The sequence below is a fragment of the Nelumbo nucifera genome, chromosome 1 (genome assembly GCF_055504915.1).
Source record: "Nelumbo nucifera cultivar China Antique chromosome 1, China Antique-T2T, whole genome shotgun sequence".
Taxonomy (NCBI): Eukaryota; Viridiplantae; Streptophyta; class Magnoliopsida; order Proteales; family Nelumbonaceae; genus Nelumbo; species Nelumbo nucifera.
In genome coordinates this window covers 203,669,265-203,813,443 of record NC_142649.1, presented here as the reverse complement: position 1 = coordinate 203,813,443, position 144,179 = coordinate 203,669,265, and the positions used below count along the sequence as shown (strand labels likewise).

At 37.0% G+C, this 144,179-nt stretch overlaps 7 protein-coding genes, 4 non-coding genes and 2 pseudogenes across 16 annotated transcripts; 11 read left to right on the top strand and 2 right to left on the bottom strand.

The window, feature by feature from the left end:
* The first annotated feature begins 5,122 nt into the window (after positions 1–5,122).
* LOC104609824 (serine/threonine-protein kinase SAPK3-like) lies at positions 5,123–10,259 on the top strand. Its single transcript, XM_010276209.3, has 9 exons — positions 5,123–5,731; positions 6,209–6,283; positions 7,763–7,864; positions 8,012–8,065; positions 8,152–8,244; positions 8,339–8,431; positions 9,270–9,374; positions 9,481–9,579; positions 9,672–10,259. The coding sequence occupies exons 1-9, from the start codon at positions 5,609–5,611 to the stop codon at positions 9,945–9,947; spliced, it is 1,020 nt and encodes a 339-aa protein (XP_010274511.1). The 5' UTR covers positions 5,123–5,608; the 3' UTR covers positions 9,948–10,259.
* Positions 10,260–25,614: 15,355 nt separating this feature from the next.
* Positions 25,615–35,730, top strand: LOC104609823 (uncharacterized). The gene is made up of 5 exons (XM_010276208.2): positions 25,615–26,276; positions 27,321–27,419; positions 32,378–32,422; positions 33,931–34,068; positions 35,212–35,730. Exons 1-5 carry the CDS (start codon positions 25,869–25,871, stop codon positions 35,590–35,592), a joined length of 1,071 nt encoding a protein of 356 aa, XP_010274510.1. The 5' UTR covers positions 25,615–25,868; the 3' UTR covers positions 35,593–35,730.
* Positions 35,731–44,032: 8,302 nt separating this feature from the next.
* Positions 44,033–55,011, top strand: UVH1 (Restriction endonuclease, type II-like superfamily protein). 4 transcript variants are annotated; one of them, XM_088895891.1, is made up of 9 exons: positions 44,033–45,036; positions 45,134–45,357; positions 45,650–45,729; positions 45,951–46,141; positions 46,967–47,828; positions 49,868–49,978; positions 50,070–50,330; positions 50,439–50,662; positions 54,458–55,011. In XM_088895891.1, the coding sequence occupies exons 1-9, from the start codon at positions 44,165–44,167 to the stop codon at positions 54,666–54,668; spliced, it is 3,036 nt and encodes a 1,011-aa protein (XP_088752017.1). In that variant the 5' UTR covers positions 44,033–44,164; the 3' UTR covers positions 54,669–55,011. The 4 variants fall into 4 exon arrangements, with proteins under 4 accessions (XP_088752017.1, XP_010274508.1, XP_010274507.1 ...); XM_010276206.3 differs by having other exon boundaries at positions 45,650–45,738; positions 45,951–46,115; positions 46,974–47,828; XM_010276205.3 differs by having other exon boundaries at positions 45,650–45,738.
* Positions 55,012–69,917: 14,906 nt separating this feature from the next.
* LOC104609895 (phospho-2-dehydro-3-deoxyheptonate aldolase 1, chloroplastic-like) lies at positions 69,918–82,552 on the top strand (annotated as a pseudogene). Its single transcript, XR_016084018.1, has 6 exons — positions 69,918–69,995; positions 72,628–72,954; positions 80,535–80,812; positions 80,918–81,194; positions 81,429–81,674; positions 81,787–82,552. The product of XR_016084018.1 is annotated as a phospho-2-dehydro-3-deoxyheptonate aldolase 1, chloroplastic-like (transcript).
* Positions 82,553–82,675: 123 nt separating this feature from the next.
* On the bottom strand, positions 82,676–85,266 carry LOC104609821 (F-box protein CPR1-like). Its single transcript, XM_010276204.3, has 2 exons — positions 83,839–85,266; positions 82,676–83,030 (listed from the first exon to the last, which is right to left on the bottom strand). The coding sequence occupies exon 1, from the start codon at positions 84,952–84,954 to the stop codon at positions 83,863–83,865; it is 1,092 nt and encodes a 363-aa protein (XP_010274506.1). The 5' UTR covers positions 84,955–85,266; the 3' UTR covers positions 82,676–83,030; positions 83,839–83,862.
* A 3,805-nt stretch (positions 85,267–89,071) lies between these two features.
* On the top strand, positions 89,072–89,291 carry LOC148804382 (small nucleolar RNA U3). Its single transcript, XR_016081505.1, has one exon. It is a non-coding gene; the product is annotated as a small nucleolar RNA U3 (small nucleolar RNA).
* Positions 89,292–89,447: 156 nt separating this feature from the next.
* On the top strand, positions 89,448–89,519 carry TRNAM-CAU (transfer RNA methionine (anticodon CAU)). The gene has a single exon. It is a non-coding gene; the product is annotated as a tRNA-Met (tRNA).
* Positions 89,520–90,777: 1,258 nt separating this feature from the next.
* On the top strand, positions 90,778–98,991 carry LOC148804381 (uncharacterized; annotated as a pseudogene). The gene is made up of 4 exons (XR_016084016.1): positions 90,778–90,999; positions 91,275–91,844; positions 97,683–98,346; positions 98,445–98,991. The product of XR_016084016.1 is annotated as an uncharacterized LOC148804381 (transcript).
* A 5,023-nt stretch (positions 98,992–104,014) lies between these two features.
* Positions 104,015–104,228, top strand: LOC148804380 (small nucleolar RNA U3). The gene has a single exon (XR_016081509.1). It is a non-coding gene; the product is annotated as a small nucleolar RNA U3 (small nucleolar RNA).
* A 4,213-nt stretch (positions 104,229–108,441) lies between these two features.
* TRNAW-CCA (transfer RNA tryptophan (anticodon CCA)) lies at positions 108,442–108,513 on the top strand. Its single transcript has one exon. It is a non-coding gene; the product is annotated as a tRNA-Trp (tRNA).
* A 133-nt stretch (positions 108,514–108,646) lies between these two features.
* Positions 108,647–116,150, top strand: LOC104609820 (polyadenylate-binding protein 2). Its single transcript, XM_010276203.2, has 6 exons — positions 108,647–108,908; positions 109,096–109,198; positions 111,112–111,182; positions 114,545–114,736; positions 114,833–114,963; positions 115,768–116,150. Exons 1-6 carry the CDS (start codon positions 108,759–108,761, stop codon positions 115,814–115,816), a joined length of 696 nt encoding a protein of 231 aa, XP_010274505.1. The 5' UTR covers positions 108,647–108,758; the 3' UTR covers positions 115,817–116,150.
* Positions 116,151–122,324: 6,174 nt separating this feature from the next.
* LOC104609819 (Alcohol dehydrogenase transcription factor Myb/SANT-like family protein) lies at positions 122,325–128,537 on the top strand. The gene is made up of 2 exons (XM_010276202.2): positions 122,325–124,106; positions 128,227–128,537. Exon 1 carries the CDS (start codon positions 122,934–122,936, stop codon positions 123,936–123,938), a length of 1,005 nt encoding a protein of 334 aa, XP_010274504.1. The 5' UTR covers positions 122,325–122,933; the 3' UTR covers positions 123,939–124,106; positions 128,227–128,537.
* A 2,864-nt stretch (positions 128,538–131,401) lies between these two features.
* On the bottom strand, positions 131,402–136,704 carry LOC104609818 (cationic amino acid transporter 7, chloroplastic-like). Its single transcript, XM_010276201.3, has 5 exons — positions 135,469–136,704; positions 135,099–135,321; positions 134,547–134,877; positions 134,121–134,355; positions 131,402–133,670 (listed from the first exon to the last, which is right to left on the bottom strand). The coding sequence occupies exons 1-5, from the start codon at positions 135,887–135,889 to the stop codon at positions 133,117–133,119; spliced, it is 1,764 nt and encodes a 587-aa protein (XP_010274503.1). The 5' UTR covers positions 135,890–136,704; the 3' UTR covers positions 131,402–133,116.
* Positions 136,705–144,179: the final 7,475 nt, after the last annotated feature.

Below are 144,179 nucleotides of genomic sequence, written 5' to 3'. Positions count from 1 at the left end.
CAAGTTTCGGTTTGAATGGACAACTCACTCTAGATAAAAATTATTAAAATTATAATTCAGGTTAAATGGGTCGATGGTTCAATCACCTGAGTTAATGGATTACTAATCAAATCAATTATTTTTAACAAAAAAAAAAAAAAACGAGTTGGAGATCAAACAAAACTGATTGCCTGAACATCCGAGTCAACAGCGGTTCAAAGTTACTGCTGTATTGGAATTGAATTCGAGCTCCACTTCTCTCGATTCCACGATATCAAAATGACCGGTGGAATCTCAAACCCCACAAGAGCCACCACCATCTTGAGGGAAGAAATTATTGTTTTTTTTCTTTTTTTTTTTTGTAAAGGGTGAAGAAATTATTGTGGTCATTTAAGAAGTATGTAAGCCCATTCAAAAAAATTAATGAATATGTACTGAATTATTTGTCCTACCTAATACAGGGGTGTCCCTTCCCTCATTTAAGAAATGGTCAAAACCCTAATTTCTTATATATTTTAAGGCTAGGACCAAGGGTGAAAGAATCACTAAATTTTTAAAGTATAATTATCTTATGATATCATGCTCTCTTTTTCAAAATTGACCAACTTTTAAAAAGGAAATCAGGAAAATTACAATATTTTTTAATTCTCATACTATCTTTGTAATAATTATTCGGACAAAAAATACTGTTCACCTTCTTCGACCTCATGACACACGAACAGTAGCTGCGGTAATCCCCTCAGATCACTTCACATTTTTCTCTCTCCCCTGATCTCTCTTCTTCCCCTTCCCCTTTCTTCTTTCCACTTTCCTCTATTTTCCGTTCCTCTCAAACATAACTACCACGTCTCATTGTCCGGATGCTCAGCCGACAAGCACACAAGGCCACTTTTATATTTTATAATATAATACATAGTCGCTCTCTCTCTCTTTCCCCACACTCAGCCAAATCCAAATTTTGCAGTAGAGACATACCAGAGAGAGAGAGGAAAGGGGAGGAGAGAAACATCTGCAATTACCATGTAGCAGTCCTTTTCGGTCCAAGTGCCCCTGCGACAGGTATGTTGGATTTTAATCTCATAAGAGATTAAATCCAATGGGTTTGATTGGTCAATTACATGAGAAATTGCACCTACACACTTGATTGAAAAATTAGTTTTTTTCTTGCAAAACCCAGTTTTAAACTTGTCCCACATTGAAAAATTATAAGCTTTGTTTTCATTATTTTAATAGGAGCTGATTTACACTCCTTAGAAATAGTAGAGGAGAGTATGGGGGTTTGATACCGCGCACACGTGTGTGCGGTGCAATGAGGCGCACTTTGCTCGCATTTCACACGCACCCGCGTGGCTTGCAAAGGGCGGCTTTGGTTTTGGTGCGATGCTGACCGTTGATCACCGTTCATGATATCAACGGTCACGATTCGGTCAGGTGTGATCAAGAGGCACAATTCAAAGTTAACAGTCATTAACTGTTAACTACTTTTTAAACAGTCACAATGTTTGAATTTGTGACTGTTCAAGGTGCCTTCTCTGAATCAGCACCTACATTTTCTTCATACCTCTTCATAAACTATTTAAGTAGCATGAATCAGACTTCAAAAACACACATTTTCGAAATCCACTTTCTCTCTCTCTTAGTCTGGTCTGCTACAATCTCACAGAAGGTTTCTCCGGAGATTCTTCAACTTTGCTAGTTGCTGATTCTCGCCCAAGGCTCTGTTGTATCATAGGAATGGATTTGCCTGTAACCCAACAACAAACTCAATGAAACTAAGTGGGGGCAAATAACGTTCTAAAGACAGTGTCTTCAGACACGCCTCAAAGCTTCTCCTCCAAAGTTATAGTGACCCCATTTTCCAACAAAGTACACGACAACACTCCCTTTCTTCAGCAACGATATAAGCGGCCTCGTACAAGCATGCCACAACTCCAAATACACCGCACCCCCCACCGCTGACGGCAACGAAGACGACGAGAACAGTAACGTTCTAAAGATAGTGTCTTCAGACGCGCCTCAAAGCTTCTCCTCCAAAGTTATAGTTACCCCATTTTCCAACAAGGTACACGACAACACTCCCTTTCTTCAGCAACGATATAAGCGGCCCCGTACAAGCATGCCACAACTCCAAATACACCGCACCCCCCGCCGCTGACGGCAACGAAGACGACGAGAACAGTGAAGCGGACACGGGGGAAGCCAAAGCCGACGGTGACGAGAGCAAAGTAGGTCCACACTCGACCACCGCCGAAGCATCTTCATTATCGCCGGTGACAGTGTTGAGATCAATAACACCTCCTGATGGAGGGTGATTCGGCCCGACCTCGTAATAAGGGGACACGTGGACATGACTCAACAGGTGACAACTCGGCATAGCCAGCTCACTACAAAGTAATAATCCACTACCCCAAGCTAGGGATCCTTCGAGCTGAAATCATCCCGAGCTAAGAGCACCTTGGTACTCATCCCGAGCTAAGAGCACCTCGGTACTCATTCCGAGCTAAGGGCACCTCGGTACCAGGTTGCGACATCAATTCATAATTCAGTTCGGGGCGTATGACCCTTAGCTTGAGAACATCAGTTCGAGGTAGAAACCAGCTCGGGTATACCGATCTACCCTCAACATAATCCCGATAATCACTCTAACGGTTCCCAAATTTCGCGGGATCATGTTTCGCAACAACTAAGCATTACCTCCTCGTCCGATTCGGGCGGAAGTGATTAGCCTTATCAACTGATAACGTTATCTCCAGATAACACGGAAACATACTCTATCATGGCAAAGATCACAGAACTACTCCGTAAAGCCCGTGAGGACTTCATTATATAAAGGCCTCCCTCTCGGGGCCCAAAGGTATGCGCAATTACTGCTTACTAGCTCTCTTGCTCTTTGATTACTCTTAGTTCGCATATACTGACTTAAGCATCGGAGTGACCTTGCCAGGTAAGCACCCCCGGGGTCTTTGATTTTCTATGCATATTTTCCACGTTCGTTGTCTATTGGAAGCTAAGCCACCGCTAGCTAGGAGAAGCCAGATTGCGCAGCATCACCTCCCATCAAAATCAGAAAAAAAAACCCTACAAATCAAGTGAAAGAGACCCACCTCTGCATTGTAGTGATGTTTGCATATGCATTTAAGCTTAACCTGCACACCCCCCTACTCAATGTTCTCTAAAGGAGTTTGATGGGTCAAAACTCTAAAAGAGACCCGCCTCGCCATGTGTCCGTACTCCTCCTGAATCCTGATCCCCTTTTTATTTCTTTAATTATTTATTTTATTAAATAATTTCAAATATACGTGAGTAAGGGGGAATATTTATCTTTCTCAGTAAAACATTTGCAATTACCATGTTCTCAGCAAAATAATTTCAACAGGTGAATTGGGGAAGGAGTAGAACGACTGGAATGTTGATTGAAGTAAAATGAAACCGAACATGATGGGCATATAGATAGAGGACTGTTTTTGTAGATGTTTCTCCTCAAGGGGAAAGGGGAAAGCAGGAAGAAGAAAGGGGAGGAGAGAAAGGGGAAGGGGAAGATGAGAGAACGGGGGAGAGTGAGAGGGAGAGAGAGAAATGTGAAAGAATCTGAGGTAGAAGGGATTACCGCTGTTCATGTATCGTGAGGTTGGAGAAGATGAACAATGTTTTCTATCAGAATAGTTATTACAAGGGTAGTATGGGGATTAAAAAAATATTATAACGGTGAATTTCAATGGAAAGCTAATGGAAGGGGGTCTTTGTCTCACAGTCATAGTACAGGGGGTATTTGTCACAAAACAAAGTACATGGGAGTCTTTATCACAAACCCTATAGTACAGGGGTCTTTAATTTACCCTAATTAATATGAACACAATTAACCTTTAATCACTTCCAAGTATGGCAGGTTTAAATACCCACGAATATGGATTTCATCCTCACATAATCATCTCTCATGAATGATAAGAGTTCACATCTGCAGATGATGTCTTATTTATCATCGAGAGATGTTCTCAATACAAAATCGGGAAGTGTTGTGGGGCATTATGGGGAGCAAATCTGAACTCGAATGATAACTGAAAAAATGCAAAGTATGAGAGATATTCCTAATGCAAGGCTGCAACTTTCTGTCATTTATGAGTTCTACCTCACAGAATGCGCCCCAAAAACACATACATCTCAAAAACGCCTCACATCTCAGTATGCATTAAGAATATCTCCCATGCTTATCATTGAAAAATATTTTCAATATCTAATTGAGATATGCTATGGGACATGGGGGCAAATTTGGAATCGTTATTTATGAGATCACATCTCCACTCCACAAGGAACCGCCCCACAGCACATCCCGTTGTGTATTGGAAATATCTCCCAACGATGATATTATCATCAGTTATCATATATATATATATATAATTGGATCAGAATTGGTTCTTACTTTTCTTAACCGATATCTTTTAATATAAAGTTTCAAATTATTATTATCATAGGTAATTATGGATTTTTGGGTCGAAATTGGTAATCAGAGATTGTCGGCTTTGGAATGTATTTTAGCCCCAATCTAGCAAAAGAGAAATTTCACTCTTTAGCCCAAGCTAGCCCATTATTTAGGAAGGCCCGAAATTTCCGACCCAAAAAATATCCAACCCAATTCGCCCTATTAAAGTGGGACCATCCTCATCGGCCAATCGGAGTTCCCCAAAACGTAGATGATGCGGAAGGTTCCCATCCAACGGCTACACGTCGCTATCTCTGTATCTCCTTCATAAGCAGAAGCACTGAAGCAGCTCAAGACAAGAGGAACGTCTCGGATCTGCGCCTAATACACGGTCCCAACAGAGTCCCAACAAGTTAATCGCATCCGTGCATCGAGAACATCGCAGCCGTTCACGGCGAGATACTTCCAATGAACAGCCGCAATGGCGTGCTGGAACATGGTTGGGACCAGGTCCAGACTCGTGAGCGCATGGCAGATTTCGGAGGAGACGTGATTGGTAAAGATTCTTCGTTCTTTTTAAAGGAAAAGCCCAAAATTGACTAACCAACCAGACAAGCCAGCCACAGTCAGGACCCCCACAAGAGTGGGACCCACGCGGCGCATATTAGACGTTTCCGAATTCGGACACCGAGAGTGACTTTTATCCTCCTCTCACGTCTCGACCCCCCCCCCACTTGAATTGAATCTCAGAAACGTATGCACTCACTGTGGTTTTGTAAGCGCGTGTCAGGAGAGAAGTCTTGGGTTGTCAGCACTCACCAGTCACCACTCAGCACCGAACTCTGTTTTCTCGAAGACCGACACTTAGAAGCGACACTTTCGTCCTTACGTGCCCTTCAATTCTCTGAGGAACAGAGATCGCAGGAAGTGGAAAGGAAGCTCCTGGTTCTTTAGAAGCTTTGATCAGGCATAGGCTTTTGTTCTCTTCCTGTTCCTGCAATAGTTTCAGTTACTGTAACTCTTTGGATCTTCCACTGAGTTTCCGTTACTGTCTTTTCTGTCTTATGGTTGTTTATCCATTGTATAATTGCTGGTTGTGTTGGGTTTTCAATAATTTTACTTGATTGATTTTTCTTATCATCAATCGTCGATTCATCTCTCCCGGAGTTTTTGTTTCTCTGTTTCCCTTTTTGTTTTGGGTGTTGGATTGGGATGGAGGAGCGTTACGAGCCATTGAAGGAACTTGGGTCGGGGAACTTTGGTGTGGCGAGGCTAGTCAGAGACAAGAAGACGAAGGAGCTTGTTGCGGTTAAGTATATCGAGAGGGGGAAGAAGGTGATCATCTAGTAACCACTTCTTTTCTTTACTTTCTGTTTCTGTCCACTGCTGCATTGCTTGAATTAGGTTTCTCATCAAAGTGGAATCCCGAATTCCTTTGATCTTTGTTTCTCTACCTTTTCAGTTTTCCGTTTCTTTTTAACTTGTTATAGTTGATTCTTTTTTGTTACTTGTGTTTTTTTTTTTTTTTCATTAAGCATGGCATAATTAAAATCTTTTCTGGTGATGTAATGGGGATGGGTTTATTTTTTATTTTTTTTTTTTGAGTTTTCATTTGATTTCTACTTTGCGTATTGAGGTCTTTCACATTCGAAATCCCACAACTCATATGTCGTTGATTGGGATGTGTCCGTTTTGTAACTTGAAGTTCAATTTGAATTGGGTTTTGTCCTGATATTCGTTTTGTTTCTTCACAGTTTTATCATGCTTATAGCTGTGGGGTTGTTCTGAATGTGAATTCTGATTTTGGTTCAGATTGATGAAAATGTTAAGAGGGAAATAATCAATCACAGGGCTTTGAGGCATCCGAACATTGTCCGGTTTAAGGAGGTAAGGCATCCATTTTGATTGACAAGTAAATATTGTTGGAGCACGAACTGGATTTTGTATTATAAGTTCATGGAATGACTTTATGTTACTTGATCTGTGTAAGGTTCTTCTCGATTTGATTACACTGATGGAAGCAATGGATGAGGGACAAGGGGCAGGGTATGCCATATACCCATTACAAGAAACGAGAGCCCTAAGGTCTCCAAATCCTCCAAATGAAAAACAAAATGACAAAGAAATTGATAGTGGTGATTCACGTAAAGTAGTTACCTCAGATAACAATGTTGTAGTGTTGAATATATCTTGCTTTACCATGTCTGGTCCAGTTGGTTATTTTACAACTCTTGAGTATGACAGTGTAATTATTTATTATGATAGAAATGCCATATTTTGCATTTCCAAATATTCTTGGAAGCATTGTCCTTTGTTGAAGATTGCATGAAACAAAACTAGCTACTTTGCTCACTTATTTTATAGTTTGCACTATATTTTGACCAGTTACAGTTTACACTACTATTATATTCATTTATTAGCAAAATGTCAAAGTTGTTTGCTTCACCAGTTATTTTGGAATTGGATCAACATGATCTGGTTAATAATCAAATTTTGGTTTGGGCATTTTCTTTGCTCAACAAGTTGAGTGCCAATAGGTTAAGCGTGATTGATTGATTCAGGTCAGTCTGCTGTTTAAGAACCAAAATAACCTAATTAATAATTGGACTCAGCATTTTCTCATTGGATTGAGCTTCAAGTAATGACCCGGTGCAGTCTTATCATGAGGACAATGTCAGTCTTTGATCCCCATCTAATTAAAATGATTCTTGCATCTAATTAAAGAAATATTAGGTGGTAATATTTCTTTTGACCTTGATAAGATCAAGTGTTGCATTGGCTCTTCTACATGATGAAGTATCACCATTGTTTTTTTTGCAATTGACACAACGCAGATTAAAGACAAAAGAAGAATTGAGCGACTTAGGAGCCATTTGTTAATGGCTGAAGTAGCTGAACTGAATAACTTATCTATTTGTCTTTTAAAATATTCAAGGTTATATTAATCAGTTCAACTTCAGGTTCATTAATTAAGGAGAGCTCTCAACCTCTTTAATAAATTGTTCACTAAAAGACAAAGTAATAAGTCATTCAGTTCAGTCACCTATTCTGTTATTAAGCAGCCCCTTAGGATTGTTGGACCATTTGCTTGGGATCCAGACCTTTGGGGAGATACACTATATCTTATTCAAGTTTATGCATTTTCTTTACAGTCTTATGTCATTAAATAAAATACTTCAAAATATTACTTGAATTTTGTCACCAAATATTTGTACTAAATTTCTACACATCTTCAACTAATGTTGTATGGTATAACTATGGATCTTCATGGATGATACCTCTGTATGTTTGTTAAGTTGTATATGATGGGATATGAATAGAATCAAAAACATAAAAAAAGATTAAATTATAATTATCTGCCTTCAGGTCTTGTTGACACCAACACATCTAGCTATAGTGATGGAATATGCAGCTGGTGGTGAGCTCTTTGAGAGGATATGCAGTGCTGGTAGATTTAGTGAGGATGAGGTGGGTAAAAGTCTTGATACATAATCTCTTTATCTCCTTTTGGTTCTATATTCTCTGGTTATAGTTGCATTTTTTTCATGCATATCAAAGTTCATATTGTCAGAGTTAATTCTTCAGTTGTTCTGGCAATAATCTTATATGCAACAGGCTAGGTTTTTCTTCCAACAACTAATTTCTGGAGTTAGCTACTGCCATTCTATGGTATGATATCATCCTTTTTCTTGATGTTTAGACTAGAATATGATCTTCTCATGGTACAGTGATGTTGATAATTGTTTCTTGTGCAGCAAATTTGTCATAGGGACCTGAAATTGGAGAATACACTGTTGGATGGAAATGCAACACCACGTCTTAAAATATGTGACTTTGGTTATTCTAAGGTTTGTGATTTTCTGGTTCTGGATTAATCTTTGGTATCGTGAACAGGGACTTTGACTAATCAACTTTTTCTTCTTTTTTCCCCTTACATTGCAGTCTGCTTTACTACACTCACAACCAAAATCAACAGTAGGAACACCAGCATACATTGCTCCAGAAGTCCTATCAAGGAAGGAATATGATGGCAAGGTATTTAACTTTCCCTTTAACAGGTGAAATAATACAATCAATTTCTTCTGGGATTAATGATCAAGGGAAAAGAAATGGAGAAAAAAAAGGGAAGTTTGCTGGGATTTTGATATTTATTTATGTTGGTGTATGGTACAGGGGATACTAGTTCTAACCATTTACATATGAACATTACTTGGGTGATGGTCCAAAAGTGAAATTACATTTCATCAAAAGTATCTCATCCATTGCCATTTCACTGATATTTTTGCAAACCAGTTTAGAGAGACTTTTTCTTTTCTTTTCTTTTTTTCTTTTTCGGGGGGGAGCAATACAGCTCGTACTAGTCATAGGGTAGTAAGGTGGACCTCAGCTGAAAGGAAATGAGGATAATCCTGCTATTTTGTATGACCATGTATTCAATATTCACATCACCAGAAAATTCATTATTTGATTTTTTTCAACAAAGGCATGATAAAAAAACAGGCATTTCAGATTGTAGTCTGGATTTTAATATTTTAAATGGCCAGGAAGCTTGTGAAACAGGATTTCTGTAGCCAACCCCATATAGTTGGGATAGGGCTTATATGAAGATGGTGATGAAATGTCCTGGAAGCTTGACACTTGGATAATATGGATTGTAGAATTAGGTGCCTTTGTTGTTCACTTACCCAACAAACAGAACCCAATCCATTCTTTTACAACTGTCTTTTATTACAACCTCAGGAATGAGTTTTCCATTACAAAACTCAAAGATGGTTTCAGTAATCAGAGAGATGCATGTTATGGATTTTTATATCATTGATCTAGGTTTTTTATCTATAACATTCATGGCTTTTTGGCATTTCTTCAATTGCAGATTGCAGATGTTTGGTCCTGTGGTGTGACACTTTATGTCATGTTAGTTGGAGCATATCCATTTGAGGATCCTGATGATCCTAGAAATATTCGGAAGGCCATTGGTGTGAGTTCTTTTGTAGAACCATTGTAATTATTACCCTTCAGATATGTATATTTGAATCCATAGTTGATTCTACCAGCAAACTGATATCCTGCAATATGCTTAACAGAGAATAATGGGAGTTCAGTACTCCATACCTGACTATGTACGTGTCTCAGCAGATTGCAGACAGCTCCTTACTCGAATTTTTGTTGCTAATCCAGCAAAGGTATCTTTCTGTCTGTAACTATTTGATTCTTTTTCAACACCATCATAATTTTGACACGTTGTGGTTCATCATCTGTCTTATCCACCTTGAAGAGGATCACCATTCCAGAGATAAAAAAGCATCCTTGGTTTCTAAAGAACTTGCCAAAGGAACTAGTTGAATATGAGAAAAATTATGAGGATCCAAACAAGGACCAACCAGCTCAAAGCATTGAAGAAATAAATCGGATTATCGAAGAGGCACGTGTACCTGCAAAAAGTTCCAAAGCTGGAGGACCGTCTTCACTTGGGTTGGTTGACCCTGATGATGGGGAGGCTGATGTAGAATCTGAGGTGGACAACAGCGTTGACTACGCATCCCGAGTATAATCTCAGTTTGCATTCTGCTGTTATGAAGGCATGCATCTGTAAAATATATTCCGCAGTATTGGTAATCTAAGAAGTACTATATTGTTGCCTTTTCTGTATAGTGTCATGCTATTAGACTTGGATAGAGTGCTGGTTTATGGTAGAAGAAGTAATGTTTTGCAAGATATACTGGCAGCAGACACTATCCAAGTAAATTGAAGTTGGAACATGGGTCTGGTTTGATTTTCTTCTGCTTATAGATTAACCCATTAGTCTTGTGTATTTTACTTTTTTATATTGGCTTAAAACTAGTTACATGCTTGCTTCTCTCTACGCCTACTTGTTTACATTATCAGAAGTGCCTGATTATTTGATCTGTTTAATTTGAGAATATAACCTGGTTTGTTGACAAAGAGAAAACTGCTTATCAAATACTACACAAGTACACAGTTTTAATCTAGGTTCTGTGCCTCTGTCAATTGAGGTATTAGAAAAGCTCGAGCTCGGCTCGGCTTGGCTTCAATCAAGCTCAAGCCCAATTCACTGGCTCGATTATGAAACGAGCTGAGCTCGAGCCTTGCATTATTCGGTTTGGCTTGGCTCGGCTAGAATCCACCCCTATAGAAGAGAAAACATTTTCTCTATGCATTTCATAATTAAAATCTGTTTAGGTAAGTTCATCTGTACTTCTATGACTTTTTTTTTGTTTTTTTACTTCTATGACCTTTGTGCTGTCTTAAAAGTGTGAGAAAAAAGGAAGATAGGACGGATAGGTTCATCTACTTAATTTACCAATATTATCATAAAAACATTTTCATAGAAGCCAACAAATTCAAGCATAGCCTTGACAGCTGGTGACTGGTGAGGCATCATTCAATTTGGGTGCAACTTCATAAAAAGCCCATGGTGCTCGACTCCAAGCCAAACCAGCCAAACCAGTTTCTAATCCTAATAACACTAAATAACAGTGCAATATTTTGTTGGGCTTCTTTGGGGATAGTCAGAATAGCCTTTCATAATCAGCTCAGAAAGGGGAACACTAATGGGTCAAGGCAAATTCTCCAGTGTTTTCTTGGCTTGGTTTAGGTGTTATTCCTAGGCTCCTCAACCTAAGGCTGTGTTTGGTTTGGTATAGAACATAAGAGAGAAACAGCAAGTTGTTGGGAGAAAGGTCTTAACAAATTTTATGATTCCCTGAAGGCTTCAACCTTCTGTTTCTCTTCTATTGAGGGGTCCATCAGTTCAGGATAGCTAGCTGAACCGAGGACTGTGTTTTATGATTTCAGACCCTCAACTGTAAAGTGAATATATTATTTGGAACTATACATATTATAGGAACTCCGATGGTTAACGGTGCAGACCAGAGAAGACTTAATGAAAGAAAAAGATAATGCTTGGATACAGTGAAACCAATTCTCTACCCCTACCCCGCAAGGCCCCAACTTGAATAAGCTCCCTCCATTCGTTATGCTGTCCAGTTCATTTTGCAAATTCGAATGAACTTTGACAAGGAACTAAGGGTCCTTTTGGTTTATATAATCAGAATCAGAATCTATATTCCTCAAAATCAGAATTGGAGTGATCTATTTTTATAAAGTCTGTTTGGTCAATGGTCATTCCCTCAAATCGGAAATAGGATTTTGATTCCGTTCAACCAAACAATTGGAATTGGAATTGGTGATTCCAATTTCGATTTCAGACCTCTATTCCCATAAACCAAAAGGGGTCTAATAATCATTTTAGTAAATAAAATCAACTATAATATACTGGAAAAAATGTAAGGAATTTGTGCATAAATAATAGGGCTGTTCACAAACAATGGCAAACCGATCAAACTGGCCCGACCCAATCTGATTTGGTTGATTTTTCTTCACCACCGATCGGCTTCGGGTTGTGAAGAGAGATAAACAGATGATTCAGTTTGGTTTCGGTTTTCATGTGTGAAAATCAAAACCGAACCGGGTTAGTTAGCTTCTGATTTCCTAGTATTTTCCTAACTAGGTAATCCTTATCCTAGTTTATTCTTTTGAGTTAGTTACTTATTTTTAACATTAAAGAAAAATAAAACATTGGTTAAATGTGAATTACTTTGTCTTTAGGATTGTTTTCCTTTTTTGAGTAATAAATTTTACACCAAATATAGGGCTGTTCACAAACAATGCCAAACCGACTTGGGTCGGTTTTGCTTAATGGCAGGTCAGTTTCGATTTGCTCTTTAAGTAACTCGACTAGGCCGGGTCGGTTGAAAAAATCTATTAAACCGACCCAACTCGACCCATGAACAGCCCTAAAAAATAAAACAATAATGATGTCTCGGCAACTGGGTCAGGACCATGGTTGATGTAAACTTAGTACAGATCGAGCAATGTTTCTGAGTCACACTCTTGTATTATACTATTATCTAGACTTAATTTTTGCAGCTAGAACACCTGAGCAATAGAAATTAATAGTCCATAGATTTTGTAAGAGTGGGCGGCTGTGCTTAGAGGCTTGTCTATTGGAAAAAATGTCAAGGAGTTTAAGGCAATGGTATGTCGGTTTGAAGGAAAGAGTAGGGAAAGGAAAGGAAATGCAGGAAAACCTTTACAAACTTTGTATGGTTTTCCTATCTTTCCTTACCTTCTTCTTCAAACCAAACATAACCTAAGGGCTTCAAATGCTCTTATTTTGGAGTCAAGTGCTGGAATCTAGAAGTTTAGAGGGGTGAGAGGTTTTTGTCGCAAAACAAAGTTTGAGGGGCTAATGAAGATGCAAATGTTTTGAAAGCTATAAAAGAATTACATGCACCCCAAAAGCAAAAATATTTCTTTGGATATTAATCTGAAATAAATTCCAGTAAAACCAATTTTAACAATAAGAGGTATCAATTTGGACTGAATTTTTTGGGAGTGGAGGATAGAGGCCCAACAAGTTTGGGCCTTAGTTGATCAACAGATTCAAGGTCCTAGAAGGGAATGGTGGACTATAATGATAAAGAAGAAAATTAACACTAAACATGAAAAAAAAAAGTAAGGATCCGTTTGGTTTACAGTCGGAATTAGAATTGGAATCAGAATCGAAATCCTCCAAAAGCATAACCAGAATGACCTATTCCCATAGTCTATCAGGAATAGGAATGGAAATTAGAATCGGATGGAATGGGATTTCATTCCCAAGGGAGGGGGAGAGAATGACCATTCCCTTAAATGGGGGAATGCCATTCCACCAGGAATGGATATGAGATTCTGATTCTGTGCGACCAAACAGTTGGATTCTGATTTCAGACCTTTATTCCTACAAACCAAACAGGCCCTAAATTTCTTACTCTGCCTCTTGTGGAAGGATGTAAGTGGAAAATGTTTCAGAAGTAGGATTTATACTCCACCTCAAATTGTAGAAAGAGCAACTCAACTATCAACTATGTATGGGTCCCTATAAAATAACATATGTGCACATGTATAAATTATGTGTAAATAAGGGTCTTATAAATAACACATACAAATATGTATGGATTGGGCTGGGCTTGGGCCCCAATCCTTCAGACCTCTAAAATTTATGGACCTGATGCAGGCTTGGGCCCAGAATTTCTAAATAACACATACAAATATGTATGGGTTGGGCTGGGCTTGGGCCCCAATACTTCAGAAATCTGAAATTTGTGGACCTGATGCAGGCTTGGGCCCAGAATTTCTAGGCCAGGTTGAAAGTATCACACCCACCCGCTCCCCCATCTTGAGTGGGGGGAGTAATGGGCTTGGGTTGGCCCAATTTCTGCACTTCCTTTAGCATTATTATATGTAAAAGGGGTATAATTATCATATTTTTCAAAAAAAAATGCTTTTAAACTTAAAATTGTTAGCATTCATACATACATACATGCATGCATACATACATATATATCTATATATATATATATATATATATATGAAACTAATTAATTAACAGTCTTGGTCAAATCCCAAAAGTTAAATCACCATATAAAGCTCAGATAGATGTTTCTCATACACTTAATATAAGATGTACAATTTAGAAGTCATAAGGGCACTTGTAAATAGCTCACTCTCTCAAATATTCTAATTGTGTACATGCTTTGCTACACCAGTCTGATTTATGCAATTTAAAAGTGGTCGAGAAATTATTCTCCATAAGCAATTTATCGAGTAGCTCGTTTTGTTCAATCTCGAATCCTATTTTACCACACTTGTAGCCAAAAACATATGGCTAACTCGCACATATAACACTCAGTATTTGTGGGCTTCCATTCATACTTTATACTCCTTAATTTTACAAGGTTTAATTTATCAGACTTGGGATCGGATATTGAATATAAATTAAAATTGTTTGAAATATCATAAAATTGAATTAAAAATGATTTTGATATTGTATTCCATGAATAAAATGAATCAAACAATAACATGTATCAAACCTGAACCTATGACTTATATCATATTGGATAATGATGGAGCCATATTTGAGCCAATTAATTATAAAATGGATCAAATTCAGACCATTGATGGGATTGAATTTGAATTTAAATTTGGACAATTGGATAATTCAAATTGATGGAATTGATTTTGAATTCAAATTCGGATCAAAAAAGTATAGTTTCAAAACCATACTTATTTTTGGGGAAAACTGGACAATGTGATAGAGGTTGTTTTGTTTGTGTGTGTGTGTTTGGGAATCTGACTACATGTGTATTTTCGCTATTTACTTTTGTTCTCAAGGTCATTGCATAAGAAGCACCATAAAAAATAAATAAAAAAGACCCACCATCAAAATTTGTAACAAAGCCATCAAAAGTAATGTTCTATTTTGCTAGTTCTATTATCAGACACTAGGGGTGAATGAGTTGATCATTTTCAGTCTGACCTAAAAATTCTAAGCTTCAACCCAGGTTTTGTGTTAAGTCCAGTCTAGGCCTGACCCAGCCCAAAATTTTTTCGGAAAAATACAGACAGCCCATTGTAGATTTCTGAATTCCACTGCAGACCTATGCAAATTCAAAATGTCAAATATTTCCACACTATACACCAATGCCCACTCGTGAATTGGTATCAATTCAGAGCTGGCACCTACTTCAATTGTACTTTGGGCCTAAGAATTCTGATCTTGGGTTGAACTGTCATTCTCCCAACTTTTTTATAGAATATATAAATATTATGAAATGACATTTAAAATATTATATGAATTAAATCTAGCGTATTAAATGACTTAGGCTGAAAGCCCAATGAGACCCCTACAAATCCCGCCTGGGGTATAATCGTTATAATAGGTGCTAAGCCTGGCCTAGGCCATGATCACCCCTATTCCCCTACCAGAATCCCATAATAGTGTAGTGAGCGTCTGAGCACTCATTTCAAGAGTTCACATCTACGCCCCACAACGTCCCACAGCACATCCCCGCCTTGTATTGGGAACATTTCTCAATGATAGTACCAGAATCAAACACAACCACGAATCGAATAAGTAGGCAAATACACGTTGCATCATGTAGTTCATTGTGGATCTATTACCCATAAATTGTTCCCACATTCATATCCACAGAACACCACCGTTGTGTATTAGGAATATCTCCCCATGGAGTCCACACTGAGATGCAAATAAATAGGCTTAATTTACATGGTAGCCTCTAAATTAATATGGGCCTCCATGGGCCTAAGGCTCTAATCTACATAAATATAACTTAGTGGCTCAAGGATCCAAGTGTACTAAGTCCAATATGGTCCATGTCCTATTTTAATAGGGTGATCCCATTGGCAAGACCACTAACTCTTAGATAATGATACATGCATGGGAGTTAACCCTAACCCAAAACCCCACTCACATGGAATTAGTTAGCTAATTAGGCTGAAGTGGCAGCCTTAACCCTTGGCTATAAATAGCCTTGCCTAGGAAGAAAGGGCCTCCCTTTTTTTTCAACAATCACATTGCAAGAAGCTCTCACACACCAACACTTGAGGATTGCAACCAACTATAAGCTCCTGCAAACTCCAACAACTTCAAGATCAAGAGAAAAGAAAGAAGGGAAAAGCTTCTTACTTCTCTACAATTAACTTGGATTCAAACTCTCTAAAGAAGATCAAGCCACTACAAAAGAGCCCTTTTTAGAGAAGCATCCTTCACATCCTATCAAGTGAGAAGCCCAGAGTAAAGAAATCTACACCAAATCTTCAAAAACACCAAATTCAAGGAAATCTACATCAACACTTCAAGAAGTACGAGAAACACACTAGAGGGCCTCGTCTTCACCAAATTTGACCGTTAATCAGAGGTTGCTCACATCATCGAGCAGAAATCAAAGAGAGTTCAAATCCATTGCATTTTCTTTATTATGATTTCATTTTTGTAATTTGTGTCCATATTTGTGTTAATTGAAATACATGGAATTTGTGTAAACAAATTTCTGGCATGCCTAGTGGGACACTCTCTTCCTCTTATCTTTCGAGTCAACAACTACAACAGTCATCTAATGGCTACCAAGAAGGCTGCAACTTCCTCCAACAAGCCTTATGGCGCTTTCAGTTCTTCCTACAACCGTCCTATCACACGTGCCATGGCGAAATCCAACAAAGTGCAACTATCATCTCTAGTGGAGCTTCCAACACGAAAAATCACCAAAGTGACTACTCTCCATAATCAAAGCCTCCTCAACTCTTCACACTTTAATTTGAAAGGAAAAAAACACTTTCTTCTAGATGACCAATCCAGCAATGGGTTGAGGACGGAGTCATGGTCCTCTCTATTATACAACTCCTACTCTGCTTCTAGTGGCGTCATACCGGTGATGAAGATAGAAGCCACGACAATGGAAGAACGACTCCAGAAGATGGCCAAAGCTATTGACAACCTCAAGATCTCCAACGCTGATAAAGCTCTCTAGATTGCCTTCTGGACAAATTAGAGATACAAAAACGCTAAGCGGAATCCAGTCAATGACCTTCTCACCCTCCAGGATTCACTCCTCCAATGACTCTTAATCTCCAAGAGCAACTGAAGTAGCAACAAGAAGAGCAGATCATGTCACATTGCAAAACATGATGCAAGACACCACCCAAGTCTCTGTCACCTCTTTAACAGTGCAACAACTCCAATGCATGATCGTTGACACCATAAGGGCTCAATATGGAGGAGTTCCACAAACTTCTCTAGTGTATGTCAAACCATACACTCGCCGCATTGATGAGATGCGCATACTAGTCGGCTACCAACCTCCTAAGTTCCAGTAGTTCGACGAGAAGGGAAATCCGAGGCAACACGTAACCCACTTCATCAAGACTTGAAACAACGCGAGAATCGACGACAACCAAATGGTCAAGCAATTTGTTCACTCTCTTAAGTCTACAATGTTTGATTGGTACGCCGACCTCCAGCCAGGCTCCATTGATAGTTGGGACCAGCTTGAGAGAGAATTCCAGAACTCTTTACTATAAGGCAAAGAAATGATGAGTCTGTCATTGACTACATCGAACGGTGGAGAAACCTTGCCCTTCAGTGCAAGGAACAAATCAATCAATCCTCTACCATAGACACATGTGTCCAAATGATGCATTGGGGACTACTCTACAGTCTTAAAGGAAATATGCCTACCACCTTCGAAGAGTTAGCTACTTGAGCTCATGACTTGGAGATCCAGATAGTCAAGCATGGGAATCCCCAATTAAGTGATCCTCATGAGAAGAAGGAAAGTAAGAAGGAAGTCAAGAACCTTAAGACCTCCTCCTCCTCTAAAGGAAAGAAAGTCATGAATACTACCACTACACTAATTAAGATCTCCGGCAAGAAGAGATAGAGATTAAAGTGAAATTTTTTGCAAACCAAGGCCAAGAGAAGTCTAGGCCTACTTTGAATGAACTAAAAGAGAAGGAGTATCCATTCCCTGACTCCGACGTTCTAGAAATGCTCAACCAACTACTCCAATCAAAGTTGATTGAGCTTCCACCACCTAAGTGACCTAAAGAGCAAGGATGTATGACCGATCCCAAGTATTGCCGGTACCATCGGATAATAAGTCATCCAACTAAAAAGTGTTTTTTCCTGAAGGGCAAAATACTTCATCTTGTAGAACAAGGAAAGATTGAGTTAGATCTTGGTGACAATTTCGTTGCTACTAACATCACCATGGTGACTTTTGGGTCTTTTGACCCAGTACAATTGCAACCCTCTACAGGTTCTTCCTCCTCGACTCAAGCTACAGTGAGTGTCTAGACCTCAAGGAACTCTGCACTGGAAAAAGAGAAGTTAACACCACAACACAACTTAGTGGATTCTCCTCAAATTATGGAGACTGGGGGCAAGGTAGTTGGACCCCCCAACAATGGATTTTCCTATAGCATCCCTCCCAAAAGGGGCAATTCCTGTTTGATTTATTGTTGATTAAGAGGTGACCACGGTTTATGCCTATCCTAACATGCCAAAGTTTGGGAATCCCAACATCCCAATTCTCTATGAGCTGATGAATGATGACTTGGACTACTAGGAAGAGTCGTTAGTTTCAGAAGATGAGATAGAAGATGGGTGGTCCACCTTCACCAAAAAGAAACCCAAGGAGAAGGTACGACACCAACCCGAAGGAATCATTTCGAATGGGGCAAGACTATCTCCATCTACTCTAGTGACTTAGAAACATCTCCTCAAGACGAGATCGGATGGACCATCGTTTCTCGGTATAAGAACAAGGCTCCTCATCCTGTTGCCCTACGTCAACTAGACCAAAGCGAACTAGTAGGCAGCGACGAGTACACAACGCCTCCAAGAAGAAGCAAGTGCCAAAGAAGAAAGCACCTCAGGTATTGCCAGTTAGTGAGGAGGAAGTGTTTCAACAACCTCATCCAACTCCAATAACCCAGAATTTTTTCTAGAGGAGTGTGTAGTAGCATACATGGTGGCAGTTGACGAAGATGAGACATCACCATCAATAGAAGAAGCTTCTTCCGACGATGACAAAGACATGACACAGCTTCTTCAAGATGACCCCAGTGTGATGAAGAAGTAACAAAGCAACTAAAGGAAGTGCCATCCCACCTGAGCCTTACTCGAGCACTATAACTGCTGCAGAAGGTTCGCTTTGCAATGGCGAAGACCTTGATTCTCCCCAACAAGTACCAAAAGGGGATGACTGCACAGATTGCATGACAACAATTACCTTCACAGTGAAGGAAGGGCAAATCCATCGTATGGATGGGCAAAATTTTAAAAATTTTCTTTCACCCTTATGGGAATTGTATTCCTAGTGTTAGAAAAACTACATTTTTCAATGATCGTTCTTACACCGAAACCAGACCAAATTTCACACCAAAAAAATGGAGAAGAATACCTAATAGAATTCCACAAATGTAGCTCCCAAAGTGGTAGTTCACGCCTAAAGAGAGTTCCAAAACCAGCTTCCACTAAAAATGGTGAAGCTTGAACTGGAGCCGGTTCAATAACGCAGTTTTCAGCAAAACTATAATCCAACAGCTTGAATCGAGCAAGGGAGGTGAGCACGAAATTGTTCTAATGTTTTCTTACAAAAGATCAGAAATCAAGACTGATCAAGATCAACCACAAGGTGGAGAATGAACTAGGGTTTTTGTGGCGATAAGTATAGGGAGAGAACTAAAAGCAACGTGATTTTGGAGAAGATTCAATCCCCTCTATTTATATACCTTAAGGATCACCACTCCTAATCGAATTAGGAGGTTCCTAATCCAAATATTTATTTGGATTTGGACTCTCTAAGTGTATAAGACTTATCCTCTTATCCTAATGACTGATCCAAACCCTTATTCATACCCATATTCGCCCAAGTCACATGACTGTTTAAGTTGTCATGTGACTTAGGCCCATTAAGCAAGTGGCTCACGTCCCTAGGTAGTTGCTGGCCTATTTGGTTCTCTTTGTATGGTGTGGGACCCCAACAATGACCTTACATAATCCCATATGAGTTTGGCCCAGCCTTTGTGAAAAGGCTTGGCCGAATTCACTATCAAGTATAGTGAATCCCTGAATCCATCAGTATGGGGTCTTAATGGGCCCAACATTTACATTAAATGATCATTGAATCCAGCCATCATATGAAAGCCCAAGGATAATGGACTTTAGTAAAATATAGCATATTAGGTAAAAAGCCATAAATGATCTCTTACACTTAACCTCTTAGCCCATTATGATCAAACACTGCCCGATAGAGAATGACCTCTTCCCCTGGTTGCAAGGTGCAGTGTTGTACTCTCTACTCTTATGGGTCATAGGAATTAAAACATTTTGCAAACATTTTTCCTTAAAACATATATATATATATATATATATATATATAAATATATTCATATAAATATATTTTGCAAAACAAATCTTAAACACAACTAAAATTGATAGCCAACAGTTTTTTGTTTCCATTAGAGAGAGTGCAGTCCCGATCATTCACTTTGTCTGACAAAGGGGTTGATCCTATCACTATGATCACCCACTCGAGTGAATTCTCAGACTGCCCAAACATACCCATGTTTTGATTCCCGAAGGATCTCACTTATTGGAATATTAAAGACGGCCAATCCAACAACTAATGTTGTACCATAATCGAGTCTAGGGTTATGTGTAACTTTCCAGTTTTGCGCACCAGTCTCCAAGGTATAGGACATAACTGAAAAATGGTATGAGTTCAATGTTTTAAACAAACACACACTACATGTGCTTCGGGTCCAACCCTGACAGCTGATACAAGCTGCCCCAACCTTCTTGATAGCACATCAGTGTCAACCTTTGCAGGATAAACTTCCCCAAGTTTTTCTAACGGCTAAGAACATTCTAAACTAACACGAGTATCACAAGTGTCCAATTTAAGTGTGATTACACAGAAACACACCAAATATAACATGAAACAATTATGCACTTTTATTCATTTACAATAAATGGATATGTACATCAATTTGATTAGAGCTAAGGGCATACACTGTTTAACACAGATGAGAATTTACATCTTGGCTCACGTCCACACAACAGACTCTTGTATATTGTTGGATATGTTCATGAATAGAAGATGTCATGTATCCTCATTGATTGTAGATCTATCATCAACATCATGCTAATTTCCACTATGAAACAATTTGGGATTGACAATGATGAATTGCTAAAGAGCAAGTTGACAATCCAAGGCTTAAATCAAAAGGGAGAGTGTGCTATTGGCATAGTGCGTCTCGAGATAGAAATAGGGGACTTGACATCTTTGGCCCTTCTACATGTCATTGACGCAAAGACATCCTACCAACTACTTTTGCAACATCCTTTGTTACGTGAGACAGGGGTGGTTCCTTCAACATGGCACTGATGCTTCAAATACTACCGTAATGGAAAACAAAGGAAAGTAGTCGTCGAGTTAGAGCCTTTCGACAAAGCGGAAGCACATTTTGCCGATGCTAAGTTCTATGCTAACAAGGTTATATTTGAAGCTCTTTCGATCTCTATGTCAAAATCTTCTACAATGAAGGTTTGGAAGGAAAAGAAAGACACATTGCACAAAGAAGAAAATACATCTTCAAGTGGTGACAAGAAGCTTCTACAAAACCAACATGCATTTGCTATCTTGCCGACAACTCCACCATTGACTTCCTTTCCTTGTAACCAATCAACCCCCGTGCTTCGTTACACACCAAAGTCGAGGAGAAGGGAATGACAACTTCCTTTTGAGGTAATGGTTGCACAAATATCAAGGAGTGACACTGAAGTTCTTTAGAAGGAATTCGTGCTTCCAATCTCCATAGTATTGAAGTCGTTGGTCTCTAAACCTCCATTAAAGGGATTTGTTAAAGATTCATTAACTAGTAAAGTAGGGCAACATCAAGAAGGGTAGTTTGATCCCAATGCTGAGAAGTTCCTCAAGAAGGTAGGCTACAGAGAAGGTGAAAATCATCGATTAGGGGACCTTAAGCCAGTCCTCACAAGTGGACAAACCTATGGCCTAACAAAGGCACAAAGAACTTTACAATGTAGAGGCTCCCATATCCTTCAACAAAATGTTGGCTTAGGATACCATTGAAATCCACCAACTCGAATTTCACAAAGGAAGGCATCGTCCAACCACGTCACCATAGAAGTGGTAGACAAGAAGGAAAAGAAGCATAGGCAACAGAGTTCAGTTTTTGACCGACTAGAAGAACCGAGAGAAAGACAATCAGTGTTCGACAGGCTTGGAGGACAAGATGCTACTCCAGTGTCATCTGCTCAACTACAAAGGACTTCAGTACTCTCCCGCATAGGGCCCAAGGGTTCCAATATGAAAAAAAAAAGGCCAACAAAAAAGTCAAAGCCTATAGTGCACCATTGCTACAAAGGAAAAGTCAAAGTCTCAGAGTGTTGTTCCTTCTCGGGTGAAGATGGTGGAAAACTTCGAAGTTTCCTCTAATGAGACCTTAATAGTTAGACAATAGACTATTGTCATCACATCTCCATCATCTTCTCAATCAAAGTTTAACTTTCAACAAAGACAAGAAATGAAAAACAAAATGAGTGATAACTAAGGATGAAGACATTATCTCGGTTAACCATATCACCATTGAGGCCAAGAAACAATGGATAACTTAAAGGAGATGAACCTTGGCACTGAAGAGGAACTTAGACCAATCTGCATCAATGCACTCCTTAGCCTGGAAGAAGCTAAATACTTAAAACTACTTCAAGAGCACAATGATGCCTTTGCTTGGACATATAAGGAAATGCCCGAGTTAGACCCAAAGGTTTCTGTCCACCACCTCTCTATTAGGCACGGGGTACGACCAATTAAACAAGCACAACATCGATTCCGGTTCAAATTGATTCCGCAAATTAAAGCAGAAATAAACAAACTCATTGGAAGTGGTTTCATTTGGGAGGTGAAGTATCCAACTTGGATTGCAAACATTGTCCTTGTGATGAAGAAGAATGACCAAATTCGGGTCTGTGTTGACTTCCAATACCTAAATCAAGTTTGCCCAAAAGACGACTTTCCTTTGCCTATCACTAAACTCATGGTAGATGCAACTACAAGGCACAAGGCATTATCCTTTATGGACGGTTCAATTGAATACAATCAAATTCGTATGACACCTAAAGATAAAGAACTCATGGCTTTCTGAACACCAAATGAGATCTATTGTTATAAAGTGATGCCTTTTGAGCTTAAGAATGCCAGTGTTACGTACCAACACGCGATGCAACGGATCTTCAATGACATTCTTCACAAAAAGGTCGAGTACTACATTGATGACTTGGTTCTCAAGTCTAAGAAGAGAGAAGACCATCTCAATGAGTTGCATAACATCTTCAATAGGCTAAGAAGATATCAACTAAAGATGAACCCTCTTAAGTGTGCATTTGGAGTCACCTCAAGCAAGTTCCTTGGGTTCATTATTCGTCATCGAGGGATTGAAATTGATCAATCAAAGATTGATGTCATACAAAACATGCTAGAGCCATGAAACCTATATGAGTTGAAAAGTCTTCAATGACGGATGGCTTACATTCGATGGTTCATCTCCAACCTGGTAGGGCGTTGTTAACCATTCAACAAGCTATTGAAATAGTTGAATGGGATGAGGCCTACAAAAATGCCTTAGAAAGCATAAAGCAATACCTCCTCAAACCCTTGGTACTTTTCGCACTAATTCCTGAGAAGCCACACATCCTATACATCGCAACACAAGAGTAGTCATTAGGAGCCTTGTTGACACAAGTCAATGAGGAAGGAAAAGAGAATGCACTCTACTACCTTAGTCAGACACTAATAGGAGCGGAGTTGAATTATTCACACATAAAGAAGACTTGTCTTACTCTCATCTTTGCCACGAAGAAGCTACGACATTACATGTTAGCACATACTTTCCACCTTATCTCAAGGACAGATCCCCTCAAGTACATCATGACATGACCTATACTTCTAGGAAGATTGGTTAAATGGGCTTTCATCTTGTCAGAATTTGACATCACCTATGTCCCACAGAAGGCTATGAAAGGACAGGCATAGGTAGACTTCCTTGTAGATCACCATATTCCAGCAAATTGGGAACTTTTCAAAAACCTTCCTAATGAAGAGGTTTTCTACATAGACATCTTACCAGCATAGATGATGTTTTTCGATGGAGTAGAACATAAAGATGGTGTAGGTACCGATGTTGTATTTGTCTTGCCACAAAGAGAACTCCTTACCTACTCATTTGACAGAGTACCAAGCTTTAATCATTGGCTTAGAAATGACCCTTAACTTGGAATTCCTCCACCTCACAATATATGGGGACTCGAAATTGGTAATCAACCAATTGAAGACAGAGTATGAGGTGTGCAATGACTACTTAGTTCTCTCTCATCATTATGCAATCCAATTACCAAAGGAGTTCGAGCATGCTACCATTGAGCACGTACTTGGAAGCGAAAACAAGTAAGCGAATGCCCTTGCTAATCTAGCGGCAAGCTTAGCACTTACGGGTAATGAAGCAACAATAATACCCATTTGTGCAAAATGGGTTCTACCCCCTAAGTCACCTCGAGAAGAGACAAAACAGGAAAATAATGTGGTTTTTGTATTTACTATGGAGGTTAAGGGCTAGAGACGATCCTTCATTGACTATTTGCAGTATGAGAAGTTGCCTGAAGATCCCAGGCGTAGGGCTGAGATACGGCGTCGAGCATCTCGTTTCCTATACTACAATGACAACCTCTACAGGCACTCCTTCAATGATGCCTACATGAGGTGCATCCACGAAGACGAAATCCAAAGTGAACTCGAAAGCACACTCTAGAGTTTGTGGTGCTCATCAATCAGGACCTAAGCTCCATGATCACCTTAAGTGGATGGGCTTCTATTGGCCCACAATAATACAAGACTTATTGAATATGCCAAAAGGTGTCAGACATATCAATTTCATGGGGATTTTATTCGCCAACCACCAAAACCTCTATATCCTATAGTTGCATCGTGGCCATTTGATGCATGGGGACTTGACGTGGTTGGTCCTTTACCTAAGTCTTCTCGCCAACACCTCTTCATCCTATCAACAACAGATTACTTTTCCAAATGGGCTGAAGTAGTTCCTTTTTGAGAAGTAAAGAAAGAAGATGCTGTCAACTTCATTCGGACTCACATTGTCTACCACTACGACGTTCCATGTTACATTATCACGAATAACGGGAAGCCATTATCAATAGCATTGGTCACACAATTTTGTGGCAAGTTTGGCATTAAGTAGAGGTTATCAACCATGTATAGTGCAACGGCCAATGAACTTGCATAAGCCTTTAACAAAACCCTCTGAGAAGATTGTGTCAAAGTCCAAGAGATTGGCATGAACGTTTGGATGAGGCCTTATGGGCATATCGAACATCTTACATCACCACTACAAATGCAACTCTTTTTGCTTTAGTATATGGTGTAGAAGTTATACTCCCCTTAGAGAGACAAATGAACTCTCTAAGGATGACTACCCAAGAGGGGATTACAGAGGATGGGAATGTAAAGCTACGACTAGCTGAGCTCGAAATGCTAGACAATAAGAGGTAAGAAGCTAAACAAAGGACATGGTGCTACCAAGCTCGTTTGGCTCGTGCATTAAAAAAGAAAGTTCCCACGTGTGTTTTGTGGGTAGGGATGGTTCAAGTGTAATGCTGTTAGAGTTAGATATTACATTTAGACCGGACCGGACACTGTCAGAATCTGGAACCGGCAGCCAAAACGGTTTTTAGGCTGCCGGCCCAATACTCCTGTTGAAGTTGAACACATTCGTCTCCAGTTATCTTTCATTACTGCACGTCTGCACCACTTTCTGAGTTTCTGGGAATCTCTGGACCTCACGTATAATAAGTCTCCTACTACAGTCTCCTACTACAGTCTCCCCTGTTTTCAGGTCAACGGTCCATTTCCTTTTATTTTTTCTTTTTTCGGCACACAATCTCCAAGGCCAAGCTAAGAAGGAGGAAGAGATCATTTCTTGGTTGTTTCTCTTCAGCTTTCGATCTCAAATGGGCCGGAAGTCAAACGACTCAGAAGCTAGCCGTTGGGCTCCTTTGATCCTTCTATTGATCGGTCTCGCCTCCTGTTCTATAGTTTACATGTTAATATCCATGGTGGTCCGACCAAAGAACATTTCTTCGGTTTTAGACTTGGATTCTACGGTGCTATCGTCGTCTCATGTCAGTGGTGATGGGGAGGAAGTTTTGGGGTCAGAGGAAGGGGAATGCTGCAGGGGGGTCGAGAAATTGGAGCTTTGGGGGGCTTCTGTGAAGTGGGGTACGGATTTCAAGTTTAATAGTTCAGAGGAGTGTTGTCGAGCATGCAAGGCGATGTGCAGCGGCGGAGATGGGCCCTGCTTGTGCGATACGTGGGTTTTTTGCGGAAACAGAGAGACTTGTGGTCCGAAGTTTGGTGAGGTGAGTTGTGAATTCTTATATTCACTCCATTTTCTTTTCGTGTTCTCTATATGGTATAATTAGATGATTTTCAATTTCAGTCGTCTTTTCTTTTTCCGTTAATTGGGTGGGCTGTGATTATTAATTTAGAATATAATCTGGGTTTTTCTTTATTTCATTCATTATCTTCTTATCGTTACTCAATATGAACTGCAAAACAGTCTCATACAACTAAAATTGTCCCGCATTTAACGATTGAGCTGTGATTTTGTTGGCACGGGACATTTATAGATCTTTCAGGCTTTTAACTGAATTGAACTCTTGAACTCTAATATATGTGTTTATGTCACTAGATTATTATATTTGGTTGAGCTGTGATTTTGTTCGCACGAGACATGTATAGATCTTTCAGGGTTTTAAGTGAATTGAACTCTAACATATATGTTTATGTCACTAGATTATTACTGGAGATAGAGGAAGATGCAATCTGCTATGTGGTTGCATCAAAACCTGTTTTGGAACAGCATGCCCAGACTGTTTAATTTCAGAGCGTCTAATGCACAAGGGCATTAGCTACGATGGCAACTTAAAATGGGAGTTATCTTTGGATTCAAGAAACCAATTGCTTATTTGTCACGGCTTTGAATGATGCAATTCTGCATTCAAATGCCTCTAATGATACGATTTGGGGGATGCTAGTCCAATGGAAGTCAGTTGTGCATCCAGATGCACCGTTGTCAAATTAAACAATTCCACCTCTAAACGTTTTGAGTGTTATAAATTTTCAGACATTACATGAAAGGTTTAGAGTTTTATATGTTATCTGTGGTTGTGCTTTCAAGTGCTCCTTTTGACTGGTTGGGATTTGACTATTTTTTGCAATACTTATTCTTTCTCTTTTATAGGTTTGGCATACTTATTCTTTTCAAGTTATTTTCCTGCATATTTTGTCAAAGTTAACAAGACATATGGCCTTTTTTGTATATTGCTTTCTTAGATGGATAGATACCCTTAGCTGTTCCTTATGCAGCACCTAATTTTCTTATATCATCTTCTTGCTTTTAGTGCTGGTTGAAGAAGCAGAAGGATGCATTGGCTCCTGATCACCAGGAGTCGGGAGATCCACAAATTTGGACTTCTGGGCTTATATTTGGAAAAGGGGATGTATGTAGTTTTCAAGACTTTTAACTGCTTTTTCTTACATTATCTAGCCTTGGAATGAAGTTAACGATTCTGTTTCATCCTACCTGGCCTTTCTGATCTTAGATATTAAAAACAGAGCACTTTCATTTACAAGGTTCCTTTTCTTTCAACTTAAAAGGGGCAGAAAATTTTCAGTGTGAAACATATTAGCTATTTTCCACATGTTTTACTGCAACTGAAAAGGAGAAATACTGAAAGATGTACACAATAGAGAAAATATGATGAAAAATAAGAGATTGGAGAAGTTTAATTATGCTCATAGTAGGTCTAGAATAATTATCCTTTTCCATTGAAATTAATGACACTTGTCACTAGTTGACTGCTTTGATTTACACAGATGGTGCTTAAAAACTTGTTGAATCATGGTCACAATTATACTAGCATTCTAAGGAATCATCTCTTTTCTTTCCTATAGATACTTCTGCTGAGATTATAGCCTGCTTGTTTGACATTTGGAAACTAGCACCACTGTAATTGAAAAGTTGGCATATTGATGAACAACCTTGCTGGTCAAACAATGTTGGTGATGCTTATGGTCTTATCTCTTAGAAGACAAGCATTCACTCCAAATGGACAGTTGATATTGAAGACAGGGAAGGAGCTATATGAAACTAATTGTCCAAGCAACTCAGATAAAACTATTTGGTTCATTACTACCTTCTCTCTCTCTCTCAAAAAAAAAAGGGTTCATTCAGTTCTTCTGAACAACCAAAAATAATCATGTTATGTCTATACATAGCATGCAGACCTCCCTTAAGGTTTTACACTTTTAGTGGTTAAGACCCTGTCCTGTACATAAATAAAATAATTTTCTTGTTACTGTAATATTATAAATGTCACTATATAGATCCATATCTTTTGTGGCAGTTATGCACTAAAACCTAGGAAATAATCTGGTGGTAGTTTTGAAATGGCTGAGAGTTATGAACAATGAACAAATAGTAGTTTGATGATAATCAAGCAAATTAGCAGAAGTGGTACCTACCACTCTGTTTGTTTCATGCTTCTGAGAGGCATGAAGACAAACACTAGCCATTTTCTTCAGAACTGGTTTATGTCGAAGTTAAAAATTCTTGAAAGTTGTTTTAGAAAGCCAATTTGAATCCTTGAATTCTATCAATGAAGTTCCATTAGGTGGCATTTTGGAAATCCCTTACAAAAAGTTCAAGATGACTAGAAAATAGTTCTTTTAGGTGGTTTTGGGGTTGAGGATTTCAAGGATATATATAGTGGTGCAGAATTCAGAAACAGATGATTTCAAACCTTCCAATCCAATCTTTTTTTCTGCTTTGAAAATCCATGGGAGAGTAATCATTTAAATTCAATGAAACTGGGTCAGAGATGGAACTCAATTCCATTTTTTGCGTTGCCATCTAACAGGCTAACACAACCTTAAGGATGTGTTTTCTTTAAGGCATTGGAATAGGCTTTAGAAATTGCAGTTCAAGGAATGCCCAGAAATTTCAAATTGTATGATAAGAAATATGTTGTTCAGATGCCATGTAGTAAAGAATGGAGATTTATACACCCCTGCTGCGCCTTCAGAAACTGCATTAAATCCTTATTTCTTTTTATAATCTGATGTTTTGGTGGGATGTAAGTCTTATGACTGTAAATAGCTGAATGATGATTAAAGATGACACGGTGCAGTAGCTATGATCGAGGATAGAGACATGGTGGCATCTTTGGTGTCATGGAATTGGATTTGACTATATTTTTTTTGGAGAAAAGTTTAGACAAATTTCATTAAACTAGGAAAGAAAAAATGCCTGTCACTATACAGCGTTTCTAAGCAAGCACCTAGTTTAGCTAAGCCATCTGCAATAGGATTTAGCTCCCTTGGGATCCAAAACAGATTTGCACTTAGACAGTTCAAGGAGTTCCTTGCTTCTGCCAAGTAGTGGCTCAACCTCCGAGGACCCCTCCTTATCCCTTAGCCATTAAATGGTATTTGCTGAGTCTCCTACTATGGAGAGATTCTGAATACCCAAGCTTTTTACTATTCTGATTCCAGTGAGAGCAGCCAGCACTTCATCGTTAGTTGAGTCTGTAAATCCAATTGGGCCACTGAAAACCCAACAAATATTACCTCTTTCATCCCTCAAGATGCTCCCAATTACTTGCATCACTCCCGTTGAAGTGTAAAATCATCACACCATCACTCAATACTACTGGTTGTCTTAAGGGAGTTTAAGTGGAGTGTGGAAAAAATAGAATGGTTTGTATATTTCTGCTAAGATCATCAGTTGAGAGACCTTGGAACAGCTCTGAATTAGCCACCCATAAATTACAGAGATAGGAAATTTCTGAAATTAACTCAGTGAGAGTTCTGAGTTTATTTTCAAATAAGCGTTTATTTCTTTCCTCCCAAACTCCCCACATTACTGCATGTAACACCGTTTGCCAGTAGGCTTTGCCTCTTCTGCTTAGGCCATAACCTTGCCACTGATGAATAAAGTCTCGAATGTGCTCTGGGAAAACCCAATGATAACCTGTCAGGTTTAAGGACTGCAGCCAGACCTTTTGAGTGAACTTGCAATGAATAAGAAGGTGATCAGTTGTTTCTCCATCTTGAGACACAAGCAACAGGCGTGAGAAATGTAAAGTCTTCCCAAGCTTTTCTTCTGAAGGAGATCACAGGCGTTTATTCTCTGTAGACTGACTACGTCTGTGGGTGAAATGGTTCTATTGGAGCTATCTCATAGTAGCAACTAGCAATTTAATTGAAATAATTTTTTATTGGTAACTTTGAACTTTATTAAATATATAAAGGAATGTCTATAACTGTACAAAAAATGCCAAGCACTGCAAGACCCCTAGTAGCCCCTGTTACCAACATAAATACAACCTTTTATCTATACATTCTGTTCATTGATGTTCATCCCTTGTTTAGCTAACATGTCTGCCATAGTGTTTCCTTCCCTTGGGATCTGCCAAACCTAAACTCTCAACTCTGCTACCAGCTTTCTTATATTCTTAATATATTCTTCCATAGGTCTGAATTGCTGTTTGATAAGCTCTTCAATGTTATGTTTAGGTCTCCTTCCGCCCAGAGCACTGTTGCTCTAGAGCATCTCCATAAGATTTTTCCTCTCCTTTTGACATTGAGGTACATGAGTGTTGCCTACACTATCTGGAGGGTCCCACCTACAACTAAATAAAGAGAAAACATACTCTCAATTCTAGAGGTAAACGTATAGGAGATTAACAAGTTAGAAATAGTTTCACTACTTGCTTTGCAAAGAAGTCAAATGTAGAGAGAGAAGCACCAGCCCAGTCTTCTTTGTAGCATTTTAGTTAGAACCTGCCCTTTCCAAATAGCACTAGCCAGAAAGTTGGGAAGAAAAATCTAGAAAGTACAAGGAAGGAAAAGGTGGTTGAGAAGATGCCATTAGAAATTGGACACCACACTTGTTGTTCTGGAACAGATGGGCCAAAGGAGACACTCTCAAGAGGCTGAATAAGGTCTAAAGCAAGTGAAGCTTCACATTCCCTTAGCCTCATCTCAGTCCCAGGAGTAGATATAGTAACACTTGGTGAGATTTTTTGGTTTTTGTTGTGAGAAAGGGAATGGAGGGTAGGATATTTGTCTTTCAACAAAGGTTCCCTTAGCCAAAGATCCTCCCATAATTTTCCTTGTTCTCCATAAGGTATATCAATTCTTGTATAAGTAAGAACAGAGTTAAGAGGGAGGAAATGGCTTTCCACAAGGCCTCAGAAGTGGTTCTAGAGGTTAGACCAGCATCCCAACTCTTAAATGAAATATAGTGAATGCTTTTAATCATAACAAGCCACAATTTTTCATACCCAGAGGAAACAACCATAGCCACCCAAGAGAGAGATTTCTAAGGATCAGTTTACCTAACCCCAAGCATCCTTCTTTGCTTTTTCTCACAGTACACCAATAGATTAAGTGGTCTTTTTGGACTGACTAAGTTGCCATAGGAAATTCCTCATTATACTTACCAATCTCTTTGCTACCTTGACTGGAATTCTGAATACTGATAAGTAGTATATAGGGATGCTTGCAAAGGTGGATTTTGTTGAAGTTATTCTTCCTCTAAGGGAGATATAATTCCTTTTCCAGGTTGCCAATTTCTAATTTAAGGGAAATGCCACAACTGAATGATAAAGCAGTGTAAGCAAGGATGGTGTTAGACTTGGTTGCGGACTTTCAGTAAGCTAGTACTGAAGGTCCAGTTTTCCAGCTTCCTTTTGGACTGTGACATTGTCACACAAACTGCAGTAAAATAATATTCCAGGAGAAATCTAGTGGTTGGTTTACAATGGAAGCAATGGAGAACCACCAAGTTGTAGTTTTGTTGGGAACAATCTGTTGAAATTTGTAAGAATTGGCTGGTGAAAGTGTAGTTTACTCAATTGATTCTTTGGCTGCAGGTGAAGTTCAAATTACCAGTAATGCAATGTAGTGTGTTCTGGAAGTTCAAGAAAAGCATACATGCTCATATATAAGAGAATTCTATAGTTGGGTCTAATTCCAGTTCTACCTTTAAAAGTAGTCTGCCAAACATTTGAGCTCAAACTAGAGGATGGAGGCCTCAATTCCAATTCAAAACCTGATTTTAGAGCTAACTCCAAAAAGAAAATGGGTACTTGGTCTTTATTCTTCTTGATAAATACCATTAATGCTTTTTACTGTCCTTTTGATAAATTCTGTACACATTCTTATAAACTGCAATATGGAAATAGATAGTCATGAGTGTTTGTATTGGACTTTGTTTTCAGTGAAATTCTTATCATAATTGTCTTCCATTTCCTATGCACCATGTGTTATTGGCTTGGAAACTGAACCATTGAATCCGGGTTCAGTACCATTAAATCCGGGTGATTTCTTGATTAGTTGAAGATCTGAAGTGGTTTGATCAATTTCCCTTTTTTGATTCCCACCCCCCTTGTAGGGTATCATTGGCTTGGAAACTGAACATGGAATTCTTCATATAAAAGTAAGTCCTCATATTTTCAACCTAGTCCTTCTGATACAGATATTTATGCGTTGTTATGTTGATTTTGTATTGCCAAAGATCTCATATCCTTAATGCAGAGGTTTTTAAGTTTGATACTTGTATATTTTTCCTAGCAGATGCATTTGGTAGGGTATGAATGTAAAGTTTGAATGAGGGATAGATAGTTGGGAATGAATGTCATTTAATAAGTTTCTTTTTTAATTTTTATTTTTTTTATTACAAAATTTAATAGAAGCTGTAGGATTATTCTCATTTCTATGCATTTTTCTTGTTCATCACTTTGGGTGGAAGATGTAGTAAGAAGATGATATCTCATGGAGATAAGAGCATGCATACAAGGATAGCCCAAGATTAGGGTGATAATTAGGGATGCCAACGGGTTGGGTCTATCCAACAGAACCAAACTGATTATATTGGTTCTGGTTCTGTGGTTTTGTCCCAATTAATAATTGTGTCGGGACCAATTGTTTCTGTTCTGAACTGATTCAGACCCAAACCAATTATATAGTTAATAATATATCAAGTTCTCCTGGTTTTCTTGTAAATTTTGTTATATTTTATGTCCAAAAGGGTAAATTTGATTAATAGTATATAAGATAATTTTGGTCAAAAACACTTGTTTTATCTACATACAAACAGTTTACTATTTCACTGTCATTTTTATTAAGGTTATAAAAAATAACCTTAATAAAATTGTGGACTGTATTTTGATTCTTCCTGAGCTTTCAGGGGTGTCAAGAGAGTCATTTAGGGGTTGATTTTTGGTCTGCTTTGGAACTGGAATGGAGGGACTGAATGTTTTTTTTTTTTTTTTTTTTGCACTGGATTTTGTTTCTTTTTTCTTTTGATTGGTGATCTCTCATCAGCCATTCCGATTGTACTCTTTTTTCAGATTAATGAACTTTCTTTTTTATTTGTCTTAAAAAAAATATTATCAAAAATAAAGTTTTAAATTGTTATTATCATAGGTAATTATAGATCTCAAGTGTAATTGGGTCTAATCAGGTCGGACTCAATTGTTCTGATTAATAAATGGGATGGCTCTGGGTCTATCAATATGAAACTGATTAATAATTGATTTGGGACTGGTACACCCTGCCCTGAACCAGACCCAACCCATTGACAGCTCTAGTGATAATGTTATTTTGATAGTTGAAATTTCTTGGAACAAGCTGTGGTTTAAGTGCAAGCATGGGCCGAATACCAGACAGATTGGAGTTACATGGTAAAAACATCTAGAGGACAAGTTGTAGTGAACTGGTAGATGATGATGCAGTTTGAGTGGATCCATTTTCATGCTTGGTGCATCCTTTTTTGTGATCTCTAACTTATTTGAAGGATATCTTCAGGGTAATCTTTGCCTTTTTAAGTACTCCATTAGTTTGATTACTTTCATAGAACTAAAGACCACATGCAGAAGTCCCTTGTACCTCTCTATAAGAAAAAAAAATCCACCCCCTTTATTGATAATCTTCAATTTATTACAGCTCTTCCCCGACTGTGCACCGCATTCTGTGGCATACACTCTTGAGCTGTTGGGTTTACATCATTGTGCGGGTTGCCAATTTTATCGTGCAGAAGGGCGTGGAAGCTCCTGGGATTCAAAAGGAAATAACATTAACAATGTAAGATTTATTGAATTTTGCCTTTGAAAGTCATCAATTCTTCATCCACAATATTTGATTAGGCTAGTACAGTGGACACTATATTGACAGTTGAATGTCTTCCCATTTTTTCAGTTCTTAATCCTTCTTTTCTTTTTCTCCCCCTTCTGAATTGCCATGAGATAAGTTGCAAGGTAGCCTTTAGAAAAAAGTAAAAAAGATCTAAAAGGGAAAATAGGTGAAAATTGGGACCTTTAGAAAAAAATGATAGCCTTCTTACAAAAAATAATAAAAAAAGATCAACAAGAAAAGATAATTTGATGCAAAGTATACATATGATGCCTTCGTAGATAGAAAATGGTGTTGATTCAGCCTATCCTTTTTTGATTACTATGGTACATCCCATATGGAATAAATTTTGTCCTCAACTCAAATCAACTAATAGAGCCTGACCCCAACTTTGTAGTATTTGCAACACAAATCCTGTTTCACCATTCTATTCTATCAAGGGCCATATTCATTTTTAAATTGTGAACCCTCAAATCATTTCTTACTACTTCCATCAAAGTCACTTTTGGCTTACCCCTAGCTCTTGCTGGTGGTGTAGTAGGTGGTCCCTCTCCGCGCATATACTCAAATCATCTTAATCTTAGCCTACTTTCCCTGATTTTATCATCTATTGGGGCTACTCCTAGGTTTCCACATGTAGATATTTCTAATCCTAATCCTTTCTGGTTTCACCACCCATCCATCTCAAGCCCAACATTCACATCTCCGCAATACTTATTTTTGTCTTTTTAGAGAAATATTTTTGAGCTATCAATTAAAGTTTCTTCTCCTTTTATTATAAATAAAAATTGGAGAGCCAAAAAAATAATAGAATGAGAAAACCCCAAAAATGGTATGTTTTACTTGCTATACATTGGATACATTACTAATAGTGTGTGCCCACTTTGGAAGTTGGAATCCCAATATTCTGCTTCTTCATCTCCCCTTACCATTTTGATTGCCCATCACAACTTTGCTCTGGAGATTCTGAAGGTAAATCTGGATGTTCAAAACCACTGGCTCTGATCCAGAAATTCCTAAATATTCTTAAATTTTTTAAGCCCAAGTATTACTCTGCTTATCTTCCTATTATAGCTTCTGTTGTGAACCATGCAGGCTCCTTTTGGCCCTCCTTTTGCACTGATTCAGGGCACACTTGAAGCCCAAGGAACCACATTTAAGAAGATTCCAACCGAAGCTTGTCCGCCCATAAGAAGAGGTTCAGTTGCATGGGTTGGTTCTGGCCCAGAATTTTTTATAAGCCTAGCAAATCACAATGAGTGGAGAAAAAGTTATACTGTTTTTGGGTCTGTTCTTCCTGAAGATATGGAAATTGCAGAGAAAATTGCAGAGCTTCCTACTAAACCAGATGTGTGGAATAACATTAATGTGTCTGTTTTGGAGAAACCTATTCCTTTTAGGTTCCGAAGAATCAGGACGAGTCATGGAGACTTGAATCTCAACACAAATGCAAACTCAGATTCAAATGGTTCTTAGTTATTGCATGCCCTCAACTTTGTGCATCTGTTTGCACTCTTGGGCCCCTGTTTGTGAGTTAAGGATCTTGTAGGAGCTTGAATTTATTCAATTTTGTATGCCTGGTTTACAGATATTGAATCCCCAAGTTGTTGAAAACCCAGGTGCCTTAAAAAAAGTAGGGAAATTAACAAAATGATCATCAAGAAAAAAATTAGTAGTAAAAAAAAAACAAACTAGTTGGGGCCCAAAAGTACCACCCACACCAGCATTTCAAGGCATGATCACTCAATTTGGACATGGATCTATTCCTTAGTCAAGAGTCCCTTTGCACGGATTGAAGCCATCGAATATTTATGTCAGGTTTGATGTATTTTCATGGAATAGTGGTGGGTCTTCTGAAGACCATGGACTTGGAGAACTGAATCAATTTTATTTTGAGTTCTCAAATTCTCATGGTGTTTGAATGCATTCATGAATTCACAGATTCAATGGCTAAAATCTATCGAATATACTAATAAAACATAGAAAACACAAAGCGTTGCCATTCTACGCGATTCCCAAATGCCTTTAAGCTCAGTGGATAAGAGCATGCATTGATAATGTTAAGAATGAGCCTTTCCTACATTGTGTACATGAGAATCTGGATCTCCTCCCAATAAAAAACTCTTCTAGCACGTTCAACATGAAATTGGATTCAGTCCTCAGAAAACAGTGCTCACAGCCAAATTGCAGTTGCGTATTAAGGATATCTCCCCATAAATAAAAAAGATACAAATATGGAGATGTTCCCAATGCACGGTTGTAATAGGCTGTGAGGATGGTGTGAGGACTGAATCCGGTCTCATTCAGCATGATCGTCGCAACATAATGAACATGTTTGAGATGAGTCCGGATCTGCTCCTCACACAGTGTTCCCCACATCAACCTCGCAATGTGTTTCATCCATCAGGAGCATCTTCCGTACATTGTATTATTATTCATGGGGAGATGTTCCTAATATACAATGGGATGGGGCTGTGAGGTCGGTATGAGGTGAGTTTTCCTGATTTGTTTGAGATGTGTGAGCAGAGATAATGTTAGATCATTGATTAGAAAATAACTTGTACATGATTGTAGATATAAAAGTTATATACAATAGCGACTTTACCCTTACAAGCAAAGTAAGCAAAAAGATGGGCCATTGGATTTAACCGTCTATTTACATGAAACGAAAAGGACTGAAAACTAAGTGGCAACCTTCGGATGTGAGCCCAAAGTATCTGTTCTTCCCATGAACTTGGTCCGGTATGAATTGTGAAGAGATTAACAAGTTTTTGACAATTAAAGTATATTATTATATCAACTATATTGGCTGCTGAAGTTGCTTCTAGACCACTAAGGCACGAAGCTATGCATCATAGCTTTCTATGGCCCAACAACTTCTTCCATCAACTATTGTGAGGTTTCTACTAGTGTCTTGGAGAATGAAAGCCTGTCCTACAGTGCTTGTGTTAGGATCAAATGAGCCATCTATGTGAAGAGAAGCATAATCCCTTTCACCTATCGTGTTGATGATATGTATTTGCATGCCACTTGCCATTAGATTGTTGCCAGTATTTAGCTTTTCTTATTATACCAGAAGGCATCATCTCAATTCCATCAAATATTTTTTTTATTGTGTGCCTGCCATATTAGGAATACACCATTACACAAAATTTCCCAATGTAAGAAGAGAGATCTCTTGCTTGCTTATTTGGAATTGCAAAGAACTAAGCCATTCTTCGATTAAGAGTTGCAAAGGTTGAATCACCATTGTGTTTGGATTAATCCCAATTTGTGTTTCACACTCAGTAGCGAAGCCAGGAATTTTCTTTTGGAGGGGCTAAATTAAAGTGTTACACAATAAAATGAGATAGGGAGCAGAAGAAGTAGGGTTTGAGGGAAAATGGCCTTAGAAGGTTTGGGTCTATTACAATTTTTTTTAAAGAAAAAAATAATTTTTATTTTATTTTGAGAGTTGGATGAGAGTGTTAAAGAGTAATCCTTTACATGGGGGGAGGGGGCAAAAAACTAGTTTATTAGATTTTGATCGAACCTCCACTTAGTAACCACATATTAATAATAGTTTTAATAAAAGGTTGGGTGGGGAGGACCCCACCAAGATACTTAGCTCCACCCCTGTTCACACCAAACAACCCTAGCATAAGAGCATGTAAAGAAGAGATGATGAAAGGTTTCTTGTTGTTGTAAATAGAAACAACATATTTGATCATGTGGAGATAGCCATTTAGCACACTTGTCCTTTGTTAATACAACGTCCCATAATGCTTTTCAAACAAAGACTTGGCATCTATAAGGGATATTGAGCTTCCAAAGTAGATTCCAATTGAAGTGAGGGGTTGGAGGGGAAGGGAATAATGGGAGAAAACTTTTATATGAAGATTTAACTATATAAACCCTAGAATTGCTTATTTTCCAAATCATTTGATGTGACTCATTGTAGCCACATCAAATAATTGTTGCAACACTCTTAGATCCCATGTACCTTCCCCACTTAGAAGGTCTGCTACCTTCGACTTTAGGGTAGGTGACTCACATGTTGGTACCCAAGGATCATCAAAAGCTGATATAGACGAGCCATCCTTGACAATTCATAGCAAATTTGGGTTTAAATTAGCCAATAAACTATGGGCTTGTTTCCACCATTTAGAGCTTTGCCTCTCTTTCTTTGCCGAGAAAGGATTGCATTTAGGAAAATATTTTTCCTTAACTAGTTGGCACCTTTGACTGTTCTGTTGAATAAACAACCTCCATATCTGTTTGTTGAACATGGCTTAAATCATTAGTAAGCTCTACTAAATCCTAGTCCTTTAGTTGCTTTAGGGAGGCATGGTAGGTGTTTGGCATTGGTGATGGGAACATCACATCGTTTTCTCATAAAAATTATGTTAGGCATGTGGAGTTGTAAGCACCCTTTTCTCAGAAAACGGTGCTTATTTTTTGCTTGGAACTTGTGCTTCCACATAGGTGTTTTTTGAGAAAACAACACTAGTTTTGTTTGGTACTAGTGCTGGTAGCAACGTTTTCAACATTGATCTATATTATCCAACATCCAAGATGATGTCAGATCATTGCACCATTGGTAGCAATACACAATTTTCTTAGAAAATATTGAATTTGACGTTGCTCCATATCACACTTTCCTGATTTTCAAGGCATGGTCTAGAGCAACATTTTTTTTTGGAAAAAAATGGTACCAAATAAGAGGGCGTTGTAAGCACCACAACAATCTCTAATGTGGTGCCTACATGGCGCCGTTTTCTCATCGATGCCAAACACCACAACAATTTTTTCTATGCGATAGTATGTTTAACACTATGCCATTCAGCTTGCCACCCAAAGTCCCTTGTAAGCTTGTCACATCGGGTATGAAACTTATTAAGAATAACCATAGATGCCATTGAGTAATTTGGAATGGATTGTATGACTGACTTCACTAATGTGGTTCTTCCTGATTAAGAAAGTAGCTTTGAGCTCCATTAATTAATTCTAGAGTGTATGTGCAAAGAAAACTAGTTTTTGACATTTATTTCTACTCTAGAACCCAAGTATTTAGTGCCCCACATGGATTTGCTCACCTTGAGAATTTTGAAGAATAATTTTTGATGTTTACAAGGTACATTTCTACTAAACATCAAGCTAGATTTCCCATAATTGATTCTCTGTCTTGATATCTTCTAAAAGTTATGAAGTATTTGTTTGAGGGTCTTGATTTGCAGTAGATCAATCTTATAGAAAAGTATTCAGTCATCAACAAAGAAGAGATGTGTGATAGGTATGCCATCATGACATAATTTGGCACATTCTATGCAGACCTGAACTAGTTGCATTGTTTAGTAATTAGGTGAGGACTTTCATGCCAATAATAAATAAATAAATAAGGCGAGAGTGGGTCTCCTTGACGTAGGCCTCTTTTGAGATGAAAGTGGCTATGGGCTTCTCCCCATAATTTGATGGAAAAGGAGGGAGTGGAAATGCACTAATATATTAGATTGCACCATTTACTAAAAAGTTCATTTTATGAAGTGTTTCTTGTAAAAATTCCCACTCCATTCCATCATATGCTTTCCACATGTCAAGTTTTAGGGCTATATATCCATTACATTTTTTGAGCCTTTATGATGTGTGCAACTTCCCTTACCAAAAGAATGTTGTCGACAATCTGCCCCTCTTTTAAAAAACCTGACTAAAATGGCGAAATAATCCCTTGCAACAGGTGTTGTAATATCATGACTAGCTTTGGAGATGATCTTGTAGGGGCTAATTGGCTTGTAATTGTTGCAACACTCTTAGATCCCATGTACCTTCCCCACTTAGAAGGTCTGCTACCTTCGACTTTAGGGTAGGTGACTCACATGTTGGTACCCAAGGATCATCAAAAGCTGATATAGACGAGCCATCCTTGACAATTCATAGCAAATTTGGGTTTAAATTAGCCAATAAACTATGGGCTTGTTTCCACCATTTAGAGCTTTGCCTCTCTTTCTTTGCCGAGAAAGGATTGCATTTAGGAAAATATTTTTCCTTAACTAGTTGGCACCTTTGACTGTTCTGTTGAATAAACAACCTCCATATCTGTTTGTTGAACATGGCTTAAATCATTAGTAAGCTCTACTAAATCCTAGTCCTTTAGTTGCTTTAGGGAGGCATGGTAGGTGTTTGGCATTGGTGATGGGAACATCACATCGTTTTCTCATAAAAATTATGTTAGGCATGTGGAGTTGTAAGCACCCTTTTCTCAGAAAACGGTGCTTATTTTTTGCTTGGAACTTGTGCTTCCACATAGGTGTTTTTTGAGAAAACAACACTAGTTTTGTTTGGTACTAGTGCTGGTAGCAACGTTTTCAACATTGATCTATATTATCCAACATCCAAGATGATGTCAGATCATTGCACCATTGGTAGCAATACACAATTTTCTTAGAAAATATTGAATTTGACGTTGCTCCATATCACACTTTCCTGATTTTCAAGGCATGGTCTAGAGCAACATTTTTTTTTGGAAAAAAATGGTACCAAATAAGAGGGCGTTGTAAGCACCACAACAATCTCTAATGTGGTGCCTACATGGCGCCGTTTTCTCATCGATGCCAAACACCACAACAATTTTTTCTATGCGATAGTATGTTTAACACTATGCCATTCAGCTTGCCACCCAAAGTCCCTTGTAAGCTTGTCACATCGGGTATGAAACTTATTAAGAATAACCATAGATGCCATTGAGTAATTTGGAATGGATTGTATGACTGACTTCACTAATGTGGTTCTTCCTGATTAAGAAAGTAGCTTTGAGCTCCATTAATTAATTCTAGAGTGTATGTGCAAAGAAAACTAGTTTTTGACATTTATTTCTACTCTAGAACCCAAGTATTTAGTGCCCCACATGGATTTGCTCACCTTGAGAATTTTGAAGAATAATTTTTGATGTTTACAAGGTACATTTCTACTAAACATCAAGCTAGATTTCCCATAATTGATTCTCTGTCTTGATATCTTCTAAAAGTTATGAAGTATTTGTTTGAGGGTCTTGATTTGCAGTAGATCAATCTTATAGAAAAGTATTCAGTCATCAACAAAGAAGAGATGTGTGATAGGTATGCCATCATGACATAATTTGGCACATTCTATGCAGACCTGAACTAGTTGCATTGTTTAGTAATTAGGTGAGGACTTTCATGCCAATAATAAATAAATAAATAAGGCGAGAGTGGGTCTCCTTGACGTAGGCCTCTTTTGAGATGAAAGTGGCTATGGGCTTCTCCCCATAATTTGATGGAAAAGGAGGGAGTGGAAATGCACTAATATATTAGATTGCACCATTTACTAAAAAGTTCATTTTATGAAGTGTTTCTTGTAAAAATTCCCACTCCATTCCATCATATGCTTTCCACATGTCAAGTTTTAGGGCTATATATCCATTACATTTTTTGAGCCTTTATGATGTGTGCAACTTCCCTTACCAAAAGAATGTTGTCGACAATCTGCCCCTCTTTTAAAAAACCTGACTAAAATGGCGAAATAATCCCTTGCAACAGGTGTTGTAATATCATGACTAGCTTTGGAGATGATCTTGTAGGGGCTAATTGGCTTGTAATTGTTGCAACACTCTTAGATCCCATGTACCTTCCCCACTTAGAAGGTCTGCTACCTTCGACTTTAGGGTAGGTGACTCACATGTTGGTACCCAAGGATCATCAAAAGCTGATATAGACGAGCCATCCTTGACAATCCATAGCAAATTTGGGTTTAAATTAGCCAATAAACTATGGGCTTGTTTCCACCATTTAGAGCTTTGCCTCTCTTTCTTTGCCGAGAAAGGATTGCATTTAGGAAAATATTTTTCCTTAACTAGTTGGCACCTTTGACTGTTCTGTTGAATAAACAACCTCCATATCTGTTTGTTGAACATGGCTTAAATCATTAGTAAGCTCTACTAAATCCTAGTCCTTTAGCTGCTTTAGGGAGGCATGGTAGGTGTTTGGCATTGGTGATGGGAACATTACACCGTTTTCTCATAAAAATTATGTTAGGCATGTGGAGTTGTAAGCACCCTTTTCTCAGAAAACGGTGCTTATTTTTTGCTTGGAACTTGTACTTCCACATAGGTGCTTTTTGAGAAAACAACACTAGTTTTGTTTGGTACTAGTGCTGGTAGCAACGTTTTCAACATTGATCTATATTATCCAACATCCAAGATGATGTCACATCATTGCACCATTGGTAGCAACGCACAAATTTCTTAGAAAACATTGAATTTGACGTTGCTCCATATCACACTTTCCTGATTTTCAAGGCATGGTCTAGAGCAACATTTTTTTTTGGAAAAAAATGGTACCAAATAAGAGGGCGTTGTAAGCACCACAACAATCTCTAATGTGGTGCCTACATGGCGCCGTTTTCTCATCGATGCCAAACACCACAACAATTTTTTCTATGAGATAGTATGTTTAACACTATGCCATTCAGCTTGCCACCCAAAGTCCCTTGTAAGCTTGTCACATTGGGTATGAAACTTATTAAGAATAACCATAGATGCCATTGAGTAATTTGGAATGGATTGTATGACTGACTTCACTAATGTGGTTCTTCCTGCTTAAGAAAGTAGATTTGAGCTCCATTAATTAATTCTAGAGTGTATGTGCAAAGAAAACTAGTTTTTGACATTTATTTCTACTCTAGAACCTAAGTATTTAGTGCCCCACATGGATTTGCTCACCTTGAGAATTTTGAAGAATAATTTTTGATGTTTACAAGGTACATTTCTACTAAACATCAAGCTAGATTTCCCATAATTGATTCTCTGTCTTGATATCTTCTAAAAGTTATGAAGTATTTGTTTGAGGGTCTTGATTTGCAGTAGATCAATCTTATAGAAAAGTATTCAGTCATCAACAAAGAAGAGATGTGTGATAGGTATGCCATCATGACATAATTTGGCACATTCTATGCAGACCTGAACTAGTTGCATTGTTTAGTAATTGGGTGAGGACTTTCATGCCAATAATAAATAAATAAATAAGGCGAGAGTGGGTCTCCTTGACGTAAGCCTCTTTTGAGATGAAAGTGGCTATGGGCTTCTCCTCATAATTTGATGGAAAATGAGGGAGTGGAAATGCACTAATATATTAGATTGCACCATTTACTAGAAAGTTCATTTTATGAAGTGTTTCTTGTAAAAATTCCCACTCCATTCCATCATATGCTTTCCACATGTCAAGTTTTAGGGCTATATATCCATTACATTTTTTGAGCCTTCATGATGTGTGCAACTTCCCTTACCAAAAGAATGTTGTCGACAATCTGCCCCTCTTTTAAAAAACCTGACTAAAATGGCGAAATAATCCCTTGCAACAGGTGTTGTAATATCATGACTAGCTTTGGAGATGATCTTGTAGGGGCTAATTGGCTTGTAATTAGTTGCATTCATAGCTAATGAGACTTCTTCAAAAGTTGGCCAATGGCGACTGCATCAATGAGCTCACATGATTGTCTTAAAGACGAGGGAGGGTGAGAGAGTGTATAGTGATGAGGAATCAAAATTTTCATCCACTGCTCCAACTTCCAAACTACTATTTTCTTAACGTTTTTTTTTTTTTGAGTTCGAATGGGCTCCCCACAGAACATGCCCCTCGTAACGAAAAAAACTGTGCCAACACGTTTTCAACATAGTTTGTCTCCGCACATCGAGTCCCAGGTGAGATGTGGAGACAAAGCTCTATTCATTAGACTTGACCAATCATGATCCAGCACGTCAACTCCATACACATGGGGCCACGAAGTATTTGGAGTCCCCAATCCATTGTTAAAAGATAAGACACGTGGTAAAGTCATTCATGTGGGTACTTTCGTAAATGCACCTCCGAAAAGAGACAAATATAGAAGGGATTCAAATACGTCTGTCTGTCTGTCTGTACCTTCAACCAAAAGCAGGTGAAAACTTGAATCTCGCTTCGTGAGGTGAAAGAGGAGCGACTCCAAAGGAACGAACCCCTCCTCCTCTTCCCGCCATCTTCAAGGGATTGAAGCAACGACAGAAGAGTGAGAGTGAGATATGGTACAGTTCCATGAACACATAATCTCAGACCTTCTCGAAGACTCGAATGGAGGTCTAGTCATTCTCTCATCCGGCCTCGCTCTCCACAAACTCATCGCCTCTCTCCTCCTCCTCCACTCCCCATCTCAAGGGACTCTTCTCATCCTCTCCGCATCCCCTTCTCAGAAGTCCTCCATCACCCAATCCCTTCAATCCCTCCAAAACCCTAATCCCAACCCCGATCTTCCCACCGAGATCACATCCGACCTCTCCGCCCAACTCCGCCACTCCCTCTACTCCTCCGGCTCCATCTTCTTCATCACCTCCCGGATTCTTATCGTCGATCTCCTCAACTCCAAAGTCCCCACCTCCAACCTTGCCGGTCTCATCATCCTCAACGCCCACAACCTCTCCGAGACCTGCACAGAGGCCTTTATTGTTCGTATTTTCCGCTCCCTCAATCGCACCGCCTATGTTCGTGCCTTCTCTGATAAGCCCCACGCCATGGTCTCCGGCTTCTCCAAGGCCGAACGGATCATGAAGTGCTTGTTCGTCAGGAGGTTGCATCTCTGGCCGAGGTTTCAGGTCTATGTATCTCAGGACTTGGAGAGAGACCCTCCCACGGTTGTGGATATTAGGGTTCAGCTGTCGCCCCTCATGAATGGAATTCAGAAGGCGGTAATTGAGGTTATGGATGCCTGCTTGAAGGAGATGCAGAAGACGAATAAGGTTGATGTTGAGGATTTGACGGTGGAGAAAGGGTTGTTTAAGTCGTTCGACGAGATCGTGAGGCGGCAACTGGATCCAATTTGGCATACGTTGGGAATGAAGACGAAGCAGCTAGTTTGGGATTTGAAGACTTTAAGGAAATTGGTGGATTATCTTGTCAGGTAATCTAGAAAGTTGCCATTGTCTTGGGTTGTTTATTTGGTCTGGTCGTAATCTTGGTTTTACATACAATCAATCTCTCATGTTTGATTTGCTTAGGTACGACGCAGTGGCTTTTTTGAAGTATTTGGATACTCTCAGAGTGTCAGAGGGTGTTCGGTCTGTTTGGATTTTTGCGGATTCAAGCCATAAGATATTTGAATTCGCGAAGAAACGGGTTTATCAGGTGGTGCGATCGGATGGTGTAAACCTGGCTGGGGAGTCTAAGAGTGTCGCGAGCAAGAGGAGGAAAGTGAAGGGGGATGCAAGTAATGAAAAAAATGGTATGATTTTAACATTGAATGGTTTCAAGTATGATGCCTTAGATAGTTAGATTTTGGTTTACCATAAATGCATTCTCTTGTTTATCTAAGCGAGTTGATTTCTAGGTGCAAGGGTGGGTTGTTTTGATAGTCTATAGTTAGGGAGTTGTCGTCCCCCCTCCCCCCTTAAATCTTAGTATCTTATGCATATAGCAATAATCAAAACAAATAGATTGGTATCAGAAGACATCAGGTTTTGATCATTGCATGTTTCATTAGATTTTGTTAGTTACTTATTTCTCTGGGTATGTAGCTAATGGGGATTCTGCTGGCACGAGTGCGAATTCTGGCATTGTGCTTGAGGAAATTTTGGAGGAAGCACCAAAGTGGAAGGTGTTACGTGTGAGTGAGTGAGTTTCATTTCTTTTCTTTGTAATACTAGGAATAATTTTTAGCTCATTGATTGTGGGGCTCTAGACTAAGAATCTAGTCCCAAATTCAAGCACACATTTATGTTGGAAATGACTTTTTTAGCCTCATAAAAGTTTGACTCAGAAAAAATTATTGTATTGATAACTCAATTTTAAATTTATTTGATACTTCTTTCATTTCAGGAGGTATTGGAAGAGATAGCAGAAGAAAGACAAAATCAAGCTCTGTCAAGGGAAGGAGAACTTATGGTTGAAGGAGTAGAGGATAGCAGCCTTGTTTTGGTAGCTTGCAAAGATGAACGGTCATGCATGCAGCTTGAAGATTACATAATGAAGGGCCCACAGCCGGTCAATATTCCATCTAATATCTTATGATATGTCTCTTTTCTCTGCATTAGATAATTGCACATTCTCATTTGCAGAAATTATGTTATGCATTGTCTTTCTGGTTTATACAGCATCAGCAGCATATCATTGAAGCAAAGGAATAGTTTTATCCAGCTCTTTGGTCCAGAAAATTTGTTTTGTCATTGTGTTGTCCATTTTGCCTTAGTAGGTTATTTATAAGCAATTGTGACATTAGGGGAAAACATTAAATTATCAAATTTCCTAAGTACAATTAGTATTGTATATACTGGTTTTTTATAGGTTTTTATATATATGATTGTATATATTTCTTTGGTCACAATCTAATCTTAGATTTGCGACAAGATTTTCATGTCCAACTTTCTGTATTCAGTAAAAGGCAGATCCTAAATTGGATAATTTGGTTATTCTGAACTTGATCTTGTAGAATTGTTTTTTTCTCTGTTGTCTGAAGTTCGTTATGTTGAGTTGAAATTGCATGGTATTTGTGCACTCTTGTTATTTTAACTGTGTACCATGCTTCCTGCATGAGCAACTAAGACATTTTGAAGTTTATTTTATAATATTCCTTGAGGAGTCTTTTTCTAGGAAATGTATTTCTGATTGCAAAACACACATCATTAGAAAGTGGTTTTTCTGCAAACCCAAACATTATGAAGTGGGTTATTTAAATAAAAAAAGTATCTTGGCTTTAAATTCTCATTGTGGAGCATTGGTACAGCCTGATATGATCTGAGGTTGTATAACAGTAATTGTTCAATTTTTTCTTTGATACATGTGATGATTTATCTTGGCTGATTGTATTTGGTGCTAAGAGTTGCTTTTTATTTCACTCACAAGGTCATGCGAGAAGAGTGGGAAAAGTACCTGTGGAGCAAAGTTGATCTGCATGGCTTACAAACACATAATAGAAAGAAATATAAGGAACCTAAAAGTTTTGGTGTATTTGATGGAAAATTTAAGGAACCTAAAGGTTTTGGCATTCTGAATGGAGTGCTTCCAAGTACACATGGGCAGAATGCAGAAACTGCCAGTATCAGCAAGCTGGAGCGTGATGCCTTATTGGCAGCAGCATCGGGGTTAAGTAATCCAGTAGCAGAAAATATTTCTATTGGAGATAATCCTCCTCCTACTCCTGGTGTTGGAGGATGTGGAAAGGGAAAAGTGAAGAGAAGGGGCAAAAAAGCTCTAGTAAATGCTAAGAGTTCAGGATGTGAAGACGATGTTAAGAAAAGAGAGAAAACCAATAGATCTGAAACATGTATATCTGACAATGAAGGCAAAAGTGGTGAAAATGACCCAGTAGAAGTGGATGATTTCAATAAAGGTGAAGATGGAACTCTATATATACAAAAAGGGTTTCTCCGGAAGCACAATCAAGGGGTTGATGCTAAAGGCTTGACTCATGCTAAGCCACTCCCACCAGTTCATTTTCATGCCCTAGAAAGTGAGCAGCATAATATACTTGATGATCTGAAGCCTTCTGTAATTGTTGTTTACCATCCAGACATGGCTTTTGTTAGGGAAATTGAAATTTATAAAGCAGAAAATCCATTAGCCAGATTGAAAGTTTATTTTCTTTTCTATGAAGACTCTACTGAAGTACAAAAGTTTGAGGCAAGTATTAGAAGGGAAAATGGAGCTTTTGAATCTTTGATAAGGCAGAAGTCACTAATGATTATTCCTGTTGATCAGGTTTATTCCTTTGAACTCTTTTTTTTTCCTTCCATCTTGTAGTCGTTTTATTTTTCCTGTGTTTTCTTGATTTACAACGTTTGTATTGATTGAATGAAATAATTGTTCCTTTATCCAATATTTTGGAAATCAGACCTGGCATTAAAATGGAAAGGAGCCAGGGTCCAATTTTTCAAACTTGATTTGGTTGTTCAACACAAAAACTGCCTGAACTGGCATATTAAAATTTAAAACAGTAAGGTTGAGTGGTGACCTGGTTGCCTTGTTTGGTCAGTTAGGATATTCTGTTTCTGTGCTTATATCAAATGGTATTCTATATGGCATGATATCGGTTCATATGCTAATTTTCTGCATTTGGATGAATTATGAAGCTTCAGTCTGAGATTATTTTGCATTTCTGGCTTATTCTTTTTGCTTCCCTTATATACTGCACATTCCATTGACACTTTTGTAGAAACACTTTGTCTAGCAGACGTGAAGTACAAAAAGTAATCTTGGAAACTGATTGTCTCTTGGGCCCTCAATGTTTATAGCTGCATTTTATTTACTTGCATATATGTAACTACAATTTTGTCGCTTCTATATGCATACACATTACATTCTTTTGATAGGTAACAAATAGATTTATTGATTTAAAAAATGATTAATATAGTACAGGCATATACAAATGTTAAGCTAGCCTAGCTACTTAACACCACATTATATTTACATGCACACTAGTTTGTACAGCCTCTTATCATACAGGGATCCTTTTGTTTTTATTAATGGAATTCATGCTTTACCTTTTCTCAGAAAAAAAATCCCTGTTTACCCCTTGTCTTGCAAGTGAATCAGCTCCTCATCAAGTTGCTTGATTTCCCTTAAGATGTGCCATTATTGCCATGTTTTGTGACTATCATACTTTAGCCACCTCACTACTGTTTTTGGGTCTCCTTCAGTCACTAACTTCCGCATTTTCAACCTCTTACCAATTTTCTATCCTTGGAGGACAGCAAGTAATTCTGCCCTGTAGGGTCCTCCACACCTATAAGGCCTGAGAAAATAGAAAGAATGACTCCTGAACTGCCTCTGAAATTTCCTCCAATTCCCGATTAGCCTGGATTTCCAAGGCTACACCCATCGAAGTTGAGTTTGTCTGATCTAAGGCAGGCGAATTCCAATCTCAGGAGATAATAGATCTAGAAGTTGACGAATTTTCTGTATACTGCCATCTTCTTAATATATCATCACTATTAGAATGATCCCTGTATTCTAAGAATTTTGTTTGACACCCATTTTTTATGTTGTAAATTTAGGTTAATATTTATTTGATTTTTTATGTTTAGATTTGTTATTTAATTTAAGAGATTAAATGAAGTTTTATTTCTAAATAATAACCCACTTTATGGGTCCTACATCATTTGAATTTGAAATGAGTTTTTGTTTTGTTTTGTTTTTTTGTTTTTCTTTATAGTGGAGGTACCTACCATTTGAGTGGGTAGACACATGTTTGACACCCACTTTATGTTGTTTTTTTCTTGATCCAGCTCATCATTCTTGGTGACACAATCTCAATAATTGCCTCCTTAAGTCTTCTATTCTTGCATTTCTCTTCAGGATCCCAAAGATGGCAGCTCTTGTGCATCTTCACATGCATTTATTTCAACAAAAATATCATTACTGTCAGGAAAAAAAAGACATTCACATGCCTATGTATGTGCGTATGAAGTTTTAGTTTTGTCATTTGTACATGCATAAATACACACATGTACATATATGCATGCATAAGTATGTACTTGTGTATACATACATAAATTGTTGTTATTGTGTTTGTTGGAAGATGACCCTGCTATAGCTCTTGGCATATGGGTACAGACTACAGAGACAGGAACTTGAATTGTACCAAGAAAAGGAGAAAAGAGCTTTAACTTTTAATCCCCTTAATGCCTATTGTCATGCTACATTAGCTTTCTTTTATTTTTATTTCTCTTCCTTTCTTTAAACAAATTCCAGGTTCTATCTGATTTCATCTATGTTTTCTTGTTGTATGTTGTTCCTAGGATGGTCGATGTCTTGGATTGACTAGCTCCTATGAGGCACAATCTCTTGCTTCACAAAACTCAGTAACTAGAAAGGCAGGTGGAAGGAAGGAAGTGGAGAAAGATATGCAGGTAGATGATTGTTTGCCTTTTGTGTGAATAGAAGTTCCAATATCTTATAATTCAACGTTAAACTTTGGGATATTTCATTCTGTTTTTGCAGGTTATAGTGGACATGAGGGAGTTTGCAAGCAGCCTTCCAAATGTTCTCCACCAGAGGGGCATGCGCATTATACCAGTGACCTTGGAAGTTGGAGACTATGTCCTTTCACCATTAATTTGTGTGGAGAGAAAGAGTCTCCAAGATCTTTTTCAGAGTTTTTCGTCAGGTCGCCTGTATCACCAGGTGGAAACAATGGTCCGCTACTATCGCATACCTGTGCTTCTAATTGAGTTTTCACAAGACAAAAGCTTCTCCTTTCAGGTAACTATAATTTGTACTTTTCGAGAAATGTGGTAAAGGCTCCTTTTTAATTATATTTTCTGTTTTATTTATTGGATTTATTCATTGGATTGACGTGTTTTTTGGCAGTCTGCAAGTGAGATTGGTGATGATGTTTCACCAACTAACATAATATCTAAGTTGTCATTGCTTGCTTTGCATTTTCCCCGCCTGCGCATTATCTGGTCCCGCAGCTTACACGCCACAGCTGAGATTTTTGCTTCACTAAAGGCAAATCAGGATGAGCCTGATGAGAGCAAGGCAATGAGAGTTGGTGTCCCCACGGACGATGGCATTGTGGAAAATGATGTGAGGTAGGCTGAACCTGTTGTGAAACATCAAGAAGAAAGTGAAGTCCATATAATGATTTCAATTTCTAGGCTTCTTTAACAAATAAAATTCTAGGCACCTGCCTAGGGGGGTGCCAACGCTTAAACAGTCCAAGTCTGATCCAGTCCGAATTTAATGGACAGAGGGACCAGTCCGATCCATATTTTCCAAATGAATTGGATTGGACCCTATCCAACCCAAACTGATTGAAATAAAAGATATCATGTAAAAATGTAGAAAAATATATTAAGTTACAGAAAAAAATATAAAAAATGTAGGGAAAAAGATCAGAAAATTCAGACAAAATATAGAAATTACAGAACGCCAGAGGAGGTGGTTGATTTCCAGAGCTGCAATGGTGGAGTCAGTTGGTCACCGATTGCTAGGTGGGAATGGAAATGACGAGCTTCAATGATAGGTGATACATTGGGATCAAGGCGTTGAAGATCCGAAGTTCTGAACTGGTATGATGGTTTGGAGTTGGGTGTCCAACGGTCTCAGGGTAATGTTGATCCATGGGGTGGGTGGGTTAGATGTGAAGATGCTGTGAAGTTCTATGGTAGTCTTCCTGCTCTATCAAACAGAAAGAGGGTGGCTGGTAGGTCTCAGGGTAATGTTGATCCATGGGGTGGATGGGTTAGCTGTGAAGATGCTGTGAAGTTCTACGGTGGTCTTCCTGCTCTGTCAATCAGAAAGAGGGTGGCCTCGAGCCGAGCCTTTCACGAGCTATTTGAGCTCGGGTCATGAAAAGCTTGGCTCGGCTCAGTTTAAACTGAGCTTCGAGCCGAATTTGAGTCCGATATATAGGCTCATTTGCTAATCGAGCCGAACTCAAGCCTAGTAAAGCTTGGCTTGTGAGGCTCGCAAACCTAGTATTAAATAAATAATTTGTATTATATGCATATATATAATAAATTATTATATATATAATATTTTTATATTTATGTATAATAGTAAACAATTTTTATAATTCTTAATTTTTTGTCTGAAAATTAAAAAAATAATTTTATACATATAATTTTTATTTTTTCAAAAAAAAAAAAACTTGGCTTATAGTCGAGCTTGAGCACAAGTCTCTAGCTCGAATCGAGCTCGAGCCTAATGGCTAATACTATTCCTACGAGCCGAACTCGAATAGCCAAGTATTTGGCTCGGCTTGGCTTGGCTCGAATCCACCCCAATGGCTGGTTATAGGAGAAGATAGAGAACTGGGGCAGTGGGAGAGAGAGGGGAAGAAGAAGAAGAAGGGTGAAGGAAGAGGAGAAGTGAATGGAAGTGAAGAAGAGGAAGAGGGGGAGAAGGAAAATGGAAGGGAGATTAAATCAAGGTTTTCGAACTGCTGTTGACCTGGATGGTCGGACCGTTCGGCTTGGGAACTGTCTAGGCAACTGGTTCCGTTTTACCCCAAACCTGGTTTTTGGCCAAAAACCGTTGAAAAAGTCAACAACCTGTTGACCCGTTCAATGGTTTTGACTGTTTTTTATTTTTAAATTTTTTTAATTTGTTTGTCAGAATGGGCCGTCCATTTGAATTGGACGGTTGGTTCATCGACCTGGAAACCAGTGGCCAGAACGGTTCCGTTTCCGGGCCCTTCTTTAAAACGAAGGATTAAACTGATCTTAGTTGTCCATTTATTCTATTCGGTGATCTTTGAGAATGATAACTCTCTATTGACCAAGGGATGAAGGGTCAGTCCACCTCCATATGCTTAAATTCTTTTTGCTACAAAAATGAGAGGTGCTCGATTGTCAAAATCCAACTTCATACGTGATATTGTCAAAATACATCTAAAGGTATTTTGGTCATTTTAATTATTCACGGTGAGGTCCAGTTAGTAGGAGTTATTTGTCCTGTCATTGTTGTGTTAAGTATTTTTGTTGATAAATAAGAGAGACTTTTATTAAAAGTTAATAATAGAAAAGGTACAAAAGGAGGGGTAAAAAGAGCGCAAGAGTTAAATATCAGAAAATTGATAGTGGAAGGTGACTCTAAGTTGACTATAAATTGGTTGATGAAGGATACTTCTAGTCTGTGGAACTTTCTGAATGAAAAAAAAGAAAGTTGGACATTTCACCCAAAATATGGAAGTCAAGTTTCAATCGATAAAGAGGTGCGCCAACTCCTTGGAAGATTCATTGGCCAAACAAGGGGTGGGAAGAGTTAATTTCTTATGGGCAACATTGTAATCTGAATTGTTTTCTTGGGAGGGTTATTTGTGTTAAGTTTTAAGTCTTACAGTTATAGGGTCCCCTTTGATTTTCTTCATTCTTCCTCTAATATCTTTTTCAAAACAGCAAGCAATCCAACTGGATTTTCACTCTAAAATCTCATTTGGAGACTATTTCCCCATTCAGGCCTACATTATTGATTTCCTGCAAGAGTGTTTTGAACCATATCAACTCACGTTCTATTCTCTTCCAACACTAGCTTTAGCCATGACACCTGTTATGTGTATTATTCTATCTATTTGCTTTCATGTACGTGAATATATAGGAGGGTAAATTGCTTGAACCTCTCCTTGTTTTTGACAACTGCTTAAATCTCTACTATACTTCTGCTTATTTCTCCCTCTTACCTTGAAGATAGAAACAAAACAACCATACTCATTCTATTATTATTCAGGCAGACAGACATTGAAATAACATAAATTTCCCTCAATCTCTATTAAGATAGAAGATTATATTTTTCTTATCTATAAACAAAACGCAATTTCATTAAGGCTCTATTTGGCAAGAGTGCAAATACAAATCTGTACAGTGCAAGTACAAGGTTTAGAAATACCTTATATAAGGTTTTGCACTGGACATATTTGTATTCGCACTCTTCCCAAATTGAGCCTCATGAACATTAAAAGGATACAAGATGATAGAAGAAGCAAATGGAGGTAAAAAGATTCCGGATTACAACAGTGCTCAAAACATTCCACCTCTTCCCACCCCTTTCCCTTTTGCAGACAACTTATCACCAATTTTGAATAACCTTCAATAATCAGCTTTCTAATGTTAATCTCCTTAGCCCTTTGTATGCCTTCCATTGTCACCAAGACCTCTGCTCTAAGTATATGTTTGGCATAAAAAAATGGTGCTGCTGATGTGTGTGGGTTGGAAGCGCCGTTTTCTGAGAAAATGGTGTCTTTTTTTGTTTGGAAATGTTTCTGTCAGGTAGGACGTTTCCTGGAGCAACAACAACGTTTTCTGTTTGGTACTAATGCTCCAGGAAACGTTTTCTGCACTAGTACCCATTATCCAGTGCCACGTCACGTTTATGTTGGCAGCAACGAGCTGCAGCTCCAGGAAACATCAAATTCGGCGTTGCTCCAAGCTATGCTTTTCCGATTTCCAAGGCGTGGCTTGGAGCACTGTTTTTTATGAAAAAACAGTTTCAAACAAATGTCCATTTCCTGGAGCACTGCTTTTTCTAACGTGGCACTGTTTTCCAGAGCAAGGCAACGATGCCAAACAGACGCCAAGTTAATCACCTGGGTTGACGCACAACCTTAATAAACAAATTGTTTGACATTCTCCTATTCAAGTGGGATTACGAAGGGTTATCCCCTCATCGAACCATCCTTTAAAACTTCAGAGGTTCAATTTCAGTCATTCAATGTTGGTAGTTAATTGGCATGCCTAATTTATTTAGTTTGCCCAGCAGTTCTCTTCTTCTATTGGTGTTGGATATCTTCATTATTCAACCTTTGTAATAATGTAAATAGTTTTGCATGTGCACCAATTCAATGCTATTTTTCATTAAACTAATATACCCTTTTTTCTGCATGACAGAGCTGAAACTTACAACACCTCTGCTGTGGAGTTCTTGAGGCGGTTCCCAGGGGTGACAGATTCCAACTACAGGGCTATTATGGATGGGTGTAATAGTTTGGCAGAACTTGCCCTGCTTCCTGTTGAGAAATTAGCCGAACTAATGGGTGGTCAGAAAGCTGCTCGGACGCTGAGGGATTTCCTTGATGCCAAGTATCCATCCATGTTGTGAGTTTAAAAAGTTCAACTAACTTGTACGCAGTCTCCAAGCGAATCTAATTATTGTTACTTTGTTACTTACAAGCCTCGACGTCTTTGACGAGTGACCACACACTCTAAAGTCAAAACCATGAAGTGTGGAGTGTTTCATCTCACCATGGCCCTCCAAATTTTTCCATGACTTGTAATTTAGATTTTTCTTGTGTGATTGTAGGGAATTAAATTTTTTTTTCATTAGTTGATTGTAATCTGCATATAGGGAACTAAATTTTATTGCTTATAGACTAGTGCCCTACCTATTGTACAAAAGGTTGTTTATGTGAAAAAAATAATGTGGGAAATGTTACAAAATTCAACATTAGTTCTTTGGTGTCATGAAAAAAAGATTGTGTGTGTTTTACATTGTAAAGTTTTTAATATGGGAAAGTGGAAATTTTTTATATTTCTTAATTTAAAATATTTTATATTATAAATTTAAAATTTATTTTTTAAATAATATCAATGTAATTTTTTTAAGTTAAATTTAATTTTTTATTTTTTATTTTTTTAAGTTTAGATCTTTTGAATTGCCAGACCAAACTGAAAACTGATACAATCCGAATTGGTCGGTTTTTACTAATGATCGGTTGGTTTCAAGTGGCAAACTCCTCAATCCGATTAGGTCAATTTGGTTGGCTAAACACCTTTTAACTGAATCAACCGATCCGTGAACACCTCTTGTATCAAGTATTGTATTTCTAAGCTTGGATATATACATGCTTTGCAAATGCATGGGTACAATGCAAAGTAGGGAACCAAACCGTGGGGCATTTTCTTTAATCGAATTGGTAGCATCGATTTTGGAAAATCGGTAATCGGAACCAAACCGAAACCAGTTGGTTAACAGGTTGATCAGTTTGGTTAACCATCGGTTTGGTTTGTCAGTGTTTTAGTTTTTATAATATATTATAAAAATATATAAATATATAATAAAAAAATTATTAATTTATAATAATATAATATACATAAATATATAAAAATATATGTATACCAGTCGGTTTGGTTAACCTTTGGTTTTTTATATTGGTTAACCAAAACCGAACCGGTACCTTCAGTTTTTTAAAAGCATCGAATTGAAACCGAATTGACTAGTTCGATTAACCGATTTTTTGGTTTGGTTTTGATTGGTTTTTTTGGTCGGTTCGGTTTTTTGGTTTTTTTTGTTCACCCCTAATTCAAAGATAAAGAGATGTTTGGATGGATGGATATATTAGGGAAATTGCTATAAATATTGCAAATACACTGAAAAATATAAGGTTGAAATAATGATGAATAAAGTACAAATACATACAAAAAATCCATTACAATTAATACATAGGAAGATATATATATATATATATATATATATATATATATACATCATACAATTTTGTTGATAAATGAATTAAATTCTCACATACTTTGTAAAGGGAAAATCACTACTACCTCTAAGTTTTAGTAAATGGATTAAAAGACCCTTGCTGTTTGAAATATTTGGTTTTAAGGAAAAGGTAGGGAAAAGAAGGAAAAGACAGGAAAACTTATACAAGGTTTGTACATCTTTCCCTTCCTTTTTCTACTTTTTCCTTCAAACCAAAAGTATTCCTAGGTTTACGACAATTGATTAACTCTACCCTTATCGTTAAAATGTCATCACATATCATCTACATGTGATTGCATGCGACTATTGTAACTTTTTTAAAACTCAGATTTGCCCTTTATGGTCAAAAATGCCCTTTTAATTTTTTCCCCATTATATCTTAACATAAATATTGGAACTTTGGTCAGAGATGTCCTTTAAGACATGCAGTTGAAATTTTATTTTTTGCCAACCTCACTTGTACTAATGAATAGGGAAGGGGAAAAAGTATGGAATCAAGTAATATATATGATTTATTACTTTATTAGTACCCTAGTGTTCAGCGTGAATATTGGAATTTAGGTTTGAGATGCCTTTATGACATGAAGTTGAAGTTTTATTTGCATTCTCATTATACTAATAAATAGAAAAGGGGAAAGAGAAACAGTATGGAATCAAGTAATATATTTGATTATTTCTTTATTAGTACCCTAGTGTTCAGCGTTAATTTAGACACCGATGTGGACTAAGATAAGGCTGTATTTGGTTGTAATGCGAATTTTTTTGCATTAGTACAAATGTATGGGAGTGCAAATGTAAAAAATGCAATTTTTTTTTATTTAATTTTGTTTTGGATTTTACTTCATTCTGCTCCATGTCTTAGTTTGCTGCAATCAAATAAAATAAGCTAAAATTTGAAATAGAAATAGATCAGAATTTACACTCAAATCATTTGCACTGCCATGGTTTTGCATCAGTGCAAATTTATTTGCATTGCAACCAAACACAGCTTAAGGGAAGAATTTTAGAAATCTTAAATAATACTCTCACTGGTGTATTGCTAGAAATGCGCCAATGGTTTATGCTAGATATACATCAACTTTCAGCATTACATGATCTCAATAGTTTATGCCTTGTTGCTTGTATTACTAGAAATCTTAAAGCCTATCCTTTGGGCATTACTACGATTAATCTTGCTGAGACATGGGTTGCTTAGGGAACTCACAAGGCCATGCTTAACTATTGAAGCTTTCCGATATCATTAAAGGAGATTCTAAGTTTGTCATTGACTTTTTAAGGGGTGTCTCGTGGAGATTGAAGATTGTGCTTGATGAGTGCCAATACTTATGTGGTGGTATCAGCTATCATCATGTTTTCGATGACGCTAATCAAGCTGCTGATTGGTTGACTCGATGCATATCACATACTGCCTTGAATGAATCTTTGTTTAGTATTTCAAGGTTGCCTTGGCATCTTATTTTTATTAGGACTTATGATGGTTGGGGACTATTGTAGAACAATTGCTTGTTTTACCAAAAAAATCTATATTTGATTTCACAACTTTAGGGGGTGTTCTGTAGTGTGGATGAGTCCACACCATATCGCAATCCACAACTGTTCTAAACTGTAGATAGATTGTGTGGACTGGACCAGTTCACATCCACGGTGGTGTTCTATAGGTGCTTTTTGATTCCATGTATTTCATATACATTTTATGGGAGATTTACACATTCGATCATAAATGTCTAATTTTTGCATTTTATATGGTAAATAAATTGAAAAAAAAATGCATGGATATATAGACAACAATTGTATTTTTAAATAATTAAAAAAATATTATTTTAAATATAAAAAAATTAAAAAAATTAAATATTTAATATTTAAATAATGAAAAAAGAGTTGAGAACGAGAACCATCAAACTTGTGCTAGAATTAACATTAAAATTTATTATTTTATTGATAAAATATTAAAATTATTAAAAGATTAAATAAAATGAAAGTAATTGGACTAATGTAACACAAGTGTGTTACACTGAAACCTTCTCACGAACCATCCACGACAAAATACTGTGGATGATAAATTAGAGTGTGGTCCGTTCCTGTCCACGCTATTTTGTGGATGGGGACCATTATTCACATACTACCAAACGCCACCTTACATTGTAGGAAATATGAATGAAAATTGGGCAACCACATGGAATTCGGCTTCCGTCAATGCAATGTTCAAACAGCCTTTACAACCTTGCATTAGGAATATCTCCATACTTGTATGTTTTATTTCATAGGAAGATATTCCCAATGTAAGATGGGAAGTGGCTATTCGGAACAGTGTAAGCACGGGCTTGCACTCATGTAAACCGAATTCAGCCACATGACCCGGTAATACTCTTATCATCATCGTAGGTGAGTATTACTCTCATCACATTCCATCATGGGATAAGTAATAGTTTGACCGGGCATGAAATTCTCATCCCAAGTCCAATGACAGTGACCCATGAAGTCATCCGTGACTATGTTAATACTTATTTTCACGAAATGGGACAAACAAACGTGATATGTATTTGAAAATTTGAAGAATAATGAAGGGTGAATAGATATTTCAAGATTTCTGTCCAGCGGCAATATCAATTGTCAGAAAACTTAAAAAGAAATTAAGGAATTAGTTTCTAAAAATTAGGTAAAATTTAAGAGATTTCTCTTTGATAATATTTTTGTTTTATTTTTTAACTAGCGGGGACCCGTGCGATGTATGGGATTTATTAAGAGAAAGCTAAATAATAGAAAGAGTCATATACTAAAATACTCCTTATAGTTTCACGGAGTTACTAAAATCTACCCTGCAGTTAGTGTTTTACTAAAACACCATTTATAATTTGCAATGGATTTAATCAATCTTCCATTAGATGACAGTGAAAAATGACAGTGTTGACTCTAATGTTCATTTAAATAAATTTAATCAAAAGAAAATAAAAATACCATTTTTTCCTTTAATAAGACACGGGCAACCACTCCATTAGCTATATTTGGTTAATTTTGTTTTTCTATACAAAAAAAGTGTTAAGGGTATTTTTGGAATAAAAAATCATGGGGCTAATGGCAAAACAAATACTCCTTAACAAAAGGTTGATTAAGTAAATAAGTTGTAAAATATATGGGATGTTTCAGTAAAATGAAAATTATAAGGTAGGTTTAAGTAAATATGTAAACGGGGCAAGGATCATATTCCCCGTCCTCGACCTCAACTCTAAAATTAACCCCCATCCCTAATCCTCAACGGGGATGGGTTCCCCGTGGGACCCAAATCCCCAAAATATTTTCAGATAATAGTATTTTTTTAAATAAATTTATCTAAAATAAATAAAAATTTTAAATTCTAAATAATGTTTTAAATACGTTTTGATATATAAATAATATAATAGTATGTTTAATATAAATAACATTATATATATATATAATAGTATGCGAGGACCTCAATCCCCATCCCCGTCTCCACCCCGCCAAAACAATCCCCATTCCCAGCCCCATGGGTCAGGGAAGTCGGGTCCTCGACAGTGATGGGGAAAATTGCCATCCCTAAAAGTGGGTTCTAGTAAGTGAGCCTAATAGAAACACATAAGAGTATATAATTGTTTTATATTTTTAACTTTTTAAATAATTAATAATTATTCATATTTTATATACTAATTTTAATAAAATTTTTATAATACAAAAATAACAATAATTAATTTCAGTTAGGTTTATTTATCAAATTGATGAAAACCAACCAACCCAATTAACTTGACCCGAGTTGGTCGGTTTTCTAGTATTTTAGGTTGGCTTTCGTTCAAAAACTTCCTAATTTGACCAAGTTGGATCAGTTTCACTTTCGCCATTTGTAAATCGACCAAAATTGAACGACCTAACCATGGATATATATTAATATTTTAAAATTTAAATATAATTTTTAATCATAAATCTAAATATTAAAATTATTTTTTATTAATTGTACTGTAGTTTTTTAAATTAAATTAAACTTTTAAGTTTAAATCTTTTGAATAGACTGACCAAACCAAAAAATCGACCCAAACCAATACAACTTGAGTGGGTCAGTTTTCACAAAAGGTTAGTCGGTTTCAGTTGACCAACTCCCTAACCTAACCAGGCCAATTTGGTTAGTCAAATAGCCTATGACCAAACCGAACCAACTCATGAACACTCATTATTTTAGTTAAATTAATAGTCTTATCTCTAATAAATAACAATAGTTTATTCTCCGATAATTATTGAAAAATTATAGCAAAAATACACAATTATTAAAAATATATTGATAATGAAAAATACAACAATTACAGAAATTACAAAAATACAATAAGTACTAAAATATATTAACTTAATCAATAAATAGTATAATCTCTAATAAATATTAATCACTAACATATAACAAAAATACAATAAATACAATAAGTACAAGAACTTAAATTTAAAATTTTCAATAATAGTAATCTAATCTCCAATGATTATTGAAAGTTTTCTGTTAAACAACAAAACAAAATAAATTTATACATAATCATTGAAAATACATTTATCACAAAAGACAATAAATATAAATTTTAGTATATATAATTGTATAATAAATACATATTAAGAGTTTAAAATTATTATTAATAAATATTAATTTTTTTAAAAAATATTTTCTCAAATTATTACTTGCTATAAGTGAAATTAATTATTTACAGTATTGTGTAAAAATATTTATTTATTTAAATATTTTGTTATTTAAAATATTTAGTTATTTATATACATAAATAATATGTAAAATATTTAAATTTTAAAATATTATTTATTTATTGAATTTATTTATCCATAAAATCATAATTTATACTATTATTACACAATTTCATTATTAATTTTGTAATATATTAAATTATTATTAATTTCATTATTATGTTATATTTATTTTTTCAACTTTGAATAAACTTTTTAAATTTATTACATAATTTTGTTATTTTAACTATTTAAAATCTAGTTATGATAAATATATAGTTATTTAAATATTTAAATAACCTATAAAATATTTAATTTTTTTTGTTATTTTAATTTCATTTATTTTAAGCTATTACATATTATTAAATATTAAAAAATTTTAAATTGATAATCCAAAAAAACATAATTTAAATTGTTAGTACATAATTTCGTAATATATTTTTTAAAAATATAAAACTATTTTTTGTTTTTCTAATAAATATTTTAAAGTAATCATACAATTTTGTTAGAATATTTAAATAATTCTTAAATTTTTAATCCAAACTTTCTTTATATAGATATAGATAAAAAGTAGGGGAGAGGATAAATAGGGATTAGAGATAATTTTGGAGTTAAATTGGAATTAGAGATAATTTAGAAGATAAATAGGAATATATATATATATTAAATAATTTCATTATTATTTTTAAAGTATATTAAGTTATTATTAATTTGAATATTATGTTATAATTATTTTTCTACTTTGAAGAAATTTTTTAAATTTATCACATAATTTCGTTATTTTAACTATTTAAAATCTAGTTATGATAAATATTTAAATAATCTATAAAATATTTATATTTTTTTGTTATTTTAATTTTATTTATTTAAATCTATTATGTATTATTAAATATTTGAAAAACATTTAAATTGATAATCCAGAAAAAAAAACATAATTTAAATTTTTAGTACATAATTTTGTGATATATTTTGTGAAAATATAAAATTATTTTTTGTGTTTTTAATAAAGATGTTAAAGTTATTATAAAATTTTATTAGAATATTTAAATAATTCTTAAAATTTTTAATCCAAACTTTCTTTAGATAGATATACATAAAAAGTAGGGGAGAGGATAAATAGAAATTAGAGATAATTTAGAAAATAAATATGAATTAGAGATAGTTTCGGAGAAAGTGGGGGATAGAGGAGGAGGTAGTTTAGGAGAAATTTTAGGAGAAGAGATTATTTAAGTTATTGGGAAAGTGCATCTCATTGGTTGTTTCAAAAATGACATGGAATAAAGAAATTAAAAATTCAAAAAAAGGAGAAAATTTTCTTGACTGCTTTGTATATATATATATATATAATAGATATATAATAAAAATACAATAATTACAAAAATATAATAAATACAAAAAATATACTAAATTAGTCAATAAATAGTGTAATCTTAAATAATAGTTTAATCTCTAATAAGTATTAATCTATAAATTATAAAAAATATATAATTACTAAAAATAAAATTTATAACAAAAATACAATAAATACGATAAATTGGACTGGATAAAATTAATAGTTGTTTAATCTCCAAAAATTATTGATAATTTTCTATTAAATAACAAAAATAAAAATACATTTATAAATAATTATTGAAAGCATACTTATGAAAAACAATAAATAATTACTGAAAATAAAATAAATATTAATTATAGTATATATAAATATATAATGAATATACACTATTATTGTAAAATTATTACTAATAAATATAATTCTATTGATAGTTATTTTCTATAATTATTAATTGATATAAGTGAAATTAGTTATTTACAATATTATTTAGTTATTGAAATAATATTGTTATTTAAATTCTTAAAATATTAATTATTTATTGAATTTAATAATCCATAAAATTATAATTGTACTATTATTACCTAATTCATTATTAATTTTATAAAATATTAAATTATTAGTAATATGAATATTATGAATTCTATTATAATTATTTTTCTACTTTTAAGATTTTTTTTAATTTATTACATAATTTCGTTATTTTAACTATTTAAAATTTTGCCTTATTAAACATTTTGTTATTTAAATATTTAAATAATATGTAAAATATTTAAAATTTTTCATTATTTTAATGTTATTAAATACTATTAAATATTTTGTTATATTATTTCGATATTTTTATTTTTTTTATTTAGGATTTTTAGTTATTGAAATATTTAAATAATGCTTTATGTTTTAATTTTAATGTTTATTATTTTAATAATATTTAATTTGAATAATTAATAAAATAATAATTTATATTGTTACTACATAGTTTTGTGATGAATTTTGTAAAAATATTGAATTATTAATAATATGAATATTATTAAATCTATTAATTTTTTGTGTTTTGCATAAATATTTTAAATTTAGTATATAATTTTTTTATAACATTTAAATAGTTCTGAATTTTTTTAACCTAAACTTTCTTTAGATAGATATAGATAAAAAGTGGGGGAGGATAAATAAAAATTATAGATAGTTTAGGAGAGAATCTCTCTACTAAATTAGAGATAATTTAAGAGATAAATAAGAGTTAGAGATAATTTAGGAGATAAATAGGAATTAGAGATAATTTAGGAGGAAGTGGGGGAAATTAGTGCCACTTAGAACATTAGAAAAGTCCCTCATTCTTTATGGTTGTTAGAAATAGTTAAGCATATGTGATTTATTTATTGGTTTAATGGATAATTATGTAAAATTAAAAAAAATCAAAAAATCAAAAAATCAAAAAAACAGAAAATTAAGAAGGGGGTTTGATGCATGGAGAGGTATGGTGACATGAATAGACCAATTTTAATATATATATATATATATATATATATATATATATATAGTTTTTTAGGAAGAATAATTATTCAGTCTACGTCAAAATTGTTAGCCCTACGGTAAAGATGGGATGAATACATAAGGAGGTTACTATAAATGCCGAATCAACAAATCCTAATTTTAGAATTCTGCAATTATTTTAATGAAAAATAAAAAGGAGAATGACCAATCAACCCAGATCAGAATTTTATAACCCTTAAGTACAGGGGGAAATGCATCCTGACCGTAAATTGATATCAAATTCATGGGCTGAATGTGATTTATAGGGAGGAGAGGGCTAATAGTAGGGGGAGGGGGGGCTGGAATTCAGAATTATCCATACTTGTCCGATTGAATGATCCAAATATGGATTGAATGATCCAAATATGATCGTACAGTTTCATCGACAACTGTTTCGAACTACAAAACAATAGACTTTGCCGGTAATAATTAAAAGATAAGAGAAAATACAATATCAAACAGTGGGTCCAATTTTTGGTGTCAGATTATTATTTTCAATGACAAACAAACATAAGCGCAAAATAAAGAGTATCAGTTTTTCTTTTTATATGTTTTTTGGTAGATAGCAATAATGGTAGTGTTGAGGCCATCAAAAACTTAAGGCCAATCAAGCAGTATCATAGTAGAGGTGATCAGTTAGGTGGTATTGATCAAAATGCCAAGGTGTGCTTTGATTGGTCAAAGCTCTTTCTATTATCATAGATTTTCTCCTTTTTTTTTTTTAATTGATGTGCTACATAATACATATTAGTGTTGGGGCCATTAATAATGTCATATTCTCTGTCTCACTTTTTCTTATTTGTTTTAGGCCCCGTTCATTTACAAATTTCTCATTTATCCAAGTACGTTTATCTAGGTAAATGTTTCTTAGATAACACTTATCCATATTCTTTTGATTCTTAGATAATACTTGTCATTTTCGAACATTTTTTGAAATGAAAATAACATTTTCACCTTTTTGTCTGTCAAGGAGCCTAATTGGCACCAAATATCAATATAAAATATGCATAGAACCTGGAATTACTTTACCGAATTCCAAGGCATGATCGTTATCTTCAAAAACACCAATGATGCAAAACACCACCTATACAATACCAATACTTGCCTTGGATTCTAGGCAGCCATAAATTCCAAGTGACAGTATTTTACTCATAGTTAATATTTTATTAAAAGGTAATTACCTTGTTTTGATTTTTAAATCAAATCAATGAGATGAGAGATATAAAACAATAAAAATTAAAATTTCAATGTCTTTATTTTTTTTTTATTTGTATCATTTTACTTTTACTTGTATATTGCATGGCACATCATTTATATCAATTCAATCTCATAAATATTTTCTTTTACTGAAAATCCCACAAGTTAATCTCATTTAACAAAATGAAGGTTCATTGTTGACCTGCTTTGCTCACCACTTCATTGGAGTAGATCTAGTTAAGGGAGGGAATATATATGAGCTCAACTTATACTACACCAAACTTGTTTCCCATTCAACCCCACTAAATATTGACTGCAATTGAGGAAATGACACTAAGATATGGATAAAAAATATAATGGATTATGGAAATGGGAAATCACTTCATATGTTTGTGTGGGTTTCATGGTTTTTTTTATAGAAATTAATAAAAGTTAGGGCGCAACCCAAGGACTTCCTAGAAGGTGGGTTTCCTTTTTAAGTTGGTTAGAGTATCCACTTTTTACAATACTATTAAGCATGTACGTGCTTTGCACGTGGCAATCCTAGATGATAATAATGAGGGTAATAATATATCCAAAAATTTCTATAAACTTTTATGTATTATTTTTGTTTTTATATTTTATATTTTATATTATTAATCATATGTAGATTGCAAAATCTAAATCTGATTACATAAACACCTCATCCAAATATGTGATAATCAAATTGAGTTTGTGAAGTTTCAGGTATCATTGACAAGCCTACCTGCTTGGTAGGGATGCAAACAAATTGGATCAAATTCAAACCAGGGTATATCTGAATCTGATCCAATACTATTAACAACAAATCCGATCGCATCTCATATATATGGATTTGAATACGAATCCGATAAAGAAGTCGGATATTTGGATCTGATCCATTCCAATTTAATTTAAAAAATAATAAAATATTAAAAGAAAATTAAAGTATAAAAAAATAAATAAAGAAAAACAAAAAATACAAGTATTCAATACAAAAATGCAATATAAATAATATATTTATAAATAACACATACACATATCCAAATTCGATCTAGTTTTTTATCGAATTCCTATTATCCGACCCGATTCGATCCATTTGCACCCCTATTGCTTGGCTAGATTCTTCATTTTGTAATGTTTTATTTTCTTTGTGTATCTTTTTTTCATTTATAAAAAAAATATAAGATTTAAATGTAGTGAATTGAATGTAATAAAAAGTAGTAGCTCAATTTACAATTTAAACCTCATAATTAAATAGTGACTAAATTCAAAAATGAGTATTTTAGTCAAAAGAAAATTCCACAATCTTATTCATATTTTTAATAGTAGTGTAAATATAGAATTATAGATGTATTCATTTTTTACTATAGTTTTTTGTATTTTTGTGTGTAAAACTAATTCTGATATTTTACACTTACTGTTTGTTTAATTTGATAAATATATGATATTATACATGTGTTTGAATTTTTTTTGCAAAATGTATGTATTTTTGTATTATTATATTATATTAATTTTTATTATTTATTTATGACATTAAATTTTAATACATTTAACCCAAAAGTTGGATTATTTATTATTAATATTTATATTTCATTTTTGGCCAATTTTATATTATGTATTTCATTTTCATTATCAATAAAAATAATTTGATTACATAAATGTGTCTATTTTTTCTATATTTTTTGTAATTTTCTATATTTATTTTTATTTTAAAAATTTTATTACCTAACTATGATTTCATAGATTGATCAATTTGATTCGGATGGTTGAATTGCTTAACCACCACTTGGATAAAGAATGGTTTTGTTTTTTAGTTAATTTTAAAATATACGGATTTGTACCGTTAAAAACATTGACATAGATCTTTTTAGTAGCATTAATTAGTGAAAAATAACTTAAAATATATGATTTAATAAGATAAAATGGGATTTAATTCCTTAAGTATAAGACTTAATTAGAGGAAATTAAATAAGGTGGAAAGTAATAATTGAAGTTACATTTTGAATCCTTACAATTAGAGATGGATTAAATACACAAATATGGACATTTTAGTAGCCATTAAAACTGACATTAAAGATATAATAAAATGACTTTTATACCCTTTCTCAAACAAAGAAATATAAGATAATTTTAGTCCAAAAAAATCTTTCATACTACATTCACACTTTTATATATAGTAGATAATAATAGATTAATCCCTTAATCCAGTGTTGTAATTAAAAAAAGGGTAAATTACAAAGACCCCTAGTGTACTTTGGGGTCTGTGACGAAGTCCCCCCGTACTAAGACCATGAGACAAGGACCCCCTTCCGTTAGCCTTTTGTCTAAAAAGACTATTACAAAATTGTTTAATCCCCATACTACCCTTGTAATAACTATTTGGACAAGAAAAGCCCTGAAAAAGACTATTAAAAAATTGTTTAATCGCCATACTACCCTTGTAATAACTATTTGGACAAGAAAAGCACTGTTCATCTTCCCTGACCTCACATACACTAATAGCGGTGGCCGGTGGTATTGCCCACTACCTCAGATTCCTTCACATTTCTATCTTTCTTCCTCTCTTTCCGTCTCTCTCCTCTCTCTCTCTCTCCCCCGATCTCTCTTCTTCCCCTTCCCCTTATTGAACCCATTTAATTTAATCTTAATCTTGCTCCGTTTCATTCCGTAAGTGATCGATTCAGATCGATTGAGAGAGAGAGAGAGAGGAGGGGTTTTGCTATTTGAATTAATTTTGAAGTGATCTTCAAATACCTCAAGCCCCAGCTCGTGATTCCAAAGTCTGAACGATGTTTTCTAAAAACAGTGCAGTCTCATCCAAAACAATTTTATCCACCTCTTCCTTTCTAGCTGCATCGGTTATTTTGAAAACATTGCAATCTCATAGAAACAATTTTATCCTTATGCCTGAACTGGAAGAAAGATGTAGGTCAATTCTGTAATATTTTGGTTTTTCTGATGATGGATCTTTTATGATGTATTCTTGTTTATCATCTTTTGCTTTTGCATCATGGGGATCAAGTAGAGAAACCATTGGTCATTTCTTTGTTCCTTGAACTAGATTTCCGCGAACTTGTGGATGTAGAGGAAGAGTATCGGGTTGGTCATTGGTGTGTGCCCCATTTGGGAAATGTGCTTTGTTTTTGTTTCTCCACTCAGATCTTCTTCCGTGGCTGAAAAAGTTTTTGGCTTTGAACTTTTGAATCTGAGAGGCCCACAAACTATCTAAACATAAAATCATTAAATGTTTCTTCTTTTGGCTCTTCTCCTATAGTCATTTTTTACATTGGTCTTTCATCAGATTCACCATTTTGTGCAATTGCCAACATGATCAACTACAGCAAATTTGTAAGTTCTCTTGTTGGTCTTCTGGGAAATTACTAGTTTCAACAGCTTTGCTCTTGAGAATCTATTAGTAGGACTATATGGCATCCATTCTTCGACAGGAAATGAAGATTTAATCTATTCTAGGATTCTGGTTTTTCAGCATTGTTTGAATTTTTGAGATATTACAACTGCCACCAAGGTTGTATTTTCTTCATGGATGCAACATCACCATCTCAACTTCCTCAAGAGTCATTTTCTCTAGGTATCATAGCTTTGGAGGAAGAGAGTTCTGTAGTTCCAACTAAGCCTTTGACCATCAGGACATCAAGTTCCTGCAGTAGCCAATCGAGTAGTAAGAAATCTCTCCCTGTATCTCCTTCCGATTTGCTTTAACCATGCATAAAGAGCTCAAATGAATCATCCCCATTGAATTCCCCATCCCTCATCTCCCCACCATCATCAGCATTCGTCTCAGCTTTACAATCACCTTACATATCTCCAAGGGCCTTGCTTCCACCACCCCCAGAAAACGCGACTCCATCTACTACGCCAGAAAACCCAACTCCAACAACACATCCATCTCCTCCGGTTTCTTACTGTGGCTCTGTATCTAGTGACATCCCAAGCTCTTCCTACACCCCTCCACCAGAAACAGAAAGATTGGATTTCTGCGATGACCCATCTGACCAAAAGCTTAAATTTGTGACCTGTGCTCTAGTTCCTGATACTGCACCTCCCCGAAATCTCACTTACCTTCCCTGTCCCTCGGATTTCCTTTGCGAAAACCTCCGTTTCTAACTCTCCTAATGCAAAACTCAGGAGCTGTGATGTTTATATAGGCTTCCATGGCCAGAATTCCAATCTGATACGCTTCTGTAAGTGGCTTAAATCAGAGCTTGAGCTCCAGGGAAATAGCTTGTTTTGTTGCAGACAGAGCTAAATATTCAAATACTCAGAGCCATGGGATTGCTGATAGAATTATTTCCTCAGCCACTTATGGTGTTGTGATTGTCACGAGATCAAGCTTTCTCAATCTGTGAAAAATCAATTCCGTCGAACCCAATTCAACCACACCGTTGGCCGAAGGTATACACACCATCGTCCGCAAGCCAAAAATTTGACCTTGTCTCGCCCGATCGCAAGCCTCTCACCCCCGGTAAGCCACATCGGAGACGATGCGAAGAAAGCCTGACCAGGAAGGCCACTACCGTTGATGAACGACTGCGTCATCGGCACAAGAAAGAACCACTCGGTGTTCGTAACCTCTTCATCAACAGGATCGTGTGCAGACGTCGGAACCCCGAAAATTAACGAATTAAGCCATTTGACCTTTTCAGAAATGTGAAGGAATACGAGGTAGAGGGGGATTACTGCCGGTCCGCCGCTGTTGTGGAGATTAAACAATATTGTAACGGAGTCTTTGTCTCACGGTCATGGGGTCTGTGTCTGGGGTCCTTAAAAAAAAAAAACTGACTTAATTTGTTTGTAATTTTATTTGCATTAGTGCAAAAGTATATAAGTGTAAATGAGTTGAGAGCAAATTCTGATTTACTGTTTTTTAACCAGAATTCACATTCATTTTATTTTTACTTCCATGCTTTTGTACTGGTCATTTGCACTGCAATGACTACGTGGTAGGTGGAGGTGGAATGGGAGTGTGAGGGCATGCCTCCCAACGACTAGACATAAAATTGCCATGTTGCCAGATTATATGTCCATAATATAATTTGACTTCTTTGTGGGTATGATAAGTCAATATGCTGCAATTCTCACATGGCTCACAGAGAACAGCTTTAATGACTTTGTACACTGACTCAAGGGTGGAGTGGTTACCGGTTAGTGGTTAGATACAAGAGATGAAGAGGCTCAACTGAATGATTTGTTATTTTGTTCTTTTAGGCTCACTTTGAAAGAAGTACAAATACAAATATGTAGAGTGCAAAACCTTGTTATTTGTATTATTTTGTATGTATTTGCATTGCACATATTTGTATTCGTAACCTTACCAATTAGCCAGCTGGCACCTTGTTTGTATACTGTATTTTTAAATTTGTATTGTACCGTATATATTTGTACTATTTCCAAACTGGTCGCCTAAAAGACAAATTAATAGAATGTTTAGTTCAGCCTAAAAGTGATTTTTTTTTTTTTTTTTTTTTTTTGCATAGCCCAAAGCCTAGCAAATTTTCAGGCATTTGTAGTTTTGTATATGTACAGTACAAATACATACAAAATATAAAGTTTTGCACTCTACATATTCGTATATGTATTCCTTCCAAACTGAGCCTCAATTTGACTTTTTCCTAGCAATCTTCAGCAATTATGTATGTCTAAATTTTCAATTTAGTAAACCCCATTTATTTTATGCCTTCTCATCAATGTTCATAACTTTGATAGTTGTATAGCCATTAATTTCTATTAATTTCCACATTATTTTCAGACAACTATTTAGATGACAACTTTTAATTAAGTAATTTCACAATGTGCCGTTGCAGTGGCCTGTTGGGAGCATTTTATTGGTAGCAGATCCCTACCCCTTGTATGTTGTCATTCATGGGATCTATGTTCCTGCTGCATAGTTGCAATGTGTTGTGGGATTGGTGTGAGAAGCTTTGTGTGGGGAGAAGATCCGGGTTTGTGTGGTAGATGTGGTCTCTATCAATGTTGTCAAGGCGGTTGCTGTTAGAGAGTGAAGAGTGGACTGTTTGCCGAAGAAAATCAATACCCCTGGAGCATAATTTATATAATTTATTGGGTTCAACTATGATACAGGAAAGATATGATATCTGAATAACTTCTGACCGGTCAATTAGAATCATAAGTGTGGTAGTCAATCAGGTGTTATTTATCAAAATTCATGGGTGGGTTTTGATTGATAAACTCTTTCTATAACATGTCTTTCCCACATCATAGATTTTCCCTAATTTAAAATTAGTTGTATTTTGTTATAAATAAAGGGTTAAATGTAAATTTTCTCATATCCATTCATATCTATAGGGAAGCTATTAGGGCTGTTGATTGACTTCAAAATGAAGCTAGCTAGACTGAGATCTTGGTCTATGAGATCTGGTGGTGAGATTAGAGAGCTGTCTTGTGTTTTCTTCTATGATTTGTGGGGTCTGGTTACTCCCTGTACTCTCTGTAGCTTTCTTTTGATTCCTCTTCTACCCAAAAAATCACAAAACAGAGAGTGATGAATACTCAACTATGTATTGTATTAATAAGCTTGAAAAAGGATATATTTATTACCATACGTTTTGAATAATATGTATGGAGATGGTAGAAAGATATGGATATGCTTGGATACATAAATCTCACAAATACATTAATAATATAAAATCTAATATTGAAATAATCTTGGGTTATGTATAAACATATAATAAATGCATACTTTAATAGTTTACATGAAAAAACACATTACAATAAGTAACGTATGGACTTCATATATGTTTTGGATTTTCCCAATTTTTTTGTAAAAACCCATAAATCTATTAATAGAAGCCTAAAACATTACAGATCTAACCAAAAGTTCAACATAATTTGTTGTTTATTCATAATTTTTTAAATAAATATTTTTTCCTCAAATAATCAATATGTTTTATTTACTTATTTATTGTGGATTAAATTATTAATTATTAGCTTAAAGAAATTGATCATTTTAGTTTAAAAATATATAAGGTCCATTAGAATTCCTAAGATGCATACAATATTAATATAGTTACTTTAATTTTTTATTATTTTTATTTATGTAAATTACCAAAAATTAAGAAATAAAATATCATTTTTGACATAAATTGTTATTGGATCGTTGACAGAAATTATTTAAGACAAAATAAATTACTTTTGTAATTTTTGGGTTTGTCTTTTTTTGGAGAAAATCTATATTAATAAAGACCTAAAACATCACAAATCCAACCACAAGTTACCATATTTTTGTAATTGAAACACCAAAAAAGTGGAGATGAAAATAGGAAACAATGAAATGACAAAAGACTATTGTAGAGGACAAAATATGCCAAATGGATGATATATAGGGTCTTTTATATCGACCCTGTATTGACCATATCATATCGATATTTTAAACCTTGACTACAATGATTAAATGTTGAGATGGTTTGACTTTTAAGCCATTTTAAAACAAATGAATTCACTAATATTGATATGTTTAACGACTTAAATTTTCCTTAGTCTCTAATTGCCCACTAATGTGAACAGTCAAAACTGTCAAACTAAATTTATTTTCCCAGGGTACTTACGTGAGTTATATAGACAATTCCATCTATAAAACTGCAAAGACATGCAATCGAAAACCAACCTCGGAGAAGAGAAGGGACCTTCATATAGATTTTGCTTCTCTCCTACTGGATCATTCTATCTCTCTGCAAACTATTTAGAGTAAAGGAGGAACCCAGTCACTCTCCCTGAGCTTCGAATTGTACGTGCAATGGCCCTGCCAAATGCAGGTAGCCTGAACATCCCAGCAGAGAAACCTGGACTCCCGATAGCTGGAAAACAAAGACAGTTCTTCAAATTCCAGCTTACCCAAGTAAAGAAGAGCTTGACAAGGTTCTGAAGCAGCTTGAGAGCTCCCCTCCACTTGTTTTCGCCGGGGAGGCACGGAAGTTGGAGGAACGACTTGCGAATGCAGCTGTTGGAAAGGCTTTTCTGCTTCAGGGTGGAGACTGTGCTGAGAGTTTCAAGGAATTCAGTGCAAACAAAGTAAGGGATACATTCAGCGTTTTGTTGCAGATGGGAGTGGTCTTGGACTTCGGAGCTCAGATGCCCGTCATCAAGGTCTGTCTTTTATGGCTCCTGATCTCATACTCGGGTTTTTCTTGTATATATTCTATGGATTTCATGTCTGAGTATGTTAACATTTTTTTTATCTGTATAGTTTTAACGCTAGTTCAACTTTGTCCATTATTGCTCTTCTATTAGCAATTAATTTGTTCCATGCTAATTTAGTCGGCTTTGTTGAGTTGATCATTGTGATGATTTATCAGGGAAGAGAGAGAGAGAAGGCTCTGATACCCTACATCTTCCTTCATAAAATTTTTTTTCATCTTTTTACATAGGATGTGACGCAGCGTGGAAGCAATGGAAGCCGGAGCTGGCTATGCAAGCACCGGGCATCGCTAGCACCTAGCAAATAACACCGATTTCTCTAGGAGAGAGAAAAGGTGGCGAAACCCAAAGAGAAGAGAACTTAAGAAAATCTGAAAATATGAAGTGTGTATTAACTGAAAACTATCAATATTTATAGTACATCTTGGAAGTTGTAAAGTAATTAGGAAAGAGGGTTAGGATAGTTCTAATCTGCATGAATCTTGGACTTTCTTGATCTTGATCTTGATAGGCCATCTTGAACTGTCTTGGTAAGATCGAACCTCCTTGAACTTGATCCGCCACCGTCCGATCTCCTTGGTAGTCCTCTATGCTTGAATCTAGGAAGTCTTTGGAAATCTTGATGATGCTTGGAGTCTTGCTAATCTTGATAGTCTTGGGAGTCTTGAGTTGTTCTTGCTTATCTTTCTTGGACTAATCTTGATAATCTTGGGTTCTTGGCTCCTTCTCTATCTTGACTTCTTGCCTTATCCTTATCCTAGAGCTGCCGCCCCTAGGGGTGAGATGGGCTTTCTTGGGATGGGCCTCCATCATTCTCCCCCACTTGGAGAGAACTCGACCTCGAGTCGTGATTAGGATAGGCAAGTGTGATCTCTGGTAAATACCGGTGTAGGTCAGCAACGTTGAAGGTCTTGGATATACCCATCTAATCTGGTAGGTCCACTACATAGGCATTATCATTGATCTTCTTCACGATCTTGTATGGACCATACTTCCGGGGCTTCAACTTGTTGTAAGTACCTACGGGAATTCTTTCCTTCCTTAAGAAGACCATAACCTCATCACCTACATCGAACACTTGAGACCGGCGGTGCTTGTCTGCGGCCATCTTGTACTTGGCGTTGGATTGCTCTAGCTTCTGATTCACAGCCTCTTGGATGGACTGGATCTGTTTTGCCATATGCTCCACTGAGGTACGGGCGTTGGGTACTCTGAGTAGCTTCACTAAATCCAGTGCATGGTTAGGGACCTTCATGTACACGATGGAGAATGGGGATCTACTTGTAGAACTGTGCACTACATTGTTATAGGCGAACTCGGCCTGGGCTATGGCGAAATCCCACTGTTTTGGCCTCTCCCGACATATGCTGCGAATTAAATTCCCTAAGGTCCGGTTTACCACTTTTGTCTGTCCATCTGTCTGCGGATGGGCTATACTGCTGAAATTAAGTGACGAATCAAACAACCTCCACAGGGTCATCCAAAAGTGACTGAGGAACCGTGTGTCACGATCTGATGTGATGGTCTTGGGTACCCCATGCAAGCGAACAATCTCCCTGAAGAATAATTTGGCTGTAGTGGATGCATATGCTGTTTTCTTGCATGGGAGGAAGTGAGCCATTTTTGAGAACCTATCAACCACCACGAAGACAGAGTCCATGTTCCTCTGGGTCTTTGGCAAGCCTATCACAAAATTCATGGACAGGTCCTCCCATATAGCAGTAGGAACGGGTAGTGGCATGTAGAGACCTGTGTTCTAGGTTTGTCCCTTAACTGCCTGACAAACATAGCACCTGCTTACAATGGTAGACACGTCCCTTCTTAATTTTGGCCAGTAATATCGCCCTTTAACTGCTTCTACTGTTTTGTCCCTTCCCAAGTGTCCTGCTAATCCACCCCCATGCAAATCCCTGATGATCTTTTCGCGGAGGGAGGTGCAAGGGATACACAATTGTTCCCCTTTCATAAGGAACCCATCATAAATAAAGAAGTCCTCTGTTGACTGCTTATTTACACATTTCTCCCATACTTGGTTCATCAGCCTCATGAATGTGTTGGGTGTGTTGGTTGGCCCAAAGGGCATGACTAACCACTCGAACAAGCCATCTCTAGTCTTGAAGGTTGTTTTCCATTCATCTCCGGGATGGATCCTGATCTGATGATATCCACTCCTGAGATCTATTTTTGAGAAAACTACAGCTCCATTAAGCTGGTCCAGCATGTCATCCAACTCGGGAATAGGAAATTTGTACCCAATGGTAATCTTATTAATGGCCCTGCTGTCGACACACATTCTCCATCTGCCATCCTTTTTAGGTGTTAATAAGGCAGGTACTGCATAAGGACTCATGCTTATCTGAATGTGTCCCTTTTTCAATAATTCTTCTACCTTTTCCCGTAAGATTTCATTCTCTTTAGGACTCATCCTATAATTAGACCTGTTCATGGGCCAGGTAGCCCGACGGCCTGGCCCGGCTCGCACCCCGGCTGGGCTTGGTCATATAATTAGGCCCGTGGGCCTGACCTCGGGCTTAACATAGTAAGCCCGACTGTGTTTCGGGCCGGGCTCGGGATTTGTCAAAAAAGCACGGCCCGAGCCCGGCCCGACTCAGTATTATATATTTTATAAAATATATAATATGTATTTTATATATTATATAAAATATATAAATAATATAATATTTATTAAAATATATATATATTTTATTCTTTTCTTTATAATTTCAATCTATCTCTCTTTTTATTCAGCTACTTCAACATTAATAATAATAATAATATAGGCTAAATTTCGGGCCCGGGTCTAGGCTCGGGCTTCGGGCTTTTTATGAGGGCCGGGCTCGGGCCCAAATTGTAGGCCCAATGGTCGGGCCGGGCTCGGGCTCGGGCCTTAAAAAAATTTGTTAATACACAATAAAAGCCCGGCCCGAGCCCGGCCCGGCCCGGCCCATGAACAGGTCTACCTGTAATGTGGGAGGTTAGGTAGACTGGCACCTGGAACAAAATCAATATGGTGTTGTTTATCTTTCATAAAGGGGAGTTCATTTGGTAACTCCTCTGGAACTACATCATTGAATTCATCAAGTAGTCCTTGCACTTCCACTTCTTTTTTCAGTTGGTAGGTATTATTCTTACCCATGTGCCTTGCATCTGTATCAAATTGCCAAGGCCTCCCTAACAAAATATGGCAAGCATCCATATCAACAATATCACAATATACTTCATCATGGTACTTACCAATCGAAAAAGGTACTTTGCAGCGTTCTTCTACCCGTACGCCGCCTCCTTCTTTGATCCACCCAATTGTATATGGGTTGGGATGTTTTTCAGGAATCAGCTGTAATTGTTGGATGACATTCTGCAAATAATATTTTCCTGACCGCCACTATCAATAATTAAATTAAACAATTTTCCCTTGACAGTACATCTGGTACGAAATAATCTGTGCCTCTGGGAAGTGTCTTTATTTTTTTGAGACAACAATAATTTTCTAACAACACAGGTATTTCCTCATGTTCATATGGACCCTTTTCATCCTCCCCATCAGGTCCACAATATACTTCCTCCTCAATATCTTCTTCCTCCTCCCTTTCTACCATATTAACTGTCTTCCTCCTGGAACAGTCACTAGATCTATGTCCCACCTCATTACATTTAAAACATTTAATAGGAGCAGGCCTTGCATAAGGGTTACTGGGTTTAGGAGGGTTGGAAGGATTACCTCGAGTATGTCCTCCTGTAGTAGCCTTATCGGCGTTACTTGTGCTTTCCGGGTGAGAAGGTTGTACTGTCGAGACTGATTTGTTCCTGTCGACAGTTGCTGGTCTGTTGTCGCTCCCGCTGTACCGGCAATAATTATCACCGTGTGCCTTGTCTTGGAACATTAATTCTGCTTTCAAAGCTAGGTTCCTTACTTCCTGCACACTAAGAACCATTTGTACACCAATTTTGTCTCTGATGGATGGTCTCAAACCGCTTAGATAACGGGCTGCCTGCTGGTTATCACTTTCAGATAATTGGTTTCTTTCAGCTAATCTCAAAAATTTAGATGTATATTCGTTAACACTACGAGAACCCTACGCACACCTCTGATAAGATTCAAACATATATTGTTCATAGTCAGGAGGTAAAAATCTACCTCTGATTAATTGTTTCATGCGCCTCCAGGTTCAAACAGGACCCCTTCCTTCTCTCATCCGGGTCTCTCTCATCTATTCCCACCAAACAGATGTGCCTCCCTTTAATCGGAAAGCTACCAGTTTTACCCTTCATTCCTCTGGTATCTCCATGTAATCAAAGAACCTATTGACTTCTGTGATCCAATCCAGGAGTCCCTCTATACCAAGATCTCCACTAAAAGTAGGAATATCTACCTTGAGTTTAAATTCATCATTATTCCTACGGGGATTGAAATTACCTTGATTGTGCCAATTTCTACCGTTTCTATCGTTACCGGGAAGAACTGGAACACCACCAAATTCCAGATCATCATCACTATTGTCGTCCAGGACTGGTCGTCGTAGCGCAGTATGGATGGGTGGTTTGTCGTGGTCGTCTCCCTCGATTTGCTGTGGATGTTCCCGGTTCCGTGGAGCAACCTCCTGTAACAAGGTTCGCAGTTGTTCAGCCATCTCTGCCAACTGCTGCTCGATGTTACGTGTTGTTGTACGTTGTTCTTCGATTGCTCTCCAAACAGCTGGAAACCCTTGATCTCCGTCACGGGGTGGGTTGCGGCTGCTACCGTCTGGGTCGGACATGACTGGGCGAATTCCCTGCTCTGATACCACTTGACGCAACGTGGAAGCAATGGAAGCCGGAGCTGGCTATGCAAGCATCGGGCGTCGCTAGCACCTAGCAAATAACACCGATTTCTCTAGGAGAGAGAAAAGGTGGCGAAACCCAAAGAGAAGAGAACTTAAGAAAATCTGAAAATATGAAGTGTGTATTAACTGAAAACTATCAATATTTATAGTACATCTTGGAAGTTGTAAAGTAATTAGGAAAGAGGGTTAGGATAGTTCTAATCTGCATGAATCTTGGACTTTCTTGATCTTGATCTTGATCTTGATCTTGATAGGCCATCTTGAACTGTCTTGGTAAGACCGAACCTCCTTGAACTTGATCCGCCACCGTCCGATCTCCCTGGTAGTCCTCTATGCTTGAATCTAGGAAGTCTTTGGAAATCTTGATGATGCTTGGAGTCTTGCTAATCTTGATAGTCTTGGGAGTCTTGAGTTGTTCTTGCTTATCTTTCTTGGACTAATCTTGATAATCTTGGGTTCTTGGCTCCTTCTCTATCTTGACTTCTTGCCTTATCCTTATCCTAGAGCTGTCGCCCCTAGGGGTGAGATGGGCTTTCTTGGGATGAGCCTCCATCAGGATGTTTAGGTGCTTCTCTTTAAGCAATTCACAGCTTGTTGAGATCTGGATTTGCCATTTTTCTTGTTGTTTTATATGTTTATGTTGTGGTTCTGATATGGATGCTTCTAAAATGACAAGAGGAGTTATTTAGCTCTAGCCTGTAATGGAGTTTCTCCACCAGACCGTTTACTCTCAGGGCCACCACCACATGTATCTCGCCTAACTAGAGTGGTTATCAGATGAGAGCAATCACATGATGAGAGCCACAATTCATCTTGGAAGCTGAAATTCCAACATGGAAAGCATATATGGACCCTCTAAATGGACAACCATTGGGCACTCCACAGATTCTTGAGAGCACTTCTACATAACATTTCATTTTTTATCTTTTCCTTTATTTAATGACATGAATCTACAAGATGGATCCATTTTTTGCATCAAATATCATTTAGTAACAAAAGCACAGTTACATTTTTTTGTGGGTATATAATGTTAGAATTCTAAAAATATGAATTAGAGAAAATTCCCAATTAGTACCATATACTTTGGGCCTAGTGCCACTTTGGTCCCCGAACTTTAAAATGCGACAATTCAGTACCCGAACTCTCAAAACATGACAATCCAGTACTTGTTGTTAACTAGTTGTTAAGTGGCATTTGAAAAAGACACAAATGCCCTTCGAGTGTCATCTAATTTTCTTTATCAACCATCCAAACATTAACAAAAAAATTTACAACCTCAAATCTTTGCCTCTTCTATTCAAAAAAGTTGGGATCACCAGATGGCCCACTCAAATATGACCTCAACTTTCTTGAATGGAAAAGGCTAGGATTTGGGACTGCTACTTTTTTGTTGACGTTTAGATGATTGATAAAGAAAATTAGATAACACTCGAAGGACATTTGTGTCTTTTTCAAATGTCATTTAACGGCTGGTTAACAACTACTTAACAGCGGGTGCTGGATTGTCATGTTTTGAAAGTTTGAGTATTGAATTGTCGCATTTTAAAGTTTGGGGACCAAAGTGGCACTAGGCCCAAAGTGGAGGGTACTAATGGGAAAATTTCCCTATGAATTATTTTATTAGTATAAGCTTTTTCCATAGACATGTTCATGAGTCCCTGTCTTTTTCCATCTTCCTGAGTTAGACTCTTGACACGTGTCAGATTCTGGCGCCCATGTCCATTCCATGCAACACTAATGGAAAGAGAGGTAAGCCATTTTGGTCTGCCATCTCACCTTCCAAACGTATTTCAAGGTTTTTAAAGAACAGAGTTCTATATGTGTATTGTCTTAATAGCAGATCTAATTTCTCAACACAAAAATAATAAAAGTAAAACTGTTCCCATATTCTGGTTTTCTGTGATGTTAATTCAACTGACAGGATGATTTCTATTTCCATCAATTGTATGTAGAAATATTTGTTTTCTCTAGTCATCTGTATTTTTATTGGGTTTCGTTGTCCACTGTAGCTGCTTGCACATTTTCATTATTTATGTGTCTGATTCCATCTTCGGTCATAATCACTGATGTTATCTAAAGATGCCCTAGTTGTGTCTTATCGAGGGGTCTAAATCTCTTCGTATTTATTTGGGTTTGTTCCTTTTAAATCAAGGAATAGAATTTGGGTTAAGAAGAATAGTTTGGTTCCTTCTATTTGAGCCATGTTACTTTACACTTGCCTGAGGTGAAAGAGGGGAACAAGAGAATAATTAAAAATCAACAGTTAATCTGCTTAGCATTTCATACGGTAGGGCATATCAGCCTGTATCCATACTTTTTTTTTAAGTTTTATTTATTTATTTTTTAAAATCGGTTCAGAGGGGTCAGTTTAAGGCCCGGCTACCCTCTTAACCATGCTCTGATCCGATACAACCCCTGGATGGGTGTATCGGAAAGCCATCAGCATGATATGTATCGATACTTTGAACCTTGATTTCATATATTTGGCTGGATTAACTCTTATCGGAAAGCCATCAGCATGATATGCAATCTTATCGTACACTTCACTAAAATTAATAGATAACTGTTCTTGAAAGAAGGAATTTCAGTATATATTGTGTTCCAGTTGCAACATGTTGCTGGTTTTTTTCTGGAGAAATTTGTTGTTTATTCTGATAAGATACTTCAGTACTTCCTCTGATGGAAGTCTCTTCTTTGATTATGCAACAGGTGGGACGGATGGCAGGCCAATTTGCAAAACCTAGGTCTACTTCATTTGAGACCAGAGATGGGGTGAAGCTCCCAATTTATCAAGGAGACATCATCAATGGTCATGCTTTTGATGAAAAATCTAGAACACCAGACCCCCAAAGGCTGATAAAAGCATATTACCAGTCTGGGTGTACACTAAATCTTCTTAGAGCATTTGCTACCGGTGGATATGCAGCTATGCAAAGAGTCTCACAATGGAACCTAGATTTCACAGAACACAGTGAGCAAGGAGACAGGTTTCTCTACCTCTCCAAGATCTAGTTCTTAATACAGATAGCTGTGGTTATATTGAATATTTTTTTGCTGATACTTGGTAGATATACTTTACTGGTTGAGGACAGGTACATGGAACTTGCACAAAAGGTAGATGAAGCTCTGGGATTCATGGCTGCTGCTGGACTTGATCTAGATCATCCTACAATGACAGCCACTGAATTCTGGACGTCTCATGAATGCCTTCATCTGCCATATGAGCAGGCATTAACAAGGGAGGATTCAACAACTGGCCTTTACTATGATTGATCAGCTCACATGCTTTGGGTGGGTGAGAGAACTCGACAGTTGGATGGAGCTCATGTTGAGTTCCTAAGGGGAGTAGCCAATCCTCTTGGCATAAAGGTAGGTGGTGAGCCACATTAACCATCTAAAGATCTGTTAGTTTTCTCTTAAGTTTTTCAGAGGGTTATTCTGATCCTAACTTCCAAACCCTTCCTCTCTACTTGTCATGACCAGTTAGTTGTTCTATTGCTGTTAAGATAATATAGAGTGGTTACATTATTTTAAGCTAATTCTTCAGTTTTTAAGATCGAGTTTTTTCTAGGGCTCAACATGAAATTGCTACTTATCATGAAGGTAAGTGACAAGATGGAACCCGAGGAGCTTGTGAAGTTGTGTGAGATTCTGAACCCTCAAAATAGGCCTGGAAGGCTAACAATAATCACTAGAATGGGAGCTGAAAACATGCGGGTGAAGTTCCCCCACCTGGTTAGGGCTGTGCGCCAGGCTGGGCTTATTGTGACTTGGGTGAGTGATCCTATGCACGGGAACGCCATTAAGGCTCCATGTGGCCTCAGGACACGCTCATTTGATGCAATCAGGGTAAGAACTCAGCCAATCATATTAAAGTATTGCCCAAACCATTTAGTTATCTTGCACTTAATTTCTACATCCTGAGGACTAATAAGGTGCTTTGCTTCTCTATCTGTTTTAGTCGGAGTTGAGAGCATTCTTTGATGTTCATGAACAAGAGGGGAGCCACCCTGGAGGTGTCCATTTGGAGATGACAGGTCAGAATGTTACAGAATGCATTGGAGGATCAAGGACAGTGACTTTTGATGACTTGAATTTGTGCTACCAAACACATTGTGATCCAACGCTCAATGCTTCACAGTCGCTAGAATTGGCTTTTGCAATTGCACAGAGACTGAGAAGGAGAAGGATGAAATCTGGTCAGACCTTCCTCAAAAACCAACAGGGAAATGGTTCTGTTGACTAGATATATTTTAGATTCATTGGTTCCTCAGTTCAGGGATTATTATATATAGTTTCTTTTCATCTGTTGGTAGAAAATTTCCATCTTGAATCTTCAATTGGCTAGGGTCTTATCAATGAGCCTATGGCCTTAGGTGGCATTATAAAGTATCTTGTCAATACTCCCCAGCCTTGTATGCCAGTTTTGGGTTACAGACCCTTCTTTAGTCCAGTCAATCTTCCTTCAATATATTTGTGCTTCCATATCTGTGTTCCATCTGAAACCACAAGAGTGAACTGAAGCTTTACATTCTTCTACAACCATAAGGCCTAATAAGTGAAATATCTAATCTGTTTATGAAACACAACATTTTATTTTTCATCACTCAAAAGCCTATAGCATCAATTCAATCTCCTGGAACAAATGGTATCACTGCCATACCAAATGGTCTTTACAGAATCTAGGTTCATGCATGAAAATACAGCACCCGTCAGGTAGTTTGCTGTGAAGTGAGATTGAGGACCAATGCTTCGATTTCAAGGAAAATAAAAGCTACAAATGAGAATTATTAAGCACATCATATCCTTAGAGATAACTCAGATACAAACTTCATATTCTAGATGATCTATTAACCAAAAGGGTGCGAATCTCCAATGCTATACCTATCCAGAACATCAACAGAGTTAACAGTCAAGACATAAATTTCACATTGCAGAAGATGTATGGTCAAAAAGTTACATTGTAAAATTATTCTTTTCACTCTGTTATCAATTTTCTTCTGCTAATACTCCTTCCCACATGTTTTTTGCTCCAACTTCCAGAACATCAACAAACTTAACAGTTATGACATAAACTTCACATTGCAGAAGATGTATGGTCAAAAAGTTACATAGTAAAATAATTATTTTCACTATATTATCCATTTTCTTCTGTTAATACTCCTTCCCATATGCTTTTTGTTGCCACTTACACTCCTGCATCACCTACATTAGTAGAAGTAAACAAATCACATGAGATATTGAAGGGTATAAATCAAATACATGCAGATTAGGATAGTGAATTCTTTGTAAAAAAAGACCATTGGAGATATACTTCAAATACTATGTCCTGAATTTCTAACTCTACATATTTTAGAACAGCATAATTGGAGAAGAGGGATTATGAAATTCCCATTCCATTGCAGGAGAAAGAGCGACCTACCAGTTTCTCATATTAACCATCTCTAAAGCTAGATTAGATTGATATTTGAGGCTAGGAACTTCATCATGACTGAACCAGAAAAGACAAAGAAATCATATGATGGATAATAAGGCAGATCTATAGTTATTGTCATCATTGGTTCATTACAAGCAATTCTGTCCAAAAGGGCAGCCCAGTGTATAAGTCTCCTGCCAATGTGGGATCTGGGGAGGGACAGATGTACGCAGCCTTACTCCTACACATACAGCTGTTTCCAAGATTTGAACCTTTGTCACCCAGGTCGCAATGGAGCAAACAGTTTATTTTTTATTTAATGGGTCAGAGACGAAACAATGGAATTGGGACTTGCTCCTCACAGAGCACTCCTCACACCCGACCTGACAGCCACATATCACTGTGTATTGGGAACATCTCCTATGAATAATAACATACAAGTACGGGAGACATTCCCGATGTGCGGCAGATACATGCTGTGAGGTCCGTGCGAGGAGCAGATCTGGACTCGAAACAATGACAATCATCCCCGACATGGCAAAAGGCTATTACAAGAGAAAAGAGTACAGTTTCTATTTAAAATTTCTAAGACTCTACCTTTTCTTTTTTTCCCCCTTTCTCTTAAGCCTGTTGCTGCCCATCAACTCCGTTTTGAGTATAGAGAGAAACCAAGCTCCCCACAAGAATCTCTGTATTGAACCAAGTAGCAGAAATACCCTGGATGCAAAGATCTCTAATTGTTGCAGCTATTGGGTTGTACAAAACCAGCTTTCCATCACCACGCTCAACTAGAATTTCATCATTCTTCATATAGCCCAATGGTTTCAAGTACCTAAGAGGCGTGGTCCGCATAGGTTGCAAAATTGTAAAAATTTTGGTCCAAGACTCCCCAACACCATAATCCTTCATCATCCAAAGCTCGATCATGACACCAACACCATGAGCTGTAGAGACACAGAGGCATCCTCCCAACACCCCTAAATTGAACAATTGCTCAGAAGCTGATTGGGGCTTTGGTATCTCCCGGCATTCCTCAGTAATGGCATCAAAAGAAGCAATCAATTCGGAGGATCCATTAGAAGCCATCCAATGAAGAGCACCATTGACAAGCACCCCAGCATAGTATCCAAAAATTTTAAAAGGAATGTGTGGAATCCTTCTCCATGAATTGCTGCCAAGCGTGTAGACCTCGACTTCTGATTCACAGAAGTGAATGTCTGCTTTATAGATGGACACAATCTTAACCAACTTGTAATCGTGAATCATTGGGTCAAAGGCAAATCCAAAAACAGCTAATCGCCATACCTCAGAATCGTTCCAGGGTTTAGTATCAGTTTTGGGTACTATATTGTACTCCCCAGTGGATGGATTCCATATGAACATGTCACCCGTATCAGAAGCCTTGGTGCACAATAAGCCATTACAGGAACCCAGCAGCTCAACCACTGATTTCCCAAGTGGGTGCTTAAGTAGTACTGCCTTGTCACAGGCATCATAGTCTACAGAGTAGAGGCTGCGAGTTCCGGAACATGTAAGGATGATCTTGCGATCGTTCTCGGTCTCAACAGCTCGATTTAGATGGATTTGAATGAAACTAGGACGATGGAGAAGGGTGTACCAGGATTTGCAAACACACCTGAATCGCAAGAGAGACTTGGCGGGCAACCTTGAGAGAATGTCGACCATGATCTCTTCTGGGATGATGCTCGCCATATCTGATGGTTTCAAGCTTCTACCTTGTGCAGTATATCCTGGTTATGTCGTGGGTTTGAGAAGTTCTGTAGTGGGTTTAAATGACTTTTTTTAGTAGCCAACTCGAATTGAAGCTCGACTCTGAAGTCAAAAAGACAAAAGCCAGTTACATTGTCTGATTCCCTACGGAAGCAACTAAAACATCTCTCGTTCATTGATCTCAGAGTTGTTAAATCTGGGTGAGAGAGGGAGAGGTTGCTTGCAATTATTCTCCTGCAACTTTTTTAAGGTCATCTTCTCGTTTGGGCTGTTGTTAAAGGTTCTCTTTTGTTTTTTTGTTCTGGCTTTTTGTTTTTGTTTTGGTTGTTTTTGAGCAAATTGCTTCATTTTACATCGTTTTCTGAAAAGTAAAGAGAGTGTTGTATTTTATCCTTCCTCAAAAAGTAAAAAAGAAGTGTAAATTACAAAGACCCCCGGGGTCTGTGACAAAGACCCATTACTTTGTTTTGCGATAAAAGATCCTCTGTATTATGACCGTGAGACAAAGACCCCTTTCATTAAGTCTTCCATCCAATAAGGCCAATGTAATATTTTTTAATCCCATACTATCCTTGTAATAATCATTCGGACGAGAAAAAATGTTCTCTGACCTCACGATACACGAACAGCAGTGGCAGTAATTCCCTCTACTTCAGATTCTTTCACATTTCTCTCTCTCCATCTCTCTCCCGATCTCTCTACATTCCCTTCCCCTTCTCTCCTCTCCTTTCCTCTTCCACGCAGTTCGTGCCTTGTCACTCTCCTCTTCGTCTCAAGGTTGAAGACGATGAACAGGGTACAAGATGATGAACTTGTATTATAGGATACAAGTATCTTCTCAGCCGAGAACTACCCAATTCATATCCATGGATATGATTTCTACATCGTTGCAGAGGGCTTTGGGAATTTCAATACGCAAACTGACACGGCTAAGTTCAATCTTGTCGATCCACCAATGAGGAATACTGTTGCAGTAATCCGATTTGTTGCTGATAATCCAGGTAAAACACCAACTCTAATTATGTTCTTATTTGGTATTACCTCCTCTGCATCTTCAATTACAGTTTCACCAATCTGATGCGTTTATTTATTTTATTTGGGAAAAAAACAGGAGTTTGGCTGATGCATTGTCACTTGGACATCAACAAACTTCAGAAGAGCATCTCACCTGACCCAATCATGAATCCACAGGCTGAAACAATAGCAGCAGGAAGCAGAGCTTGAACTTTGAAGGTCTGTGCAGCTCTTAACTCTTAACAAGAGGCAAGCGCTTCATATTCTTCAACTGCCTCTGTTTTTGCAAACTGCAATTGCCAATTGGAAATGCGAAATCTACAAAATGACAAAACAAATAAAAGGGACCAGTAGTAAGCAAACAAGTAGTTGAAAGTTGAAACCATTTGAGGACCATAAGAAACATAAATTCGCCCAGCATATTTAAAACTAACAGAAAATTATTTTTAACGATGTGGTATGGACTTCATTATTTATCAAATACGCTTAACCCACTCACCCTTCGTACCCACTATCTCTTTTTGTTTCCAAATACCACTGTGAGTTCGTCTCTTCTTCTCCCTTCCCTCTCCACCCATTGCCGCTTTGTCACTACAGCCGCCGATAGTTTCATCCCTCTCCGATTCAAGTTTTTCTCTTGTGGTTCTTCTCTCTCTCCACTAATTGACACGCTATTGTACTCCGCCACTGATTCAAGTTTCTCTCTCGTGGTTCTTCTCTCTCTCCACCGACACGCTGTTGTACTCTGGCCACACAGGAACCTTCCTCGCTGCTGCAACCCTCGTCGGTGCTATATTCCGGCCAGCTCCGTAACCCTGCCTCACCCTTGCAACTCTCATGGTTCTTATTGTGCCCCTGCAGCAATCTGAAGTGTAATATTGTAAATATGGGATTTTAAACAACCACACCGATCTTTTTAATCAAGCATTGCCAATGTTATTTAATTTTAGTATAATGATGTGAATCTGACCAACAATAATTTAATGGATTTTAGGCTTGCAATCCAATTTATTCCGTCTTTGATGAAATTTTTGAATCTATAGAACACAAATGGATCAAGAACAAGGATGACAAGCACAGATGATATAGCTGAATTTTACATTGATTTTGTCAAAACATGCTTGTTCAATTCCCATATGTAACATTCATTGAAATGAAAAGCCTTATATTATTTATTTACTTTATTTAGGCCTAATCTCTTTTCCTTGGATAATAAGATCAGACATCCAGTGACCACCCTTCACCTACTTCCCCATCTTCTCCTATGTCGTTAAATAACTCATCCATCTCTATTTCCACCCATCCATCTTCTCCTCTAGGGTAATGTGCCTCTTGTTGACCCATTAACATGGATGGCAACAATAAGGGTGGTTGCAAAGTGAACCTACAGCTATGTACATGGTTGAAAATTACTCCAGTATACAACTAGTGAGGCAATTAGGGATCCAGATACAAAATATGGATATCTCCACCCTTAGTTTTCACAAACCTTACAGACTCTGGTGAGGCAACTGTCTCCAACAGTTAGTAGCAACATCTCCGGCGGTCAGTGGCACTGGTGGAACCAGATGTGAGAGGGGAGGAAGAAAAAGAAGGGGGAGAAAGACGAGTTCGAGATAGAGGAAGGAATGAAAGGGTTTGAGAGTTTGGGCGGGTTGTAGAAAGATTTAGACCGTTAATTTCATATGTAGAAAGATCTATGACGTGTTCAAAATGTATTGGACGGGACAGAAAATTTTTTGTCCCTAGGGAACAAATGATCCGAACTCGAGTGTGATAGGTGGCAAAACACATTAAATAAGTTTCTAAAACCACTCGACCCAAGTGTGAGAATGTGCCATTTCGAAAAAAAGTTGAAGAGTAATTTCGACCATGCACCGGCTCTGAAACACGTTTGAGCGCGTTCAGATCCGGCCTGCACACTATGATTTTTAGATTTGAAAATAAAATTCAGATCAGTTTTAAAATGAGACACCAAACGGGTTTAAGATCTGAAAAGCAAGTTTTCAGACCTCAAACATCTGAAAAGTGCAATCAAATGCCACCTAAGTAATTAGATTGTAAATTATAAGGTATTTTTAGTAAAATACAAACTATAAAGTTGGTTTAATTAAATCTATGAAACTATAGATGTATTCTAGTAAATGACATTTTTGTTAATGGTTTTTACTGTTCAGTCCACCCCACAAATCATACCCGTACAGTTGAGGTAGGTGCCAACTCGAAATTGATGCTAATACATAGGAGGCATTGATGATGTTTAGGTGAAGTTATTTGAATTTTTGAGTTGTTGTAATTCTGCATTGGAATTCAGAGTTCTGAAGTGAAGTGCAGTCTACTTATCCCTTTCTTAATATATACAGCTGTGGTGGTCCATGCTTCTTTTATAACACTATATTCAATTAAATTAAAACGAAAAATATCAAATGAGAGTGGCGCAGCGGAAGCGTGGTGGGCCCATAACCCACAGGTCCCAGGATCGAAACCTGGCTCTGATACAGGAGAAAGGCTTCCGGTGACAATTTATTTTTTCCAAAAACAAATTATTTTCGAAAGTAAGCATTGAGCACAATAAGCATCGCAAAAATCAGTAAGATAAGTAAAGCACCAAATAAACTATTAAACTTAATGCATGTAGATAGCCTTTTTTTTCATTTAATTTTGTCCTTGATTTTTTTTTTTTTTTTTTGAGGGGGGTGAGAAAAATTTTACCCCGAGAGAACACTTTAAATGGAGAAATTAATCAAATTCTGGTATTTAAGCATTTTTTATTTTGATTTGATGAATTGTCTAAGACTAAACACTCGTAAATTGCAGACCTACCTTACCTAAAACATCTATACCCAACCCTGTAGCCTGTAGGTTCCATGAATCATGAAACTAAAGTACCAAATAAACTGAAAGAATCTATCACTATCAGCCCCCTTCATTGGTTCGAAACAAGGCCAGCGCCCCATCTTCGCAATTCCCATGAACCTGGCAAAGCTTCCAACTTTGCATATTTTTATTAAATGCACTTTGTCCCATATCGGTTGCTAATAATTATCTACAAGTGTTCTTCAAAGCGTCCGAGCTATCAAAGGGCACGACCTTACTTGAACAGGATCTGTTCTATAGGCTCGTACCTCTGTATCCTTGAGTTCTAAGGAGACAGGAATCAACGTCTGGTGGATGATTTCGAACCGTGCGATCAGAGCGTGATTAATTGCCTTTGGATCTCAAGATTCGAGTTTCTACGGGCCGTAGAGGATCGTTCCTCAGTCCATCTGATGGCCTGGGATGGTCGCACGGTTGTCTGACAGACTTTCCCCTTTTTTCCTTTTCTTATAAATATATGTTCTGCTGGGCTCAAATGCATCAACATTACTGGTGGCAGGCGGGATTAAACCGTGGAATCAAAGCCAACCTCCCAAGGTTTCTATTAAACCGAATTTTTTAGATTAAGGCAAGTTAAATAACGAATCAGAGTGGCGCAGCGGAAGCGTGGTGGGCCCATAACCCACAGGTCCCAGGATCGAAACCTGGCTCTGATATTAAGAATTTCAGAGAAAGGCTTTCAGCTCTCTTTTGCCAAATTTCACTTTTTTGTTTCTATAAAGAAATGTAAGGCAGGCGGTTGCAATTAGCAAACTTCAAGGGAGGTTTGGGCAACGGTTAAAAACTTCAAGGAGGTTTCAATAATTATCATGTTTTGTTTTCCAATTATTGAACAAAATGAGGGATTTTTTGTGTATTTTCCCTAACAAGTATTAAATGGGAATGTTAAATAAACAACATTTTTTCCATTGACTTGTTTTACAATTATGAATAAAAAGAGTGGAGGTTTGTGTCTTTTTTGTAATAAGCATTAAATGAGAAAGAATAGTCATTTGATGATAAATATTAAATGAGAAAACAAAATTTTATATTTATCATTGCTCCTGTTATTCAAACCATAGAATTAGGGCATTTTAGTCTAGTGAAAATTTCAAAAGCCAACCACATTTATTCATACTTTTATAGATAGTATAGATATAGATGAGTAATCGGTGAATACGAGAAAAAGTACCAGGCCCTATATAAGATAATAGAGTTAAGGGCATCTACCATCATTTTACAAAAGTTCTTAAAACCCACTAAACCTCAACAATAGACCACGGTCGACCCTGCCCAGTTCTAGGCGATGCAGCAGAAGGTTGACCAGATCATCATGATGATGCAAACACTGGGGCAAACAACGCAACCTCCTCAGACCGTCCCCCTTCCTGTCCAGACACTTAACACGACCGATCCTCACCCCAAGGACCCCAAAAAGTGCCACTCGGACAAGCATAGGGCGTGGTCTGACCAAGAAAGGCAGCAATCATCAAGAAGATCGGATTCTCCAACCCAATCTCATGTACATGGTGACCACAGCAAGACGCACTACTCTGCTCGAGTTTCGGCGAAAGAAAGGCTCGGCCAACGTCCGCAACAACGACCAGTCTCCACTACCAAATCCAGCTCGATCAAAGACCACCCCATGATGCCAAAGAAAGAAAGGACCATGCATGCGGCTCCAAACAATAGGGATGCGAAGATTAGGGTGCTCAGGCAGCGCCTGACCAAATTGGAATGCAGCCAAACTGACAGAAGTGCGACTCCTCCTACAGTTCGACCCGTGGAACCTAACAACCAACCCGCGAAGGAGCTAGTCTTCACCCAAGACATCGTGGATGAGCTCCCCCATCCAGCTGGCGACCTTCGCACTTTGAGAAATACGACAGAGCCATAGACCCCAATGACCACATCAAAGGTTTCAAGGCCCTGATGATGTTGCATGGTTCGTCTGAAGGATTGATGTGTAAAGCCTTCGTCGCTACCCTCAAGGAAGTTTCCCAGACATGGTACTCACCCCTTCCCCCCGCGCTCTATCTCCTCTTGGGAACAGCTGGAGAGCCAATTCCTAGTGCAGATCACGGCCAGCCAGCGACATCGGAAGACTTCAGCCAGCCTCATGCAAGTGCAACAGAAGAAGGGAGAGACCCTCAAAGAGTACTTGGCAAGGTCTAACGTTGAGGCCCTACAAGTTCGCACCCTGAACCTGTCTGTGGTAGTTACAACCATCATTTAGGGTTTGCACCCCCTCCACTTTCAGCTTCTCAGTATCAAAGAACCCTCCTCAGACCATAGCTAGGGGTGCTCACGGCTCGGTTAACCGAACCGTGGGGTGATTTTCTGGACTGAACCGATTTGTTTAGTTTTTACATTTAACTGAACCGAAACCGAACCGATGCAACTGGTTAATCGTGGTTTGGTTTTTGATGCAGATCTGTGACCGCAGCTACATCAGGTGGCCCGAGAAGGTGAAGTCCCAAAACAACAAGAAAAGTAAAGATAAGTATTGCGACTTCCATTGGGACCATGGCCACGAGATAGACAATTGTTGCAATCTGCGCCAACACATTGAGGACCTGATCACTCGCGGATACCTGAGAGGATTCATCGACATCAAGGAGCACAAGCCGAAGGAAGAACCGCGCCAGATAGATAGACCTCTAGCCCAGGCTCCCTCGGTCGGGGTCATTGCAGTAATCTCAGGAGGAATGGTCTCCGGGGGAAGCAGCTTGGGTTGCAAGGCATACACACGACTGCTCGAGATCAATGACAGGGAGCAAAAAAGAAGGCGGCAGGATGATCCAATCACCTTCACAAAAGATGACCTCAAGGGGGTCCAGACCCCGCACAATGACGCCCTTGTGATAATTGCCAAGGTGGCCAACTTCGAAGTTCAACGCATCCTAGTGGATATGGGAAGCTCGGCCGACATCCTCTTCAAGGAAGCCTTCGAACAGCTCGGCATCGGCAAGGAACGTCTCACCTCGGTCAACACTCCCTTGGTAAGCTTCTCTAGAGAGTCCCTCATGCCCCAAGGAAAGATCACCTTGCCTCTTCTGATCGGAGATGGTGACATCACCACCACGCCGATGGTCGACTTCGTCATCGTCTGGGTTCTCTCACCCTACAACGCCAGCCTCGGTTGGCCAACCCTAAATGCTCTATGGGCCTCGGTTTCCACTTACCACTTGGCAATTAAATTCTCCACCCCATACTGAGTAGGTGTGGCACATGGAGACCAGAGAGCCGCACGACAATGTTTCTTGACGGCCTAGGGGAAGGCCCCATGCTGCGGAGACACTGACAACGAAGAACATAGACCTACGAGACAAGCTGAAGGCACAGTGCGGCCAGTCCATCGAAGACCTCATACAGGTGCTGCTCTCCGATGAAAACCCCGAGAAGATGGTCCAAGTCAAATCTCTCCTAGAAGATTGTCTTCGGGAAGACCTCATACGATTGCTGAAGGACAACATCGATGTTCACTTGGTCGGTAGAAGACATGCCAAGGCTCGACCCCAAGGTCATCACTCACCATTTGAACGCTGACTCGCGGTACTGACCCATCAGGCAGAAGAAGAGGAGCTTCACCTCAGAACAGTCGTATGTGATCAATGAAGAAGTCTGGAAGCTACTCTACACCGGCTTCATCCGAGAAGTCAAGTATCTAGATTGGCTAGCGAACGTAGTGATGGTGAAGAAGGCCAACGGAAAATGGAGGATTTTCATCAATTTCACCGACCTGAACAAAGTCTGTCGAAAGACAGCTTCCCCTGCTGAGGATCGACCAGCACATCGACGCAATGGCAGGGCATGAACTCCTGAGCTTCATGGATTTATTTTCAGGCTACAACCAAATCTAGATGCATCTGGACGACCAGGAGAAGACAACCTTCATCACTAACCAAGGACTTTACTACTACAAAGTGATGCCCTTCGGTCTCAAGAATGCCGATGCTACTTATCAGCGTTGGTGAACCATGTTTTTAAAGATCAACTCGGCCGCAACGTGGAGTCGTACATGGATGACATGCTGGTAAAGAGCAAGAAGGTCGAGCACCACCTAGACGACCTTAGAGAAGTCTTTGGCACCCTCAGGAAGTATCGAATGAAGCTGACTCAACGAAATATATAGTCACCTTGGGCCTACAAAGAAGTACAGCACCTCATCGGACGAGTAACCACCCTTAGCAAGTTCATGTCAAAGTCCGCAGACAGATGTCTGCCCTTCTTTAAGGCCTTGAAAAAGGTGAAATATTTCTAGTGGACCAAACAATGTGAACGGTCCTTCCAAGAACTAAAGAGGTACCTGAGTTAGCCGCCCGAAGACGTGCTACTGCTCTACCTCTCGGCTGGAGACGAGGTGGTCAGCTCAGTCCTGGTAAAGGAGGAAGACCAAACACAAAGGTCGATCTACTACACCAACAAGGTCCTCAACAGCGTAGAAACCCAATACTCGAATTTGGAGGTTGCCCTGCCCTTAATCACCTCAACAAGAAAACCCAGGCCCTACTTCCAAGCCCACAACGTCTGAGTGCTTACCAACCAGCATCTCAAACAAGTTCTGCAGAGGCCAGAAGCATCTAGCCGCCTAGTGAAATGGAGCGTGGAACTGAGCGAGTTTGACATTGATTACGCGCCTCAGCCTTCCATCAAAGCTCAGGCCTTGAACAACTTCCTGGCCGAATGCTCCTTCATGGCACAAGACCCAGTTGCACCACCGTCGGTATTGACTCTTCACGTGGACGGTTCATCCAACCAGCAAGGTAGCAGAGTCGGGCTCATCGTCCTCGGCCTAGAAAACACCGTATTAGAGCACGCTCTCAGACTCAAATTCAAGGCATCCAATAATAAAGCTGAGTACGAAGCTCTGATCGCCAGACTTCGGCTCTCCCTAGACCTCGTATCCGGTGACTTGAAGCCTTCAGTGATTCCCAGCTAGTGGTCAACCAGAACCTCGGCCAATTCGAGGCAAGGACACCAACCATGGCGAGCTACCTATAAAGGGTGCAAGAACTCATCTAACGACTCGAACATTTCACCGTCCAGTAGATCCCTCAAGCCGAGAACGTATGAGTTGATGCACTTTCAAAGCTCGCTATCTCACCACAGGCAAACCTTGACCCAACAATTCAGATGGATACACTAGCTCATCCCAGCATCTCGGCAATGGCCTTCCTCATCCTCCTTGTTCAACAAGGCCCGTCCTAGATGGACCCCATAGCACAATACATTCGGGATGACACACTACCAGAAGACTGAGCCGAGGCTAAGAGGCTCGTACATAGGTCGGCCCGATACTGCCTCATCTAGGTACAGCTCTACCGCCAGTTACACACTCTCCCCTACCTAAGGTGTCTCCCCCCTTCCAAGGCCGACTATGTCCTTTGGGAGATACACGGAGGTATTTGCGGAGATCACCTCGGTGCTCGAACCTTGGTGCATAAGACACTTCGGCAAGGTTACTTTTGGCCGACCATGAAGTAGGATGTAGCCCAACTCGTTAGGAAGTGCAGTCGTTGTTAAAGGCACTCCAACGTTCATCACCACCCAGCAGTTCCTCTAAAGACGATCATAAGTTTGTGGCCCTTCACCCAATGAGGAATGGACATCCTCGAACTGTTCCCTACCGTGGTTGGGCAAAATAAGTTCCTCCTCGTCATAGTAGACTATTTCACCGTCGAAGCCCTGGCACGCATCACCGCACAGAATGCCCGGAATTTCTTCTAGAAAGCATCATGTGTTGATTCGGTATTCCTCGGGTCCTCATCACCAACAACGGCACTTAGTTCACCGATCGAAAGTTTGAAGCCTTCTATGCCAAGTTGAAGATAGATCACCGAACCATAGTCGTTCATCAACCTCAGAGCAACAAACAGACCGAAGTGACCAACCAAATCCTACTGCACGGCCTGAAGATCAAACTTAATAAGGCCAAGGGAAGGTGGGTCGAAGAACTGTCGAGCATCCTCTAGGCATATAGGACCATACCGCGGACAACTACTAGAGAAACATCGTCCAGCCTAGCATACGGGGCCGAAGCCATGATCCTCGTAGAGATAGGCTCTCCAACTCTCTAGACCGAGCTCTACGATGACGAGTAGAACAGAGAGGACCTTCGTGCAAAGCTCGACCTGGTGGATGAAGCACGTGGCCGAGCATACCTCAGGATGGTAGTGCAGCAGCACCGGATGTCTAAGTACTACAACTCCAAAGTCCGAAGAAGAGAGTTCAAGACAGGCGACCTCGTCTTTCACAAAGTCATAATACCAACACTAGGAGAAGGGAAGGTCGGACCAAATTGGGAAGGATCGTACAAAGTTACCTCGTACCGAGGAGTTGGAATACCGGAAACTTGAGGATGTACTATCAATAGATCACATCAATAAAAGCCTCATTTTTACATTCAACTGTTCAGTTCACACCGCACAACACACACTGCATAGTGTGCGCTGCACAAGCACACATTGCCCAATCGAACTCTAACGGCTGAGGCGCCCGCGCACTGCTTTCACTCATCACTACACACACGATCACACTTTGACAGTGCATAGTTAACCAAGTTTACCAGCTGACTTGGCCGACCCACAACGGCCAGAGCCCGAAGCGCGAACGTAGCCATTGCCTCCAAAGGCAAGAGGATGGCCATTGAACTCCCCACACACGACTGACAATTTGTCAGAGCAGAGACAGCCGAGGAACATGGCTTGCCCAAAAAGAGTGTGAAGCTCCCCAAGACCAGGTGCCACCAAGCATTCCCCAAGTGACGAGAGCCCGAAAGCACCTTGGCCAGCACAAAGCCGAAGACTAGGCCATCAAGATCTCGGCTACCCCAGACTTCAGCCAAAATAAGACCGAAGCATATAAAATAACTTATCAAATTCAAAATAATATCTAAATTATATAAAAAATTAATAAAAATAATTAATCACTTATAAAAAATACTAAAATGATTAAATTTTAATAAAAATAAAAATAAAAATAATAATATTTAATAAATAATTAATTATTTAATTGTTAACAATATTGGAATAACATGAATAAAAATAATAAAATAAATAAAAACTAATAATAATTACTAAAAATAATTAATAATTATAAATAACACAATAAAAATTATTAAAAATAATAGTTACTAATAAAAAATATTAAAATGATTAAAATTTAACAAAAATTAAAATAATCAATAAAAATTAATAACTAATTATTTAATTATTAATAATATTTAAGGAACACAAATAAAAATAATAAAATAATTAATAATTAATAATTATAAATAACACAATAAAAATTAATAAAAAAATAATTAATCACTAAATAAATATTAATGTTTAATAAAAATATTAAGATAATTAATTAATTAAAATAATAATAATAATTATTATTATTATAATTATAATAATAATAATAATTATTATTATTATTATTATTATTATTATTATTATTATTATTATTATTATTATTATTATTATAATAATTATTATTATTATTATTATAATAATTATTATTATTATTATTATTACTATTATTATTATTACTATTATTATTATTACTATTATTATTATTATTATTACTATTATTATTATTATTATTACTCAACCGTTGTCGTTGCACTTGCAACGACAGTGGCGGAAGACAAGAGAGGGAGAGAGAGAGAACCACCACTGTTAAGAGTCGTTGCAGTGGTGGCATGAAGATAAGAGAGAGAGAATGGTTGAATGGATTCACAAGAGAGCGAAAACACGAATGACGTTCTTCCTTCCCATCCCTGAGAGCGTAAACACGAGTGGCGTTCTTCCTTCCCATCCCTAAGAGCGAAAACACGAATGACTTAGGTTTTTTGGGTTGGGGTTATATAGGGGTAAAGTATGTCATTTCAAAAAAAAGTTGAAGAGTAATTTCGTTCATGCGCCGACTCGAAAACACGTCTGAGCACGTTAAGAGCCGACTCGTGCACTATGGTTTTCTTCATATCTGAAAACAAAATTCAGATCAGTTTTAAGATGAGACATCAAATGTGTCTAAGGTCTGACTAAAAAATGCAATCAAATGCCACCTAAGTAATTAGATTGCAAACTATAAGGGGTGCTTTAGTAAAATACAAACTATAAAGTTGGTTTAATCAAATCTATGAAACTATAGGGATGTTCTAATAAATGGCCTTTTCCTTAATGGTTTTTATGTTCTAGGTGGTGTTTGAAATTTTGAATTATTGTAGTTCTTCATTGAAATTCAGAATTTTGACGTGAAGTGCAGTCAACTTATCCCTTTCTTAATTAATACAGCTGTGGTGGTCCAAGTATAGCACTATTTTGAATTAAATTGGAACAAATAAAATGCCCGTCTGTATTGAATTAAATTGGAACAAATTTTGAATTAACGGTGATAACGGTTAAACATGGACGGGACGGAAAAGGTAAAATGGCCGTTATTCTCCTATGCGAAATTACATATGGGAGGGGGCGGAGGAAGAAGAAGAAAATAGGGAGAACGAAGAGGAGAGAGAGAAAGCGGGAAGCGCTGCTGGAGAGGTCCGCTGCTGCAACTTGCAGCAGCGGCGGTGATGAAATAGTGGCGAGAGGGAGAGGGAGAGAGAGAGAATGAATGGGACGGGGAGAAAGAGAGAGTTGCAGAGAAGTTCGGACTTTGAACGTGAACGAACTTTGAACGACTGAACGAAGTCTCAGAAGGAAGTCTCAGAGAGAGAGTTTACATACAGAGGTCCGATTCCAAGAGGAATCTTCGAGTTGTAGAATCTAAACAATCTGTTGCTACTGTCGAACAATACAGAGGTCCTATTCCGCCAGAAATCGGGAAGTTGTGCAATTTGAGTTTCTTAGATCTCAGGTCGAACAGTTTGCGGGGTCATACCGTCGGAGATATCTGGTTGCCAGAACCTAAGTCAAGGATTGATAGAAGGAGATTTGAATCCAAATCTTGGATCGCTGGCGTCGCTTAGCAAATTCATCCTTCGAAAGAATCAATTTTCAGGTTCAATCCCGTCACAACTCGGCTCGTGTACGAAACTACAGCTCCTTGACTTGGGCAGAAACCAATTCATAGGAGAGATTTCACCGAGCCTGGGCAAAATTCTGGTTCTAGAGATAACTCTAAATCTTAGCTGGAATGAGCTTTCTGGCAAGATCCCAGAGAAGCTCTTCGGATTAGATAAGCTCGGAATCTACCGTGCTTTGATTCCAGTGGAGGGTCATTCGGAGAACATTTCCGGAGAGCAGAGCTGAAAGAATCAGCATGTAGCTATCGGATGCTCACCCAAATGGATGTCTTGAGTTTTTTGAGGATGCACAGCTCTAAGATGGGCAATATCTTATCACGCAGTGTTGGGGAATTGAAGGTCATTGCTGAAAATGTTTTTGCTGTAATGTAACTAACCGGGCAAAAGTCATAGAAGATATTAAATGCACGAGGACTGCCTCCCTTAATGCTGTTCCAATTGTTGAAGCTTCAGATGCTACTGAAGAATATCACACCCAGCTTATCGATGTATGTCTTCTCAAGCTGCTTCTTATATTAAGTTCTGCTTCACGTTGTTCTACTTCTCCAGCACTTACTTGCCATTTGCCTGTATAACTGTATTGCAGGGAAAAGGTAGAGTTCAGATCTCTGCAAGCGATCTGAGGGGATGCCCAATTGCTTTAATGCAGTCATGGCTGTCTATTGGTGTTATAGAGTTCATAGAGCATATATCAATAGCCCCCAGTAATCTTGCGGGTGATTTAGGCTATTCAGCAAGAGAACTGGTAATTGCTACGCCAGTTCAAGCCTTTCTGAAGTCATTAACAAGGTTGTTGGTGCACATTTGCACCGAGTGTGGGTTGTAGACCAACAGGGTTTGCTTACAGGAGTTGTACCACTGACAGATATGATTCGAGTGATAAGGGAGTCACTGTTGTCCGAATTTGGAGCGACATGAGTGTCTGTACATGTATATACCGACTCCTGAGTAGGTTTTGGAGCGACATGAGTGTCTGTACATGTATATACCGACTCCTGAGTAGGTTGAGTTGTCTGGAATTTCATGTTTCTCAGGCAAGTCTGGAAGTAAGGAATGCAGTGCAGTGAAATTTTTCAGAGTTATATAATGGGACGATGTTCAGTTGTAGTATTTTGAAGTTAAAAACAAAGTCTTCATCTTCCACCTGCTGCACATTCTGACATGTATGGATTCCAGTTTAAACCTTCAGCTGCTCCAAATAGAAAGTTGGTCTAATTGTCTAGCATAAGCTAGACCCAAATTCTAATTGGACAGTCTTGATTCCCACATGCATGGGATTTGGTCTTGATTTCTTATTTGGGTTCTCATGCATGGGATTTGGGCTTGATTTCTTATCTGGGTTCTCTTGATTTCTACTTCTGGACCACCCTTTGCTTGCCTGTAGTCTCAAGATAAACTACAACTGCAGCAGTAAGAACACAGAAATAAAGAAAGAACTATAGAAAGGGAATTTGGACTTTGACATTTTCACGATTTAAAAGAAAAAACTTGGCTGAGTGATTCCAATCAGGACAAAGACCGGAGAGCAGAGGAGAAAAAAACTCACCGACCTCCGTTGGATTTCCGCCGGACCTCCGCCGTTCGGTATTTGCAGCGACCGCCGTTGGTGGCGATGACAATGGCAGCGTCGAGCCGTCGATGGATGGCACTCCTCTCTTCTCTTTCGACAGATGGGGCGAGTGTCTGAGAGGGATTGAGTTAAGTTAAAAATAGGGATAAAAATGTAATTTCGTATAGGGGTATAGTGGGCATTTTACCATTTTCGTCCATGTTTAACGGTTAAGGGTACACTTAGTCAATTGTCAGAAACAGTAAGGATACACTTAGTCAATTTTCAAACAGTAAGGGTAGAGTTAAGTCAATTAGCTAAACCATAAGGGTAGTTTAAGAAATTTACCCTTATTAATAATTCAATATTTTTAAAAAATTCATCATGAAATTCGTAGTAACAATATCAATTATAATTTTATGAATTATTCAATTTAAAGGTTATTCAAATAATAAAATTTTAACATTAAAGAACAAAACAATATTTAAATATTTCAACAACTAAAAATCTTAAATAAAAAACATTAAAAATAGCTAAATAATATAACAAAATATTTAATATTACGTAATAACATCAAAATAAATAAAATTCAAATAATAAAAATTTTTAAATATTTTACATTTATTTAAATATTTAAAAAACAAAATATTTAAATATGACAAAATTTTAAATAGTTAAATAACAAAATTATGTAATAAATTTAAAATAAATCTTAAAAGTATAAAAATAATTATAATAGAATTCATAATATTCATATTAATAATATTTTAATATTTTACAAAATTAATAACGAATTATGTAATAATAGTACAATTATAATTTTATGGATTATTAAATTCAATAAATAATTAATATTTTAAGAATTTAAATAAAAATATTATTTCAATAACTAAATAATATTGTAAATAACTAATTTCACTTATATCAATTAATAATTATAGAAAATAAGTATCAACAAAATTATATTTATTAGTAATAATTTTACAATAATAGTGTATATTCATTATACATTTATATATACTACAATTAATATTTATTTTATTTTCAGTAATTATTTATTGTTTTTTAATAAATATACTTTCAATAATTATTTATAAATGTATTTTTGTTTTTGTTATTTAATAGAAAATTATCAATAATTATTGGAGATTAAACAACTATTATTTAACTTTTGAAATTTAATTTATCGTATTCATTGTATTTTTGTTATAAATTTATTTTTAGTAATTATATATTTTTTATAATTTATAGATTAATACTTATTAGAGATTAAACTACTATTTAAGATTACACTATTTATAGACTAATTTAGTATATTTTCAATATTTATTATATTTTTGTAATTATTATATTTTTATTATATATCTATTATATTTTCATTATAAACTTATTCTCAATGATTGTGTACGTTTGCTATAAATTTTCAATAATTATTGGAGATTAAACTATTGTTATTTATTAGAGATTAGACTATAACTTTAGATGAAATTAGGAGTGTTCAATGATTGGTTAAGTTCAGTTGTAGCCTTGCAGGCTGTTTCTCCAACTAAATCAATATGGTCAAGCCCGCAATTTGTCACTTGAAGCCGATTGACCATTAGCGAAATCTCACCAACTCGAGTTGTATCGATTTGGGTCTATTTTCGGTTTAGTTTGTTTGTTCAAAATATTTAAACTTAAAAGTTAACTTTAAATTTCATAAATTACAATGATATTATTAAAAAATAAATTACAAAAACTAAATCTATGATATAAAACATTTTAGACTAACAAATATGGGAATTTTCCTACTTTTCTGTATTAAAAATTTGAATTTAAAATATAAAATATTAATATATATTTATTAAACAAAGCACAGGTCCCCATCACCATGCCTCTCCTTGCTCCATTATCCCCACCCTGCATTATCTTTGACTTTCTCTCCTCTCCCCTTCCCACAACTCCCATTAAGCCATGTCACCCAATTACCTAAAAATATTCCTATAATCTCTCTCCTAAGGTATCTCATTTAAACCAATAGGAAAGTATCATGTTACCCCACTCCCAAATCAATTCCTAAAATACAACATTTAAAATATTCGTATTAATTAATAAATAGTTAAATATGGTTAATATTTAATCCCACCCATATTCAATGAATATTAAATAGTGTTATTACCAAAAGTTAATAAATACAGTTAGTAAATTACCAAAAATTAAATATTCTTATTACTTTGGTTAGTAAATTGCCAAAAATTAATAAATATTGTTATTAATTAACTCATTAACAACACTTTATAGAAATTGAAAACTCTTTAACTAATTTCTATAAAATTGAGAATTATATTTAACAATTATCAAAAAGTATAAAAATTTAGCTATTGTTATTGTTATAATTAATAACCAAAAGCAAATGGGGGAACAAAATATTATAATGTTAGAAAATGAAGTTATTAATTAATTTATATTGAAAAATAAAAGATAAATTAGTGTAATTTTGTTAGTAAACTACCAAATAAAAAATATATATTTAATAACAATTTAAAAAATTTCAATATATCCCCATAGTTACACAAATGTAATAAATTTTTCAAAAATTTTCATAAAACTACATTTTCGTAAAATAATATTTTTGAAATTAAAAGATATAAAGTACTTGAAAGTTTATGTAAAATGCATTAAATAATTATTGAAAATTAATAGATTATTTTGGAAACTTTAGGAAAATTTATTACACTTGATAGATTTTGGAAAACCATTGAAAAATTATGTAATTTTCATTTCAAATTATTGAAAATTATAAAAGATAAATGACTATGGGAAATGGAAAACTATAATTTGAACAAATAATTACACAAATTATTAAGATAAATTAGTATAACATTGGAAAAAGGAAATTATTGGTTAGTCTATATTATAAATTATAAGACAAATTAGTATAATTCTGTAAGTAAACCATTTAAAAAGAAAATAAATTATTTAATAAAAAATTAAATGAATTTGAATAAATTTTCAAAATTACACAAGTACAATAAATTTTCCAATTTTTTCATAAAATTACATTTTTGAATATTAAAGACAATGTAGTGTACTTTTAGAAATTTACCATTTGGTTGATACTCAATATATCATTTTGATCATTTCTATCATCAAATTGAATATTGGGTTGATGGGGATATAGTGTTTTCAAAACTGGATCAAACCAAATGGTTAGACCAGAATAAATTCGGAACCAGACACTGTTTCACCTCAAAACCAATTTTTGTCCGAAAACCGTTTATTTGGTTAGCGGACCGCTGACCTGGGTGGTCAAACCGTCAACCCGGACAACAGTTTTTGGCCTTTTTTTGTTTTTCTATTTTTTTTGTCAGAGCGGGTCATCCATTCGGACCGAACAATCTAACTATTCGACCCTAGAACAATTCCCTATCCGGTCCAATTTTAAAAACCTTGGACGGGGAGTGGGTGCCTTGCCTTAAGCTTAGCCTGGTGTATGGCATGGCCTGGCCCAAGGCCCGACCCGTGGACCAGACCGATCCACAGCATGGCATGAGACCCGTGCAAGCTCGAGTCGTGGGCCATGCCGAACCGACCCCCCAAATTATCCTAGAGGAGGGAGGCACGGCTCGGGATGCCTTGTGGGCCAGCATGACACGATTTACACTTTGTGCGGGCCACATGCGGGTCGTGTCGTGCCAACCCAACACGAGCCAATTTACACCTCTACTTGAACTCGCCCAATACTGGGGACGAGGCAGGGAAATTCGAGGATTCTCCGTTCTTGGTGAGGAGTGAGGTGCCTTGCCCCTGAACTCACTCAACATTGAGGAATGGTTACCTTGCCCCCGAACCCATGTGACACTGGGGACGGGGTGGGGATGGGGTAGAGTGTCTTGACTATGGGGCAAGGAAATGAATGGGTTGCCCTACCTTGAACCCACCCCATTGTCATTCCTATATAATTGTTAATTATTTGTGGAATTAATAAAAATATTGGCTTTTATAATTATTTTTTATTTATTTAAAATTAATCAAAATTTCATTTAAAAATAATAACAATTATTAAAATTATTAATAAAACTAAATTTATTAAAAAATATTTGCTCATATTTAATTAACAATAATTATTTTTTATAAATCAACATTAAATGAAAAATAAAATTATTAAATCTTTTAGATTTTCTTGTACATCACACAGTCCCTGCTAGTAAACTATTAAACTTAATACATGTAGATAGCCTTTTTATAATTTAATTTTGTCCTTGATTTTTTTTTAGGGGAGTGAGGAAAATTTTACCCCGAGGGAACATTTTAAATGAAGAAAGTAATCGAATTCTGGTATTTAAGCATTTTTGTATTTTGATTTGAAGAATTCTCTAAGACTAAACACTCGTATATTGGAGACGTCCCTTACCTAAAACAGATACTCTGTAGGTTCCATGAATCTGTCACTATCAGTCCCCTTCATTGGTTCGAAACAATGCCAGCGCCCCATCCTCGCAATTCGCATGAACCTGACCCGGTAAAGCTTCCAACTTTGCATATTTTTATTAAATGCACTTTGTCCCACATCGGTTGCTAATAATTGTCTAGAAGTTTTCTTCATAGCGTCCGAGCGAACAAAGGGCACGACCTTACTTGAACAGGATCTGTTCTATAGGTTCGTACCTCTGTATCCTTGAGTTCTAAGGAGACAGGAATCAAAGTCTGGTGGATGAAATCGGACCGTGTAAGATCAGAGCGTGATTAATTGCCTTAGGATCTCAGGATTCGAGTTTCCACGGGCTGTAGAGGATCGTTCTCAGCCTTGGCTGGGATGGTCGCACGGTTGTCTGACAGATTTCTCCTTTTTCCTTTTCTCTATTTTAATTAAAATTAAATCATTTTTTGTTAATTAATGTAAAACCAAGTATGATTGAGGTCAATTAAGCGGTCTAGACCGGTGTGGATAGATTTAATAATTTTTCTAAATTATTAATTATTTATTAAAATAATAATAATGGATTGTTATTTAAATAAATATGAAACATTTTCTAGTAGATTAATTTCCTAAAATGTTTATTAATTATTTAGTTGAATAATAATAATGGACTATTGTTTAAATAGTTTTGGAGATTATTTTTTTATATATTAATTTCTTAATTTTTTATTATTATTTATTTAAAAAATTATGGATTATTAATTAAAAAATTTCCCTGAATTATTTGATAATTGTTAACTATAATTATTTATTTTATAGAAGGGAGGAGGAGAGAGAGAGAGAGAGTATTAGTGTGGGCGTCGTCTGTTCAACTATAAATGGCTCTCATGCTAGCTATTGCACTCTGAATTCAATTGTTTCTGTTGCTCTGTTGCTCTGTCCCATTAGAGAAGTCGAAAAGGTCGTCCACAAAAAATCATCCCTTGCAACACCATTTGCACCATTAACATACCATTCATCACCCCAAGACACTTGTTGGTTAAATTTCAAAGCCATCTGCAGTAACAGACTAGTTTTCAACGCCCTCGCTCCAGTACACTCCATTTCTGGTTTTACCTACAAGCGAATAAAACCCATAAGAAAGAAAGTTCCAACATGGAACAGTTTCAAATAATATTCCTACAAGTTATTCTTCCTTAATTCAATTAAAAGGGTACCTGGAAAGACGATGATGGAGGGTAAGAGGAGGGAACTGCAATCCAACAGCTTGGATCAAGCAAGGGAGGTGAGCACTAAATCAGATCTAATTTTTCTTGCAAAAATCAGAATCATAATTGATCTCTATCAATTCAAGAATGGAGATCGAATTAGGATTATGTGTAAACCTAGAGTAGTTCGCCCTCTTCTATTTATATAGCTTAAAGAATCGCACTCCTAATCCAATTAAGCTTCCTGATCCAAATCTTTATTTGGATCTGTACTCTTTAAGTGGATAAGACTTATCTTCTTATCCTTATCTACTGATCCAAACTCATATCCTTATCCAATCTTTGGGCTTCAGGCCCATTAAAGAGGTGGCTCATGTCCCTTATTAATTGTTGGCTAATTTGGCTCTTTTTGTATGGCGTGGAACCCTAACATTGATCTCACAAAAGCCATATGGGCTCAGCCTAGCTTTTATAGCAAAGCCTGGGCGAATTCACTGCTAAACACAGTGAACCCCTAAGTTCATCAGTATGGGCTCTTAATGGGCCCAACATTTACACTAAATGGTCATTGAGTCCTACCATCTTATGAAGGCCCAAAGACTATGGCCTTAAGTGAGATTAGTTCATTAGGTATAAAAGCCCTAAATGGTCTTACACTTAACCTCTCAGCCCTTAATGATCAAACACTGTCCGACAAGATAGGACCACTCCCTCGGCTACAAGGTATAGTGTTGCACTCTTTGCTCGGATGGATCCCGGAAATTAAAACCTATTGCAAACATTTTCATAATATATATATATATATATATATATATATATATATATTCATATAAATATATTTTGCAAAACAAATCTCAAACAAGTTTGAAAATGACTACCGACAGTTTTGGTTTCCATCAAAGAGAGTGTAGTTTCCGATCATTCACTTTGTCCGACAAAGGGGCTGATCCTGTCACTATGATCACCCACTCGAGTGAATTCTCAGACTGCTCCAACATACTTGGGTTTTGACCACCAAAGGATCTCACTGATTGACATATCAAAGACAGCCTAATCCGACACCCAGTGTAGTACCATAATCGAGTCTAGGGGTTAGGTGTAATTTTCCAATTTTGCCCACTAGTCTCCAAGGTCTAGGGCATAATTGGAAAATGGTCTGGGTTCAGTGTTTTAAGCAAACACACACTACATGTGCTTCGGGTCTAATCTTGGCAACTAAGACAAGCTACTCCAACCGACTTGGCAGCACATTAGTATCAGCCTTGGCAGAATAAACCTCCCTAGGTTTATCCAACGGCTATGAACATTCTAAACTAACATGAGTATCATAAATGTCCAATTTAAGGGTAATTACATAGAAACACACCAAGTATAACATGAATCAATTATGTACTTTTATTCATTTACAATAAACGTCTAATGTACATCAATTTGATTTGAGCTAAGGTCATACACTGTCTAACACCCTAACCCACCCATATTAATCCACTTGACCCATCCATATTGACCCTTAACCACCCTCACTCATACTAACCCACCTATCCTCACTTATAAATACAAAAATGGGTTAGGATGGCCCGTATGCCCAAAATAATACATTTTGAGAGAATAATCTCCCTCAATATTGTCACGTGACAAAAATGAGTCAAGTCAACCTGTATACCCAAAAAATGCAAAAATTGTAGATAAATGCAGAAAATGCAAAAAAAAAACCAACAAATTGTAGAAAAATATAAAAAATATAAAAAAACTAAAAAATTGTAGAACATTCAAAACTTTTGTAGAAAAAATTAGAAAATATGCAAAAAAACTAGAAAAATGTAGGAAATGCATGAAAAACACAAAAAAAATGCAAAATTATGCAGAAAAGCACAAAAAATTGTAAAAATATGCAAAAAATGCAAAATTTTATAAAAGTGATTTTGCAAAAGTACTTTTATGAAAGTACTACAAAAGTACTTCTATAAAAGTGCTTTCAAAAAAGTACTTTTATAAAAGTGCTTGTGTAAAAGTGCTTTTGTAAAAGTACTTTTATAAAAGTGATTTTATGCTTTCATAAAAGTGTTTTCGTAAAAGTACTTTCATAAAAGTGCTTTTGTAAAAGTACTTTTGTAAAAGCACTTTCGTAAAAGTGCTTTCATTTAAAAGTGATTTCGTAAATATTTTCATAAAATTGCTGTTGTATAAAATTGCATGTGAACACGAAAGTTAATAAAATCTATTTTATTTCACCTTTAATCTCAAAATGAAATGTGGCATGGTGGTTTGGAAGTGTAATGAGATGTGGCCATATGCTAGAAGGCATGAGTTTGAATCACTACAACTTGTAATTTTTGAGATTTGGCGAATAGTATAGAGGTGTAAAGTGGTCGGCATGGCACAACCAACAGGCATCCCACGGGTCAACAAGCTTTTTATAATTCATAGGAAACTTCAAGCTCTCCCTTAACTCTTAAAAAAAAAAAAACTCTCCCTTAACTCTTTGTTTCTCACTTATTTTTTTTAGCATAGCCCTAGGGTGTTTGGCAATGTGTATCATTAGGAGTGTCAATGGGTCGGATTAGGTGGTTAACTCACATGTACTTGGACAGAGTCATGCTTAATCAGGTCTTGGTTAGGTTTGGCTTAAGATGAGCCTATGTTGAATATGTTGACATGCAATACATATTTTAATACCATTAGCCTTGTTTGAGTACAGTGGGATTGAAATAGGTCAAGTTAGGTTTAGGGTCATCAAGGAACATGTCAGATTATAGTAGAATTCATAGACATTTTGAAGCATCCGTGCATATTTGAGATGCTAATCCAATTTCACTATTATTTTTCAAAATAAAGAACAAGTAAATTATTAATTACTTTTAAATTATATGTAATATCAATAAATTTATATAAATATGAAATGCCGAGTTTTAAACTACATGTTAAATTGAAACATACATTAATAATGAGTTTTGGAACATATATTAATATATAATAATAACCTATATGTTAAATTATTCAGTTTAATAAATAAAGATAATATGAGTTTTAAACTACATATTATTATTATTGAAAATCATGTTTTTAAAGAATATCTACCCTCCATTTTGTTGGAAGAAAGTAAAGAAAGAACAATTTCCATAAATAGACCTTAAAACTAACCTCATAACCACCAAGAACAAAAGTGACCCTAGAACCTCTAACTGACTCTTACAAGATAAGTTCGAATTCCAAAAACTAGAACCAAACCAAACTAACCCATACTCATCCCTATTTTTTTTTAATCTTGACATATCAATTTGCAAGGGAGAATTGGTTAAAAAGGTCAATCCGTTCCAAACACCACTTTTTCAAAATTGGGTAAACTAAGGGTTTTTGGAGTTTTTCGTACAAAATTTCTAGTTAGAAGAGGAATATATTTCGATAACTAGCTTTCAATAATTCAAAGGGATCCGTGGCGCAATGGTAGCGCGTCTGACTCCAGATCAGAAGGTTGCGTGTTCGATTCACGTCGGGTTCAAACCCTTCATTTGGTCCTGCTTTTTTGAAAAATTAACTTAGATATCATATTTGAAATACCGGAAAGACCCTGCTCAATTCATCAAATACCAGAACTACCCTCTAACATAAATTTCTTCGTCGGGGCTGACGAGAGATTTCAGACCTAACCTAACTCCAAGCCCCAGGTCTTCCTTCCCTCTACCCTGCAGCAGCTCTGTAAGTTGGTGTGAAGTCACAGAGAACAAGTGGAGTTGATTGGGAGATATGGAGCATCAGCAACAACATGAAGATGAGCAGAACGAGCAAGAAGAGCAGGAGCATGAAGTTTATGGTGGAGAAATTCCCGACGACGGAGACATGGACGCCGACGTCGAAATGTCCAGAGCCGAGGACGAGGATCCTAATTCTAGGGAGGTATCCTCTCTTTTTTTCCTCTCTGTGTTATTCTGAAACCCTATTTTTTTTCCCTCTTGTTTGTTCCTCTTTCATCTTCTCTCATTCGCTTGCCCTAATTTTTCTCCCAACTACCTTCAGTGGCGAAGAAAAAGCGGTTGGAAACCCTATTCAAATTATAAGCATCTGATGTTTCGTGTGTGTGCAGAACCTGGAAGCTATGAAGAAGAGACTCAAGGAGATAGAGGAAGAAGCTGGTGCTCTTCGCGAGATGCAAGCCAAAGTCGAGAAGGAAATGGGTGCCGTTCAAGGTAATTTACCTCCTTATCTCCTGTTTCAGTAGCCACGTTTTAGTCAACCAAATATTGTGCTTCAATATTAGGGAAAATTTAGGAAAGACACATTTATTATTTGTTAGTTTGCATTATATAGATGTTAGCAGCCTTGTGAATGTAGATGTTGTACCTGTGTGGAGGCTTTGTTGGGGGTTTTTCCCCCCTCCAGTATAGTTTCGTATAAATCATCTCGCTTCACCCCTTCCCCCTCTTCTGTTGTTTATTATCAGATAAATATTACTGCTTAAGATGAGTTAAGTTTTTGGATCTCCGATTGGTGGAGTTTCTTTGATGTATTACCTTACCAATGGAGATTGTTTTCAAATAAATTTATCTGTTCTTATTGGTACCTTTTTCTTCCCCAGAAACCAATCCCCTGTGTTAGGCTTTTACTCCTTGGTTGCTGATGTTTTATTTTTAGTATACCGCTGATGTATATACCTTCAGCCTTATTGTATAATAAATAATTTTGGTTTCAACGATATGCATTTAACATCATGAAGTTAAACTGGATCTACTATGAAGCCCAATTGAACTTGTAAGAATCTTAGGATTAGACTTGCTTTAACAAATAATGAAGTCGGAGCATCAAACATGATGCACATGAAAGTAAGTGTTAGACAATGATCTGCAAAGGCATGAATTTGAAGACATTAAGAAAGGCCATTACCCAATGTCAGTCCCAGTCTTGGGAGGGATGGACTGGAGATAAACCTAACTTTTGTTTGTTTTTTTTTTTTTAAACCCACAAAGTGGCTTCTCTCAGACTCGAACATACTTCTCATGCTTGTTATCCTGAGATTTTAACATTAGAGAAATGAATTATTTTGTAAATTTTAACATTCTTATACCTATAGAATGGAATTTATAGTGTAAGCTAGCTTCTATTTTTTTTTTTTCAAAACTTATGCATGGAGAACAAATAAAATGCATGGGTTGCTCATAAATCTGTTGGTCCAGTTGTATCTGATGTGTATACTTCACTGCTTAATGAAGTCCGTTCATTTATAATTTAAATTTTCCTTAGAAAATAAAGAAATATAGAGAATCTTAAGCATTGCAGAATTTTTCTAATATGCTAGTTTCATGTCTTAACCATTGGGATACTATGAGGTTCCAAAGCCTTCGTTACCTTCATCTTCTTTAAGGTTTCATTATCTTTTGAAGCCCTAATTTGAATTTTCCCTCTGCATCCTATTTTTCTTTTGCTTTTAATTTGCCCTTAAGGCTTCTATTAACTTTTCCTTCTATCTTATTTTTCATATTTTAATGCAAACTTCTAAAACCATCAACTTATGTTGTGTTGTCAGGCTTTTGTTTGGGATAACCTTACAATCTTTATATATTATCCCTTCTGATCTTCTAGTTAGAAAATAATCTTTTAGTAGTGAAAATTTAGCACTACCATAAAAAATGCCTTTACCACTTATAAGCCTCATTTGATCAATTGATTATTCTTGATTTTGTCCTTGTAATGTATAAATTTTTACATAACTGGAAGTTTTGTCTGAAGGAATTGGTGCTCACTTGATTATCTGTTTTATCATTTATTTTAAATCACATAAACTTTTGGACAGATAATCTATGAATCATCGTCATCGTCATCGTTATCATCATCATTGTCACCATCATTTCTAATGTATGAATCCTTTTCAAAACATAAAAAAGTGTGAATCAGCAAATATTACATGCTTGTTTAGAAATTATGTTTTCCTTGCATTTTTATAATCATACTACATAATTATATGATTCATGGCATTCAAAAACACTTGGACAAAGTATGTGCTGCTACTGACTTTTGTCTCATAGAGTTAAACTTTTTTGTTCTCTTTTTACATGAACTGTTATGTTTAACATAATCTTTTTTGTTTATTGAATCATGTATAAAGATCCCTCTAGTGCTGCTGCAATCCAAGCTGAAAAAGAGGAGGTGGATTCACGTTCAATATATGTTGGTAATGTGAGGTTTTACAATCCTTTTATCTTATTCTTATTTAATTGTTTTTGTATTTCTGTCTTTGGCTTTATCCATCTTTTGTATAACTTTTGAGTTTTCGATTCCCTTATATTGTGCATGCCCTTTTCCTTATTGATCTTTTACTTCAAGCAAGATTTTTTGTAGTATTTAGATGATCTTAAGTCATTCAGTAGGTGGGTTTTTTAGGGGCGCATTTGTTTCATTTTACCAAAAATGGAAGCTTTTTTTCCAAAGAAACAAGAAGAATGAGAAATATGTTTGTTTGGTTTCATGAGTATTATATTACAGTACTATAATAGATAATGTGTTTTTAATATAATAATAAATTATATAATATATTTATACCATATTATTATATATTTTGTATAATTCCTGAAATGAATTGTTTATTGCCCAAACTTGTTAAGTGCAGCATGGCTTTTGGGTATACTGCATTTGGGCAAGAAACGGCCAGAAATGAGCTTCTGGCAGTGAGCAACCAGGGCTAATGGCTTTGAAATGACTGATCTTGGTAGCAGTGATCATTGCTCAAACGTTGGACAAGTATAATGGCCTGTATGATGACAGATGAGGTTGCTGAACTGAATGACTTGCTGCTTTGTCTTTTAGTGGTTTAAGTAATTAAACAAAAAATATTCAAGGGTATAGTATCTTACCCAGTTTCAGCCATTAAGGAACCCCAACCTCCTAAAAATCTTATTCACTAAAAGACAAACCAATAAGATTTTCAATTCAACCACTTCAGCTGTTATCAAATGCCCAATTTCCCCTTTTTCTTTCCTTTTTAGGCGTGATGGAATTAGGTGGGCACCTAGGTGTTGCCTACCAATAAAATTTTATAAAAGAGCAACCTAAATTTCGGTTAGTTCCCTAGTTTTAGATACCAACCAAAATGCATATTAATTGAAAATAGCAATTCTCTTTATTAAAAGCATTATGTTTCCTTTCAAAACATGGCAGATCTTCATATCTAAAAGCCAATAGTATTAATTTCAACATTTTCATTGATAAAAATAATTCCAATATTTCAAAAACAATACTAATATAATATTGTATTTAATGAAGTCATTTATATCAAATTAGCAACTACTATTGATCAAGGTGACTCAGTGAGAGCTAAATTTTTAGCTGCTATTGTTGGGGGCAAAAAGCTAAGGATATGGGAATTACTAGGCTGATTCTTGAAGGGGACTCAAAAATAGTTATTTTTTTTATAAATACTCAAAAATAGTAATTGGTTGTTTGAGAAAAGGAGAAGGGGTTCTATGACAATTCAAAAGATCCAAGAAATATGCAAATGCAAGTAAGATGGGTTAGGAGGTCTGCAAATGGGTTGGCCAAGCAAGGAACCCATAGACAGCATTTGTTTTGGGCTCAATGTTAAATGCGTGGGGGATCTTTTCTGTAAAGGGTCTTTGACCTAACAACTTCTTGTTGTACCTTTTATTCCTTAATCTTAATAAAATTTTCTTGAGTTGCTGATAAAAAAAGCAACTAAAGATGACTATGATTTCTTAATAGAAATTCAATTTAGAGTGTAAGTAAAAGAGAAAAAGGAAAATGGTGGAGCCACAGTTATATTTAGGCTATGTACCAGTGCACATTAAAATTACTAACACATATTAGTACAGATGTTGCCATTGGTAATGATATTATTATGATAAGATGCCTGCCTTGTGATTTTTGTCACCCAGTCAGGCACCTATTCAGCTAGGCAATGCCTTGATAGTTGTGATTTGTTTTGATTTCAATGTGTCAAAAACTTTAAATTTAAAATGTTTAAAGACTCTTTTTTATGTTTTTTTAGTATACTACTATCTTATTGGAAACAGAGTACCCACCCCTGCTCAACACATGTACATGCAAGAAGGAATAAGGAACTCTTGAATCTTAATGCAGTACGAGAAATTTAACATGATAAATGTGGTGCTGGTACAAAAGTATTGAAGTTTGTTAGACTATTGGTTTCTCATATTCATTTTTCAGTGAGGTGTTTCCCCTTGATCTTTTACCCAGTTAGGTGTCTGAGGCATTAGTAATTTATCTTATGTATAAGGACTACTATGCTCGCGTAGTTTATCATTTAGTCTTACAAAGTTTGAATATTTTAGTAAAATATCCTTTCTACTTCTATACTGAACAAATATTTCGTGAATGCCAGGCAAGAAGGGTTCCCACAAGGACTTGATAATTAGTTCTAGCTTTGTGGTCGCCCTCGTTGGGGTCTGGTTTCTTCTCAGTGAGGAGAGGCTGTAATGGCTTTATTGTTTGCATGGTAATTGACCAGTTATTTCGTGAATGCCAGGCAAGAAGGGTTCCCACAAGGACTTGATAATTAGTTCTAGCTTTGTGGTCGCCCTCGTTGGGGTCTGGTTTCTTCTCAGTGAGGAGAGGCTGTAATGGCTTTATTGTTTGCATGGTAATTGGCCAGTTCTAAAAAATCCTTTCTACTTCTATACTGAACAAATATTTCGTGAATGCCAGGCAAGAAGGGTTCCCACAAGGACTTGATAATTAGTTCTAGCTTTGTGGTCACCCTCGTTGGGGTCTGGTTTCTTCTCAGTGAGGAGAGGCTGTAATGGCTTTATTGTTTGCATGGTAATTGGCCAGTTCTATCCTAATAAGGTGGGGGAAGAATGGTGAAATAAAGTCTGATAAATCTCAACCTGTTTTTCTCAGTGAGCAATTCATCCATTCTTAAGCTGAGTTTTGATTTTTAATGTTTCTATGCACCTCTGCACATATAACCAGTTTGGAGCCTACTGAAACAAAATCAAAGATTTGCATTACATTTAAACCCACATCTTCACTATATTAAATGGATTCAGTTAGGTAACTTTTAAACCAAAAACAAGTCTTTTCCAATTGAAGTTGAAATTACCCCATGATAAATTATATTAACAATTGGGAATGTATCCTTTATATATGGCAAATTGTGCTGTTAGATGAAATGGAAAACTACAGTGCAATCATTTTATTTCTCATGTGATGTCCGCTGAAGTTATGAGATAAACCAATAAATCGATACCTGGATGGATTTCTATCTTTGAATTCAAATAGTTTGTCTAGTTCACTTTAGTGTAAGTATGAAACTGAAGTGGAAATCAACACTTAATAACTATACTTCATGAGAAAACGTCCAGGTTGTCATATTCCTTTTGTTCCTTTAACTGGTGAATTGGGTATTTACATCTCTTTTTAGCAATTTGTGCCGTCTTTTCTTTTTCCCTTTTTTAATGTATGTGTTTTAAATAAACAATGCCAGCTTTTTTAAGTTTTTACAGTACGCAATTATTATATAGTAAATCTCACCTTTATCTCTTATTTACTGTTTGGTACTTCAGGTAGACTATGCATGTACTCCCGAGGAAGTCCAGCAGCATTTCCAATCATGTGGAACCGTGAACAGAGTGACAATTTTGACGGACAAATATGGTCAGCCGAAAGGTTTTGCTTATGTTGAATTTGTTGAAACTGATGCTGTTCAAAATGCTCTCCTGTTAAATGAGTCGGAGTTGCATGGTCGTCAGTTGAAGGTCCTTGAATTTATTAACTAATAGAACACCCCTTTACCTGCAATTTACTATTTAAATATTGAACACCTTTTTGGGCATACTTTGGTTATTCTACAGGTATCTGCTAAGCGGACCAACATTCCTGGAATGAAGCAGTACCGAGGAAGGCGGCCCAATCCATATCTTGGCTTCCGAGGCCGAAGACCGCTCATGCCGGGTCCCCCCTTCTTTCCTTCTTATGGATACGGGTAAATATTGAAATTTCATGTTGAAGTCTTTTACGTCAAGTTTTCTGTTTTGAAATTATGAAGGGAAATTGCGCTGTCAACCAAGGCTAATGATCTTTTAGTATACACAACTCATAATATCCATTGGCCATTGCTTAATGTAATGGTAAAATCTCAGACTGACAAGTGTGGTATGAAAGCTGCCATCCTGTACAAAAAAAAAGTGCCAAACGTTAGGCCTGTATCCACTCCACAGTCCCCAAGAGGCCAAGATCTCATGTAGCTGGGACCATTGTTAGTAATGACTTATTGCCATTAACTTTTGAAATCTTGAAATTGCTGCCACGGTCCACTAGATAGGGGACCCAGTGGTTAGCCATACGTTCAATTTTTCGGTTCATGTAAGCTCTATGGTCTCAACCACCCCATAATAATGTTTTGATTTCAAGGATTTAAATTAAAATTTTCCCGGGAAAAAACAATATACTCGTCACAAGGGTTGTTGGACTGAAATTTGCCCTGTGAATAGAGGGTGGCAATAGGAACATGCGGGTTCATCATCTAGGCTTTAGCCACCTGGAAGAATCATGGTCTATTAGAGTTCTCCATTAATGATTCAGAGAAACTTTTTTTTTGAATTTTACCAAAAAAATAATTACTTTTAATAAGTAATGACCATCATTCTCTTTGTTAAGATTAATATCGGAAATTGGACACCTTTCAACTTTCTTGTCAGTTTGGAAATTTGCTTGTTTTGTTTCTCTACTAGTGAATGTTTTTACATGCATGACTTTGAAGGTTTATTATACTTTGTACTTTTTGCAGTAAGGCTCCAAGGTTCAGGCGGCCCATGCGATACAGGCCATACTACTGATATTTTATCATCAGTGTGTCATGGCCACAATTGTGACAAAGGCATTTTGGTTTAATGGCTAAGCATGTTGTCTGATGGCTGGCCTGAATTGGCTAAGCATGGTATTCTGGAAAGGGAATCCGTTCATCGAGGAGTGAGAAGATTGTACCATCTTAGGCACATAGACGGCCAATGATTTTGCCAAAAATCTGCCATCATTTGGTTAGTTTCATACATTTTCTACCTTGTAAGTTATGGAACTTGGATTTATGCTATTGACGTACAAGGATTATTTTTCGTGCTGTGAAACAAAAGAGGTTGAAAGATAACGAAGGTGCTTATCGTGTTCAGAATATTTCTAATCCCAGGTTTTTGATTACTTGTTCCCTCTGTGAGTTGTTGCTTTATGTGTGGGATTATTGATGCAATATCCCAGTACTCTCTGTAGCTTCATAACCAAGAATTTGATATTGGAGATTGGCCTTGGAACCTTCCTTGGTGGTATAGGGCTATATCCTGCCAATCTGCCTTGTTATCAGGAGAATGAAAATTGTGCCAATTTACTATTAGTTCATGAGAATGAAGTCACTTTGTGCAGGTTCGACTGTGCCATCAATTCGGTATCTTGGGCTGTCAAGTTTGAGAATGCAGGTTCGACTCTGACCTCTGAGAGTGGTCACCTTGTGCAAAGGAATATACAAGTGTTGTGCCATAGCCAGAACATCTCTGCAAGCAAAAACTCTGTATATACAACGAAAGCAGGGGAATCCTCTGCTGTACGAACATTTTCCCATGAATTCAACATAAATGTACCGCAGATGTTCTCCAATATGTTGATGGATGTTACGTAAGTAGAGTTTTAGCTTGCAGAATATCCAAACTCCCAACATGAATTTGGATTTGCTCCTCCCTCATGGAGTGCACTTCATACTAACCTTACAGGACGTTGCAGCCATTCCTGAAGAATAACGGGCAATACTTGTCTCTTACCCAGTCAGAAGACATGTATGTGATCACATGCATTTTCAGTATTAATTTTAGGGTATAAAGTTAGGGGTTAGGAGTTTTGGCTGCGTTTGAAATTGGTGTAAATTAGGAACGCGTAAAAGTTTATACCGGTTTGATTTTGTTCACATTTGGAAGGAGAGTGTAATTATGATTCGGTTCAGTTTTGCGTACGTTTGGATGGAATGGAGTTCTATGTAAAATTTATCAAACTTAAAGTTTTACATTGATTATCGACGTAGATACTATATCGATTTTATCAATGTAAAATTTTACACTATTCATGCATGGGTTTGGGCTGTGGGTCGTGTTGGGCCAACCTCCAAAATTTTCACTAGGGAGGGTGACACAACCCACTTTATACCTCTAGTCTTCATGGTATTACACCGATGATGTTTTACATTAATTCCAAATGCAGCTTTAGGATTTAAAATTTAGTTTTAGATTTCAGAAGACTGGTGTGGAGGCTTTGGTCCCAACCATGGTAAGAGCCGAGTAAAGCCTCCTAACATACAAGTAAGAGAGTTGTTTGATGTGCAGTTATCCGGACTCCCAAACATTGGATGATGGCCTATAATGACTAATTATTTTGACTTTGTAGTTATTTTATTGGTTTGGTATTCGGTGCCATGCACCGTTAATAACTTTCCCTTACCCCTTCTTCCTTCGAAGTGTTAAGTATGGAATTCGATTTTGCATCAACTCCAGAAAAATCCAGCGAACACACCAACGAGCCGGTCCTCGATTGGTTAGACCAGTGTTGATGCATGGTCAAATGCAGTAAGCTTGTAAGAGTGGAAGTGATGGTTATCATTATCATATCGTACGATAAAGCAATGACCAGTCATTTTGGCAGCCCTTGTTGATGTGGTGTCAACCCCGAAATCGTGGTTTTGAAAATTGGGTTGGGACGGTTGGACTGCTTGACCCTAGAGTTAATCATTGCATATAGCTTTTTCATATTCTCCTTTTTTGGATAAAGTGAAAGAAACTATCAACAGAAACAGGAAACAAACTGTTCAATACACATTTAGTGCTTCTCCACTCCACACTCCATAAAATTAACACCCCTAAACTTCGGCCGCGTTTAGCTAGTCTTTTCGCACGGGCTAAGGGCTGTTTAGAAGCTGGAAGTTTGAATTCTGGGTTTTTTCGTTTGGCAATAGAAATATTTAATCGGGAAAAGCTTCAGCTCATAAAAATGTCACAAGTGGTATGCGGGAGAAAATGGGTTATTTATTTTTCTACAAAAACTATTTAAATGTATAAAAGTAGGACCTACCAGTGGTATGTGGGGCCCACATTAGGTATTATGTGGGACCTACATTGTAAAATATATGTGGGCCTATACATGTCCACACATGGGTCCACATGCATATCCACCAATTGCATGTGGGGTCCACCTTGTAAAATATATGTGGGCCCCACATGCATGTCCACCAACGATGTGTGAGGTTTACCTTGCAAAATGCATGTGGGCCCCCCATACATGTCCACACATGGGCCTTACATACATGTCCACCAATTGCATGTGGGGCCCACATACATGTCCACACATAGACCTGCATGCATGTCCACCAATGGTATGTGGGGCCCCACATACATGTTCACACATGGACCCCACATGCATGGCCACCAATGGTATGTTGGGCTCACCTTGTAAAATGTATGTGGGCCCCACATACATGTCTACCAATGGTATGTGGGTCCCACCTTGCAAAATGTATGTGAATCCACATGTTTAATGAAAAGTTTGTTGGCCCACACACACAAGGCGTTCTCGTTACCAAACGGTTTTCTAGCTTTTATGGTTTTTTGTGAGATATATATAAAATATTTCAAACTCATCCTGTGTTTTAACCATCAGATCTTATAATAGATGTTTTGAAAAAGATCTTTTGAAAAATACTTGCCAAGCAAGCACTTCATCAATGGGCAATGAGCAGCCCTATTAAACTTCCTAGATATAAAACTAAACTTTACAGAACAAAAATAAGAGAGCAGAGTTTGTATTTTATCAATCCAAACAGAAGCTTCCCAAGAAAGCGAAAGAGAGCCTGTACACAAAAGGTCCACATCTGGAAGGATTAACACAGACGTCCATCCATGGTCTTGAAGAAAAAGACATGTTAGTATTAAAGATGCAAAACCCATCACATTTACAAATAACTTGAAACTGATCAAAAGAGGGGTAATTTGGGTTGTTTGTAATTAGCTGCCTATGGATCAAATCCGAATACAAGTCATCGGTAGCATTTAGACCAGACTCTTGAACAAAATGATTAACAAGATTCAACATCATAGAGACAGTAGGCATTTCTGATTAAAAATGACATCATTTCGGGCAGATCAAATAGCTAGTCAGCTTAAAAGTTAAAACCCATGATATTGTTCTTTTGTTGCTGAAAATATTTTGAATGTAATAAATAAAATCACTAACAGAATCAAATTGCCTAATCTCCAAAAAAAAAAAAAAATTAAATTTCGAAGCAATGGGAAGACCCCAGATTTGTTTGATGAGCTTCCTAAGGGGTCCTTCTATTGGCATGTTTATTTCTCTCCCGAGTTGGTCATACTGAACCTTGACCGAAAATTTTCCACTTTTGGTTCCCAACCATAGAAAAACATCTTCAAAGTTAGATATATGAATATGAGTATCCATGATCTGTTGAACTTCAGATGGGGGAAAAGATTGTGACAGTTTTGACACATCCCAAGAGCCAGGCTCCAAAATTGAAGTCTCGAATAGAACACTGGTGATCCTATCTCTTTTGCGGACCCATTCGGGCTTTGAAGCAAGGTTTTCAAAACTGAAATGGACAGGGAATCGTTCTGGGTCCGGTTTCCGAGTTGAACGGTCCAACTGTTTGAATCAAATAGATGACCCATTTTGATAAAAAATAAAAAAGAAAAAAATGGTCAAAAACCGTTGTCTGGGTCAATAGGTCGACGATCAACTGTTCAAGTCAGCAAACAATGATTTTTGGCCAAGAACCAATCAGGTGACCAGTTCCTGATTTTTCCGGTCTGGTCCACTTTTGAAAACATTGCTTTGAAGCCATCATTGACTTTTACAGATCTGAACTCCCCAATTGAGGCAGCAAAGTCCAAAGGGACATGTATATTGATTTCCAAGTAGGAGAAGCCGAGGTGGCAACTCTAGAGGGAATAAGTTCATTTCTATGAAGGTATTTATGTCTTTATAATCCTCACCCAAAGAGCCTTAGACTCCCTGAGGAATCTCCAACCCAATTTACAAAGTAAAGCCTTATTCAATAGATCAATCCTCTTAAAACCTAATCCTCTATCTTCTCTTGAGGCAACTAATATCTTATTCCAACCAGCCCACTTCAAGCATTTAACTTCTTTTGAGCCCCTTCCACCAAAAATCACGCTGAATTTTTTCAATCTCCTTTAGGATTCTCGAGGGAAACCGAGTCACACTCATTCAATACATTGTAAATTTAGTAATAGACTATAGAGTTGACTGAACAAAGACTCTCCCACCAGCATACAAAAAGACAAGAGGCTTTCCAATTGGCTAAGTTACTTCCCAATTTACCCAACACAAAATTCAAAGACTCAATATTCTCTCTCTCAAAAAGAGAGGAGATTGAAAACAATTTGAGACCAGATGAGTGGATCACTTGATTCGAGAACCGGTGGTCAAAAGTGGTTCTGTTTCTGAATCAGTTTTTAAAACCATGACCATAATAAAACTGCTTGAACATGTGTCTATTTGTGCACACAGGTCTAATTGAATTCCACTATTTCTCTATTTTTTTTTAATTTATTAGTCATCCCTTCATCATTCAATTGCAATTCATGTCTATTACATTACACATGTTCATAATTTAAAGATATGATATTAAAAAACTTCTGACCAATCAATTAGAATCATAAATGTGGTAGCCAATTAGATTATTTATCAAAATTCATGGGTGGGTTTTGATTGGTCAAAACTCTTCCCATACCATATCTTTTCCACATCATAGATTATCCCTGATTTAAATTATCAATCCATGTAATTCTAATATTGGTTTTGGAAGCTACCGGCATCATAAGGGGTCGAACCTAGTCCATTGACACTTGAACTCTTATTTTAATGGACTAGACATTGGTTCAACCCTTCCCAGTTCAATATAAATCCATTACAAATGAGCATATCCAATCCAATAAATATTTTGGACCATTAAGTCTAAACTGGTCGAATTCAATTGATTTTATTGGTTTGTTCAACCCGTTCAAATTGATTTTGATTTAGATGGGGTCCAACCCAAACCTCATCTATTGAGAATTTAACAGCCGCTAACTAAACTTCAATTCTTGCTTTCCTTTACATTGCGTACATTAGTCATGCACTCTCTATTGAGGATGTTTCAAGTCTCTAATGGCACTCTCTTTTACATTCGTGCATTAGTCATGCACGCAGTGTAACAGTGATTGTGGGAAATCCAGATGCTCCCCATGGATGGCTGAAAGGGCTGTGGGAATGGTGTGAGGATAGATTTGGTGAGGATGAAACCCATATTCGATTGTTGGGTGTATACACTTGATGACCAACATGAGAATCAATTGGTTAAAACAGCCCCTAGCACAGTCTTCAAGTGTTGCTCATTCGGACTTAGAAAAATATGGGTTCAAATGTTTTATAAAATAGGGATTGGAGAGTTCAGCATGCTTTACAAATAAATGCAAAGTATATATATAAGCAAATATAATCATATTTTTTACATTTTATCCTTAAGGCTGTGTTTGGTTGCAATGATGCAAAACTATGGCAGTGCAAATGATTTGAGTGTAAATTCTGACATATTTTTGTTTTGATTTTAGCTTATTTTGTTTGATTACAGTACAAATGAAATAAATTAAGACATAAAATAGAATTACAGTAAAATCCAAAACAAAATTAAACAAGAATTTGCATTTTTTACTTTTGCACTCTCATGCATTTATACACTACAACCAAACACAGCCTAAATGATTCTACATCTAATGCATTTTCAGTCAAAATTTGGAAATATGTATAAAATACACACGGCACGGCAGAAGCGTATTTACTGATTATGAGCAAAATTGGCGCAATTTAATAAAGGAAAACGGAATAGACAAGAATGTACTTAGAAGATTACTTCATCAGTAAATTCAATCCATATTTGTTTGGGAAATAGAAAAAAAATGGGATTTAGCATTTGGTTTGGTTAAAAATGGAAGATGAGATCACAGTCCAAAGATCATTGTAATCTTAACAAAAAAAAAAAAGTCAACAAATGAATGATGAAGTAATTAGAATTAAAATTGTTGAATAGATAGATAAGTACTTTTTTATGGTATTTTGAAAGCCAAACAGATCAGTACTAATTCATGGCATGGCAGAACTGAACATTCTATTTGATAACATAAAGTAAGAATAAAGACTAATTGGATTGGATTGGAAAGAAAAAAGATTAAAGTAGAAAGGATGAAGAAAGTCAATATAAAGCATATGACAGCAATTTCCATTGCTTTGGCTTCTTGCTTGAAAGGAAAGAAAAAATCCTGCTGTGGACAAGGAAAAGGAAAGGTCTTTGTCTGCAATGTAATGTCTCCGGCTGCTCTTTCCAATCCAAAAGCCACCTTAGTCGACCGAAACACTGCAGAAGTTGGCCTCTCGGTCATCCATTAATCAAAGCCCAAGTCCCCCACCAAACACGTATTCACGTATAGTCAGGCGCCACCCAAGACCAAGGTGGAGAGGGGGAACGACTCATCAGAGACACTGGAGCCTGGAGGAGAGAGGAGAGAGGAGAGAGGAGAGAGAAAGTAGAGAGAGGGGGGGGGGGGGAGGGGGGGTGGGTGGGGTGGGGTGTGGGGGGGTTGCTGCCAAAGTAAAAGCCGCGTATGCTCTCTAGCGTCATAGACCTCTCAAAGCGGTGGCGGATCTTAGATCTTGAAATCAGCCGCACACTCCTCCCACCCCACCTCACACCTCCACCTCACCTCCTCTCTACTCTCTCCACCCAACCCCCCCGGCCCCCTCTCTCTAACTAATAACATCACCACCACCACCACCCAAAATTATGTTTCCCTCAACCACCACCACCACCTTCTCCTCTGCCTCTTCCTTCTCCTCTTCACGGCACCACCACCAGGCATGGCTGCCTCATCGTCCTCCGCCCAAGACCCAACTCCCACGGCCTCCGCCCGTCCAACCCCACAGCCTTCTAGAAGACTCCCCCCACCGTGTTGGACCCACGAAGAAACCGTAGCCCTCATCGACTCCTACCGTGAAAAGTGGTACTCTCTCCGCCGCGGCAACCTCAAGGCCTCTCACTGGCAAGAAGTCGCCGACGCTGTCGCCCGTCGATGCCGCTTCGCTACCCCATCGAAGACCTCCGTCCAATGCCGCCACAAAGTCGAAAAGCTCCGCAAGCGCTACCGCACCGAGAAACAACGATCCCTTGCCACTCCCGGGCGTTTCTCCTCCTCTTGGGTCTACTTCCGGAAGATGGATGCAATGGAAAAGGGCCCATCTGCCACTGCCAATTCCGATTCGAGTGATAACGACGACAACGGAGAGGACGACGAAGATGAAAATGAGGACGACACCAACATACCCACCACCAACACACGCAGTCTCCACCGTCTGATGACCAATGGAGGAGCAGCAAGAGGAGGAGGAGGAGGAGGAAGTGGTGGCGGATTAGGGTTTCGTCTTAGAATTCCCAATCGGCCCAGTCCGGTGCAGCCTGTAACCGGGTTCCGGTCAAAGAATTATGGTAGGGTTGATGAACTTCCGAACCCTAACCCTAATATTAATACTTGGTATTTTAATGGTTCTTCTTCCACAAGGTCGGGATTTGGGAAGAGGAGGAATGATGATGATGGTGGTGGTGGTGGTGGTGGAGCTGAAGAGATTAAGAGAGAGACGGATCCAGTTTCGGAGATGGTTTCGTCAATTAAATTGTTGGGTGAAGGGTTTGTCAAGATGGAGCAGATGAAGATAGAGATGGCCAGGGAGATTGAGCGGATGCGTATGGAGATGGAAATGAAGCGAACTGAAATGATCCTCGAGTCTCAGGAGCGAATTGTTGATGCATTTACAAAGGGGTTTTCTGGGAAGAAGAAGGTCAAGAGGATGTCATCACCGGATTCATAGATGGGGATACAGAATTTTTTATTTTTTTTTCGGTCGTTTATTGTGCTCTTCTTCTGGGTACTCGGAGAATTTCAAGAATAGGTTTTTAGGAGGCTAAATTCTGATGAACCAGGTATTGAAGTGCCTTTGCCCATTACATGGCCATTGACTGTGGAGATATGGGAGTTGGTGAGTTAGAGGATTCTGACTATTGCCATTTATCTATTTTCCGGCATTGTGCTTTTCTTTAAATTGTTGACCGACCGATCACAAGTTCAGAACTTGTCTCGTTCTTGTAATTTGTTTGTTTGTTTGTTTGTTTTTGAAGAAAAATGTAGTTTTGCATAGAAATTCCACATGTAGAGCCAATAAAGTTGTTCACTTCATTACTTGAAAATTTATTAGGCTTTATATGTTTATGTTTTTCATGTATGAGATGCCTATGCATCATTGAAGATGCATATTGGATTTCCTCTACCTTGTTGAGGCATCTCTTATTCTGGTCCTTAACTTCTTTTGTGCAAATCTAAATTTGGGATGGCCCACTTTCTCACTAGTTGTCTACTTATCCAAGGTGGTGGAAGTTGTGTTATTCATTACTTTGCTTTTGATAATAGAATGAGCTAAAGTGGAGATGCGCGGCAAAAGATATAAACCTACACTAACATTTAGCTCTGTTTATTTTACCGAATTTTGAATAGATTGTGGTACCTCAGGGTTCTGAGTGGTTTATATATAGTCACAATTAAAGACTACTTAGATGGTAGCAGCAGACGTTACAGAGCCTCAAGTAGTTATTGTTGGATGATATTGGAAGATGGTTTTTTTTTTTTGGGTGCATGCATTGTTGGGCGGGGGGTGGGGGGTGGGGGGGTGGAACATGAAGATGGATAATTCTGCTATCAAGTATTATATGGCATCAGGATGCTTTGTGTATCTGACAGGGCCGTCCACTGTTTCTGTTATTTCAGTCATGGAAGCATAGGAAGCTGACCCCATAGTTGGGACAAGGGTTAGATGACAATGATGATGTAGGAGGCATAGGAAGGTGGTTTTGATAAAGATTTTTCAGGCATTTGTTTCGGACTTGGGTATTGATTTCTGCTGGCAGTTAATCTTGTGGAGGTATAAAGAATTTGATGTTAAATGAGAGTTCAGTTTAGTTTGGGAAGTATAGGATCTTGGACCTTCTCATATCTAAGAAGAATACTGCAGTTTGGAGCAATCTCATGAGGCCAATAGAGCACTTGATTGGGGACACAGACAATAAGATGATAAATATTCTCAGAATCTAGCAAAGCCTTGTTGGTTTCTCCTTTAGTTGTTGATTGATAGAAATGTTTTATTAGTGATTTTCTACTGTTTGTTATGGTTCATTTTTGGCTTTTTAGAGTTCTTACCATGGGATTTGTGGACTTCCCACACTAGAGAGTTAAGTTTCTGATGACCAAGGACCCAAGCACCAATTTTTCATCTCAGTTCATTAAGGTAATAATGGGAGACTTAGGGGGTGTTGTGTTCAACAACATGGTTCTGTTTTTGAAAACAAAAACAACTGCCAATTCAGCAAAAAAACAACATAATTTTGCTGATGTGACAGTTTTTTTTTTCAAAAAACAAAACCTACCATGTTGTTAAACACCACTCAAATAGGGGTGGGTCATGGGCTGTTGAAGGGGAGGAGAGTCAGTGGTTTAAGAGGGTCTCAGCTGATGAAGATGCAATAGCTATTGAGATGGGGAGTTCGCATGCATGTGAGGAATCTGAATCAGGTGGTTATGAGTCTCCATTGGATCATTTGTTAGAGTTGGACAGAATGGTGAGGGCTTAGAGGCCCACTGATCTCAAGGAGATTGGAAAAATCTGCTGTGCTTAAAATTGACTTCTTTTTCAGTGTTGGCACTTGGCAATAAACCGGATTTTCATCAGGAAGCTGAGGAAGATGAGCACTAAAAGCAAGGATGGTGTGGAATGGTCAATAGCAACCAGGGACAATGGTCTATACTATAGTGCAACTTAGGCTATTAGAAGATGCCTGGGATTAGGCATGTGTAGGCAGGAAAGATCTCAACTCCTACTTGAAAAGCCTCCAAGAATGGAGAAATGTATTCGATGAACTTTTTTGTAAGGGTGGGGTGCACTAATCAGGTTCTAGATTTTTTTAATATAACTTGATGTGGAATATCCTGAAGGGAAGGATTCTTTTTTAATAGATTCTTCAGTTCAGACTACACAAAGAAGGTGGAAAGAATAACAATAAATTTGGGAGAAATTGGAGGCTTGCTTCAGTACGTTCTATGGTGTTAGGATAAACTAAGAGAATAGTTGTCATAGTGCCGCCTAGGCGCCCTTGGCTGGGTGCCATACCTAAATGCCTTGTTTATAGAAACTAGGTCCACCTAGGCGACTAAAATAACAAGGCTGGAACCTTATTACAATATCATGCATATTGCTACATCTTAGTAGTATGTATGCTACTAGATTCTATACGTGTGTGTGTGTGTGTGTGTGTGTGTGTGTGTGCGAGTGTGTGTGTGTGTGTGAATTATACTTTGTTTTAAAGTTTTACTATTGAAATTTAAAAGATCCAAGGGTTTTGAGAAGAGGAAATGGAGAAGAAAAACAAAGAATTTCTAATACAGAGGTTTCTTTCCTTTTTTTTCATACTCTCTCTCACACATTAAAAAAAACTGCAGCTCCACCCTTATTCTTTTTCTCTTTTACTTACTCTTTGACTGTCTTAAATTTTATCATATAAAATTATAATCATTTTTAAAGTATTGTAATTAATATAATTGGAATATTATTTTCCTAGATATGGTGATTTTCCATCTTTTGAGAGGAAATTTAATGTTATTAATAAAGAAAAATGCTATTTTTCTGATTAATATGTATGCTGAATTGTATATAAAACTACGAAACTAGGTAAAACTTGGGAAATATTGTTAAAGAAAAAAATAAAGTAAAAAGATTTACTGAGTTTTTACATCTAAAAACCAATTATGACCCCATATCTTACTTTAAGTGCTGTATCTTTTTGGTCCTGGAGGAGGAGAATCATTCTATGTGACTTGTAGGTTTACATTTGATGATAGAGGCATATGCATTTATATCTTGCACATGGTTCTAACTCATTAACCATACAAAACCATGTCTAGGGGCCTTTTACAATCTTGGCATTCTTAATACAATCATCTCACCTTAATTATAAACAAATGCATTTATTAAAAATTATCAACATAGAGCCTTGTTCCAACAATTTGAGGTTGGCTAAGAACATATTTATCAAAATAGTATAGTACACTTTCTAATTTTCCCTTTAGTTTTCAAGCATTTTTCTGTTGCTACCAAGTGATGACTGCTTTCCATATGCAATTTTATTGAAATCAGCTTACTGAAGAAATTATAGAGACAATAACTAATTATTCAGGTTGTGTCCCTCCCCTCTTATGAAATAACAGGACAAATCAGCAACACCAAAGTTTACTTTGGATAAGAAAAAGTGGTCAATGGTCAGAAGAACCTTAGTATGTTCATCCAAATTGATACACTCCTTGGAGAGCATATGGAGCAAGGTTCAAAATATTGATATGCTAAGAAACAGGAATTTGTTTATTTTAATTATTTTGTGTGTTAAATTTTGACTAGATGTACCCACTGTTATAATATCAAATAAGAAAGATAAAAAATAAAAGAGTATCAATTGATTGAAACTTCTGACAAGTTAAATTTTCATATTGAGAGTGTTGATACTTTGAACCTTGATCTGGAGAAGGGTGGGGGGTAATGGTAAAAGACTGGTAGGGTTGTGTTTGAAGTGGGGAATGCAGATTAGATTTGGTGAACTTGTATATTGTTTTTTGGATTTCTGCAGCGTTTGCAGTTATTGATGGGTATATTTTGTGATTTTTGGGGATGAAGAAATTGGAATGTGCATTTTGCCTATTTTCTTTGGATAGTTTTATTTTTAACAAAATTTTACTTTATTACAAAAAACTCTTTGATCCATTCATCACTGAGGTTTTAAAGCCTTGTTTGGAAATATAAATGGGTCAGTGGTTTACATGTAAACCAACTACTGTTGACCTTGTTTGAATGTTTGCTCCATTAATTATGGTTGATATAATAGTGTAGAATATAGGCACATCTTTAAGTACTTAACACTTTTATCGGTTTGGTGGACATAAATTGTTATCAAATGTATTGGCACAAAGTGTAAGGTGGTTTTTCAGTGTAATCATAATTTTGTATTAATAAGACTACTAACAGGTTGGTTTCTATTCTGATGCATGTGAATTTAATGAATCAGGAGGGGAAAAACAATGTCCAAGTGAGGTAAGGTGGGTGGCAATGATATTTTAGTGGTGCTGACACCTTAACTACGGATCTTACAGAAATACTCAAAACTCCTTGCTTAAACCATAGGTTATGTTTCTTAAAACTCAACATTCTTTTAATTATAAGGATTCAATAATCATTCTGAATTGGTATGCCCCAAATATCTGTCTCTTATTAAGAAAGATATTCCTTATTGCCATTTATTTGTACGAGGCATCAGTAGATTTTACTAATTCATTTGAGTAGGAGAACGGTCCTTCCTCCTTGTGTTGCTTTAACTGAAATTCTCCTTGCCTTTCTTTTAGGTGCAATGCGTTATTAAATTGAAAATGATAGATCTCTCTACTTTTTTTCGGTAAGGAGTGAAACTTGCCGTCTATCTACATTTGCATGCTCATACTCTGGTTGTTTGTTGTTGGCATACACTTGATAAGCCTCTTCACAAAATCAAGAGGAGGTGAAAATTTCAATAGAAAGAGTGATCCCTGATCCAACCTCTGTTGAAAAAGCACCAGCTTGTTTGGTTGCAATGTCCTGTGTCCATCCTTACTCTACGTTCTTCATGATGGACTAACACATAGTCCAAAGTCCAATGGCTGTAGATAAATCTGTATTGCCAACTCAGCCATGTGATTATTCTTATATTATCATGAAGTCCTTTGTCTGAGAGTTAAGTTACTTTGTGTTTCTGTTGAGTGTTTTAACTGTTATGCCTACCAGCATTCTTTTGTGTGTGTGTATGTGTGTTTGGCACAAGTTAATTTCTTTGTATTATTACAAGTTATAAAGGGGATATATTTTTATTAGAAACCAGGCACCTGGGGATCATCATCTCCTAAGCCTTGTCCCAACTATATGGGGTCAGGTTACATAAATCCTGTTTTGCCATTGCATTATGTTCAGTGTCATATTCATTGTTAAATTATGGGCACTTAAAATTATTTCATATTGCATCCAGCGGAGTCCTTTTCAGTCTGACTCTAACTCTTCTAGCTCCTTCACTTGTGACAGATTAACTTAGCAGGTGCTGTAGATGGTCTTCTGTGCATGTGACAAAACCATTTCAATCTACTTTTTCTTATTTTATCACTTATTAGAGTTATTCTTAGGTTCCTTGGGATCATTTTATTTCTAAACTCGTCCTTACTAGTTTTACCATTCATCCATCCATGCATTTGCATTTCTGCCACTTTTTTTTGATATGCCCAACACTCTATTCCATACAATATAGTTGGCCTTACAGCTGTTTTATACCAGGCACCGAGGTATGTGGCTATTAATTGTCCTTTGTCACATGAAGAATTCTCCCATAGACATCTTTCCTTATTGTTGAAGATAATAAAAGAGATGAGTACAAATAAACACTGCAAGATTCACTGTCACTGAAGGGAGAATGTGATGCAGTTTGTCTGCTGTCCGTTCTTCCTCCCAATTTCATCTCTGTTGTCCATTTTCAACCCTTAGTCCGTACATATTTATTCTGTTCATACATTACCCAACATAAAATTGTCGTCCTAATACAAATGAAATAATAACGTCTTAATACAAATGATTAGAACGTTTGAGAGAGGAAACAAGTGCATGTGCATCTCTATTTTCATTAGCATTTCCGCCAAAGAATCCACTTGATGTAGTATGCTTTCGAAGTATTAAGAAAAACATAATTTCATTTCATGCTTCATTTTGTTCCTTAAATTGTCAATTATTCATAAAGATGCTAAATGGCTAGCTTGTAAATTATAGGATTTTCATCACCTCCCTCGTGAGAAAAGCTTGGCTCTTTAGAGAAAAAAAGAGGAGGAAAAATAAAAAGAATAAAATACCTAAAACATACCCTAAGTTTTCATAAATTGACTCAAGTATACCTTAGTTTATAAAAAGACATTTTCACCCTTAATCAGAACTTTAAATTTTCTAAAAGAACCAAAAAGACCCATATGTTGTTTTTGCCTCAGAGAAACATCACCATTGCCACCACTGAACATAACAGAGCTGGCAATGAAAACAAAAACAGCTCATTGCCACACCTCCTCTTTTCTCGCTGCCTCTCTCTTTCTCCCCCTCTCTTCTTCCTCTTCCCTCTTCTTGCTTCTCTGTTCCTTAAACTTGCAACTCACCATCATCACTGAATTGCATTTCTGCTGTTACCCTCAACCACCAGTTCCCTATTTTAATCTTCCCCCTCTCTATTACTTTATCCATCTACTAGCCTTCTATCTTAATCTGAAAACTGTTGTAATTGCAGTTGCAGAAAGTCAGAAGCAGATCAAGAAATATTGTTTTGAAAGAGTAGTATTTTCAAAGGGTAAAATAGGATTTTTAAAATATTAAAACGGTTTCATGAAATGGAAGAAGAAATGAGGGTATGTTTAAGTTCAATGAGTACTAAGTACACCCCACAAGGTATATATAAGTCTATTTACAAAACTTAGGATATGTAGTCTTTTATCCAAAAAAAAGCTTGGACTATTTTGAAGTTTAACACACATGACATGTTACTGAGTGGGATGAGGTTTCGATGATAATGACACATGAAACTTCAAAATTGCCGGCCCAAGTATTTTTTTTTTTTCAAACAGCAAAACTTATCCCCTCACTAGTGAGTGATCAAATCATTATCATCATCTAAACCTTGTCCCAACTATATGGGGTCAGCCACACAAGTCCTGTTTTGCCATTCTGTTTTGTGCCCATATCCATTGAACCTCTGATTAAATCTTTATCGAACCCAAAAGAAAAACAAAGATAACCATCCAAAAATATATTTATTGGGTAAATCTATAATGCTAGAAAGATATACAGGGAAGAGATTTGATCAATCAAAACCCATGTGAATTTAGATGAATAGCAGCTGATTGGGTAATCACTTTTTATGAAAACAGTTGATTGGTTACAAGTATATCCCATATAATGTCTTTTCAGTATCATCGTATCAATAGTAAAACAATATCTTTGTAAAATATTAAGGGCCTACTTTATTGTTGTTATCTTTCGTACTTACCTGTCAACAATGTATACTTCTCATACTTCTTAATTTTTTTTTTTTTTTTTTTTTTTTTTTTTTTTTTTTTTTCTCTAAGACGCAGTCGTAATACATGCAGAATGAAAATGGCATCTAAAATTAATGGGTATCAATTCTCTCTGCAGCTCCATTGTCCAGCCAGCAAAGATGGTGGATTGTGGGAATGTTCTTTGTTCATTGTATTCGATCCAATTATCGAACACAATACCACTAATTAGCACACCATGAGAGAGAGAGAGAGAGAGAGAATGAAAACAAAATGCCATAACTCCATGTTGGTCCCAGCTATTTGGGGGGTGTTGAGAAGGATGCAGTGCATACGACCTAACCTTCCTTAGGCACTTTCTTACACAAAGAAACCCGCTTAGGTCCATGCTTCTTGTTCTTATATGCTTGTCAGCCCCAGATGTCAGATGGCTCTTACACAAGGAATGTAAATGTATTCTTACTCGCTTCCAACATTCACCCCAACTCTCGTAGAAATTCATGAAATGTGTATATTTTTATATGCACTGATTTTTTTTTTTTAATCTATGTCCATAAAACTCATTAGTCTCACACAAACACAACACAGTGATGGTCTATTTATAGAATGTTCCATCACTTGGCAGGTGTTAAACATGGTTGAAATATTAATGGGATGGTGACCATTTGGAGATTGGAAGGGCCATGGTATTACGAGTAAACACTAAACAGAATATGGAATTCCGTGGAGTACTAGTTGATGTATCCACTTCTTAACCAGATATAGAATGTGGTTCTTGTTATAGAATGAATGGCTGGACCAAGTAACAAGCCACATGGCATGCCTGTAGCCTCTCCTCCTCTAATGCTACACTATCACATGGCAGTGGAACCCCTCTACTAGGGTAGGCTGGGCTAAGTATTTGGTGGGTCCCATTTATTTATTTTTATTTTTATTAAAAGGGAATATATAGCTATATATGTAGCCATAGCTAGTCAACTGTCAACAAGTTTAGATGAGATGAGATTCAGTATTGCCACACTCTATGATCCTATCCAATGAACCAACAAACCAATGGTCTACACTCTCCCTCCCCTCTCAGCCAAAAGAAAAATGATTCCTTACATATCCAACTAAGGAAGTCCTTTTCTTTGACCTTTAGTTCATCACCAACGAAACCCACCCAACAAAGAATCTGCATCAACAGCATCGCATTCACATATTGGGTGTTCATTTTATGGATCTCAAGTCTGGTCTGCAAGATATTTTAATCATCAGAATCAGATAACTAGATTAGTACTGCGTCAATAGGGACAGCACTAGCAAGTAGCACAATCCAACAACGACCACTCTCGTTGAAACCACCCAAACAGCCTTGTCTCAATGTGCTTGATATTTAATAGAGGACAAAAACAACAGCTTGATCAATCAACTTCACCAGTTATCAAAAAGCGGTTTCGCTTCTTCATCACAATATAAATTCACATTCTGTTGCAAGGAATAGTGGTGGTTTCACCATGAAATATGGTTATGGTTACAGTTACATAGTGACAACAGAGAGTACAAAGTGGGAAAAGGAAAGCAGAAAAACTGAAAAAGCAAGAAAACAAAAACTAAAAAAAGGATATGTAAGATATAAAAAAAAGCTATCCCTTTCCCCTTCTTTTTCCCATTCTCTGTACCTTTATTTGGGTGTTTTATGCTTGTTCACTGATTCTACATTCTTTTTTTTTTTTTTTTTTTTTATTGGGGGGGGGACTGCGTAGTATGACTTCCATGAGCCGAGCCCTACACTGTATTGACAGGATCAAAACTGGAAAAAGTAAAAGAAGGGAGACAAAGAAAGAAAGAAAGGTCCTAATAACACCTTTTGATTAAACCAACTGGATTTCCAGCTTGGTTTGTTGTACTGATGAGATTGTGTTTATTCCATCATCCTCAGTCCCCATTTCTTCTGCACGGTACGTTGAATGAACACCATATAGTACATAGAACAAGGTGACAAGACAGGCCCATATTCCAAACCTTTGGAAAGCCCTTATGTTTAGCGTAGTCATGAGAAATACATTGAGGAAGATTGACGCAGAAGCCGGCCATGGCATAAGTGGAACTGACCATTCGCTGGGTTGGCCACTGCGGGAGATCATGTAGTGGAAGACGGCAGTAATGGCAATCAGAGTCCCACTAAATAAGGCCAAGCCCCACCATTGTTCCTTGAACTTCCATGACATGGAGAAGCCAATTGAACTTGATGAGAGGAGCAACAGGTAGACGAGAGTGGGGAGTGGATGGTTGTTTCCAATGACAACATACCGACGATAGATCAGAGCGTTCCCCACCAGATAGAAGACCAGGAGTGTGCCGATGGAAATCATCTCTAGCACTATTTCAAGTTCTGTGAAGAGTGCAATTGATGCCGTGCACATCCCTGCGCCACAGAAAGAAAAAGATTCATGGCCTCACTTTCTTTGTTTATTCCTTCTTTTTCTTTTATTTTAATCAGCAACTTCCCACTAACGATGTGCAATATTATTTCTTTTTGTGTCACTCGGCAAAAGGGAAACCAAAGGACAAACAAACGAGATTTTTGGTGATAAGAAGAGTATATTCTTGTTTTAGAAGCCTGACCTTACATCATACATACCGGTGATTCTGAAAAAAAACAAAATGAATTAATCCGTTCCTTCTGATCATACATACAGTAAATTAAAAAGGGGAAAAAAATAGATAAGGCCTAGCTGATTATCTATAGAAATTATATTGTCAAATGGGAACCTAAAAAAAATCATTTAATACTAAAACCCAGCTGCCTTATTCTATTCTTAAATGGGGAGAGGAAATCAATATGAATGGTTACAGAAAATCCAATATTCCTTACCTAAGGAGAGGGTGGCATTCAAAGGGGTGCCTGTAGAAGGGTGCACCTTGGCCAACCAGATGGGCACGAGCCTAGCCCTTCCAATAACACAAAGGTATCTGGCTTGGCCTAGCATAGCCACCAGGAGAGAAGCAACGATTCCCAAGCTTGCACCAGCGCCAACAACATTGCTTGCCCATTCCCAACCAGCCATCTTTCTGAAAGCCAAAACGAATGATGCTTCTGTATCCGATATCTGCGAATCAAGAAAAAGATGCCCTTTTCTTAGTGACGGACTGACAGTGCACCAAAAGCCAAAGGGAGATCGCCCGTCCTAGTTTTACTACTTTTTCCTAAGCCCACCTCTAGTAATGTTCTTGTGGAATCTGATATTGTAATCTCCATGCCTGAATAAATTTATGAAAGTTGAATCCTGTGAGAACTTACCTCATTGTAAGGGATCATCACGCACAAGGACAAGGCCATGAGACAATAAAGTGCCAAAACGATGACAACAGACCCAACAATTCCCACTGGGAGGTTCTTCTGAGGGTTCTTTATCTCTTCTGCCAAGGTTGATACAGTGTCGTAGCCAATATAGCTGAAATAAACTATGGCCGCTCCATCAAGAACACCCCTAACGCCAAAAGGAGTTAATCCATCTGGGTGTATCAGATTCTTGGCACTCCCAATGTAGAACCCAGAAATAATAATGAATCCGAAGAAGATCACATGAAACACTGTCATAACGAGGTTAAACATAGAACTTTCCTTGGTGCTGCAATCCAAAAGACAAAACCATCACTCACACAATCCATTCATCGTTCAATGACTGAACTAACAAAGCCATGCAGTTCCAAAATCAATAAATCCATAGATGAAGAAAGAATTGAGGAACCCACTTGTCTGACAAGAAGCGCCAGAAAAGCAAATAAGAACATAAAATAACCAAAGAAAAAGAAAAGAACCAGAAGGGTTGTGAGGGATTAGGGATCAAACCTATAGCATAGACAGAATGTAAGAAGAAGAATAACAACAACAGCTGTGAAATCCAGTCTATTATAACCCTCTGCTAATCCACCCACTTTAAGTCTCCAAGAATCCGGATGAACTGCTCCCACTGTACAAGATAGATACGCCGTGAAACTTCTCGCCACGGCGGCGTTTGACAAGACATACTCCATTAGTATATTAGCTCCAGCGAAGTAACCCACGAACTCCCCTACACCAATTCAACAGGAACAGAAAATAACAGAAGAATAAGAAGAGCAACAAATCAGCTTGTCCAATCCAACAAACTCATAAAAGAAACTGAAAAGATGAGAAAAACGCAACGCAAGAGTTTCACTGTGCACGATCGTATCCATACCAAAGGTTATTCGCAGATAGCTAAAGGCGCCACCGGCGACCGGAATCTGAATAGAGAATTCCGTATAACACAAGGAAGAAAGGAGAGCTGATACTCCGGCAATGATATAAGAAATAAAGACAGCAGGACCGGAGATCCTGGCTGCTACTTGACCAGTTGTGACGAAAACTCCAACGCCCAGCATTCCTCCGACACCGAGGCCTACCAAGTCGTACCACTGGAGCTTTCTTTTCATGTCTGCTCCTGACCTCAACCTTACTTGGTTGAGTTCCTGGTCTGGAGTCCATGTCGCAAACATTCTTCTTTTAAGCTTGTGGGGCGTCTGGTGAAGGTCTTGGAGATATGTGGAGAGAGAAGGGTTGTTTACTGGAGGTTGAATGGCCGCCATGGCTGCAGCTCCAATGGCTTCTTCCGTTTCCATGCGAGGGGGGGTGAAGAGGTTTAAATATCCGTTAAGGATGTCAGGACTCGGACCGGTCTGAAGTCCGGATCTGCCGGTTCCCTACTAGCTGTATCCAGCGCTACATCTCCAACAGAATTTTGCCACGTGTTCAAATACGTTGTGCATCCGGTTCGTGTACGAAATGAACGGAAAGTGTTAACCTCTCCGTTAAATACTTTTTCCTTTCAAATAAATAAAATAAAATTAATTATTTTCTCTCTCCCGAGTCCCCGACTCAGAATCCCCCAAACCCTATCCAATTCAATTCTCCTCTCTTTTCCTTTTCCTTGATCCCCATCCCCTTCCCTTCCCTTCCCGCTCTCTTCTCTCAGCTTCCACACCGCCTCGCCACTCTAATCTCCGGCGACCGCTGCAGGAGTAAACCGAACGGAAGAGACGAACGGCGAGCCACCTGGACAGAGAGAGAGAGAGAGAGAGACAGACAGAGATCTATCTATATTTGCGTGGGTTTCAATTCAAGTACTGGATGCTTCTGTTGCGCTCTAATCTTCTTTAGAAAGTTGACTTCCAAAATGAGAATATCAACTGCTTAAATATTTTTGGGGAAAAGGTAAAAAAAATAAAAAGAAAAGCGATTGGACAATTGCAGTGGAACAGTTCAGAGGACTGGGCCATGTGAAATTGTCCTTCTCGAGTTGATAACACCTGCGAGGAAAAACAAATGAAATGGGACTGATTGTTGCAGTCTGCTTACGCGGATTAACTCCTTTTGGAATTGGAAGATGAGAGAAAGAGATCAGGATAGAGAGAGAGAGAGAGAGAAGGAAAACAGGGGTTGGGGTTGGGGTTGGGGAAAGCTTGATTTTTTTTTTTTCTTTTTTCTTTTTATTGTTGTGCCCTCAGAAGCACCCGATTGCACCTCGGTTTTCATTAAATTACGCGTCTGTCCCTCAATTAAAAGCCTTGACGTGAGAACAAACATAAAAAATAAGGTCTATAGGGCAGGCCTGGTTTTAGCCTTTTAGTAGGTCTATGACTTTAAATATAAAGTATTAAACATATACATGTGATGTTTCATATTACATGGCATATAATATATGTTTTAGATTTATGTTATACATATTTCAGGAGAGGAGGTCCTAATGGTATTTGTCTTTTATTGATGGCATTTTGTTGATTGATGAGACTAAGGATTAAATCTAAAATTGAGTGTATGGACAAATATGTTAGGAATAAAAAAAGTTTTAAAATAAGTAGGACTAAAAACAAAATATATGATATATATAAAATAATATTAAGAGCGTAAATTAGGGTACATCATCTGATATCTTTTATTATTTTAGTTCAATAATTCATAATTAGGGAGAGATTGAAGAATATGGTAACTATAAAATTAGAGCATAATGGGTAAAATGAGGGGAGTATTCGGAGTCTTATGTGATAGGTGAATGCCATTTAAGCTAAAAGGAAATTTCTATAAAAAAAAAAAAATTGAATGTAACAAAAATGTATATGTTAAGATGAGCGATGGGAAAAACTGAAAAAAGATCTATCAGAAGTTATCTATTGCAAATTGAAGTAATAAGAAATGATTAAAGCACTCATAATTAAGAGCAATTTTCTATAGCTCTCTACAGTTTTCTTACACTTTGTTTGGCAATTTCCATCATTAACGATATTAGTACATTTTTCTTGCAAAATTGAGACTTATAAATAAGCGGATAACCAGCTAATTTGACCAAAGAACTAATGAACCGGTCCCGATTTCATAAAACTGCTTAAATCACTGGATGAATGAAAATTTCAAAATGTTCACAGAAAGACTTGGACTCATGACCTTTTATAATATGTATTTTCTTATTACCATTAATACATTTCTTTATTTGAATTTGTTTAGCCTCTTTAATGTATATATAGCTTTAATATACACATATTTTAAAGAAAACGTAAATTGAGAAGCTTGTGCTCTAGTCATTTACATTAAAAATTAAGAAACTAGCCATCTATTCAGCACATTCAAATGCAATATTATTTGTAGCATGGTTTTTAAAACCAAACCGGTGATCGAACCACCGATCAAGGGTCCGGTTACTGGTCCGACCATTCAAACTGGACAGTCAGCCCGTTTTGACAAAAAAAAAATAGAAAAATGAAAAACGGTCAAAATCATTCGAATAGTTAACCAGCCGGTTCAACGGTTTGCTAACCAAAATCAACGGTTTTAGGGGAAAACAGAATCGATTAAGTGATTGGTTCCCGGTTTTTCCGATCCGACCATCTGGTCCGGTCTAGTTTTGAAAACCATGATTTGTAGAACATATTACATATAGTTTTTATGTGATCAATAATATATGTCTGTATGCATGTAGTATTTATAGATATGTATGCCACATATAATATCACAAGTGAACCCATTCAATCTAGCCAATTGAATCACTTAGTCGCCCCAGAGGACAAACAGGTCAACCTCTAAATCAATTTTTAAGACAGTAGTTTAAACTTAAATCTGTCCAACCACCATTGCAAATGCCCATGTGGTGCCTATGTGGAGTCAAAAAGGACACTGAATAGCATGATACCAAACACAACCCAAGTAAAGACCCTCCAAGCATATAAGAGTTTTGAGGGATATGCCCTATTCTTATGTGATGATACATGTTAATAAAAAAAATAAAACGACATTATAAGCATTGTTAAAACTTAAAAACAATTAGGGCTAAGGGGTATTCACCAATATATATGATTTTGTCTTGCAAAGAAAAATAAAACAATTATCACATAAGAATTCAAACTTGTTATTCATCATCTTCTAGCAACATAGGAGGATTGGCAATTAAGAATACTTTCATGTATGCCTTCTTTTATGCTACCAGTGTTTAATTCCCACAATTTCCCTTTTCTCCTCAATTTTGTGGCTTGAGTTTTTTTTTTCAATTAAATATGTTTTTTTATTTATATAATATCAAATATCAAAGAAGTCATGGAAATATTCATTTGACAATATTAATTAAACTAATGATTTCTAAGTTTTAGGGTAATATGTTATAGGGTCATGTACTAAGACACCCCCTCTACTTCCCAATCAGTAATTTACTTATGCACCTTCTCTTAGGCTGTGTTTGGTTGCAATGCAAATAAATTTGCACTGATGCGAAGCTTGTGGCAGTGCAAATGATTTGAGTGTAGATTCTGATTTATCTTTATTTCAAATTTTAGCCTATTTTGTTTGATTGCATTGCAAATGAAGTAAATTAAGACATGAAGCAGAATAAAGTAAAATCCAAAACAAAATTAAACAAAAATTTATTTATTTATTTTTTTCATTTGCACTCCCATGCATTTGTATTAGTGCAAATAAATTTGCACTGCAACCAAATACAGCCTTAGGAACAGTTTGTATATCCATTTGAAGATTTTTTTGTTATTATTATTTTGAAAACACTAGTAAAAGTTGCATATCATCATTTTAGAAATAAAATCCTCCCCAAACATTATTTTACTCTAGAAATAATACAATAAAAAAACAAGGAAAAAAAAACAAATTTTAATACTTGAACTTTCAAATGTTTAATACTTGAACTTTTATAAATATGCATTTAAGTCCAATTCCATTAACTAATGTTACAGTAAGAGGTAAAATTATGAAAATGCCAATGTTCTGATTTTCTTTTTTCACTATTCATCTTCTTCTACTTTTGGACTTTGAACACAAACCAACAACGGGGAAGTAAACTCACCTCTGTCTGTTCATTGGGGGTAAATCTCACTTTTGAATGCTTATTATGTTGGTTTGCGTCCAACGGCCAAAGGTAGAAAATTGATGAATAGCGAAAAAAAGTGGTTAGAACATGATTATTTTTATAATTTTACCCCTCATCATGACATTAGCTTAACAGAGTTGGACTTAAAAAGCTCGGTTTTCGAATCGCCATTGACCCGGATGGTTGGATCATTCGGCCTAGGAATCGTCTAAGCAACCAATTCCATTTTATCCTAAACCCGGTCTCTAGCTAAAAACCGTTGAATTGATCAATGAGTTGTTGACTCGGGTGGTCGAACCATCGACATATTGACCTATTGACCCATTTTTTAATATTTTTTTTAATTTTTGTTGTCAGAACAATCCGTCCATTTGAATCGGATGGTCGAACCGTCGACCCAAAAATCGGTGACCAGAATGATTCCATTTCTAAGTTGTTTTCTAAAACCATGCTTAAAAGTATTTTTCTAAAAGCTCAAGTATTAATTAAAGTGACACATTTGAAACTTTAGATCCTAAAGTAGAGTACCCAAAGTACATGGTAGCTAGGGATGAGCATTATTCGGTTAAAATTGAAATACCGAACCAAAAATTTTGGTTTCAGTTTTTTCGGTTTTTGGCTAATTTGGTTTTTAGAAATTTCGGTTTTCAGTTTTGGTTTTAGATTTAGAAATTCGGTTAACCAAATTAACTAAAATTTATTATACAATATGTAATATATAATATGCTATATATTTATATATTAATATATTATATATAATGTATTATAATGAAATTCAATTTCATTATATATATTATAATATACATATATTATATAGGTTATAATATATAATATTATATATATAAATTAAATTCAGTTTTTGACCAAAATAACAAAAAACCAAATTGAAAATTTTGGTTGGTTATTTCAGTTTTATTGTAATTCAATTTCAGTTTGGTTTTCATTTTTTATTTCGATTTTAAAATTCTCGATTTATTGGATTCGGTTTTTTACCGAATAAACCGAATGCTCACCCCTATTACCTATCTGCAATTTACCCAAAATAAATAAAAATAAAATAGATAATAATAATAAAAATTATATTTAATTAAATTAATTTTTATCTTTTATTTTTTATTATTTCAATTTCCATTTGGGTTATTTATTTTCTTTTAATCATTTTGGTGTAATAACCATGAGGGTCAAAAGTATCTAATTTTTATACACTCATTGGAAAGTAGGGGTGTCTTAATAACCAAACTATAGCGTACGACATAGTAATTATGTGAAACAATAAACATACGGGGTGTAATAGTAAATGACCCCAAATTCAAGAAATTTTCCATCTTCAGCCTAAACCAATAGCAGTAGAAGCAGCTACCGTTATGAGTTATGAGCCGTGTTGGTCACGGAGCCCATTAATCGCAGAAGAGACAAAGAAAGCTCCACACCAGAATCAGATAAACCATGTTTATGTTTTTTGTGCTTTTGTGATTAGAGAAGGTTTCTGGCAGCGATCCCGTGATGCTGAGGCTGCTCCGTCACGATATCCTTGTCAATCACTTTACGTTTTCTCCTTTTCCCATATAATAATCTCAACTGATTCTACTTCTCTCTCTATCCACAATTCATAGAATTAGCAAGAATTTTCAGCTACTAATGATCTTCTCGGATCTTCACAATCTGTTTCTTGACTTTTTCATTATCACATCTTGTAGATGTTCTTGTCCACACCTGATTCCAGTTAACTTTCTTTTCTTTCAAATGGCATCAGTTGAAAAGGACTCTCAGGTTGGAGAAAATTGAGTAATTTCAATATGAAATTGTTTCTGTGACCTTCCAATTTCTCCAGTTTTTCTGGGCTTTTTTTTTATTCACCTACCCAGATAAGTTTTAATTCAGAACTGATGAAGAGATAAAATGAAATTTGATGGGTTCTTGAAAAACTTGGGGGACCCCTTGTTTTGGTCATTCAAAGAGGAGGCGCCTTATAGATTAAACATACTAAGATCAGTTTCAATTCGAAAGAAGGGATGAAATTAATCTGCAGGATTCTTGAAAAACTTGGGGACCCTGTTTTAGTAATTCAAATTGGACACGCCCTACCAAGATCAGTTACAATTCAAAACTGGTGAAGAATGAATCTTACAGAGCTCTTGACAAACTTGGGGACCCCGTTTTAGTAATTCAAATTGGAGACGCCCTACCAAGACCAGTTTCAATTCAAAACTTGGTGAAGAATGAATCTTACAGAGCTCTTGACAAACTTGGGGACCCCTGTTTTAGTAATTCCAATAGAAACAGTATAGCCAATTCCATCAAAATGCTGCCAATTGCTTGGAGCTTTAGAGGGAATCCTAGGAATATTTATTAAATCCAGATTCCTTGGTTTCAGTCTGCATTAATTAGTCATGACCAATCCACGTGGGCATATAACCAGATTGGACTAGAAGCCAAGCACTTTTAATGGATTCTACACCCAAATTGTGCCTGTAGCTTACCTAATCCATCCACCAAAATTTATTCCGAATTGTTTGTTTTTAAATGCTTTCCATCCATAAGCTTTAAACCACACAATCTGTAATTGCTAGTTTTAATTTTATTGCTCTGGCTAGAGATAGAAGATTTGGATTCTCTGGTCAGTCCAACTGGCTAATTTGACAAAGTTGATGCTCTGATGCAACAACAATCAAGAACTGGATTAGATTATTGCAGATGCAACTTATTGCTGATGATCCTCTGAAGCACCTAGAATCTAAATCATATACAAAGATCTCAGTTATCAAGATGTTCTTAGATTAATTTAAACTTGATTCCGCCACATCTTGTTTGGAAAAGCCATAGTCTTGATGGGTATATACCCTGTTCTTTTGACCAAGTTTACAGTATGTGGGTAGCTGGGGCCATTAACAAAAAGATGAAAGCTTAAGGTTCCCTTGAGCTAAACCATTGTTTCTTACTTTCTTTTTTCTCAAGGTAGAAATGAATAGGAATCAGTTAAAACAGTTAAAAGATGGATGAAATTTTTTGATTTGTTTTAAAATCAAAGCACAAGTGAGTGGTGGTGGTGCAGCATCACCACAATGCAAGCTTATCTGCTCTGTCCTCTTCCTTTTTCTCTTCTTTCTTTCTCCTGGTATCAATATCAAGTCAAAAAAGCATTCTCTCTTTGGGGAATCAAATCCATAAATTTTAGTAACCATAGAAAAAAAGAAGGGGGGATTCTCTCAAATATTAGTAGCTAGCGTCATCCTCTCCATCATCCACCCAGAATCATCACCTCTATGGCTCTATACTTCCCACAGTTTGATCTTTTCTTCCTCTGTCATTATTTTTTTTTTTAATAAAGCTTTGGTTGATCAAGAATATAAGGTAGAGATTTAGCGGTCCATGATCCTCCACGTTTCACTTGCTCAGCCTTCCATCTGTCATTGAGGTGGCTCTGAAATGTGGCTGCCATTGATCTGTCTGTGCAGCTCTTTCTGTCAATGTTAACCACTTATGTCCATTGGTCATGCCACGTGAAAAAGAGTCGGCCATAGTCATGCTTGGATTAATGGGGCATCTAAATGCTAATCCCGGTTTCAAAATGAAATCATGACTTGAAACTTCAGTTCTTGACTGAGAATCGAAACACAAAGAAGAATCAGAAACCAATGAAACTGAGAAATGGAAAGTTGAAAACTGCTCTGTTTTCTTTTTCCCAGTCTTCTGAGACCTCTGCTTTACTAAACAAGCACAAAGCCGCCACCCCCCCCCCCCCCCCCCAAAGAGTCTTTATTTTTCATCTGCTGGATCTGGTCTGGCTCATCTCACTGAGGTCCAAAATTGGGGTTCTTCTGGCAGTATCCAAGTGAATGGGTATTGACCCACCAACTTAATACTATCCACAGAGGGATTGGATTGGTTCACTTTAATCCAACCAAGATAACAAAAAAGAAAAAGACCCAGAAAGAATCTTGAACCATAACCCTAGCTTATATTCTGTCAGGAAGCCATGTGCTGTATAATTAACAGTAGATGGCTTTACAATAATGTTAATTCTGTGTTATGTGGCCCGAGTAATGAATGAATAACTAGCATTAGATACACAGACAATGCTCCTGCAAGTTGCTATGGTGGATTATTTTTGTTTTGTCTATTTATATATTGTCTGAACCCGGGGGCAACCTTGCCAACTGTGTTTACATGTTTTTGAAAAAAACCCAAATCACTAAGAGCTCTTTTTTCCTTTAGATTAGAGAGCATTGAGGGGTCATATAATGCATAAGGAACAAATTATTATGATTGAGGTAGGGCATATTTGCTACCATTGAAATGTTATTAATAAAACACATCATATTCACATCAAGCTAAAATAAGAAAATTTAAGGGAGAGTGGGACTCAGATGCTTTTCAACTTGATTGGTAGCTAAGTGGCACTCAAGTGGTAGTAGGAAGCACTGAACTTAAGACACTACCCTGTTGGTTAACTCAAGTGGCTCTTCCAAATTTCATTGACATATTTCCTCACCTTTCATGTTGCTATAGTTCTGCTGATGATTTCTTAGTATCAAAAGCAATGTTTT

Excerpts from the sequence above, each read along its gene's own strand:
- LOC104609820 (XM_010276203.2), top strand. The coding sequence starts at position 108,759 with ATGGAGCATCAGCAACAACATGAAGATGAGCAGAACGAGCAAGAAGAG. Across the intron at positions 111,183-114,544 it reads GTTCAATATATGTTGGTAAT|GTAGACTATGCATGTACTCC; the intron begins GTGAGGTTTTAC and ends TTGGTACTTCAG. Across the intron at positions 114,737-114,832 it reads TGCATGGTCGTCAGTTGAAG|GTATCTGCTAAGCGGACCAA; the intron begins GTCCTTGAATTT and ends GTTATTCTACAG.
- UVH1 (XM_010276205.3), top strand. The coding sequence starts at position 44,165 with ATGGTACAGTTCCATGAACACATAATCTCAGACCTTCTCGAAGACTCG. Across the intron at positions 45,358-45,649 it reads TGCAAGTAATGAAAAAAATG|CTAATGGGGATTCTGCTGGC; the intron begins GTATGATTTTAA and ends CTGGGTATGTAG. Across the intron at positions 45,739-45,950 it reads CAAAGTGGAAGGTGTTACGT|GAGGTATTGGAAGAGATAGC; the intron begins GTGAGTGAGTGA and ends CTTTCATTTCAG.
- LOC104609824 (XM_010276209.3), top strand. The coding sequence starts at position 5,609 with ATGGAGGAGCGTTACGAGCCATTGAAGGAACTTGGGTCGGGGAACTTT. Across the intron at positions 7,865-8,011 it reads GTAGATTTAGTGAGGATGAG|GCTAGGTTTTTCTTCCAACA; the intron begins GTGGGTAAAAGT and ends TATATGCAACAG. Across the intron at positions 8,432-9,269 it reads GGAAGGAATATGATGGCAAG|ATTGCAGATGTTTGGTCCTG; the intron begins GTATTTAACTTT and ends CTTCAATTGCAG.
- LOC104609818 (XM_010276201.3), bottom strand. The coding sequence starts at position 135,889 with ATGGAAACGGAAGAAGCCATTGGAGCTGCAGCCATGGCGGCCATTCAA. Across the intron at positions 135,322-135,468 it reads CTATCTGCGAATAACCTTTG|GGGAGTTCGTGGGTTACTTC; the intron begins GTATGGATACGA and ends GAATTGGTGTAG. Across the intron at positions 134,356-134,546 it reads TGATGATCCCTTACAATGAG|ATATCGGATACAGAAGCATC; the intron begins GTAAGTTCTCAC and ends CTTGATTCGCAG.
- LOC104609821 (XM_010276204.3), bottom strand. The coding sequence starts at position 84,954 with ATGGCGAGCATCATCCCAGAAGAGATCATGGTCGACATTCTCTCAAGG.
- LOC104609823 (XM_010276208.2), top strand. The coding sequence starts at position 25,869 with ATGGGCCGGAAGTCAAACGACTCAGAAGCTAGCCGTTGGGCTCCTTTG. Across the intron at positions 26,277-27,320 it reads GTGGTCCGAAGTTTGGTGAG|TGCTGGTTGAAGAAGCAGAA; the intron begins GTGAGTTGTGAA and ends TCTTGCTTTTAG. Across the intron at positions 27,420-32,377 it reads TTATATTTGGAAAAGGGGAT|GGTATCATTGGCTTGGAAAC; the intron begins GTATGTAGTTTT and ends CCCCCCTTGTAG.
- LOC104609819 (XM_010276202.2), top strand. The coding sequence starts at position 122,934 with ATGGCTGCCTCATCGTCCTCCGCCCAAGACCCAACTCCCACGGCCTCC.